This window comes from Oncorhynchus keta, unplaced genomic scaffold (assembly GCF_023373465.1).
Source record: "Oncorhynchus keta strain PuntledgeMale-10-30-2019 unplaced genomic scaffold, Oket_V2 Un_contig_1863_pilon_pilon, whole genome shotgun sequence".
NCBI classification, from domain to species: Eukaryota; Metazoa; Chordata; class Actinopteri; order Salmoniformes; family Salmonidae; genus Oncorhynchus; species Oncorhynchus keta.
The window spans coordinates 237744-350000 of record NW_026281022.1 but is presented as its reverse complement, the minus strand read 5'-3'; the positions used below and the strand labels follow the sequence as shown (position 1 = coordinate 350000).

Sequence of the window (112257 nt, the reverse complement as noted above, 5' to 3'; positions counted from 1 at the left end):
TGTTGCCCCGGGGCTTTTTACCTCCTGATAATGTGTTCCCAATACAAACCTCTTAGTGTGGAAAAAGCATTGAGACTGGAGAATTAAAATTCCCATCAATGCAGTTAATGAATTTAAACGTGATGCTACGTAGTTAATGAGGCAGCTAATATTCTCTGAACATTCGGAAAGTATTCAGATCCCTTGACTTTTTCCACATTTTGTTACGTAACAGCCTTATTCTAAAATTAATTAAATTGTTTTTCCCCCTCATCAATCTACAAACAATACCCCATAATGACAAAGCAAAAATAGGGTTTGAGACATTTTTGCAAAAAAATAAAAAATAAAAGATCACATTTACATAAATATTCAGACCCGTTACTCAGTACTTTGTTGAAGCACCTTTGGCAGCGATTACAGCCTTGATTCTTCAAGCTTGGAACACCTGTATTTGGGGAGTTTCTCCCATTCTTCTCTGCAGATCCTCTCAAGCTCTGTCAGGTTGGATGGGGAGCATTGCTGCACAGCTATTTTCAGGTCTCCAGAGATGTTTGATCAGGTTTAAGTCCAGGCTCTGGCTGGACATCTCAAGGACATTCAGAGACTTGTCCCGTAGCCACTCCTGCGTTGTCTTGGCTGTGTGCTTGGGGTCGTTGTCCTGTTGGAAGGTGAACCTTCGTTCCAATCTGAGGTCCTGAGCACTCTGGAACAGGTTTTCATCAATGATCTCTCCGTACTTTGCTCTGTAAGCTTTCCCTCGGTCCTGACTAGTCTTCCAGTCCCTGCCACTGAAAAACATCCCCACAGCATGATGCTGCTAACACCATGTTTCACAGTAGGGATGGTGCCAGGTTTCCTCCAGACGTGACGCTTAGCATTCAGTCCAAAGAGTCCAATCTTGGTTTCATCAGACCAGATAATCTTGTTTCTCATGGTCTGAGAGTCTTCAGGTGCCTTTTGGCGAACTCCAAGTGGGCTGTCATTTACCTTTTACTGAGGAGTGGCTTTCGTCTGGACACTCTACCATCAAGGCCTAATTGGTGAAGTGCTGCAGAGATGGTTTTCCTTCTGGAATTTCCCCCCATCTCCACAGATGAAGTATTTTTGTATTTGCAAACAGTTCTAAAAACCAGTTTTCGATCTGTGATTATGGGGTATTGTGTGTAGATTTGTATTTAATCCATTTTTGAATAAGGCTGTAATGTAACAAAATGTGGAAAAGGTCAAGGGGTTTGAATACTTTCCGAATGCACTGTAAATAGATAGAAACATAAATAGATAGGTTGAGAGAGAGAAGGGGGAGTAAAAGAGAGAAAGAGAGAGAGAGAGATGGGGGTGAGTCTCTTTCTTAATACGTTTCCTTCAAACACACCTGCTGCCAGAAATGCCATTTAATGTCAGCCGTCCGTATCAGACACACACACTGGCCCCTGTCCCATGAGCCTCCAGGGTAAGTTCAAGGTCGTCTTGCCAGGCTGATGCCATGGTCTGTGACTCAGACCAGAGTGGGTGGCTGAAGAGGCTGCCAGTAGAAGATGCACCCAGGCACAGGTCTGGACAACTCAATATTAGGAAGGTGTTCTTAAAGCTGCAATATGTCACTTTTTGTCACTATTTTGTTTATAGCAAGTCTTAAGAAGCGGTGTATCTGTTCTATGTGCACTATTTCTATGCTTCCCATTCTTAAGTTTTGTGTTTGTGTCTTTTACTTTTGTTTTTATACACCAGCTTCAAACAGCTGAAAATACTATATTCATGGTTATGGGAAATATATTTCACAGCGGTTTTGGTGTTACAATGATTATCTACACTATTCTTGCTTGTTTTTTCACACAAACTGAAATTAGGCTAACTATTCTAATTTTAGCAACAAAGAAATGCCGGAGCGATTTCTGCATAGTGCATCTTTAATATTTTGTATACTTAGTGTACGTCATAATAATGTTAAAAGACAATGGTATTAGAATTTGTCCATTTTGATTTCAACAAGGGCTTTTGGTTGAAAACAATAATGGCCAAAGGCAAGCCAAACTCTGTCGATAACTCTGTAGAGTCGCCGAGCCCTACTGGACTGGTAGCACCACCGCACACAGGGAAATAACTATTCATCTCAATTAGCCCGTTGGACAGTGCTCAGCTACGACTGGGTGGCGACTGGGCTGAGTACACCATCAGGTCAGAGATAGAAAATAAACACACACACACTTCTTGGCATGAGCACACTGTTGCATGTGTAATATGGATGTGGCTGAATCAAGAGTGCACGTGCCTGTTAATATCATATCATCTGCAATTCTAATCTAATCTAGGATACTCACTGATATTAAAACCATTCATTTAAATGGCAAAGGGACTTGAGTGTGTGAGTGTTGCTTCATTTCTTCATTCATGTTCTACTCCTTTCTATCCATCCTGTCCATTGTCGCAGCTGTGTCTGTCTCACCAATGCAGTCCCACAATCATTGGTGTGCTTGCTCCTTAATTGGCAATTTCTCCAAGTGCCACACACCCAGTTGGGGGCCAACTATAAATAAACCCAGCGATTGCTCTCGGAGAATAAACAGGTTTCCCCCCTTCACACACTCGTCTGACAGCAGCGTGTCGAATGAATGAACCGGGAGGGCGTGCAGGCAGAGAGAAAACGCTCTCTCCCTAAAACATAGGCTTGTCTTTACATCTCTTCCCATTTACTCTGAATGCCCACCGTGGCCTCTCTGCGTAGCTCAGGTGGAATAACTCAGCCCATATTTGCTCTGATGAAAAATGGTTTGCTCCTCTGATTCAAATGTCCGTTGTCATTAAAGCAAATTGCCACTGAAGCGTCAGCCTGTTGTGTTATTCTCTGTGATGTCTCTTCACATTTCAAAGACACAATACCCATTACGCTATTACAGTATATAGTTGGCTCAATAACCCCAGTGACTGGACCACTGATCTGACATGACAACCTATTCCGGGGTTGTTCCAGTATATCTGAGAATCAATAGATCAACGATGCTGTAAATTAGCCTCACCTAGAAGCATTATACTACAACGCTCCTGACTGTGGGTGATTCGGTGGTCAGCATGTCACTGTTTTGTGTCTGTTCCCTGTAGAAACCATTGGAGGAATGAAAGGGGAAAGTCACATCAAAACCACTTAGCCTCAGATGAATATCTTCAGGAAATATGCACCAACTTACACTGCAAGGCATGTGTCGCCACATAGACAATGTTGACGATAACCACCACAAACAAATCAGGATGCCTTATGCAGATACGAGAGATGTAAGATAAGAAAAACATTATTGTCCCTCAGGGGACACAGCTGTAAACACCCTATATGGCCATGTTTTGATGTCATACTTAATTCTTTTTTAATATGTGCAAATATTAATCTCTAATAAAACCCTCAATTGTGTCATAACCTTTTCTCAGTCTGCTGCATCCAATGATAGCAGTGTCTAATGTGAATTAATGACTGACAACATTAGCAGTGATGCATTATCAATCATCGCAAACCTTAGAACGCAGACAGGAGCAGGTTTCAAAACAAGTCTTCAAACTCACTGAGGAGTATTACATTAGAAAGAAAGCCATTGTCACTTTTTTTACATAATCATTTTAAGCTACATCAGAATTTAGTCAAGTGAGAAAAAAAAATTCAAGACCTGGTCCCATGTCAACAAAGCAATTCAGAGTAGCAGTGCTGATCTAGGACCTGTCCATATATTTTAATTATGATCTAAAAGGCCAAACGGATCCTAGATCAGCAGACGCTTTGTAGCTATGGGCCCAGAACATTCAAATGGCTATCCTTATTGGTAGAGTCGATCATAGATATAGAACAATTAGAATGACTGGCAACTGATATGTCTATAAGGTCTCTCCTAAGTGAAGTATAGTATAAGAGACATTCATCAATATAAAACATCAGATTCAATAACTGGATCCAAACCAGATGAGCAGATGGCAGAGGGGTTCCCTGGTCTAGATGACAGTACAGGTTTGGTTCTGCAGGACTACAGGGATCCATCATATCTGTGATGCGCCCGCCAGCCCTGATGTTCAGTCCTCATTACAGCTGGATTCCAGAAATAAGGGGTCTAGTAATCACCATGCCAACAGCTTTATTACATCACTCTTCACAAGTAGGGGGGGGACAAAAAAAAAAAAAGTATATTACAGATTAAAAAAAAAAGAAACATTCCAAGAGAAGCCTTTGGAAACAGATGAGCTGGGATGAAAGGAAACAAGGCCCCAGATGGCTTCCTCTGCTCTAGTGGGAAGGGGTCTAGACTGGGTTAACAGTATGTGTATTAATGCTGCCCCCTATAGGAACCATTATGACACTGCAACAACCCCAACTACACCAGACAAGGCATTTCACAAACACTCTATCTGCTGGTATTGTTATAAAAAGGAATGACAGAAATTGTTTTAAGACGAAAGACGGCAACTTTATTTCACATTATCCAAGAGGGGAGACAAGAGGGTAAAAAATTAACATGCATGTCTGATAAATATGATCTACCAGAAGATAAAAAGGCCCCAAAAAAAGCATGTATGTGGGGGACAGTGAAATCTGAAGGATGGCCCTATTGAAAGTCACGGTAGTCTCCTGAGAGATGGTAAGAGTCAGTCAGTGTGATCAGAAAGGCTTTATGTATGTTTAGAGGTGGGTTTGGGTTTTGTGATATGATGGTTATGTTCAGGTGTGGATGCGTTCAGAAGGGCCTCCCCATGCCCATGCGTGGGTTAAGTGGGGGGGCTCTGTTGGGTGGTGTGATGGCTATGTCCAGGTAGTCTCCTATCTGGAAGCGCTGCGACTGTAGCGTCATGGAGTCATTTTCCCCCTTCCTGCCTGACACAGTGTTGCCGATGTCTTTCACTCTGTAACCATAGAGACCGTGGATGAGACAACAGTACTTTCATAATGACATCATCCAATCAAACAACTGAGGCCATGTTTAAATACTTTTAAAAAGGCAAACAGCCGATTTACCTAATCCACTGACCACCAAGCTCTGGATTTAAGGTAGTCAGCAATGCAAAGCAAACAGCAATGTCTGGCCGACTTCCGCAACAACTAGAGCATTCGGAAAGTATTCAGACTTCTTGACATTCTCCACATTTTGTTATGTTACAGCCTTATTCTAAAATGTATTAAGTTAATTGTTTTCCTCATCAATTTACACACAAAACCCCATAATGACAAAGCGAAAACAAGTTGTTTTTTTAAAAGATTTGCTATTTTTACTTTTTTTAAACTTTTTAAAAATACCTTATTTACATAAGTATTCAGATCATTTGCTATGAGCCTTGAAATTGAGCTCAGGTGCATCCTGTTCCTATTGATCATCCTTGAGATTCTACATTTACATTTAAGTCATTTAGCAGACGCTCTTATCCAGAGCGACTTACACAACTTGATTGGACTCCACCTGTGGTAAAATCAATTGGACATGATTTGGAAAGGCACACCTGTCTATATAAAAATGTCCCACAGTTGACAGTGTATGTCAGAGCAAAAACCAAACCAGGTCGAAAGGAATTGTCCGTAGAGCTCCGAGACAGGTTTGTGTCAATGCACAGATCTGGGGAAGGGTATCAAACATTTTTGCAGCATTGAAGATGGCCAAGAACACAGTGGCCTCCATCATTCTTAAATGAAATAAGTTTGGAACCACCAAGACTCTTCCTAGAGCTGGCAAACAGAGCAATTGGGGGAGAAGGGCCTTGGTTAGGGAGGTGACCAAGAACCCGATGGTCACCGACAGAGCTGCAGAGTTCCTCTGTGGAGATGGGAGAACCTTCCAGAAAATCAACCATCTCTGCAGCACTCAACCAATCAGGCCTTTATGGTAGAGTGGCCAGATGGAAGCCGCCACTCAGTAAAAAGCACATGGCAGTCCACTTGGAGTTTCCCAAAAGGCACCTAAAGGACTATCACACCATGAGAAATAAGATTCTCTGGTCTGATGAAACCAAGATTGAACTCTTTGGCCTGAATGCCAAGACTCACATCTGGAGGAAACATGGCAGCATCCCTACGGTTAAGTAAGGTGGCATCATGCTGTGGGGATGTTTTTCAGCAGCAGGGACTGGGAGATTTGTCAGGATTGAGGGAGAGATGAACGGAGCAAAGTACAGAGAGATCCTTGATGAAAACCTGCTCCAAAGCACACAGGACCTCAGACTGGGGCGAAGGTTCACCTTCCAAAAGGACCCTAAGCACACAGCCTAGACAATGCAGGAGTGACTGCATTGGAGTCTATGAATGTACTTGAGTGGCCCAGCCAGATTCCGGACTTGAACTTGATCGAACATCTCTGGAGAGAACTGAGAATAGCTGTGCAGTGACGCTCCCCATCCAACCTGACAGAGCTTAAGAGGATCTGCAGAGAAGAATGGGAGAAACCCCCCAAATACAGGTGTGCCAAGCTTGTAGCATCATACCCAGGAAGACTTGATGCTGTAGTCGCTGCCATAGGTGCTTCAACCTAGTACTGAGTAAAGGGTCTGAATACTTCTGTAAAGTATATATACATTTTTTTTTTTTTTTTACAAATAAAACCTGATTTTCTATATCATTATGGGATGTTGAATCCATTTTAGAATAAGTCAGTAATGCAGCAGCATGAAGTGCACCTACGCAGATATTTTTTTGCCAGTGCAACATCTTGCACTGCACTCATCTGAAAAACCTGCAGTTGATCCTGCTGCTCGTGACAACATCATGTCGCTGAGTCTCACTTTAATTAAGTCAGGTGTGTTACAGGGTTTCCATTAGCCAGCTAAGGCCAGCTTTTAGCTAGAAAAAATATATAGCCAATAAATGTTGCCAGCCAAAATGTTTTAAATCCAGTTGCAAAATATTACTTTTTAATCATTGATGTTAAAACCAGTGGATGGAAATACATTTGACTGAGATGCTTATCAGTCTGTAGGTTAATTTGAATAATTTAGTGGAATTCAAGTTGTCCTGTGTGTATTTGTTATTCATGGTGTATCTTATTTATTATCCAATACAACTATCACACATGCATACACAGCCTATTTTAAGCGGGATTTCTCCTGCAGCTCAACTTGTTACTGCTGGAGTAAAACGTGATGTATCAGCCCATTCAATGCACAACAATTTCTAAATGCAATTGCATGTTAACTGTTTTGGTACACGATTAAAGAGAGCTACCATGTTTATTTCTTAACTGGTAATTGAAGCGCGCCTCCCATTCACTGTGAAAGTGCAGGCCAACAAGCCATCAGTGTGACATCCACCACTTTACAATGTGAGCTGGAGGCAGTATGTATTTTGTTTTTTAAATACTTAATTGTTTGAAACCTGAATATTTTATTTAATATTATGAGACATGTCTTACCTTGCTTCAAAGTAGCCTATAGGCAAAATCCGACCATGGAAACAACAGCAATTATTTTATAAAGGCTTCATAGGCAGCGCGTGAGTATCAAGTTTGGGGAAGCTTACAATTTATCCTACCATTTCTCTAACCTTCTGCCTGCTACTTATATTTCCAGATACTCATTTTCATGGACCAGTTTCATTTGAATAACGTTTTTGTTTCTCAAAATCATTGTGAAGTGGTTAATCATAAAAATCTAAATTAAAATGTTATTGAATTTAAAAGTCTACTAACACGAGATCACCAGCCTCTGCCATATGGACACGTTTTCAAATCTTCCCGGTCATGTTGTCCGGCGCCACATTTTCCTAACAGAAACCCTGGTGTGTTTGTACTGGGCTGGAACAAAATCGTGCACACCCTGTGTCCAAGATTATAGAGCATAGCCTGACTTCAATCTACAAGAGCCCAGTTGCCCTGAAGGTAGACCCAATGATATGACATTGCCACGAGCAGCACCACAGATATTGAGATGTGCAAGATGCAAAACTTCGCTCTCACAGTATCTGCAGATGTGAATGGGTTCACGTCACGCTGACACAGCGTGATAGCCATGGGACCAAAACAGCAGAGAAGTTGAGACTTGCGCTTCAACGCTCTTAGTTGTTGCCAAAACTGACACCCACTACCGTTTACTTTGTGCCTCTGTCATATCGCTGACTCTACCTTTAAGCTAGGGCCGGAGAGTAGTATACTAACCTGTAGCCATTTCTTTTGGGCTCAGGATAAACGATGGCGAAACCAAAGTGTGTTCCTTTCTTCCGAGCTTCAGGGTACACCTCCTTCACTAGGCTGGTCAGCTCCTTTAGCGAGGCATCCATCCTTCAGGAGGAGGACACAACATCATGTCACAACAATAATCAAAACTATGTAGCCATGGTACCCTGTATAACACACACAACACTATCACCAGTGCTCAACTTGGGCAGAGCAGAATGTCAGTACCACATTTTTTACTCCTTGAGTTCATGCACATCTTATAGAATATTATCTCAAAGGTATTGTGGCACTCCTGCACCTAAATATAAGCACCCAAAATGAGTACCGGTGTTGTGCCGAAAATCTCCCCCTGCCAGAACCCCCCTTTGTGTTCTTCATTTCTGCGACTTGTTTGCTAGTTGAGATTTCTGCTCTTCACTAAGATCTTAGTAGCAGAAAGCATTTCTCTGCAGTTTTGCTATTTGTTTCAAGTGTATGTGGCGGTTCAAGCTTGTATGGCGCCCTGGGTGAACCCCCCTCTCAGCGCCCTGGGTGAACCCCACTCTCAGCGCCCTGGGTGAACCCCACTCTCAGCGCCCTGGGTGAACCCCACTCTCAGCGCCCTGGGTGAACCCCACTCTCAGCGCCCTGGGTGAACCCCACTCTCAGCGCCCTGGGTGAACCCCACTCTCAGCGCCCGCCCCCAGGCCCCGTTCCACCCCCAGCGGCTGCCCATGTCACCCGCACCGAAATCCGCTAATGATTTTGTATTAGTCTATAAATAAATCTCTTTGCAAAATTCGTCATCTCTCCCATGTCTTATTCAACTAGTATATTTTAAAGTGTAAGGACAATAATTCAGCCATAGTTGTTCTGAAATGTTTATTGCTTGCCAACATTTTACTCCCTCTGTTTAACATAACACACATTAATCATTTTGGTTGCCTACGTGAAGTTTGTTCTACAGAAAGTATTTGACTCTAGCCGAAATTAATGAAATTAGAAGGGAGGGTGAATTCTGGCAAAGGGAAGATTTTCAGCACAACCCTGGCGCCTATTTCAGTACAATTCGAGCACTGGCTATCACGTTTTTTAAAAATCTTTATTAGTTAAGAACAAATTCTAATTTACAATGACGGCCTAGGAACAGTGGGTTAACTGCCTTGTTCAGGGGCAAACTAGATTATTTCCTTGTCTCCTTGGGGATTCGATCTAGCAATATTTGGGTTACTGGCCCAACGCTCTAGAGTCTAGACCCTAGGTGCAGCCAACCATTTATATCTTCTTACCATGTGTAGATTTGCAGCTCACTTGAAGGGACTTGTCCTCGTGCGAATTCGTCCCCTCTGTGATGCCTGCCACCGTTGGTCGTAAATACCCGCAGCAGAAGAGGACAAGTCTATAGACACACAAACAGTTAACTGGTTAGACAGGCACGTGGCTCGTCTCCTAGAAAATGTGGTAGCAGGACAAAATATTAAATGCCCGTATAGCCACTTACAGAACTACAACCAATTAGTTGAGTTTTAAGTGTGAGTCACTTGCACAGTTCAAGCAAGTGCAGCTGCGTTTGCTAGCACAGCAGGCTCGTTAATGCTAGCTAACGTTACGTTATCGAATTGCTGTCTCACAAACCAGGCGAAGATAAAACGCTTATAGCTACCTTTTCTCGGTCGATAGGCTTTTCGGGGATTTTTCGAATCTCTTCTTGTGTGATTCTTGATTCAAGAGCCATTTTAGAGAGTAAAGAAGTTAATTAATTGACGTTGATGCTCGCACCAGAAGATTTGCAAACACTGTGCCAAATAGTTGTTTCCGCTTCCGCTTTTCCATCATGATGACGTAGGAAAGGTGCGCAAAAACTTTCTAAAACTTTAACGATTGCCGTATAAAAAACATATACGAATAGATTCCAGTTAGCTTTTTATAAACATCTAATTAAAGATAGTTCTCAAGTGAATAATTGTATTTCTAGTTTCCTCCCAACAGGTGGCGGTAGACAATGATATTATTTAACTAGGCAAGTCAGTTAAGAACAAATTATTATTTACAATGACCGCCTACCCTGGCCAAACCCTATCCCCGGACGACGCTGGGCCAAATGTGCGCCGCCCTATAGAACTTCTAATCACGGCCAGTTGTGATACAGCCTGGAATCAAACCAGAGTCTGTAGTGACGCCTCTAGCACTGAGATGCAGTGCCTTAGACCGCTGCGCCACTTGGGAACCTTAACCCCTACCCTTACCCTTACCCTAACCATAACCTGTACCTAACCATAACCTTAACCCTTAACCATTTTAAATGTCAACCTCAATGTACCCCACTCTTATGGGACAGTGGTGCATATACATATTCTAAATCTCCTCTCCTCAATAAGGTTAAAATACTGTAAGTGGATGTCTACTGAGAATATTTTGTTCACTTCCCAGTTCATGTCAAATCAAATCAATTCGAATTTTATTGGTCACATACACATGGTTAGCAGCTGTTAATGCGAGTGTAGCGAAATGCTTGTGCTTCTAGTTCCGACAATGCAGTAATATCTAACAAGTAATGTAACAAATTCACAACAACTACCTTATACACACAAATGTAAAGGGATAAATAAGAATATGTACATATAAATATATGGATGAGCGATGGCCATACAGCATAGGCAAGATAGGTAAAGGTATAGAATACAGTATATACATATGAGATGAGTAATGTAGGATATGTAGACATTATTAAAGTGACGTTATTTAAAGTGACTAGTGATATCTTTGTGAAGTCCATTTATTTAAGTGGCCAGAGATTTGAGTCTGTATGTTAGCAGCAGCCTCTATGTTAGGGATGTTTAACAGTCTGATGGCCTTGAGATTGAAGCTGTTTTTCAGTCTCTCAGTCCCAGCTTTAATGACCCTGTACTGACCTCACCTTCTGGATGATAGAAGAATGAACAGGCAGTGGCTCGGGTGGCTGTTGTCCTTGATGATCTTTTTGGCCTTCCTGTGACTTTGGGTACTGTAGGTGTCCTGGAGGGCAGGTAGTTTGCCCCCAGTGATGCGTTGTGCAGACCACACTACCCTCCGGAGAGCCTTGCGGTTGAGGGCGGTGCAGTTGCCATACCAGGCGGTGATAGGCGGTGTAAAAGCCACATTTCTTCAGCCTCCTGAGGTTCATCACGCTGTCTGTGTGGGTGGACCATTTCAGTTTGTCCATGATGTGTACGCAGAGAAACTTAAAACTTTCCACTTTCTCCACCACTGTCCCTTCGATGTGGATGGGGGGTGCTCCCTCTGCTGTTTCCTGAAGTCCACAATCATCTACTTTGTTTTGTTGACGTTGAGTGAGAGGTTGTTTTCCTGACACCACACTCTGAGGCTCCTCACTTCACCTTGTTGGTAATCAGGCCTACCACTGTAGTGCTGTCTGCAAACTTGATGATTGAGTTGGAGGTGTGCATGGCCACGCAGTCATGGGTGAACATGGAGTACAGAAGAGGACTGAGAACACACCCTTGTGGGGCCCCAGTGTTGAGGATCAGCGGGGTGGAGATGTTGTTTCCTACCTTCACCACCTGGGGGCGGCCCGTCAGAAAGTCCAGGACCCAATTGCACAGGGCGGGGTTGAGACCCAGGGCCTCAAGCTTAGAGATGATTTTGGAGGGTACCATGGTGTTAAATGCTGAGCTGTAGTCAATAAACAGCATTCTTACATAGGTATTCCTCTTGTCCAGATGGGATAGGGCAGTGTGCAGTGTGATAGCGATTGCATCATCTGTGGACCTATTGGGGCGGTAAGAAAATTGGAGTGGGTCTAGGGTATCAGGTAGGGTGAAGGTGATGATCCTTGACTAGTCTCTCAAAGCACTTCATGATGACAGAAGTGAGTGAAGCGGGGCGATAGTCATTTAGTTACCTTCGCTTTCTTGGAAACAGGAACAATGGTGGCCATCTTGAAGCATGTGGGGACAACAGACTGAGATACGGATTGATTGACTATGTCCATAAACACACCAGCCAGCTGGTCTGCGCATGTTCTGAGGACACCACTAGGGATGCCGTCTGGGCCGGCAGCCTTGCGAGAGTTAACACGTTTAAATGTTTTACTCACGTTGGCCACGGTGAAGGAGAGCCCACAGGCTTTGGTAGTGGCCCGTGTCAGTGGCACTCTATTGTCCTCAAAGCGAGCAAAGAAGTTGTTTAATTTGTCTGGGAGCAAGACACCGATGTTTGCAACGGGGGCTGGTTTTCTTTCTGTAATCCGTGATTGACTGTAGACCCTACCACATACGTCTCGTGTTTGAGCCGTTGAATTGTTACTCTACTTTGTCTCTATACTGATGCTTTGCTTGTTTGATTGCCATGAGGATGGAATGGCTGCACTGTTTGCATTTGGTCATGTTTCCAGTCACCTTGCCATGATTAAAAGCGTTGGTTCGCGCTTTCAAATTTGCGCGAATGCTGCCATCAATCCACAGTTTCTGGTTAGGGAAGGTTTTAATAGTCACAGTGGGTACGACATCTCCAATGCACTTGCTAATAAACTCGCTCACTGAGTCAGCGTATACATCAATGTTATTGTCTGAGGCTATCCGGAACATATCCCAGTCCATGTGATCGAAGCAATCTTGAAGCGTGGAATCCGATTGATCAGACCAGCATTGCATAGACCTGAGCACGGGCGTTTCCTGTTTTAGTTTTTGGCTATAGGTTAGGAGCAACAAAATGGAGTCATAGTCAGATTTGCTGAAGGCAGGGTGGAGGAGGGCTTTGTATGCATCACGAAAGTTAGAGTAGCAATGATCCAGAATGCTACCAGCTCGTGTTGCGCATTCAATATGCTGATAGAATTTAGGAAGTCTTGTTCTGAGGTTAGCTTTGTTAAAATCCCCAGCTACAATAAATGCAGCCTCAGGATGTATGGTATCCAGTTTACATAGAGTCCAGTGAAGTTCTTTCAGGGCCGACGAGGTATCTGCTTGGGGGGGATATACACTGCTGTGACTATAATCTAAGAGAATTCTCTTGGAAGATAGTGCGGTCGGCATTTATTGTAAGGAATTCTAGGTCAGGTGAACAAAAGGACTTGAGTTCCTGTATGTTGTTGTGATTACACCATGAGTCGTTAATCATAAGGCATATACACCCCTCCCTTCTTCTTACCAGAGAGATGTTTGTTTCTGTCGGCCCGATGCATGAAGAAACCGGGTGGCTGTACCGACTCTGACGACATATCCAGAGTGAGCCATGTTTCCGTGAAACAGAGAATGTTACCATCTCTGATGCCTCTCTGGAAGGCAACTCGTGCCCTAATTTCGTTCACCTTGTTATCTAGAGAATGGACATTGGCGAGTAATATGCTCGGAAGCGGTGGATGGTGTGCTCGCCTTCTGAGACCAGTAGGCCGCTCAGTCTGCCTCTCCTGTGGCAACCGCGTTGTTTTGCGTCGGCCTCTGGGATAAGATCCCATCCCATGTCCAGGGTGGAGGTCCGAACAATGGATTCACTTTGGGAAAGACGTATTCCTGGTCGTATTCCTGGTCGTATTCCTGGTCGTATTCCTGGTCGTAATGTTGGTAAATTTACATCGCTTTATATCCAATAGTTCTTCCTGGTTGTAGGTAATAACACTTGAGATTTTCTGGGCTAACAATGTAAGAAATAATACAGAAAAAAGCAACCATCTGTGTCGAGGAAAGAAGCCACTATTGAAACCCCACATTTGTCATCATCATTTGTGTTAATTAAGAAATAATCATTTTCCAGCAATTGAGGTGTAGCTCAAATCTGACATAATGATTTAATTGATTTGTCTGCTGGAGTGTGGACAGTGCATGTCAAAAAACAGTAGTCTATAAAGCATACCAGAGAGACTGGGCAATGTAGTGCGTGTCTAGGCTATCTATCAATGCAGATCGTTGTGTGAATTTCTATGCACGGGTGTGTGTTTGTAGTTGTGCGCGTGTCTACGTATGCCTCTGCTTATCTCCACATACTGTACGGACTTAGTGAGTGTGTAAATGTACTAGATATACATGATGGGTTTGCAGTTGGGTCTGCATTGCAAGCCCCATTGTCTGAGCCTCTGGCCTGGACATCTGTGTGCGTGCACTCGTGCAAGTGTGTGCATGTGCATGCTTGTGTGTGCGGCATGCCAGCAGGAGTGGGACCGTCCAGTCGTAGATCACCTCTGACCCCTGTTCTCAGATCAGCCCAAACCTCCCTCATCAGGAGTTACACAATACAGCTGTATATCAAATGTGTTTTGCCTTGAAATGAATTGAGTCAACCCAACTCCATTAAGTGACTTCTGGCCTTTTAAGACAACTAAAGACAACTATGAGATTACCCTTTGATACTGTTTAACAGTATTCAAATTGCTGTGTATTGAAGAAACTAGAGTCAAGCACGTTCCACCCTCATCTATCACAACTAACTTGGCCGGGATCAATGGTAATTGTCCACCTACACGGCCGAGACCTACTGTTTAGTCACATGCAGCTAGAGCCTCTCTCTCCCACTGTCTATCCTTCCCGCTGAGAGAGCCCTCACACTGGCCTCCTCTGTTCGGCTGCTGGCTGGATGACCAGGGTCTACTCTCACTAACAATCACATCCATTTTACCCCGACCAGGCCCATCCCCTCGCAGCCCCGCACCAGAATTCTCATGGATCCACTTCAAAGAATCTATCTGCCACTCTCTCTCTCTCTTTTCATTCTTCTTTTCTTCTCTCTCTCTCTCTCTCTCTCTTGCTTTCTCTATCTTTCTCTCTCTCCATCCCTATCTCTCTCTATCTTTCTGTATCTCTCTCTCTCCACCCCTCCATCTCTCTCTGTCTCTTTCTCTCTCTGTTTCTCTGTCTCTCTCTGTCTCTCTCTCCCATAACAGTGTGTTTTAGAGCCCTCTCAAGACACTGATATCAATTCATTATTTTCGCAATAACCGGATTACGATCAATGACACCCCCTCCATCTCCTCTCTAAAAAGGGATCGTTTCCTCTGTCCATTTTCTCTCATTCCCCCCGAATCCCTCTATCCTCTATGCGTTTAGTTGTAATGTATAAACCCCTCTTTTCAGATGGACACAATGGGGCCTTGTAACCCTGCTGGTGTTGATTCTGCCTCAGGGAGAACAGATACATTTACTGTAGCTCCTGTACCTGAATCTGGTAACAAGGTGACTGACTGATGTGAAAAGAGGGGATGGAGAGTGGAGGTAGACACTTCAGAGTCTCTTTGAAAGTGTATACTGTAGGCTGATTTTGAAGGTAATTTGGTCATTTTAATGTGTGCTGCCCGGGTTCTGGACATGTGTGCATGCATGTGTGTGTGTGTGCGCGAGTCACTGTGAATTTGGCCTTCCTCTGGGCTGTGAGTGGCTGACTGCTGCCTCCTCCTCCTGTATGGAACAGCAGTACATAGGGTATTATGGCTAAAATGCCTCATCTCTCTGCTCACCTGAAGACATCTAATGTAATGGACACATTACTGTCATCACTGGCCGCCACCATCAGCTTAGTAGGGGCAGAGATGGGAGTGATACGACAGAGAGGAGACATTTGGTTGTAATGAGCGTATCTCACTTCCTCAACATCTTTGGTATTTGGTCATTTATTAGGATCCCCATTAGCTGTTGCGGAAGCAGCAGCTACTCTTCCTGAGGTCCACACAGAACATGAAACATGACATAATACACACCATTAATAGACAAGAACAGATCAAGGACAGAACTACATCAATTTAAAAATAGCACACATCGCCTACATATCAATACAAACACGCAAACTTTCTAGGTCAAATAGGGGAGAGACGTTGTGCCGTAAGGTGTTGCTTTATCTGTTTTTTTCATTTGAGCAATATGAGTCCATGCAATAAGGGCTCTATATAATACTGTACGCTTTCTTGAATGTGTTCTGGATTTGGGGACTGTGAAAAGACCCCTGGTGCCATGTCTGGTGGAGTAAGTGTGTGTTTCAGGGCTGTGTGTAAGTTGACTATGCAAACAATTTGGGATTTTCAACACATTAATGTATATTATAAAAAGAAGAAGTGATTCGGTCAGTCTCTCCTCAACTCTTAGCCAAGAGACACTGGCAATCATGGTATTTATATTAGCCCTCTGATTACAATGAAGAGCAAGACATGCCGCTCTGTTCTGGGCCAGCTGCAGCTTAACTAGGTCTTTCCTTTAGGCACTCGACCACACAACTGGACAATAATCAAGATAAGACTACATTAGAGCCTGCAGGACTTGCTTTATGGAGTGCGATGTCATAAAAGCAGAGCATCTCTTTATTATGGACAGACCTCTCCCATCTTTACAACCATTGAATCTATATGTTTTGACCATGACAGTTTACAATATAAGGTAATGCCAAGTAGCTTGTTCAACAGCCACACCATTCATTATCAGATTCAGCTGAGGTCTAGAATGATTTGTACCAAATACAATGCTCTTAGCTTTAGAGATGTTCAGGACCAGTTTATTACTGGCTACCCATTCCAAAACAGACTGCAATTATTTGTTAAGGTTTCAGGTTTCAGTGGTTGTTGATGCATGTATGGTTGAGTCATCAGAATACATGGACACACATGCTTTGTTTAATGCCAGTGGCAGGTTATTGGTAAACATAGAAAAGAGTAGAGGGCCTGGAAAGCTGCCCTGCGGTACACCACACTTTGCATGTTTGACATTAGAGAAGCTTCCATTAAAGAAAACCCTCTGAGATCTATTAGATAAAAGCCATTCCCAAAAACAGTTTAGGGTCAATAATGTCTAAGGCTGCACTGAAATCTAACAGTACAGCTCCCACAATCTTCTTATTATCAATTTCTTTCAACCAGTCATCAGGCATTTGTGTCAGTGCAGTACATGTTGAGTGCCCTTCTCCATAAACATGCGGAAAGTCTGTTGTTAATTTGTTTAAGGAGAAATAGGATTGTATTTGGTCAAACACAAAACACACATTTTTAAAACAGTTTGCTAAGAGCTGGCAGTAAGCTGATATGTCTGCTGTTACAACCAGTAAAGGCCTCTTTACCACTCTTGGGTAGCAGAATGAAGTTGGCTTCCCTCCAGGACAAAGACTTTCCTCTAGGCTCAGATTAAATATATGACAGATAGGAGTGGCTATAGAGTCAGCTACCATTCTTTGTAGCTTTCCATCTAAGTTGTCAATGCCATGAAGTTTGTCATTATTGACAAAATTAAAACTTTAAAAACTTTTCTTTCATTTTTCATTTTTTTATGCTTGAGTATGGTGGCTCACTGTTCGTTGTTGGCATTTCCTGCCTCAGTGTGTCCACTTTGCCAATGAAGCAATCATTAAAATAATTGGCACCCTCCTGAGTGGCGCAGCGGTTAAGGATGCTGTACTGCAGCGCCAGCTGTGCCACCAGAGACTCTGGGTTCACGCCCAGGCTCTGTTGTAACCGGCTGCGACCGGGAGGTCCGTGGGGCAACACACAATTGGCTTTGCTTCGTCTGGGTTATGGAGGGTTTGGCTGGTAGGGATATACTTGTCTCATCGCGCACCAGCCACTCCTGTGGAGGGCCAGGCGCTGTGCATGCCAGGTGCACGGTGTTGCCATTGGAGTGATACGACACATTGACACTATTTTAGGCCCAGCTTTTGGAACTTTGGCATTCCTGGATATAGCCACTATATTGTGATCACTGTATCTAATGGGTTTGAACACAGCTTTGATAAACGTTCTACAGTATTAGTACAAATGTGATCAATACATATAGATGATCTTGTTCCTGTAGTGTTTATAAACACCCTGGTAAATTGATTAATAACCTGAACCAGATTACAGACACTGGTTACAGTGGAAACATTCCTCTTGAGCGGACAGCTTGATGAAAACCAGTCAATTATTCAGGTCCCCAAGAAAGTAGACGTCTCTGTTTACATCACATACACTATCAAGCATTTCACACATATTATTTTGATACTGACTGTTAGCACTTGGTGGGCAACAGCAACACCCCAAAAGAAAAGGCTTTAGATGTGCCAAGTGAACCTGCAACCACAACACTTCAATAACACTTGCATAAGATATTCTCTAAGCATTACAGGGATATGGCTCTGAATATATACAGCAACACCTCCCCCATAAGCATTCCTGTCTCTTCTGTAAATGTTATGTCCTTGTATTACCACTGCTGTATCATCAAATGAATTACCTAAGTGAGTCTCCGAAATGGCTAATATAGGAATGTTATCTGATGTTAGCAAGTTGATTTCATGAACCTTATTTCTAAGGCTACATATATTAATATGGGCTATTTTGAGCCCTTTCATGGGTAGCTTATTAGAGAGAGACATAATATGGAAAAGAGCAAACAAAGCAAGAGGCAAATATATACATTCAGCAGTCCATTAACCAGTTGGTGTGTGTGTGTGTGTGTGTGTGTGTGTGTGTGTGTGTGTGTGTGTGTGTGTGTGTGTGTGTGTGTGTGTGTGTGTGTGTGTGTGTGTGTGTGTGTGTGTGTGTGTGTGTGTGTGTGTGTGTGTGTGTGTGTGTGTGTGTGTGTGTGTGTGTGTGTGTGTGTGTGCTGCTGCAGGGTTGAAGCTACGAACCCATAGGCTTGGCTCTCTCATCCCTTCCAGGCTTTTGGGAGGGAGGGTGGACAATGAGCCTGTCATAGCAGATGTAAGAAATGTCCCCACGCACTCTGGCAGCTTTTATGGCTGGGACAAGTTCTTTCCTCTTCTGGTGCACAGCTTCCGGATAGTTCTAGATGAGGAAGATATACATTCCTCTGAAGTTCTTGGCTCTTTCCAGAATAGCTACCTTGTCCTTGAATCTCAGGATCTTGACCACTATCTCATGTGGAGATTCTGCAATTCCGTCCACAGCCATGTTGTTCTGCATTGATTGTCCCTCAAGATAATCAGATTTTTCCGTCATTGTTATCATGGATTCACATACACAACTAATGTCCTCTCTCAATGACTTACAGAAGGCAGTCATGTTTCCATTCTCATGTTTAAAGTCATCGAGCTGAGACCCTGGGAGAACTGCCAATTGTTCTTCAAGTTCTGGACCTCTCTGGTCAGGTCGTCCATTCTTTTATTAGTTGACTCCACCAGTACTTGGACAAAATACTTGAAGCTATTTTCTTGTTGTTGTGACAACTGCTTGTAGAACTATTTTTGTTTGTTAAAAGATCCTTCCCCTGTGATAGAGAGACACCACTGTCCTCCTGCACGCTTTAGTCTTTGTCATGGTAGCAACACAGGTTACGCTGCAACTTCTCGCAGTTCCAGACAGGGCAGGTCACAAGGAAGATTGAAAACAACAAACAGCCGAGATCTAGACAGCCACAAGCCCAGGACAAGCCGCGATCCCAGCCACAATGGCTAACAGCGTCGCGTGCTGCCTTCAAGCCCTCAAGAAAACCCAGCTATTTTGATAGGCTGGCTGCTACGCCAAGCAGCTCCTCAGACCCTGGGTCGGCAGGATCACTGGACAGATAGCAGCGGTCCAAACAACGGATGACAGCCGCGTCGCAGACTCTAAACTCAGAAAGTAACTAGCTACTAACAAACTTTTCAATAGACTTTCAAAACTTTCCAAAACAACAAACCAAGCTCTCCCTGGTCCTGCCTTCAACAGGAAGTGAATATACATATGCTAGACAGTGGAATTGGTGGAGGATGTTTAGCTTTTTTGTGAAAATGTCTTTCCAATCATCCAGTAGGGAAAAGCAGATTTGGAGCCATCATATAAATGGGATAAATGAAGCAGAGAATCCTACACTCCAACATGTGTGTCTATGTACCTGCAAACGGCTGGAGGTTGATCTTTAATGAGATCTGACTGGGACCGATGCCAAGTGTGGAGAAGTGTGAAAAAATGAATATGCACATTAATCTTCCTGTTACACAAAAACATGCCATAGAAATATAGATAGCGCTCTACACAGGGTCAGACAGTTATGCAGCCCTTGTTACATGTGCATGGAATGTGCTGCTTCACATGCACATGTGCAGAGACACACACACACTCACAGTCTCACTACACTACACACTCACTGTCTCAATACGATACACACTCACTGTCTCAATACAATTCACACTCACTGTCTCAATACAATACACACTCACTGTCTCAATACGATTCACACTCACTGTCTCAATACGATTCACACTCACTGTCTCAATACGATACACACTCACAGTCTCAATACGATACACACTCACAGTCTCACTACACTACACACTCACTGTCTCAATACGATTCACATTCAAAGTCTCAATACGATACACACTCACAGTCTCAATGTAATACACACTCACAGTCTCACTACAATACACACTCACTGTCTCAATACGATTCACACTCACAGTCTCAATACGATACACATTCACAGTCTCAATACGATACACACTCACTGTCTCAATACGATTCACACTCACAGTCTCCATACGATACACACTCACAGTCTCACTACACTACACACTCACTGTCTCAATACAATACACACTCACAGTCTCACTACACTACACACTCACTGTCTCACTACAATACACACTCACAGTCTCACTACACTACACACTCACTGTCTCAATACGATTCACACTCACTGTCTCAATACGATTCACACTCACAGTCTCAATACGATACACACTCACAGTCTCACTACACTACACACTCACTGTCTAAATACCATTCACACTCAAAGTCTCAATACGATTCGCACTCACAGTCTCACTACAATACACACTCACAGTCTCAATACGATACACACTCACTGTCTCAATACGATTCACACTCACAGTCTCAATACGATACACACTCACAGTCTCAATACGATACACACTCACAGTCTCACTACACTACACACTCACTGTCTCAATACGATTCACATTCAAAGTCTCAATACGATACACACTCACAGTCTCAATGTAATACACACTCACAGTCTCACTACAATACACACTCACTGTCTCAATACGATTCACACTCACAGTCTCAATACGATACACATTCACAGTCTCAATACGATACACACTCACTGTCTCAATACGATTCACACTCACAGTCTCCATACGATACACACTCACAGTCTCACTACACTACACACTCACTGTCTCAATACAATACACACTCACAGTCTCACTACACTACACACTCACTGTCTCACTACAATACACACTCACAGTCTCACTACACTACACACTCACTGTCTCAATACGATTCACACTCACTGTCTCAATACGATTCACACTCACAGTCTCAATACGATACACACTCACAGTCTCACTACACTACACACTCACTGTCTAAATACCATTCACACTCAAAGTCTCAATACGATTCGCACTCACAGTCTCACTACAATACACACTCACAGTCTCAATACGATACACACTCACTGTCTCAATACGATTCACACTCACAGTCTCAATACGATACACACTCACTGTCTCAATACGATACACACTCACTGTCTCAATACGATTCACACTCACAGTCTCCATACGATACACACTCACAGTCTCACTACACTACACACTCACTGTCTCAATACAATACACACTCACAGTCTCACTACACTACACACTCACTGTCTCACTACAATACACACTCACAGTCTCACTACACTACACACTCACTGTCTCACTACAATACACACTCACTGTCTCAATACGATTCACACTCACAGTCTCAATACGATACACACTCACAGTCTCAATACGATTCACACTCACAGTCTCAATACGATACACACTCACAGTCTCACTACAATACACACTCACTGTCTCAATACGATTCACACTCACAGTCTCAATACGATACACACTCACAGTCTCACTACAATATCAAATCAAATCAAATCAAATGTATTTATATAGCCCTTCGTACATCAGCTGATATCTCAAAGTGCTGTACAGAAACCCAGGCTAAAACCCCAAACAGCAAGCAATGCATGTGTAGAAGCACGGTGGCTAGGAAAAACTCCAGAGAAAGGCCAAAACCTAGGAAGAAACCTAGACCAGGCTATGTGGGGTGGCCAGTCCTCTTCTGGCTGTGCCGGGTGGAGATTATAACAGAACATGGCCAAGATGTTCAAATGTTCATAAATGACCAGCATGGTCGAATAATAATAAGGCAGAACAGTTGAAACTGGAGCAGCAGCACAGTCAGGTGGACTGGGGACAGCAAGGAGTCATCATGTCAGTTAGTCCTGGGGCACGGTCCTAGAGCTCAGGTCCTCCGAGAGAGAGAAAGAAAGAGAGAATTAGAGAGAGCATATGTGGGGTGGCCAGTCCTCTTCTAGCTGTGCCGGGTGGAAATTATAACAGAACATGGCCAAGATGTTCAAATGTTCATAAATGACCAGCATGGTCGAATAATAGTAAGGCAGAACAGTTGAAACAATACACACTCACAGTCTCACTACAATTCACACTCACAGTCTCAATACGATACACACTCACAGTCTCACTACAATACACACTCACTGTCTCAATACAATACACACTCACTGTCTCAATACGATACACACTCACAGTCTCACTACAATACACACTCACTGTCTCACTACAATACACACTCACAGTCTCACTACAATACACACTCACTGTCTCAATACAATACACACTCACAGTCTCACTACAATACACACTCACTGTCTCAATACAATACACACTCACAGTCTCACTACAATACACACTCACAATCTCAATACGGTACACACTCACAATCTCAATACGGTACACACTCACAGTCTCACTACAATACACACTCACTGTCTCAATACGATTCACACTCACAGTCTCACTACAATACACACTCAGTCTCAATACGGTACACACTCACTGTCTCAATACGATTCACACTCACAGTCTCACTACAATACACACTCACAATCTCACTACAATACACACTCACTGTCTCAATACAATACACACTCACAGTCTCACTACAATACACACTCACTGTCTCAATACGGTACACACTCACTGTCTCAATACAATACACACTCACAGTCTCAATACAATACACACTCACTGTCTCAATACAATACACACTCACAGTCTCCATACGATACACACTCACAGTCTCAATACAATACACACTCACAGTCTCCATACAATACACACTCACTGTCTCAATACAATACACACTCACTGTCTCAATACAATACACACTCACTGTCTCACTACAATACACACTCACTGTCTCAATACAATACACACTCACTGTCTCAATACGATACACACTCACAGTCTCACTACAATACACACTCACAATCTCACTACAATACACACTCACAGTCTCACTACACTACACACTCACAGTCTCACTACAATACACACTCACAATCTCAATACGGTACACACTCACAATCTCAATACGGTACACACTCACAATCTCAATACAATACACACTCACTGTCTCAATACAATACACACTCACTGTCTCAATACAATACACACTCACTGTCTCAATACAATACACACTCACTGTCTCAATACAATACACACTCACAGTCTCAATACGGTACACACAGTCTAAATACTATACACACTTTCTCAGATAAGCAAATCACATCTGGCTGATGAGGACATTACCAGTTATCATCACTCTGGTTGTGTCTCTTGTCATGCAGCACCAGACTCAGTGTCAACTCACCTCGTTGGTAAACAGAACTGTTGTTGTCGCCAAAAGGAGCCACACAAAGCCATGCCTGTACTCACTATCCACCCCACCTCAGCCCTATCGAGCCCTGTACCCCCTCCTTCCTCTGCCCTCACCAGGGTTTGTGACCAGTGCCCACCCTTCAGCTCCTCTGCTCTGTCCACACCCAATCTACCATTGGGCATCCGCCCCCAATCCCAAAGAAATAGGAGACAACCGTGTGTGTGTGTGTGTGTGTGTGTGTGTGTGTGTGTGTGTGTGTGTGTGTGTGTGTGTGTGTGTGTGTGTGTGTGTGTGTGTGTGTGTGTGTGTGTGTGTGTGTGTGTGTGTGTGTGTGTGTGTCCTCACTGTGCCCTGCTGTTATCCTGGTGGGGCAGGATGGGGGTGATTAGGGAAACCCAATCTGGTGGGAGCAGTTTGGTAGTGAGGGATGAAGGGAGGGAAGAACAGAGAGATGAATAGAAAGGAAAGTGTTTCACTTCGTCCACTGAGCCACTCAGACAGAAGGGGAGTGTTCGGGGTGGAATACTGTACACTGCTACAATGCAGTTCAACCAAGGTGCATGAACAAACTGGATCTTGCAAGCACCTGGATGGGGGTGGGATGGGGTTGGGTTCAATGTTTATTTATTTGATTTTATTTAACCTTTATTTAACCAGGTAGGCTAGTTGAGAACAAATTGTCATTTACAACTGTGACCTGGCCAAGATAAAGCATAGCAGTGTGAACAGACACAGAGTTACACATGGAGTAAACAATAAACAAGTCAATAACACAGTAGAACAAAGAGTCTATATACATTGTGTGCAAAAGGCATGAGGAGGTAGGCAATAAATAGGTCATTGGAGTGAATAATTACAATTTAGCAGATTAACACTGGAGTGATAAATGATCAGATGGTCATGTGCAGGTAGAGATACTGGTGTGCAAAATAGCAGAAAAGTAAATAAATAAAAACAGTATAGGGATGAGGTAAGTAAATTGGGTGGGCTATTTACCGATGGACTATGTACAGCTGCAGCCATCGGTTAGCTGTTCAGATAGCTGATGTTTGAAGTTGGTGAGGGAGATAAAAGTCTCCAACTTCAGCGATTTTTGCAATTTGTTCCAGTCACAGGCAGCAGAGAACTGGAAGGAAAGGCTGCCAAATGAGGTGTTGGCTTTAGGGATGATCAGTGAGATACACCTGCTGAAGCGCGTGCTACGGGTGGGTGTTGCCATCGTGACCAGTGAACTGAGATGTGTTTTGTGGAGTGTTTAAGTCTAGTTTTAGCAAAAAAAATCCTCGTGTGTTAAACATTCCCTGAGGTCAACATTTTGACCACATTTGAGTGTAAAGACATCAAGACCTTGTTTGTGTATCCACACACCCAAAAAAGTTTAAACACCCAATGTGCGATTCGCTGTTTGGTTAGAACCACAAGAAAGCAAAACAAAACCTCTTTTGATAAACTGACTGAATGAACTCCTCCTCAGTCAGTATATATATACACACACACACACACACACACGCATAAATATATTTGAGTGAAGCAGAGAAGGATGCAGATCAGCGCAACATCTATGGCTTGTGTGTTTCTTATACAGAGGAACATCCGCTCAAGACTCACTCAAACTGCACTTGTTGTCGCTCCAGATTTCAGCTCCGCACCGAAACTGACGTCACGTAGGTGAATCCACAAGTTCAGGTGCGTCTCTGAGAGCGCTCAGAGCACATCAGTTCTAGTCAGCGTCTCACCCTAGACGGCCTCTCCCTGGAGCTCTGTTGGATCTGACTATGGCAGAGTGAACCAAGCAGAAGAAGTAGGGATACATGGAGCCTCCCTGACACTCAGGAGAGAAAAGGTGAGGAAGACAGGCTGATGTGTTGCTCTGTTCTCTGTCAGATGACTTCTTTTTCTCTGTTTATTTCATTAGATGAAACATTTTAAAAACTTTGGAGACGTGTTGTGTAAAATGTATTTTTGTTATCACATGATGAAAGTATTATGGGGTTGAAAATAATAATTTCATGCACAATGTCTTGAATTGACCTATCATAATAATAATAGATGTATTTTATATAGGGCCTTTCATTACACATTGAATCTCAAAGTCACGTTAAAAACAACTTATGAAGTGAATAATAAAACAACACTTCAACTTATTGATATTTTATTACTATAGCATGTAAACCCCATTGATGTGAATATTGTGTGTCTTCGAGAGGTGAATGTAACGTGCAGTTATAGTGCAGTTATTAAAACTTAGTACGGCTATATAGCTCAGCTGTACACTCTTAGGGGGAACCTAAAAGGGTTCTTCGGCTGTCCCCATAGGAGAAACCTTTGTAGAACCCTTTTCGGTTCCATGAAGAACCCTTTCCAGGGTTTGACCTGGAACCAAAAAGGGTTCTACCTGGAACCAAAAACTGTTCTCTTATGGGGAAAGACAAAGAACCCCTATTTTCTAAGAGTGAAGTACATTAGAAATGTTGGCTGGATCAATAGTTCATTATAACATTGGCACTGGTCTAGCCAAGCAACTGTATTCAGTTCTCTTTCTCTGTCTCTCTCCTCCTCCTCTCATCTCTATACTTCCTCCTCTCATCTCATTCTTATTCTCCTCCCTCTCTATTTATTTTTTTTAACCTCAACTTACACCCCGCTTCTCCTCTCCTCTCCTCTCTCCCTAGAGTAGAGTGGATTATTCCTTGGCAACAGAGGAACAATAAGCTTGGGGACCCTGTACCTAATGTTTTTAATTTTTTAAATTTTTTGATTTTACCCCCTTTTCTCCCCAATTTCGTGGTATCCAATTGTTAGTAGTTACTATCTTGTCTCATCACTACAACTCCCGTACGGGCTCGGGAGAGACGAAGGTCGAAAGCCATGCATCCTCCGAAACACAACCCAACCAAGCCGCACTGCTTCTTAACACAGCGCGCATCCAACCCGGAAGCCAGCCGCACCAATGTGTCAGAGGAAACACCGTGCACCTGGCGACCTGGTTAGCGTGCACTGCGCCACAGGAGTTGCTAGTGCGCGATAAGACAAGGATATCCCTACCGGCCAAACCCTCCCTAACCCGGACAACGCTAGGCCAACCTCCCGGTCGCGGCCGGCTGCGACAGAGCCTGGGCTCGAACCCAGAGTCTCTGGTGGCACAGCTAGCCCTGCGATGCAGTGCCCTAGACCACTGCGCCACCCAGGAGGCACCTAATGTTTTCTTATCTCCTCCTTCCTCTCTCTTCCCTCCAACTCTCCCTACTTAGATCCACCTCTCACCCCCTCTCTCCTCTGGTCTCTCCACAGGGTAGAGGTGTGTGTCCTGGGCCAGAGGAGCAGGAGAGATGACCTGGGGGACACTGTACACCCAGCTGGCTGGTGTGAACCGCCACTCCACCAGCCTGGGGAAGGTGTGGCTGTCTGTCCTCTTCATCTTCCGTGTCACCGTGCTGGTCCTGGCGGCCGAAAGCGTCTGGGGGGACGAACAGAGTGACTTTGTCTGCAACACCCTGCAGCCGGGCTGCGAGAACGTCTGCTACGACCACTTCTTCCCCGTGTCCCACATTAGGCTCTGGTGTCTGCAGCTTATCTTCGTCTCCACGCCCGCTCTCCTTGTCGCCATGTACGTGGCCTACCGTAATCACAGCGACAAACGCCAGGTCCTGCAGCAGGGTTCAGTCGGGGGGCGTTGCCGCAGCGACAAGGCCCAGGCGGCCGAGGAGGCTGAGCTAGAGAGCCTGAGGAGGCGGAGGTTGCCAATCGCCGGGCCGCTGTGGTGGACGTACGCCTGTAGTCTGGTCTTCCGCCTGCTTTTCGAGGGAGGCTTCATGTACGTACTGTGTTAGCTCACTGAGCAAAGCCTAACAAGTCTTTATTTCAGGCAGACAAGTTACTTGAGTGTAGCTCAATGAACCACCTCCATTACATACAAACGCTTAAGAATAAGATGTCGATACACTTCCTCAAGATTCATGACATCACCATGTACAAGTGTAGGATCTTAATTTGATCACCCTGTTGCGGGAGAATATTCCCGCAATGCAGGAAATGTAAATCTTGTAGTGTATTTGAGGTTAAAAAGGCTTCTGAAGTTTGTAATTTCCACTTTGAAATGTCAGACATGATTTTCCCTTTACGAAAAATATATCAACCCCTACAAAAATGTCCATGAATTATAATCAACAAAATTCACATTTCCTGTTGCTGTAGGATTATTTACCCGCTGTTGCAAACTGGCTGAAATAAAGATGCTACATCTGTAGTTCTAAGCCTTTTTCTTCCCCTTCGTTCTCCAGGTATGCTCTGTACGTGTTGTACGACGGCTTCCAGATGCCCAGGCTGGTCCAGTGTGACCAGTGGCCCTGTCCTAATGTGGTGGACTGCTTTGTCTCCCGCCCCACAGAAAAAACTGTCTTCACCGTTTTCATGGCCGCCTCCTCCTGCGTCTGTATGGCTCTCAACATGGCCGAACTGGCCTACCTGGTCGCCAAGGCTATCGCTCGGTGCCCGTCATCACGGCGCAGAGGGGGGAAACAGAAAGGGAAGGGTGCAAACTGTTTCTCAACCTCTTCCAAAGACAAGACTCTGCAGCAGAACAAGAAGAATGAGAAGTTGTTGTCGTCCTCTTCGTCTGGGTCCACCTGCAGCAAGGCGGTGTGAGGACGGAGGAGCTATAGACATAGCGTACATATGCACACACAGACGTGCAAAACATAAGTAGCCTACAGTACACACACAAACACACCGAATCATAAACATGTGTAAACACTGTGTAGTCCACTCCAGACATGCACAGAAGATCTCCTTCCACGCTTCAGTCATTGGAGTCACTACGCCATCTAGTGGCCAATATTCACACATGGCCATTGACCACTCACAGGCAAAGACAGACAGACAGACAGACAGACAGACAGACAGACAGACAGACAGACAGACAGACAGACAGACAGACAGACAGACAGACAGACAGTTTGTATTGCTCCTATGGAATTGTGATGTTGGTAATGAAGAGATAACATTGTAAATACACTGACAATGGCATTCGCAGGATCACAGTAGAGTACTACGAGTAAAGGCTTACGCAATGACCTACAGAGGATGTGTGTGTGTTTTAAAAACGAGTGAAATAAAAACATTAGATATTTGATATACTGTCTGATCATTGAGACACATTTTAGCAAAGCTGCATTTCACAATTTGGGTGATGGTGGGTGGTCAGATGTTTGTAAATCATGTGGTTGTGTTAGTGGGCCTGAGGAAGCACATCCCAGCACTTAATCATGAGATGTGATGTATTATATATATTATTTTCAGATAGCATAAATGTAAAATAGAGTAATACAAAAAATATACAAAGTGCACAAAGAAGATGTTCAGATAGTACAGATAATATAGGAGAGGAACATCCAGTCCTGTACTATAACTCATCTATATGTATTTATGCCTACTCTCCAACATAGTCAAGGCCATCATTTCCCCCCTGCGCGCGGAGACGCCATGCACAATTTTGGAGTCCTGGTGTGGAATTTCGGAAGAGCAGGGTGGCAGGGTGGGATGGGAGGTGACGGGGGGTTGACGGGTGGGCGACGCCGCCCCCACCCTCCCCCACGCGTGCACTCATGGATGGTCACACAATGTGACAGTAGCGATGGTTGGGCACGGGACGCAGCCGCTGCGCTTTGCGGGACCCAATCTCCAGGTTCCACACGCGCCCTTAGACTAGCATCGCTTTGCTCACCCTCACGCTGTCTCTCTCTCTCTCTTGTTCGCTCTCTTTCTCTCCCGCACGCCTGGCCTCGAACCCCGCGGGAGAAAATAAGAGAACGCAGATCGCGACGCTTCCGGGGAAAAGTTTTTGTCCGGCCGCTTTCAAAGGAGATTGGTAAGCTGTCAGGGATGGGGAGTGAGGGGGAAGGGGAGGGAACTTTCTACCTGGGAAGGTCTGTAGGATTTTCCAACACTTTCATTTGGATAGCTTCAGTGACCACCGGATATTGCTTCAAGTGGCCAAGGCTTGGGGAGTCTATCCATGCACCCTGTCCTTGTGCTTATTTGGGAACGCCAAGTAGCCACTTTTACGCTCACCAATTCCAATGCGAGTGATGTTGACTTGATTTAGCCTGCAATAAATGACTGTATCAATAGGTATTCTGTTAGGATGTCTACTGCCTAAGGTTAATATATTTAAATAACTTGGGTCAGTGTGGTCAAAGAGTTAAATGGTGCGGCCGCTGGAGCACAATGCCGCTGATCCCGGTCAATAGCCAGTGCCAAGGAGCACAATGCGTGTCTGGCAGCTTCTCTATTGTCACAGGTGACAGACGGTATTTCATCAAAACCTCAAAAGGATCAACACATATACTGTGCAGCTCGACACATACTGTCATTATAAAGGGGTATTGCACCACTTTGATTCCAGCGCGTTATTGGGTAGGCTAGGCCGCTAATAACGACCATGGAGTCATCTATTGAAATGAATATTGAACTGTAGAAGGCCAGTGATTTGAGTTGAGCTAATATGGGCTACATTCAGCAACAATGCAACACCAATCGATAGATTGGGATACTGTGGTAATCATAGTGATCATAGATTTGACAGTAACAGCCTGCCTGTGTTTTAACATGGGGAAAATAGGTCCTTGTTTTCAAACCACTACATGTAACAGGTAGAGTAATGCAGCTGGGATCTGTTGTTCTGTTGTTGTATCTATGTATTGGTGATATAAAGCCCTCTGTAAATGCATATCAGTCGATCCCGGGGCAAATATTTCCCCTCATCAGCAGTTCTGTGTTCTGATGATCCGAGCATTCCTCCCAGGCTGTTATGTACTCATTCAGACTGCCACAGATGGCCAGCCATTGTAACCCGCTTGCCCAGCAACACACAGACAGGCCTATGGATGGATTGTATACATTCCTCAATTAAATCTGCCTTTCAAAACAAAACACATATGTCTATCAATGCTGTGGCATTCAAAGGGTTCATGGTTCCATGTAGTCTGTCCAATTAGAAACACCAGTCACCTATTTCAGAGAAATATACATTTTGGGGGAAGATAATGGAGGTTTTTGACTTTGAAGACATGATACATTTTTATTGGTGGCCAGTAGGCTTGTAGCCAGTTTAAAAAGATTAGAGTTTTCCACTCATCTCCGAAGTGTCTATATCGTAAGTTGCATGGACAATAGGCATACAAAAGAATGGTTAATTTGGGTATTTGGGCAATGTGAGCATATTTAAATGACATTATAATTGTAATTCAGAACTGATATGATTTGGTTTTTGCTTCCAGGTATTGTATTTCTTTTGAACCACTAGTTGATGGATTTATCACTGACAATACAACAACATTTTAGTAAGTCCACCACCGTCTGTCACTACTTTGGGTGCTTTTTTGTGTCATTGGACATCTGGTCCTTTTTTCGTCTGCTTTGCAATGTGTTTAAAAGTTGCCGTGGGCACTAGATTCTCAATTGTAGCAGACTTCAAATTGATACAACTGTAAAATGTCAGCACTGGGAAAAACGTTCCTTTGAATTGCTGCTAATGATTCTAGTAGGCCTGTAAGAAGCACAATGGTGGTGCTCAGGATTTTTTATTGGCACGTTTAACCTCAGTCTCCAGTACTGTGATTAGAGAATGTATTAGAGAAGTATGTGGCCGGTCGAGAGGGAAAGTGATCAAGGCAGCTTGTTTTACCCGTATGACTGACTCGATGGCGTCCATCCTGTGTCTGAGGGTGGTTGTTCGGTGGTCTCCACAGCTGTTCTGGGCTGTGCTGAGTGGGATGACACATTACAGAACCTCCAGATAGAAATATATTAGAACAGATATGTATCCTTTACGTAGAACAAGAATCATGCCGCCTCCTAAAGTGCCAAACGCATTGGCTTTGACTGAGAGATTGTGTGATTTCACTGAGTGATCTCGGGAGCAGAAAGTGCATAGGATGGATACAATGTGTGTGCATAATATGACAGTAATCTTTTGTAATATTATGGCTTCAAACCAGAGGTCAATGTTTGTTTTGGTTTCTGAACCTGTACATTTTCATTCAAGGTTTTTATTCCCCTCTTCTCTCATGTCCCCTTCTCTCATTTTCCCACCTCCCTTTCCTGTTTTTTTACCCTCTCAGTTGTTACTCACCCGTGCCTGTGCTCCCCCTCTCCCTGGCCTATGCTCTCTCATTCTCTGTGTGTGTTTTCTCCCCACCTCTCTTTTCCCTCTCATCCCCAGTCGGTGCCTACACAGCCCTATTCCCTCTCTGTTGCTCCCACCTCTCTCCAGCTTTCCCCCACCTCTCTATCTGCACCTCTCTCCAGCTTTCCCCCACCTCTCTATCTGCACCTCTCTCCAGCTTTCCCTCACCTCTCTATCTGCACCTATCTCCAGCTTTCCCCCACCTCTCTATCTGCACCTCTCTCCAGCTTTCCCCCACCTCTCTATCTGCACCTCTCTCCAGCTTTCCCCCACCTCTCTATCTGCACCTCTCTCCAGCTTTCCCCCACCTCTCTATCTGCACCTCTCTCCAGCTTTCCCCCACCTCTCTATCTGCACCTATATCCAGCTTTCCCCCACCTCTCTATCTGCACCTCTCTCCAGCTTTCCCCCACCTCTCTATCTGCACCTCTCTCCAGCTTTCCCCCACCTCTCTATCTGCACCTCTCTCCAGCTTTCCCCCACCTCTCTATCTGCACCTCTCTCCAGCTTTCCCCCACCTCTCTATCTGCACCTCTCTCCAGCTTTCCTCCACCTCTCTATCTGCACCTCTCTCCAGCTTTCCCCCACCTCTCTATCTGCACCTCTCTCCAGCTTTCCCCCACCTCTCTATCTGCACCTATCTCCAGCTTTCCCCCACCTCTCTATCTGCACCTCTCTCCAGCTTTCCCCCACCTCTCTATCTGCACCTCTCTCCAGCTTTCCCCCACCTCTCTATCTGCACCTCTCTCCAGCTTTCCCCCACCTCTCTATCTGCACCTCTCTCCAGCTTTCCCCCACCTCTCTATCTGCACCTCTCTCCAGCTTTCCTCCACCTCTCTATCTGCACCTCTCTCCAGCTTTCCTCCACCTCTCTATCTGCACCTCTCTCCAGCTTTCCTCCACATCTCTAGCTGCACCTCTCTCCAGCTTTCCCCCACATCTCTAGCTGCACCTCTCTCCAGCTTTCCTCCACCTCTCTATCTGCACCTCTCTCCAGCTTTCCTCCACATCTCTAGCTGCACCTCTCTCCAGCTTTCCCCCACATCTCTAGCTGCACCTCTCTCCAGCTTTCCCCCACATCTCTAGCTGCACCTCTCTCCAGCTTTCCCCCACATCTCTAGCTGCACCTCTATCCTGCTTCACCCAACCTTTCTCCTGCCTCTCCTCAAACTTCTCCCCTCCTCTCTCCCCCAGCTTCTCCCCACCTCTCTTCCCCAGCCGTTCCCCACCTCTCTCCCCCAGCCATTCCCCCCAGCCTCTCCCCACCCAGGCCTCGCCCAATTGCTACTCATCCCAGGCTGTGCTCTCTCTCCCCAGGCTAGAAATCGTGTGAAGCATGGGTGACTGGAGCTTTCTGGGGCGGCTGCTGGAGAACGCTCAAGAACACTCCACCGTGATTGGCAAGGTGACTGATTGATACATTGATACATTGATACAGTTATTTGATTGATTGACCCTTTTATTCCTGGTGTATATAGCCCCTTATGCCCTCTTATGTGGCGTTATGTCCCTTGTGTCCAGGTGTGGCTGACAGTCCTCTTCATCTTTCGTATCCTGGTCCTGGGGGCGGCTGCGGAGGAAGTGTGGGGAGACGAACAGTCGGACTTCACCTGCAACACGCAGCAGCCCGGTTGCGAGAACGTGTGCTACGACGAAGCCTTCCCCATCTCGCACATCCGCTTCTGGGTGCTGCAGATTATCTTCGTGTCCACGCCCACCTTGATCTACCTGGGACACGTGCTGCACATTGTCCGCATGGAGGAGAAACACCGGGAGAAGGAGGAGGAGCAGCGGAAGGCCAGCCGGCACCAGGAGGAGAGAGACCCTCTGTACAGGAATGGAGGAGGAGGAGGGAAAAAGGAGAAGCCCCCAATCAGAGACGAGCACGGTAAAATCCGCATCCGGGGGGCTCTCCTGCGCACATACGTGTTCAACATCATCTTCAAGACGCTGTTCGAAGTGGGCTTCATCCTGGGTCAGTACTTCCTGTATGGCTTCCAGCTCAGCCCCCTGTATAAGTGTGGTCGCTGGCCCTGCCCCAACACAGTTGACTGCTTCATCTCACGCCCCACAGAGAAGACCATCTTCATCATCTTCATGCTGGTGGTAGCCTGCGTCTCCCTGCTACTCAACCTGCTGGAGATATACCACCTGGGATGGAAGAAGGTGAAGCAGGGGGTCAGCAACGAGTTTGCGCCCGACAGAATGGTGCTCCCCCTGGCCAGAGACGAGGCGGTGGAGTCCAACATGATCCAGGAGGGGATCGCCCACCCGGCCCTCAACTGCCTGCCCACGTACGGTGGCGTGAACGTGGTGTACCTGCCCAACGAGCAGGCAAACGCCACGGACGCTTTATCCGAGCAGCAGGCAGCGGCGGCAGAACTCAAGATGGACCCTTTCCATGAAGACTTCCTGCTGGAGGCTCCTCCCACGTCCTTCTACGGCAGCGAGGGCAATGGCCAGCAGCAGTCCGTGGAGCAGAACTGGGCCAACATGGCCATGGAGCTGCAGACTCTGGACGCTGCCAAGTCCTCCTTGTACCCTCCTCCTCCCTCCTCCCCTTCTCCGCCACCCTCCTCCTCCTCCCACACCTCCTCTGACCAGGAGCAGTCACCCCCTCCACCGGACACTGCCCCTCCTATCCCCGACTCCCGCTCCTCCACCCTCCCGCTGCGGGAATCGAGAAGGAGTGAGGAGCACCAGCAGCAGGAAGAAGAGGCGGCGCTGCCGCTGACGCACGTTGATGATGTCACGGTGACCCGGGTGGAGATGCACGAGCCGCCTGTTTTCATAGCGGCGGACGCCCGCAGGCTGAGCAGGGCCAGCAAGACCAGCAGTGTCCGAGCCCGGCCCGACGACCTTGCCGTGTAACACATACACACACACACACACACACTCTCACACACCTTCACACAATCACATACAAACACATGCAGACCCCTATCCACCACCGCACCCCAACGCCTCTGGGTTCTATACATTATATATCTTTGAGGCTCAGGTGTCAAATGTTGCGTGAAATACAGAGGCGATGTGGGAGGGGGGCTCTGGAGTTGAGATGCTCCTGACATTACTCTCTACAGAAGTTGCGTTATCTGGAGATGCATTCGGTGAGGTGAGGCATAGCTTAGTGCTTCAACGTTATGAGGTGCCAACACGTATGTGGAGAGGGAACACACACATTCACTGTTTGCAGCTCAGATGCCATGAAAGGATTAGAGATATTGGACTAACTCGTTTGGGACATTAGCAACATTTCGGATGAATATAATTCTGCTGTTTTCTTTATTCTTTGATGGTAGACATCAGAAGAGGGTTTGCGCTTTCCTTTATTTTTTTCTCTCCCCCCTTTCTCTTTCTTTTCTTGTGATGGACCCTTTAAGATGAAGCCGATGTGTCCTACTGTCTCTTCCTGGTGTCTGTCTGTCTGCCTCGTAGCTAGCCGTCTGTCTGTTCCATGCTCACCCTTCCTATTAAGCTGAATGAAGAGAGGGACGCTCTGACAGTATGGTGGAGTGGAGAGAGACGGGGATAGAGTACCTGGGTGGCACTTTATTCAAAATGACTTGCTATTTACTTACAAATGACATGTTAATCACACACGACTAGGCACATTTTGGTACCAGGTAGTTAACAATGAAGTACCCTCTGATAATATGTAATGTACCAGTAAATACCAGGTTAATACCAGTGCATAAGGTAACGTCCTACCGGTTACTGTCGTGTGTAGCCATACTAGTGTGAAGCGTCAACCTATGTTACCACCGCGATCCCAACCTGAGGCTTGGTCTTTAGGATTCACAGGCTTTGTGTGTGTGTGTTTCTCTGTGTGTCTGTGTGTGTGTGTGTGTGTGTGTGTGTGCGTGCGTGCGTGCGTGCGTGCGTGCGTGCGTGCGTGTGCGTGCGCAATAGATATATTATAGAGTCTTGTTTCAATGTCTACAACAACATTTAGGCAGTTACATCCGGGTAAATAATATATATATGTAAATATATTACATAGTACATACAGGGTATATTATACATATAGAATTATGACTTATAAAGAACCCATACTGATGCTTGTGTTTGCAGTGTGTTAAAGACGTGTGTGTCCTCATCGTAAAGAAATTCAGCAGATTTAAGACTGTAGGCCCCCACTGGTAGTCAGTATGGGAAGTTTCAGTATAGTGCTTGGAGAGAGTAGGCAATAGAATTGCTAGAAGATAGATAGATAGATACAGAGTATTATTTAAGGCAATGACATTTCATTCTTTGTTACTGAGTCATAATAGCAAAATCAATAGGAATGTGCATTTGCATATATTTTTCTTAAACTCCTGACAGTTTTTTAAATCAGACAATGGCTCTTAACATGCAGTTGTATTTCTTTTAAGCTTCCTGTTTTTTTTCTCTCCAGATTAATTCATTTTATTGTCATCTAACATTCAGGAAAAAATCATAGCTATCGAACAATGTTTTGGACAAATCTCTTTTGCATTTTGTACCTCTTTATGTTTTGAACAACGGTATATTCTGTTACTGTGAAACTACAACTCACTACTACTGACTCCCTCAAGCACTTGACCTTTGACCTTGTTATGATGAAATCATATGTTATCATTCCACCACCACCTGGGGTTATTACCATAAAGCAACAAGAAGCAGGGGGCACTTCAATTTTGCAACAAGAAGCAGGGGGCACTTCAATTTTGCTATTTAAAGTAAGAACAGAAAGTTGTGATTCTTACAGTACATTTCAACAATGTAGATAGGCTGTTTGTTCCCATTTCTCTCTCTATCTCCCCCTCCCTTACCCTCACACTCGTCCTTCCTTCCTTCCTTTTCTCTCTTTCTTTTATTCTCTCTCTCCACACACACACACACACACACACACACACACACACACGCAAACACACACACACACACACACACAAACTCTACATTGGGGTACATTTTGGGATAGAGGGTTTAGACCGAGACTGTGAATGGGCTGTTGCTGTGCTCTGCTGTATGATGTGTTAAAATGCTTAGAGAATCAGGTCTGCTGCTTGTTGCGTTGCCACACACACAGAATCCAAGTGCCTCACAAATCGTTTACATACCATGCACATACAGTATGTTTAAAAAAAAGCCACCAGGTGATGGGATCGAGCTGTAACATTGTAATCCAAAAAAAACGAAGAGCAGGTCAGCTGTCCACCAAAGAGAGAAAATCTAAAATGGCCACCAATAGAACTCTGTTAAGAGTTGTTGAAAACAGGTTACGGTTCTGTTAACTCATCATTTCTGTTTATAACCTTGTCATTTCGATTGTTTAAAGTTGACACTTTAGCATGTAGATAATGATCTGGACAGTTAAGACAGAATGGTGCTCTAAGATAAAATAACAAAGGAATCTCAAAAAGAGGATGTCTCAATATTTTAGAAAGTATTTATATTTATGAGAGAATTAGCCGATTACCAAATACAAAAAAGTTGATTTTGAAAAAAAGATTGCATCTTTGTTGATTTTTTTGTCGAAAAAATACTGGAGAGGTGTTTGGCTAGGTTAAAGTTATACTCCATTGTTGTGTCAGGCACCCCCCCATCAGAAAACTGACATTTGTTGGACTTTTGGAATCTCTGGCGCGGAGTGAGATTTCATTGGCCAGTGAGGCAGGGAAGGAGATTTAGATATGCTCAGACCAGACACCCCATTGTGAAATCACTGTCTATGAAGAGAAGTGCCTTACGTCTGAACTTTTGTAAGAACATGTTGATGTAAATGTTAATTTACCTCAAATGTTTACAAAACTGTTACTGAATAAACTTTTTGTACCATATCTAACTTGTCGCCTGGGGGTTTTGTTTGGTGAAATAAAATAAGTACTTTGGCTTTCCACAATGCAGAAAGAGATAGTAGTTATGCTTTTTGAGGACATGGGGGTATGAAGGGAGGGGGAGACAAAGTGAGAGGAAAGGAAGGGGTGGGGGAGAGAGGAGAAGGGAGTGAGAGGTTGGGAAGACACACAGGCACACGGTTTTCACACTGTGATGAGGAACATCCATCAAAATGTAATTTAGTTTCCTTTATAATATGCAACTATAGCTAGCCTCTCTGACAGGCTGTATCCAACACCGATAGTGAAATTCAAGATATCTCAGTCACTTTCAGTACTTAGCCCTTACTGGTTCAGTATTCACAGAGATAAAAATACAGTTTGGGGAGGGGCCTGAGGGAAGTGTAGGGGTGAAATGGATCACTATCTTGGAGAGTTGGGGACGTCTGGAGTGAATTTGGTGGATTGAAGAAAAGATAGTGGGCCAAGTCTTGGACTAGGAGAGGAAGATCTTAGTCCTTGGAAGAGTACAGACAGCATATTCCATCCTTAGCTCTCCCTCTTTTGCTCTACATACATCTCTCCTACTCTTCCTGTCTCTCTCTCTCCCCCAAACCCCACCATGTAGTGTGCTCTCTCCCGCTACATACCTCCCCTCCCTCCACATCTCCCACTCCCCCGCCTCTCTCACTCTCACTCTGACCCCCAAACCCCACCCTATACTGTGCTCTCTCCCTCTACTTACCTCCCCTCCCCTCCCCCACATCTCCCTCTCCCCTGCCTCTCAATTCAGTTCAATTCAAGGGGCTTTATTGGCATGGGAAACATATCTTAACATTCCCAAAGCAAGTGAAGTAGATCATATACAAAAGCTAAATAAACAATCAAAATTAACAGTAAACATTACACTCACAGAAGTTACAAAATAATAAAGACATTACAAATGTTATAATATGTACTATATATATATACAGTGTTGTAACAATGTGCAAATGGTTAAAGTACAAAAGGGAAAATAAATAAGCATAAATATGGGTAGTATTTACAATGGCATTTGCTCTTCACTGGTTGACCTTTTCTTGTGGCAACCGGTCACACATCTTGCTGCTGTGATGGCACACTGTGGTATTTCACCCAGTAGATATGGGAGTTTATCAACATCAGGTAAATTTTCAAATTCTTTGTGGATATGTGTAATCTGAGGGAAATATGTTTCTAATATGGTCATATATTGGGCAGGAAGTTAGGAAGTGTAGCTCAGTTTCCACCTCATTTTGTGGGCTGTGTGCACATAGCCTGTCTTCTCTTGACAACCAGGTCTGCCTACGGCAGCCTTTCTCAATAGCAAGGCTATGCTCACTGAGTCTGTACATAGTCAAAGCTTTCCTTAAGTTTGGGTCAGTCACGGTGGTCAGGTATTCTACCACTGTGTACTCTCTGTTTAGGGCCAAATAGCATTCTCGTTTGCTTTGTTTTTTTGTTAATTCTTTCCAATGTGTCAAGTAGTTATCTTTTTGTTTTCTCATGATTTGGTTGGATCTAATTGTGTTGCTGTCCTGGGGCTCTGTGGGGTGTGTTTGTGTTTGTGAACAGAGCCCCAGGACCAGCTTGTTTAGGGGACTCGCCGGTGATAGGTGTAGGAATCGCTTCCTTTTAGGTGGTCTCTCTCTCTCCCTCTCCCCCCTGTTGTTTTTTTCATTGCCACACTAGTTCATATCATGTGATTGGCAGAGGATTGCCTAGTTAATCGCTGGCTATAATTCCCCCTTTGCCCCTGGCGTGCCTCTGCAGACCTAGCCCACTGACCCTGCTGAGAGCAGCACTTCCTTTATGCCCCCGAAAGCACAGGGGATTGAGCCCTAACAACAAAAACTAATCACCCTCCTCCCCTCTCTTTCTATTGCCCGGCCACTAGCTTGGCAGTGTGTGTGTGTGTGTGTGTGTGTGTGTGTGTGTGTGTGTGTGTGTGTGTGTGTGTGTGTGTGTGTGTGTGTGTGTGTGTGTGTGTGTGTGTGTGTGTGTGTGTGTGTGTGTGTGTGTGTGTGTGTGTGTTCATGTGACACACATCAGTCATGTGAAGGTTAGCTGCCAAATTTTTCTCTGTGACCCTTTCCAGGGATCTGGGAAGACTATCGTTGCTATGCAAACATTAGCACACAGACGATAAATTGGGTGTATCAGGCATCTGCCTGACAACTTTGGTAAAGAGACACCAGATGCTGGGAAACTAGCCCAGAGCTAAGTACCTATACATTATTTTGTCACTGAGCTTGTCCAGGTAGAAATGGACCTTTGGCATAGATCTAGAACCAGTTTACCATCACCTTAATAACCATTAAGGGGGAACACAAAACTGACTTAAGATCATTAATCTGCAATGAGGATAGAATACCAGCTGTCATAAACAGGAATGACAGCTTATGTCCGCTTATAACCAGTTTATGTGGGCTCTGGTCAACTATGCGGGGAATAGGGGTTTTATTTTACAATCAGCTACCTGACGTTTTTACACATTATACAATACATAGGGAATAGCGTGTATTATACTGTCAGGCATCTGTGTCTGTCTGGCTTCCAGTGACCCTGGCGTCTTTTGTCATCACAATGGGCAAAAATGTGGCTACAGGGCCATTTAGTTGTGTGGAGGTCCGTGAATGCCATCGTTGTCACATGACCAGTTTCAGTCATCGTTGTCACATGACCAGTCTCAGACATCTGGCACAAAGAGACCAACCATCCCTTTTATCACCCCATGAAACCCTTCCCTCCACTTTACCCCCATAGGATGTGTGTGTGTGTGTGTGTGTGTGTGTGTGTGTGTGTGTGTGTGTGTGTGTGTGTGTGTGTGTGTGTGTGTGTGTGTGTGTGTGTGTGTGTGTGTGTGTGTGTGTGTGTGTGTATAAACTTTGGACCATAGACAGAGTATGAGATCTGCCCCAGGCCTAAATGATTATATAAGCAATAAGCATAGTGAGCCTACCAGTACCACTGCCAAGTGGAGTAATACTCCTACTGGCATAGTGTTCCCATCTTGGGAAGGGAACCAACATGCTGCTGTTACGAATATCAATCATTTAGATAGTAAAGTGTCAGCGGCAGCACACTGAATCTTCCCATGACATTGACCTTGAACATGTGTGAGTGAACATGTTGAACAAAGTGGACACCAACATCAGCATCAGCATGCCACCGTGCCATGCAAAAACTTCCCGACATCCCTGAGCTTGTGAAAGTCTTCTTATACCACCTAGTGGCCAAGGGGAAAACCACAGCCACGTTGAATACCTCGCGTCAACGGTGCGCGCGCAGTCATCGCCATTTTGAATTACAGCCGCACTTCGTTGGCTGTTGACTGAAAGGAGGCACGATTTCTTCGTTTCTGAAACATTTCTGCGCATTCAAAGCTATACTTACTGGATAGATATTGTGAGGGATTTACTTCGCTCTAAGTATGGCTCACCGAAATCTAAAACAGATCAACATTCAAAACAACGCACCGTCGCCGAAACCTCAGCAGCAGCAGCAGTACCACCAGCAGCAGCATTACCACCAGCAGCAGCACACAAAGCGCAACATGGACTCTCCAGGCATGGAGCGAAGGCCGAATGTTGCGGATGGGAAAACCCCACCACCAAAGCCGCCGACGGCTGCCAGCCCTGCGGTAGAGGGGGAGGGTGGAGCCGGAGAGTCGCAGGAGATGACGCTGGATATAAAGAGTTTCAGGAGACCCGGGGAGAAAACCTTCACGCAGCGGTGTAGGTTGTTCATCGGTAACCTCCCGACAGACCTCACGGAGGATGATTTCAAAAAGCTGTTTTCCAAGTATGGCGAGGCTAACGAGGTTTTTATCAACCGAGACCGAGGATTCGGCTTCATTCGACTGGTAAGACTGCGTTTTAGAGTAACTTTAATCAGTAATATCTAACTCCGTGGTGAAGGAAGCTCCTTTTGAATGTTGGAGTTTAGGCCGCATTAGTATCGATAGCCATCTGTTTCCCCTAGTTAGTTAGCTACGATGTATTACTCAGGCGGATGGGTTTGCCTGACCAGTTGTTAAGCCTACTCCGCCACCCGAAACCATTCATTTCTTGATACATCGGGTCCCTTTGAAACATACTTGACTAGAGTTTATGGTAACACTATCTAGGTGGCAATTCTCATTAATCAACCAAGACTGTATAAAAAAAAAAGGTTTGAAAGTTTGCTATCAATAGAGCCTAACCTTTGACCTGGTATTCTAGGAAACCAGGACGCTAGCAGAGATTGCCAAGGCAGAGTTGGACGGCACAGTGCTGGGGAACCGACCTATCCGGATCCGCTTCGCCACGCACGGCTCTGCCCTCACGGTGCGGAACCTTTCCCCCGTGGTCTCCAACGAGCTCCTTGAGGAGGCCTTCTCCGAGTTCGGGCCCGTGGAAAGGGCTATCGTTGTAGTGGACGACCGAGGAAGGCCCACTGGGAAGGGCTTCGTGGAGTTTGCCAACAAACCTTGTGCTCGTAAAGCCCTGGATCGCTGTGCTGACGGGGCGCTGCTGCTCACCACGTAAGACAACCAACGACTGCATTTACTTAGTTACCTGGTTTACGAAATAACCCAGACGCGCCAAATCAATTCCAAGCAGTGTGAGTGATCACTCCCATCTCACCATGTTGTCTCCAGGTCTCCTCGGCCTGCCATAGTGGAACCCACTGAGCAGCTGGATGAAGAAGATGGACTCCCAGAGAAATTGCTTGTGAAATCTGTACACTACCACAAGTACGTTATACACACAATCTCCTATTGGGAGTTTTACTCTCTGTACCAGTCTTGACAACCGGAGTTCTTTATCATAACCAGTATGAATTTGTTGATTTATTCACTTGCCTGTCGGTGTGTGTGTGCACCGTTCCACCTTCCTCATGGTCTCCCTGCAGGTCTTAGTCCAGCCACTAACCCCTCTCCTCCCTGTCTCTCCAGGGAGAGGGAGCACCCCCCGCGGTTTGCCCAGCCGGGGACATTTGAGTTTGAGTACTCGTCCCGCTGGAAGGCCCTGGACGAGATGGAAAAGCAGCAGAGAGACCAGGTTGAGCGCAACATCCGAGAGGCAAAGGAGAAGCTGGAGCAAGAGATGGAGGCCGCCAAGCACGAGCATCAGCTCATGATGATGAGACAAGGTACACACACTCAGAGGAACCTCTCACACACACACTGAGGAAGACGCTCACTTCTCAAGGACAAAGTTAACATGTTACCTTTTGTGTTGTGCGCATATTCAACAACATAGCCATAGGTCTACCTCAAGTGTTGTCAGAAACTTTCACGTGTGAATACAAAAAAACATTAATACCAAGCCAACCCTGTTCTCTCAGACCTGATGTAATTCCAAGCCAACCCCTCCTCTTAGACCTGATGTAATACCAAGCCAACCCCTCCTCTTAGACCTGATGTAATACCAAGCCAACCCCTCCTCTTAGACCTGATGTAATACCAAGCCAACCCCTCCTCAGACCTGATGTAATTCCAAGCCAACCCCTCCTCTTAGACCTGATGTAATACCAAGCCAACCCCTCCTCTTAGACCTGATGTAATACCAAGCCAACCCCTCCTCTTAGACCTGATGTAATACCAAGCCAACCCCTCCTCAGACCTGATGTAATTCCAAGCCAACCCCTTTCTCTCAGACCTGATGTAATACCAAGCCAACCCCTCCTCTTAGACCTGATGTAATACCAAGCCAACCCCTCCTCAGACCTGATGTAATTCCAAGCCAACCCCTTTCTCTCAGACCTGATGTAATACCAAGCTAACCCATATTTCTCTCATCTTCTCTTTCTCAGACCTGATGAGGCGTCAAGAGGAGCTGAGACGTCTGGAGGAGCTTCGCAACCAGGAGCTGCAGAAACGCAAGAATATAGAAATGAGGTACGCATGTGTGTACCTCCCACTCTATTTTCTACTCGTCACAAGGAAAGTCAGAAGTGAGTGTGTTAAACGTTCTCTCCTGTTTGTAGACATGAGGAGAGGCGTAGGCAGGAGGAGGAGATGATGCAGCGCCATCGAGAGCAGGAAGAGTTGAGACGCCAACCGGACGGCTTCAAGCCAAACTATGCGGACACCGTGAGTTCACCGGACAGACACACAAACATGCACACACAAAGGTCAGACCGGTTCAAGCCTAACTTCATGAAGAGTGTGAATACACTTGGAGAACACACACACAGCCAACATAGACATTCACATCAGTACAGTCAGTGTCACTCATTTCTAGGTATCTGAATACACAAACTATCACACTTTTTTTTTTCTTCAATTCAGAGAAGCAGTGTTCACACACGTTCATTCACACGATTCTGCTGATGGTCTGCGTTTTATATGGGGATTTCAGAACATTCTCGGCTATGATGGGGATTTTTTGGGTCCACCGATCATGTTGGGTGCTGAGAAAAGATGCCTAACAGTCCTACCACTCTACTTCACACTGATGATGAACAAGCATACTAGGGACAGGCACGGTTAATTAAATACCCGGATATCTGACCGAATGTTAGTTTTCAATTGCCTGAGTGTTAATTATTTTAGATACATATTTATTTATTTAGACCTATTTTAACGATGAAAACTCTTTGTCTATATTACGTCATCCTTGTGATATTTTTTTTTATCTACAAAGAAATACCAGGACATTTGAAATTCTTAATTGAATTAAATTACAAATCTTAGAATGTAGTTTCAATAGCGGTGCGTTGAGCTACTGCTGGGTATTTAGCTGCTGGGTATTTAGCTGCTGGGTATTTAGCTGCTGGGTATTTAGCCCTCCAGGCTGCCCTGACTCGTTATGCCATTTCCCCCACTTCAAATAGCAATTACAAGCACTTCCTTGACAGAGTTTCCACTATACCTGACACAGATCCATGCAAAACACTCACCAGAAACCCTTTTTCGTAGCAGAATCAGTTCTATCATGGCGAAAATCGGACTTCTTTCACTGTTGCTGTTAGCCAAACTACCGGAAACGCAGTATCTCCTCTGTTTACCTCTGCCATGTGCATGTGCATTTTTCGACTATCCGGAGATCTTGGAAAATATAAGTGATGATATTATTTGAATAGTAAAATAATTTTGAAAACCCATTCCTAAAGCATCCCAGAATGCTGCCTTTTTCTTTTCAAATATTGTCCCATATCACTATAGGAGCATATCTTTTCTAGGTAACTACAGATGAACATAGTGTACCGTAGTCCTTTAAGTGAAAGTCTAATAAAAATGTATTTTGGGTTGGTTTAGGGTAGCCTACTCCCGATTTAGTGCTATTTCTTATCTAAGTAGCATGTCACAATACCAACAGGGCTCCAGGTTTGGTTTTGGTATCTTCCAAGGACTTTCGCTTGGAAGATGCAACCCTGATCTGAAATTGGCCTCAAGCCACTATTCATTCTCCTTCTTACGGGACTGATAGGTGTAAGTAGTGCAGCGATTGCTCAACCTAACCCTCCAATGGGCTTAGGGTAGCAGCTGACAGCCACCATCTTGTTTACACCCATCTGGTTTCTTCAGATCTGCTAAAACCAAAAGAGAAAGGCCGAGGGGTTTTCATATTGGTTCATCGTTGTTTTACTGTGGTTTTCAGGGTGTATTTTTCTCACCAAACTGATGTCCAGCAGTAGCAGCCCTTCTAAGCAGTGTATCCACAATACTATCCTCACAGCCAGCGACATAAAACACCATGTAGCTGTCCCACGTTATACGTATGTCATCAATTCAAATGTCTGTTGTATTTACCTGGGTTTTCAACACATATTTTACTAAAGTAGTATGGGAGAGGGACACCTGCTTGAACAAAATACTGCTCTATCTCTGACGAGTTGTCTGAAGTAATTTAGATCCTGTAACCGACAGCTTGGCTTTCTTGTGGGAACGTTAAGAGGGGAGAGGCTAATGATTGACATACCCTTTCACCACAATGCTCATTTGTGATGCTTGAGTGTGTTCCAGATGAGAGTAACTTCACTTCCAGAGAGAGTCCTCAGAATAGTTAGTTTTTCCATGAAGGCGATAGGGTAACTTGAATGTCAATCTGTTAAAATGTTAATGGCATGTCTAGAAATGGCCACTGTGCAAATACTGTGTCCTTTGGTATCTTTATCTATTCACTTGACAAAAACACACAGGCAAAGAGTTGAGGAATCTGTCATCGGCTTTTTGGGTGTGGATTTTAATCTTTCATTTCAGGCCTAAGTCTTGGTCCCAATTTTCAGAACTTCAACAGTCTCCAATCAACTTTTTCATCATTGCAACTCTGTGATCATGGGTTGGGAAACATACTGACATTCTCAGGAAACATGTGTTTATCTACCTAGCCCTTGGTGCACTTGTATTACTGCATGCCTGTGGATGTGATGTGTCTTATGATGTTGCTGCATAATAACTTTTCTTCTCTGTTTCTATTGTGTGTTGAGAGGCCGTAGAGAAAGAGGACCGGCTGGAAATATCGTACAAAGCACCCTCTGCTGTTACAGCCACCCTTACACTACTCTTAGCATGTAAACTGTTGCATAGGAGCAAGAGTTCAACTCCTACAACTTAACCTTAAACAACCCGCACAAGGATTAACATAGATCTATTGTCGTTACCCTATACCATTAGTCTTGGGGGGTTAGACTGGCGGCAATCTCAGAACATGCTCGCAAGCCTCACACACATTTACGAACAACACGTATACCTTAACACACTTTTTGTCTCCCTCCTTTTAGATTGACATTTTAGTAATTTAGCAGACGCTCGCATCCAGAGCGACTTAGTTAGTGCATTCATCATAAGAAAGCTAGGTGAGACAGCCACATATCAGTCGTAGTAAGTACATTTTTCCTCAATTAAAGTAGTGATCAGCAATGTCAGTGCTAGTAGGAAAAGACGAGTGCAAGTTTAAAAAATAAAATGATGCTCCATCCCCTAACTTAATGTGCTATCGACCGAGGAATGAAAACCAAAAGGGATGGTTGAATAGAAGTCCACAAGACAAAGCTGAACTACAACTTAGAAGTCAGAGGTGTCTGGCAATAATATACAGTATATGTAGGCCTACTATTATTAGTGGCACTAGCAACAGTCTTCGCCTTAAATATTGTTTTAAAAAAACAACTGAATTGTGGTTATTATGTAGCACACTACTCCTCTAACACTTTTCCAGATAGAAATACCATTCAAATGTAAAAATGTGTAGACTGGTCTGGATTAAGTTGCTTGCATACAGGTTTTTTTCATAGCATATATACGCATTTTTTAAAATATTTTTTTCCCCCCATTTCTCCCCAATTTTGATCTTGTCTCATCGCTGCAACTCCCCAACGGGCTCCGGAGGCGAAGGTCGAGTCATGCGTCGTCTGAAACATGACCTGCCAAACCGCGCATCTTAACCCCCAACAGCTTAATCCGGAAGCCAGGCGCACCAATGTGTTGGAGGAAACATCGTTCACCTGACGACCGAGGTCAGCCTGCAGGCGCCCGGCCCCCTGCAAGTAGTCGCTAGAGCGCGAATAGCCAGATGAAGTTCCCCCGGTCAAACACTCCCCCTAACCCGGACGACGCTGGGCCAATTGTGCGCCGCCCTATGGGATTTCCGATCACGACCGGTTATGTGATACAGCCCGGGATCAAACCGGGGTCTGTAGTGACACCTCTAGCACTACGATGCAGTGCCTTAGACCTCTACGCCACTCGGGAAGCCCTGCATATATACTTTTTAAATTATTCAACTTTTTGTCCTTCTTAAAAACTTTGTAAAACAACGTGACTTTTTACACATCAGCGACTTGGACACTTTCCCAACAATTTAGACAAAACTTAGAGGATATGAAATACTGGTCCTTTCTGCTATTCAAATCTGAAATTGGGAACGGAATTATCTTCTAACAATCAACCTATACAGTTGTTTTAGGAACCGCATCAACTACTATCTCTTCAATTTTACAAACTTTTGACTACTTTCATAAAAACTTCAAATCTGAAATCAGAACAGCAAAATCAAATTATAACACTTACTCTAGCTAACCTATGGCCTACCTATCTAAAACAGTCACTACTGCAATGTAGACTACTGCTACTAGTACTTCTGGGCTACTTACTACTACCTAGTCTCCCACTATTTATAAATCAGTCACGCCCTCTACTACACCAGACTTAAATTTAACACTAACAAACTTCTAAACTTCCACCACTAGGTGGAACATAATCATCACCCCTAATTATAGCCTATACCTTTTCTAATTCCTTATGAGTAAAAATGTTGTAGTCTGAGTGTATTTGTGATGAAATATGTGATCTAACTCCCCCACACGCCAAAGTAATAAGGTTTTTATAGTTGTCTATCATATGGGCTTATCAGACTACATATTTTATCATTTAACTTTTCTAGTTACTTTTTATGACAAAAAAATGTAATACATTTTTAGTAGTAGTGCATACTGTACTTTAGGGAGTATTTATCCATAAACATTTGTGTGAAAATTGTTCCAGGCAAAATACCTATATCAGATATTCTGATCAATACTCAAGATTTAACAAATACTGTATTTTGTTTTGTTTCTCGTTTAACAGTTCTCATTCTTTTTCCTTTAAAATTTATTGCATTTAATTAACTCAACATTATAGATGACAAACTTTTGTAATACTGTCACGTCCTGTTAATTAACATGACATTTTAATTTCCCATACTGCACTTACCTCTGTACTCAACAGAGACGAGAGAGAGAGTGTGTGAGAATTTGTTGCCTTGTGTGTTTGTCTGTGATTTGAATTTGTTTCTGTGTGTGTACTTAAAATACTTCATGTGCTTGTCTTGAGGGAGTGTTGTGTGCAAGTAAGTGTGATGGAAGTGTTCGATCTTCAATGTGGAACATTTGCATTGTATTCCGGGTAAGTATATTCAGGTGAAGCTGTAACTATACAACTAGAACCCAATTTGTCCCACTACAGATGAGTGAATGCAACCGGTGAGGGATTTCGTTTTTAGTGTCCATCCCTCATTAACTATTTAAATGTAACATGATTTGAAATATAGTATATTAATATGGAATATATAATATATGTACTATTTACCCATGTTTACTTTGTTTTAGCTGGCCAGTTTAAATTTAACAGGAAACTCAGATGTGACAACATATCTTAAGACATTTTGGACCAGGGGGTGTATTCTGTGGCTCTGCAATGTTTAGAATGTTGCCGGTAGAAATGCAATGTGTAGAGCTGACACTGTTCCCTGTTACACGTTACAGAGCATGTCTGTTCTAAAAAATGATTTTCTATCTGTAACGCTTCTGACTTTGACAATATAACGTAGCACACAGGACTATACTGTATGTGTATCATATTTGTATGATGGTGTGAGTGAGCGAGTTGGGAGGATGTTGAGTGTACTTGCATATTACTTGTGTCTGTGCGAGTGTTTTGGGGGGTTGAGTTGAGTGATAATGTTGTATACTTACAGGTGTGAGAGAGAGCGAGTGGGGGCATGTTTATTGCATGTCCTTTATGATAAGATATTTTATGTGAGTGTGTGTGTGTGAGGGGAGGTCAGTGTTGATAATGTGTGTGCTTTGTACAGCTTCATTTGTGCGTTTGTGTAGAGTACATATATATTTGTGTGTACTAATGTTTAGGTTGTCTGAACATCAATGTGTGGAGGGGATTTATCTACTTCTCTATCTTTTCTCTTGCATATTTATCAGTAACCCTTATTCCTCTATTAGGCTGAAATGACCACAACAAGGTCACTTCAGTGTTTGATCAACTTTGGACTAAATCCATGTTATATTTTGGCTTGGCCCACATTAAGTTATATGCTCATCACATACAGACTGATATTGACCTTTTTAGATGGACCTTGAGAATCCATACTGGACACATAGGTAACTTGTTAAGCAAACCTAGGAGCTCAGATTATCATTCCGTATGTGCTCCTCTCTCACTAAATTCTTACATATCCAATACAGTATCATTCCACACACAGCTTTTGTAACTCCTCCTTCATGACTTTTTCTATCACAGTTGGGAGAACATTATTAACCTTGTTTCCTGGCTGTTGCTTATACAGTGAGGCAAAAAAATATTTAGTCAGCCACCAATTGTGCAAGTTCTCCCACTTAAAGATGAGAGGCCTGTAATTTTCATCATGGGTACACTTCAACTATAACAGACAAAATGAGAGAGAGAAAATCACATTGTTGGATTTTTAATGAGTTTATTTGCAAATTATGGTGGAAAATATGTTTTTGGTCAATAACAAAAGTTTATCTCAATACTTTGTTATATACCCTTTGTTGGCAATGACAGAGATCAAACGTTTTCTGTAAGTCTTCACAAGGTTTTCACACACTTGCTGGTATTTTGGCCCATTCCTCCATGCAGATCTCATCTAGAGCAGTGATGTTTTGGGGCTGTTGCTGGGCACAACGGACTTTCAACTCCCTCCAAAGATTTTCTATGGGGTTGAGATCTGGAGACTGGCTAGGCCACTCCAGGACCTTGAAATGCTTCTTACAAAGCAACTCCTTCGTTGCCCGGGCAGTGTGTTTGGGATCGTTGTCATGCTGAAAGACCCAGCCACGTTTCATCTTCAATGCCCTTGCTGATGGAAGGAGGTTTTCACTCAAAATCTCACGATACATGGCCCCATTCATTCTTTCCTTTACACGGATCAGTCATCCTGGTCCCTTTGCAGAAAAACAGCCCCAAAGCATGATGTTTCCACCCCCATGCTTCACAGTAGGTATGGTGTTCTTTTGATGCAACTCAGCATTCTTTGTCCTCCAAACACGACAAGTTGCGTTTTTACCAAAAAGTTATATTTTGGTTTCACCTGACCATATGACATTCTCCCAATCTTCTTCTGGATCATCCAAATGCTCTCTAGCAAACTTCAGATGGGCCTGGACATGTACTGGATTAAGCAGGGGGACATGTCTGGCACTGCATGATTTGAGTCCCTGGCGGCATAGTGTGTTACTGATGGTAGGCTTTGTTACTTTGGTCCCAGCTCTCTGCCGGTCATTCACTAGGTCCCCCCCCCGTGTGGTTCTGGGATTTTTGCTCACCGTTCTTGTGATCATTTTGACCCCACAGGGTGAGATCTTGCGTGGAGCCCCAGATTGAGGGAGATTATCAGTGGTCTTTTATGTCTTTCATTTCCTAATAATTGCTCCCACAGTTGATTTCTTCAAACCAAGCTGCTTACCTATTGCAGATTCAGTCTTCCCAACCTGGTGCAGTTCTACAATTTTGTTCTTTGGTCTTGGCCATAGTGGAGTTTGGAGTATGACTGTTTAAGGTTGTGGACAGGTGTCTTTTATACTGATAACAAGTTCAAACAGATGCCGTTAATACAGGTAACAAGTGGAGGACAGAGGAGCCTCTTAAAGAAGAAGTTACAGGTCTGTGAGAGACAGAAATCTTGCTTGTTTCTAGGTGACCAAATACTTATTTTCCACCATTTGCAAACCAATTCATAAAAAATTCTACATAGTGATTTTCTGGATTTTTTTTCTTCTCATTTTGTCTGTCATAGTTGAAGTGTACCTATGATGAAAATTACAGGCCTCTCATCTTTTTAAGTGGGAGAACTTGCGCAATTGGTGGCTGACTAAATACTTTTTTGCCCCACTGTATATCTGTGTGAGTGTTGTGATGTGTGAGGAATCATCCTACACATGTCCTAATGGTCCTAGTAGTTATTGTCCACAAGGTTTACGGGTGCACCACTCTTCTTCACTTCTTCCAGAGAGAACAGGAAATGAGAATGGGTGAACTGGGCCCTCGTGGAGCCATTAATATGGGAGGTAGGGTCATAACGATGACTCAGCACTGACTGGTCCATAAACAACAATGAACTACCCCCTCCCCCTTTCGGTGTCTACAGATCTAAAGGAACTGGGAAGGTGTTGGCCACATGGCTAGGTTTGTGAAATTCTGGTGACTTTCTCAATTCCCAGGGACTGGGATTCCTGGGAATTTGAGGAAAGTTACTGGAGTTTTGCCACCCCAGCCATAAGGCAGAAGTTCCCTCTAAGAAGGCTAGGTGGAGCCCCCGCCATATTGTGTGCACCTGGCTAGTTCCTTCAGGTCGGCAGACATTAAAGGGCCCGGAGCAGGGCTAAAGATATATTGTGGGGCTCTGAATGGGATGGGCTGTGTGAGGCTCATGGTGGCTCCTTCACCACTTCATGATTGTAACCCGGGGCTGCACATCACCTACATATTGTGTGTACTGAAGTACTAATACTACTGGGGGAAATATGCTCATGTGGCGTAGTCCGAGAACATGCTAATTATGTTTTTGTGTCACTGATTAGATATGTGAGTGAGAGTGACTAGGGTGTAAGTGTGTTTTGGGGGATTGTGAGACTGAAATCATCGTGGAGGGGTTAAGTTATCGATCACTTTGCAGTAATCCTTTGCAGTGATAACTTTAACCCCTCCACAATTATTTCAGTATATATATAGATATGTATGACTAAATGGTGTAACTCAGTTTTAATACATGTACAAAACCAGCCTCTTTCCTGACAAGTAATGATGGCTTGCCTTTTCTATTTTAATGAAAAAGGAGTTTTGCAGTCAAACTGAAATTGACTTAAATTTCAGTCATGGGATTTCTTTTGTTTTTACCCCTGATTTGTGTGGAGAAACTGAGTACATCAATTCATAGAAAGTCACATCTACCTTTTTTTTAGTGTGAATTTTACATGATGACTTCTACTTATGATCTTTTCGTTATCAGGTCATTTGTTATTTAGTAAACTGGTTGAAGGAAACCATTGTTTTCTTTAGTCCTTAATGTTTTATGCAACTTCACTTTTGCTCTTTCACAGACCTACTTCTTTATCGTGCCACACAAGTGAAAGGTTACCTGATTCGAACAATAGATGAGGCCCAAACTGAATAAACATTTCAAGCTTGAGGGTTTTTAGCAAACATTTTGTATCAGCAGTAGCCACCAGTCCCAACACTTGGTAAATGTTCTTATCTACAAGTTTAGCATAAACCTATCGCTTTGTTTGTATTTACAGTGCCTTGCGAAAGTATTCGGCCCCCTTGAACTTTGCGACCTTTTGCCACATTTCAGGCTTCAAACATAAAGATATAAAACTGTATTTTGTGTGAAGAATCAACAACAAGTGGGACACAGTCATGAAGTGGAACGACATTTATTGGATATTTCAAACTTTAACAAATCAAACTGAAAAATTGGGCGTGCAAAATTATTCAGCCCCCTTAAGTTAATACTTTGTAGCGCCACCTTTTGCTGCGATTACAGCTGTAAGTCGCTTGGGGTATGTCTCTATCAGAGCAAAACAGCTCGAGCTCAGTGAGGTTGGATGGAGAGCATTTGAACAGCAGTTTTCAGTTCTTTCCACAGATTCTCGATTGGATTCAGGTCTGGACTTTGACTTGGCCATTCTAACACCTGGACATGTTTATTTTTGAACCATTCCATTGTAGATTTTGCTTTATGTTTTGGATCATTGTCTTGTTGGAAGACAAATCTCCGTCCCAGTCTCAGGTCTTTTGCAGACTCCATCAGGTTTTCTTCCAGAATGGTCCTGTATTTGGCTCCATCCATCTTCCCATCAAATTTAACCATCTTCCCTGTCCCTGCTGAAGAAAAGCAGGCCCAAACCATGATGCTGCCACCACCATGTTTGACAGTGGGGATGTTGTGTTCAGGGTGTTGCTTTTACGCCAAACATAACGTTTTGCATTGTTGCCAAAAAGTTCAATGTTGGTTTCATCTGACCAGAGCACTTTCTTCCACATGTTTGGTGTGTCTCCCAGGTGGCTTGTGGCAAACTTTAAAACGACACTTTTTATGGATATCTTTAAGAAATGGCTTTCTTCTTGCCACTCTTCCATAAAGGCCAGATTTGTGCAATAAACGACTGATTGTTGTCCTATGGACAGAGTCTCCCACCTCAGCTGTAGATCTCTGCAGTTCATCCAGAGTGATCATGGGCCTCTTGGCTGCATCTCTGATCAGTCTTCTCCTTGTATGAGCTGAAAGTTTAGAGGGATGGCCAGGTCTTGGTAGATTTGCAGTGGTCTGATACTCCTTCCATTTCAATATTATCGCTTGCACAGTGCTCCTTGGGATGTTTAAAGCTTGGGAAATCTTTTTGTATCCTAAACCGGCTTTAGACTTCTTCACAACAGTATCTCGGACCTGCCTGGTGTGTTCCTTGTTCTTCATGATGCTCTCTGCGCTTTTAACGGACCTCTGAGACTATCACAGTGCAGGTGCATTTATACGGAGACTTGATTACACACAGGTGGATTATATTTATCATCATTAGTCATTTAGGTCAACATTGGATCATTCAGAGATCCTCACTGAACTTCTGGAGAGCGTTTGCTGCGCTGAAAGTAAAGGGGCTGAATAATTTTGCACGCCCAATTTTTCGGTTTTTGATTTGTTAAAGTTTGAAATATCCAATAAATGTCGTTCCACTTCATGATTGTGTCCCACTTGTTGTTGATTCTTCGCAAGAAAATACAGTTTTATATCTTTGTTTGAAGCCTGAAATGTGGCAAAAGGTCGCAAAGTTCAAGGGGGCCGATTACTTTCGCAAGGCATTGTACATTTGATGTGTGTGTATGTTTACTACTTACAAACATAATGGTGTGCGTTCTTCAATGAGATGGTGGATTATTTTTATTTGGGGGGGGGGGGTTTGCAGTATCATTTCTGTGTACATATACCATCTAGGAAATAGTTGATCATCTTTTCATTTCCAGCAGTGTGGGCGGGTGGGGTCAATTCATAACTAATACAGCTGTCTCATTTAGTACCTCGAAAGCATAATGAACTCTTTACACGTGTTTCCATTGGTAGTTGATGCAACATTTTCTATCTTCTTAATAAAAAAAAATGTATTTATTAAATGACTTGTCATCCTACTGATGATTTGACAGTGTTCTCAAAGACCTGTGTCATATGGCTGTGAATGGGGATTTGGGTCCGGGGTTGAGTATCTGGCAATGGTGATGTGCAGTCACGGTATTTAACCTAGAAGCAGAACTGGGTGATGGCGTTCTTTCGCCTGAAATCGGAAATTCATCCAGACTATCTGAGGGCCTCTCACAGCTTGTCCCACATTGCTATTTTACTGTAATGGAACTCTTGCTCTGTTGATTTAATGGTATGATACACTGCTCCTGTTCCCAATGACCTGTAAATAGTCTGTTGTAGGCATCTATCTGCTAACGTTGGTTTTTGGTTGTTCAGCTTATATATTAATACAATTTGACCAATTTTAAGTCATAGCCTAATGGTTACAGGTGCTCTAGACTGTTAACCTGCCATATGAAATCATCAACAAATGATGTATGTTTTTAAAAGGGTTTTATATATACACTAAACAAAAAATAACTGTAACATGCAAATATTTAACTGAGTTACAGTTCATAGAAGGAAATCAGTCAATTGAAAAATTCATCAGGCCCCCAGCTCATGTTACATGGGACCAACATTTTACATGTTTAATTTAAATGTTGGTTCAGTGTATATATCGATATGGATATCTCACCACAGACTAACAAAATTTGATATGTTTTCAATTGTGTACCACCGGGCTCAATATTGACTTATTTTTCCCTATCAAACTAGGAAATGAAAATTTGACACCTACATAATTGGCATTGCTTGTGTGACCAACAACCAACGTTAGCTAGCTCTGTCAGCCCTGAGAGATTTTTACACCACTCTACAACAACAAACAGTGCACACGGGCTTTGATGGGTGGGGTTTACTTCCAGTGTGACCAAACGATGCTACGTTGTTTTGCGTGTAGATGGGTTTAACCCCGCCTCTGTTGCCGGGGCCAGTGTAAACCAGGGACCCCCTCAAATGATGGGCATAGGCATGAGCGGAAGGGCCGGAGCCATGGGCCCCGAGGGAACTCCAAACATGGGCGCACCAAACATGATGCCAGACAATGGAGCCATGGTAATGTATGCGCTAAGATGGGCGCTTACTCTCAACCTCTTTTCAATTTCTCTCTCAATAATTCGCTCTCCTTAACCTGCTCAACCCTTGGTGTTGAATAGAAACTGCAGTGTATTGTTTTCAGGTTTTAACCAGTGGTGAGAGGAGATGCCAGAGGCTATTTAGATGCTGCTTAAGGATATTACATTCCAAGGTGTTTTGCCAGTGACTTTGATTTTAATAGTTTATGGTACAGATATCTCATCCAGCTGGTCTTTTCTGGCATCTTTTCCCCTACCATTGTGATATCTTTAATCGTGATATCATAGTATTCCGTGGTGGTGATTAGCAAATTGAGGTTAATAATAACATTTACTCCCCTGACTTCACTGTTCACATCATGAGGTTAGTGCGGTTTAGGAAAGGGATTCTCATAGCTTATATCAGCTCTGCACCCATAACTAATGGACTGATTCCTCTCTCCCTCTTCCGACTCTGCCCGGAACTCCTCTGCTTGCCTACTTTGACGTTCGGAACGCCTTCTCATTGCCTCGCCAAAACGAACATTGTTGTTGAATATCCCTCCCATCTGATTCTTCTGCATCTGGACTTCTCATAATATCTCCACCAACCCTATCCCTTTTATATTGTAGCTGCGCAACGATAGGTTCCCCCAGGGGGCTCCTAATCAGATTGGTTCGTCCCCTATGAGTGGCCGTCCAGGTGTCGAGTCCCCTCAGCAGCAACAGGCTGTGGGGGCAGGGCTCATGGGGGCAGGGCCTGGACCTGCAGTGGGGGGGCCAGCAGGCTTCGGGAGGGGAATCCCTGTTGTGGGAAACTATGAAGGGCCTAACAACAAACGTCGCAGATACTGATTGTGTTATGTTGACATTTTTTCAACGGTGTACCCCAAGGCTCAATATTTGGATCTCTTGCTTTTCCTTTCTCATTATGTAAAATAACTGATTTCTTTTCTCGTCAAATGTTTGTTTTTGTTCTTTTAATTTGGGCTGATTATTTCCCTCAGCTTCTTCATGTGTCCCGAATGTTGACTGAGGGGGAAAAAATATATAATTATGTCACAAGACAGGCCCAATGTTGATGCAAAAACACAAATCTTCAATGTTGGCCGCCAAAGGCCAAAATCAACTGCGATGTATCTTGATGTAGTCAGGTCTGTAGATGGCTTATAAACTTCTGTATGGTGTCTTTTCTTGCTTTTTGCTATCAGTATCCTATCCTCCTGTTATTGTTGTTTTCAGTAGATCCTAGTAACAAGTGAAGGCCTGCATTGCCTCTGCAATGGTTAGCTTACCTTGATATCCTCCCGTCCATGGAATGTATTTCCCGTACATTGCATCCTGTAGTAGTTGTTTGACTAACTGCAATAAAACTGTGAAATGCCATTTTGTGAATACTAAGTTGATTGAAGTAAAAAAAACAAACAAAAACTATTTTGTAGCCAACCTAGATATTTTTAGATTTTCTCACCCTCATCCTTGTTTCAAGTATTGTGAACTCAAACTAATCTCTTAATTTTTCAGAGCAGAGAGCCAAAATGATGTCCGTGTAAAACATACACAGCCTTATGTTGTCACCCAGAGTCACATTTGTTTAGCTATAGCACACAATATTTTGCAAAGCTAGGTTTTAAAGGACCATAGAGTTTAGTCTGCTTCGTGTTTCTTTTTTCCAAGGAAAATCTGGTATCGTAGTATTGCGTAGTATTGATCCTCAAGCAGGCAGAATACCCATATCGGATACTCTGATCAATACACTGGAGTTTAATTTGAAACAACAGGCAACTCAACATTTTGTTAGTCATTTCTCATTCTTCTGTATATTTAAAGTTTCTTGTATTTTAATTAACTCAACATTATAGACAAACTTTTGTAATGTGTTAATTAACATGACATTTGAATATCCCATACTCGTGCACTTACCTCTGTACTCGAGCAAGAGAATTTGTGTTGCCGTGTGTGTGAAGAATCATGTGCTTGTCTTGAGTGAGTGTTGTGTGCGAGCATGTGTGAGGAAAGTCTTTGTGATGTGTAACAACATTTGCATTATATTTCAGGTAAGTATATTCAGGTGGAACTGTAACTACACTACATGCCAAGTATGTGGACACCTCATCGAACATCTCATTCCAAAATCATGGGCATTTAATATGGAGGTGGTCCCCCTTTGCTGCTTCTAGGAAGGCTTTCCACTAGATTTTGGAACATTGCTGTGGGGACTTGAATCCATTCAGCCATGAGCATTTGTGAGGCGGGTCACTGATATTGGGCGATTAGGCCTTGCTCGCAGGTGTTTGATGGGGTTGAGGTCAGGGCTCTGCAGGCCTGTCAAGTTCTTCACACCGATCTCGACAAACCATTTATGTATGGCCCTCGCTTCATGCACAGGGGCATTGTCATGCTGAAACAGGAAAGGGCCTTCCCCAAATGTATTTATTTTTATTGAATATCCAAAACATACCATATACTTGCAGTGAAGCCGCTCAACAACTACACCACACCAGTCATCCAACAGACTCCCATTCAGGATGACACAGGTTTATAACGCCCTGCTCAAGGGCACGTCAACAGATCTCCCGTAAGGCCAAAAACAGGGACCCAAATCAATGTGTATTTTCAGCCATTCCTGAACCTGAGACCAGAAACAGGCTTCCTGAGGGCAATACCGAAATAAATGGTCTATTGATTCTGTATCCTCACAACAAAATCTGCAGAGCTTCAATGATTTTATGTCCCAAATATTCAACGTTTTGTTGGTGGCAAGAATTCTGTATAATAATTTTTGCTGACAAGCTTGAAGTCTTGAATCTTGCGTCGTTTTAAAAATCAACTTAAACACCCTGTACCATGGAATCGGGTATATCAAAAAATGTCTTTCCAACTATTTTGCAATCTGTATAGCACAGTTGTCAACATCCTGGTCCTCAAATGAAACTGGTATACTTTCCTATTTGTTCTGTCTTTATTCTTCTGCCAGTTGTTATATTGGGCAGACATAAGTTCCCTACCACCTCCCGCTGCCACCCGCCTTCTCCGTTTTTGGGGTAACGCTGTAATCAGTTGCTTGTACTCTTGGATTGAGCAGACCTTGTACAATTCTGATAACTCCATGAAAGACAAAACTACCATTCCAATTTACAATATACTTTAAAAACAAAATACAATTTTCCCACAAATACAGGTATTTTGACAACCAGCACATTTTTAGTTCAGCCATAATATTGGTTAGAACAAATATTTCATATTTTCAGGGGGATGAAATTGTAGTCAGCTCTGCAATGCTTGTTTGAAAAAGAGAGACTTTTTTTTTTTCTAAATATAATTTTCAATTAATTGAAAATGAGACATGGCTATCTGCAAAAAGGCTTTTTAAATATTGGATGAGCTTTTCTTAATCTACTTGAGAACCATTTAGGGTGAAGCTTTTAGAGTGGTTTAGTGATTTTATATTTAATAATCTCAACCCACCCTATTAATTATGCTTTATTTTGTCTGGTTTAGCTTCCCAGATAAAGCAAAATATTTTTTGCTCATATGATTTGAAAAACAAATCATCAGGAGTAGGCAGCGCCGTAAGTGAGTAAACCGAGTTAATCAAGGCAATTTTTCCATAAATAGGCAGGTATTTTCCTCTCCATGGTTGCAGGATCTTGTCTATGTTTTACAAGTTTTCTATTGAAATTCATTGTGGAGGGCTCATATCTTTTGTCATATGAATACCAAGTATGTCAACTTCACCATCAACCAATTTTATAGGTAAACTGCAGGGTAATGTAAAAGTTGTATTTTTAAAAATCCAATATGTAATATTGTACACAATTAGGTTTTAGTCCAGAAAAATGTAGCTTGCGGACTTAATATAACACTTGAGTCATCGGCATACATGGGCACCTTTGTTTTTAAGCATTGGATTTCTAATCCCCTAATGTTGTTGTTGGATCTGATTTTAATAGCTAGCATTTCGATGGCCATAATGAATAGATATGGTGACAGCGAACACCCTTGTTTAACTTCTCTTGGCAATTCAGAACTCTCGTAAGTAGCCGCTATTTACTATTTTACACCTGGTGTTACTATACATTACTTTTACCCATTTTATAAGAGAGTCACCGAAATTTAAAAAATCCAGTCTTTATCAAAGGCCTTTTCAAAATCTGCTATAAATACCAGGCCTGGTTTCTTAGATATTTCATGATGTTCTATTATTTCTAGTAGTTGTCATATATTATCTACAATGTATCGTCCATGTAAAAATAAACCTGCCTGATAAGGCTGAGCAATGCCTGGTAAAACTTCTGAGTGCTATGCATTTCGCTAGTATTTTTGCATCACAAAATTTAAGTGTAAGGGGCCTACAGTCTAAAAAAACCTGAATCTTTATATTTGCCATCTGGGTCTTGTTTTAGTAATTAGTGAAATCAGACCTTCCTGCTGAGTACCTGACAGACTACCATTTCTATAGGAGTAGTTAAAACAATCTAACAATGGAGCTTTTAGTATATATACAGTGGGGAGAACAAGTATTTGATACACTGCCGATTTTGCAGGTTTTCCTACTTACAAAGCATGTAGAGGTCTAATTTGTATCATAGGTACACTTCAACTGTGAGAGACGGAATCTAAATCTCACATTGTATGATTTTTAAGTAATTCATTAGCATTTTATTGCATGACATACAGTGGGGCAAAAAAGTATTTAGTCAGCCACCAATTGCAAGTTCTCCCACTTAAAAAGATGAGAGGCCTGTAATTTTCATAGGTACACTTCAACTATGACAGACAAAATGAGGAAAACAATCCAGAAAATCACATTGTAGGATTTTTAATGAATTTATTTGCCAATTATGGTGGAAAATAAGTATTTGTTCAATAAACAAAAGTTTATCTCAATACTTTGTTTATATGCCCTTTGTTGGCAATGACAGAGGTCAAATGTTTTCTGTAAATCTTCAAGATTTTCACACACTGTTGCTGGTATTTTGGCCCATTCCTCCATGCAGATCACTAGAGAAGTGATGTTTTGGGGCTGTTGCTGGGCAACACAGACTTTCAGCTCCCTCCAAAGATTTTCTATTGGGTTCAGGTCTGGAGACTGGCTAGGGCACTCCAGGACCTTGAGATGCTTCTTACGGCGCCACACCTTAGTTGCCCTGGCTGTGTGTTTCGGGTCGTTGTCATGCTCGAAGACCCAGCCACGACCCATCTTCAATGCTCTTACTGAGGGAAGGAGGTTGTTGGCCAAGATCTCGCGATACATTGCCCCATCCATCCTCCCCTTAATACAGTGCAGTTGTCCTGTCCCCTTTGCAGAAAAGCATCCCCAAAGAATGATGTTTCCACCTCCATGCTTCACGGTTGGGATGGTGTTCTTGGGGTTGTACTCATCCTTCTTCCTCCAAACACAGCGAGTGGAGTTTAGACCAAAAAGCTCTATTTTTGTCTCGTCAGACCACATGACCTTCTCCCATTCCTCCTCTGGTTCATCCAGATGGTCATTGGCAAACTTCAGACGGGCCTGGACATGTGCTGGCTTGAGCAGGGTGACCTTGCGTGCCCTGCAGGATTTTAATCCATGACGGTGTAGTATGTTACTAATGGTTTTCTTTGAGACTGGTCCCAGCTCTCTTCAGGTCATTGACCAGGTCCTGCCGTGTAGTTCTGGGCTGATCCCTCACCTTCCTCATGGTCATTGATGCCCCACGAGGTGAGATCTTGCATGGAGCCCCAGACCGAGGGTGATTGACCGTCATCTTGAACTTCTTCCATTTTCTAATAATTGCGCCAACAGTTGTTGCCTTCTCACCAAGCTGCTTGCCTATTGTCCTGTAGCCCATCCCAGCCTTGTGCAGGTCTACAATTTAGCCCCGGTGTCCTTACACAGCTCTCTGGTCTTGGCCATTGTGGAGAGGTTGGAGTCTGTTTGAGTGTGTGGACAGGTGTCTTTTATACAGGTAACGATTTCAAACAGGTGCAGTTAATACAGGTAATGAGTGGAGAACAGGAGGGATTCTTAAAGAAAAACTAACAGGTCTGTGAGAGCTGGAATTCTTACTGGTTGGTAGGTGATCAAATACTTATGTCATGCAATAAAATGCAAATTATTTACTTCAAAATCATACAATGTGATTTTCTGGATATTTGTTTTAGATTCCGTCTCTCACAGTTGAAGTATACCTATGATAAAATATTAGGAAACACTCCCGATTTTTCAGGTTATCAAATACTTGTTCTCCCCACTGTGTGTAATGTAATATATATATATATATATATATATATATTATATATTTATTATTATTATTATTATTATTATTATTTTTTATTATTTTTTTTTTCTAAAAAGATAGACCTCTACTGGTATGCCATCAAACCTCTACCATCCCCAAACTGTTGCCATAAAGTTGGAAGCATAGAATCGTCTAGAATGTCATTATATGCTGCAGCAATAAGATTTCCCTTCACTGGAAATAAGGAGCCTAGACCGAACCATGCAAAACAGCACCAGACCATTATTCTTAGTCCACCAAACTTTACAGTTGACACTATGCATTGGGGCAGGTAGTGTTCTCCTGACATCCGCCAAACCCAGATTTGTCCGTCGGACTGCCAGATGGTGAAGCGTGATTCATCACTCCAGAGAATGCGTTGCTCCAGAGTTAAATGGCGGCGAGCTTTACATTACTCCAGCCAACGCTTGGCATTGCGCATGGTGATCTTAGGCTTTTGTGCGGCTGCTCGTCCATGGAAACCCATTTCATGAAGCTCCCGACGAACAATTTGGAACTTGGTAGTGAGTGTTGCAACCGAGTGCAGACAATTTCTACATGCTTCAGCACTCGGCTGTCCCGTTCTGGGAGCTTGTGTGGCCTACCACTTCGTGGCTGAGCCATTGTTGCTCCTAGACATTTCCACTTCACAATAACAGCACTTACAGTTGACCGGGGCAACTCTAGCAGGCCAGAAATTTGACAAACTAACTTTTTGGAAAGGTGGCATCCTATTACAGTGCCACGTTGAAAGTCACTGAGCTCTTCAGTAAGGCCATTCTACTACCAATATTTGTCTATGGAGATTGCATGGCTGTGTGCTCGATTTTTATACAGCTGTCCGCAATGGGTGTGGCTGAAATAGCCAAATCCACTAATTTGAAGGGGTGTCCACATACTTTTGTGTGTGTAACTATGTATGGGTGTCTAACTAGAACTCAGATAAACCCACCACAGATTAGTGAATGCAACTGGTGAAGGAATTAGTGTCCATCCATCATTAAGTATTTTAATGTAAATCATGATTTTCAATATAGTGTATATGTTTAATTGTTAGTTGGCCAGTTTTTTTTAATTCAGAGAACTCATATCTTGCAACATCTTAAGACATTTAGATTTTTGGACTAGGTGTATTCTGTGGTGCTGCATTGTTTAGAATGTTGCTGATAGAAATGTAATGTGTAGAGCTGACACTGTTCCCCATTACACCTTACAGAGAATGTCTGTTCTAAACAATGCTTTTCGATCTGTAACTCTTCTGACTTTGACAATATAACGTAGCATACAGGACTATACTGTGTGTGTGGATATTTGTATGATTGAGCGAGTGGGGAGGATGTGTTGAGTGATAATGACTTGCACTTACACATGTTTGAAAGGGAGTGGGGGCAGATTTAATGGTATGTCCTTCAAAAAGATCATTTGTGATTTTGGTTGTCTTATGTCATGCTGACTGCAGGAATGTCCATCAGAGCTGTTGAGAATTGAATGTTCATTTCTCTACCATACGAGGCCTCCGTTTTAGAGAATTTGGCAGTACGTCCAACCGGCCTCACAACCGCAGACCACGTGTGACCACGCCAGCCCAGGACCTCCACATCCAGCTTCTTCAACTGCAGGATCGTCTGAGACCAGCCACCCAGATAGCCAATAAAAGTGTGTGTTTGCACAACCGAAGAATTTCGGAACAAACTGTCTGCACAAGCTCATCTGAATGCTCGTCATCCTCACCAGGGTCTTGACCTGACTGCAGTTCGGCATCGTAACCGACTTCAGTGTCAAATGCTCACCTTCGATGGCCACTGGCACGCTGGAAAAGTGTGCTCTTCACGGATGAATCCCGGTTTCAACTGTACTGGACAGGTGGCAGACAGCATGATGTCGTGTGGGTGAGCAGTTTGCTGATGTCAATGTTGTGAACAGAGTAACCCATGGTGCCGGTGGGGTTATGGTATGGGCAGGCATAAGCTATGGACAATGAACACAATTGCATTTCATCTATAGCAATTTGCATCCACAGAGATACCGTGACGAGATCCTGGGGCCCATTGTCGTGCCATTCATCCGCCGCAATCACCTCATGTTTCAGAATGATAATGCACACTCCATGTCGCAAGGATATGTACACAATTCCTGGAAGCTGAAAATGTCCCAATTCTAAAGTGACCTTCAGACCTACCAGACGTGTCACATATTGAGCATGTTTGGGATGCTCTGGAAGTCCGGATCAACATGTACGACAGTCGGTTCCAGTTCCGGCCAATAACCAGCAACTTTGCACAGCCATTGAAGAGAAGTGGGACAACTCTATGCAAAGGAGATGTCACGCTGCATGAGGCAAATGGTGGTCACACCAGATCCTGACTGGTTTTCTGAACCACTCCCCTACATTATTTTTTAAAAGTTATCTGTGACCAATCGATGCATACCTGTATTCCCAGTCATGTGAAATCCATAGATGGGATGGCAGGGTAGCATAGTGGTTAGAGCATTGGACTAGTAACCGGAAGGTTGTCAGCTCAGGGATTTGAACTTGCAAAGGTACAAATCTGTTGTTCTGCCCCTGAACAGGCAGTTAACCCACTGTTCCTAGGCCGTCATTGAAAATAAGAATTTGTTCTTAACTGACTTGCCTAGTTAAATAAAGATAAAATAAGGGCCTAATGAATTCATTTAAATTGACTTATTTCCTTATATGAACTGTAACTCAAGTCTTTGGAATTGTTGCATGTTGTGTTTTATATTGTTCAGTGTCATTTGGGCCAAAACAAATGTCTCAACAGAAAGAAACAAAACTGGTTTAAAGTTTTGAACAGGCTTATATTGCAGTAATTACCAACAATGGTGGGTGCCTTTTGTAGGCCCACACAATAAAAAAGACAGTTCAAACATAATTTAGCCAACAAAAATGTCTTGGCAAAGAAACAAAACACTATTTGCAATAATAATATACAATACTAAAACAAATAATCAGTACGAAAATAATAATTTCACTATACTATAGTTTGTTGCTAATGGAGATCCTAATCAAAATCCTTTAACTTTAATTTTACGTCAATGAAAAAGGCCTCCATCTTCGCAATCAATAGTAGCCTAGGCTAGGGCTGTTGTGGTGACCGCGGTCACAAGTCATGAAGGCAGTCAAATTCCACATGACCGTTTAGTCAAAGTAATTAGGCTTCTCCAAGCTCTGATAGTGCTGCTGGTCATTAGTGGCCTACCAAACGTGCTAACTGCCTGGTACTCCGCACTCTATTGTCCCTCTATTCACACTGACATCAATGCAAATCTATTCAAATCGAATAAAACACCCATGAAAGCCCATTCGCTCATGTTGCGCAACCTTGCTATAGGCTATGCAATTGAGTGACAAAACAGAGTGATGGCCGCTAATAAAAAGAGGAGGATCCCATCAGCTTTCTATAGGCTAGGCCTACTATATTTATTTCTCAACTTTCCTAATATTAAGCACATTGCTTCTATTTACAACAGCAGTATAGTGTACCTGGCTGGAATGAAATAAACCACAGGGAAAAGCGTCCTCCATTCGTTATTTAAGTGCATAGATGACATGTATTTTTTTTCCTGCTGCCCCTGTTTTGATACACATGCATGATAATGGTCCATTTCTAAATCCCCCAAAAATTCACACATTATTTAGTATATGTAAAGACAAGAATAAATGAAGAATAGTCGGATGGATGACAATATTATAAGCTTATCAATTTTGAATGATATATTATCACTTGTGAATGATGCCCAGCATATTTCCTAGCCCTTAGGCCTATATGTATTGATAAGGTTTGTGTCACAAAAGTGGCCAAGTAACATCTTAAAATGAAGCACATTAATCTGCTTTACAAAGGGTGTAGCGCCTAACTGGCATACATAAGCAGCGCGTGAGTTTCAAGTTTGGGGAAGATAATTTTCACCATTAAAAATGCACCTTTTTAATAAAAGCATTACATGCATAATTGCATTTGCGGTCACTTTTGATAATGGTGTTTTCCACTAATGGAACATTCGAGCTTATAGTCTACTACCATGTGCACATTGCTGTGCTTATGTGAAGAAATAGCCTAATAGTTAATAAACATTTTAAGCTAAATGCGTTGATCTGTTGCGTCAGCCACATTGCATGAAAAAATAAATAAAATTGATGCTAGTGGTTGTATTCGTTTAGGATCTATCGCATCCCACAACTGTCCCAGACTGTTTGGAATATTTATTTCTCGCACTGAATAGAATAGGTCAACTTTTGTACTATGAGTAGATTGACATAGGCTATTGCTTTTGCAGTTCATTAGGCCTACTCATCTTGTTGGCTGACAAAAAGTAAATGTGGACAGTTCTTCCAATATCTTTCAATATGCACCTCGTAATTAGATAAGGACGTGCGCAGTTGCGTCCCCGACGTGTCTGTCTTCACTTGTAGCCTGTAAGAAGGACCTGATCATGTGATCGAGAGCCATGTGAGTGAGAGCCGCTTCGAATTGCACAGCACACTCAGGACACATCGCAAAACTTTGGGCTGCAAAAGGCCTGGATTTTTTTAGGGTTCATTAAGGCCACAAAGGGGATGCCGCCGTGAAATTCTAGGCATTATCAAGTGCTTGTCAAATTGTGAATGAGAGACACTTTGAGTGTGTACAGCCTATGCCACAGAATTATAAGCAAATCTTGTCTGCTAAAGGAATTAGTGTAGCCCATAACCATCTTGATGGCATAGCCAGATCAGGACCTAACAAAAGGACAACTCAGAGTATGCTATTCTTTTCTTCTGAAATAGACATTTTCTTCATATCATGCTTCTTTAGACCTGTCTAAAATAAATAATGGATTTATTTTGAAGGTGTAGGCTGTTACATGGATTTATTTGACTTTTTAAAATATGTTGAAAACAGGAGATGCTAAATGTGTTCATGTTAATTAACTGTCAATTACCTTGAGACCGACAGTTAATTGCTTGACAATCACTGGCTGACAATTTCGTGACTGTCCTAACCTAGGCCAAGGCTCCTTTCACTCGCTCTCTCTGTCTCCACATCAGAAGGCATGTGTGAGGTGAGCAGCCAAACCCAGTCTCAGCTATACATAAGCTATACATTTTTATTGAGTTGCAATTGGCTGACACATAACAAGCTTGGATAGTTATCATCGGTTCTGGTCGGTAAATCATTTTCAATTGCACGTACCTGAGACCGTGACAATTATCAGATCTGAGTCAAAAGTCTGAATTTAGAACCCGCTCGGGTCTCTGGTCAGATGTCAATATTTCAGGCCTGTTGGGCCTGTGAAGACCTCTATATGTTGTCTGTTGACATGCCACTAGTATTGATGAAATAACAGCATTTCTGTAGCTTGTTGGTTGCCTAGCAGCAGGACTGACAAACACTGCTTTAGGACCATCTGTTCCGTTTAACACAACCGTCCTTACAACATACACCTGTCATTAGTATCCTGAATGAATGTTGTTTCATTGTCATCTGTGACATGACATACTACCAATCCACTTGGTGGAATCCACTGTGTATTAGTAGAATGAAGGATGAATTAATAAGTGAGTCAATGAATGAAGGATGCTTGTCCTTCAAGTGGATATTACCTGGCGACCATCTCGCACATCAAGGCCGCAGCACTGTGTCATTCTAAAGGGTGGGTCTGATTTGTCCTGTTTCACTAAAGCATGTACCACATGGAGTTTCGTATTGCATCTGTCTGACACACACACACACACACACACACACAATTTTCTCTATCGATATGTGTTTGTCATCTACAAAGTGTGCACCCAGAGGGGTCCCAGGACCGAGTTTGGGAAACCCTGATCTACTTAGTAAATTAACCTCATCTATCAGTACTCATCATAAGCCAATTGACATATCAATATAACGAGTAATAATAATGGCCTGTTTTACGGATGGAGGTCCGGTGTTGAAACAACCCCATGGGTGCACAACTATGCTCCTTGAAGGCAGCTGGTTTTCATCCTAGTGTAATATCAGGGGATATATTCAGTGAGGTGAAACGGTGACCATTTCAGATCAACATCAAAGTTAATGAGAAGAGCTGACGTGATTTACTAATTTAATGACAGACAGATATGTTACATTTGAGTAATTTAGCAGACGCTCTTATCCAGAGCAACTTACAGGAGGAATTAGAGTTAAGTGCCTTGCTCAAGGGCACATTGACAGGTTTTTCACCTAGTCTCTGGGATTCAAACCAGCAACCTTGTGGTTACTGGCCCAACTCTCTCAGTAGGCTACCTGCTGCCCTGTTCTAATCTATACAATGTATTTCTATCTGTAGAGGTTTTCCTGGGTTGGGATAGGTCGACTGGTGTGGAGGTGGTTTTAATCATGTCATTGTCTCCCTCTGTTCCCCAGGTGCACTCGCTCTACATGCTGCAGATATGAGACCAGAAAACTGGTTAAGAACAACAACATTAACATTGCTCTTCAGTGTTACCTCACTCCAACTGTTTTTATTAGGATTCCCTACAGGTAAGTGTTGCTTTTTCCTCCTTTTTATTCTTCAATGCAGTGTTATGTCTCTTATTACAGTAAATAAAAAAATACAGCTTTCAAAAACCAAGTGTTTGGTGCCTTATTCCTTTATTGATTGATTTCAGAGGTAATGACAAATGAGTGTGACTTTAGTGTATGATTCTCATGCTAGTATTGTTCTGCTTAGAAATTCAGTTCATTTAAACTTGTTCTATGAATTAAGCAAGTTTTGTGTGAAAAAAAACTCAGTTAGGACTGTTAGATTTGATTAGAAAGCAATAGTAAAAAAAACAGGCCAACTCAACGTTGGTGTCTTGGTCTTGTCTTGGGACCCTCATTGACACTGAAAACAGCTCATACTGCTCAAAGATCACAATACTGCAAAAATACCATAACTTGTGAAATCGTTGGGAATTTATCCGACGCCTGTTCTGTGTGACAGATGCGGCGTTATAGCAAAATAGCTGGAAATCCACTTGTAGGCTACTTTTTCGTCTTACAGTGCATTTGGAAAGTATTCAGACCACTTGACTTTTCCCACATTTTGTTACATTACAGCCTTGTTCTAAAATGTATTACATTGTTTTCTTTCCCTCAATCTACACAGAATACCCTATAATGACAAAGCAAAAACAGGTTTTTAGAAGTTTTTGCAAATGTTAAAATATATTTATATCACATTTACGTAAGATTCAGACCCCGTTACTCAGTACTTTGTTGAATCACCTTTTGGCAGTGATTACAGTGTCAAGTTTTCTTGGGTATGATGCTACAAGCTTGGCACATCTGTATTTGGGGAGTTTCTCCCATTCTCCTCTGCAGATCCTCTCAAGCTCTTGTCAGGTTGGATGGGGAGCGTCGCTGCACAGCTATATTCAGGTCTCCGGAGATGTTCGATCGGGTTCAAGTCTGGGCTCTGGCTGGGCCACTCAAGGACATTGAGACTTGTCCTGAAGCCACTCCTGCGTTGTCTTGGCTGTGTGCTTAGGGTTGTTGTCCTGTTGGAAGATGAATCTTCGTCCCAGTCTGAGGTCCTGTGTGCTCTGGAGCAGGTTTTCATCAAGGATCTCTCTGTACATTGCTCCGTTCATCTTTCCCTCGATCCTGACTAGTGTCCCAGTCCATGCTGCTGAAAAACATCCCCACAGCATGATGCTGCCACCACCATGCTTCACCGTAGGGATGGTGCCAGGCCATAGTTCAATCTTGGTTTAATCAGACCAGAGAATCTTGTTACCTCTTGTTACATTTACATTTAAGTCATTTAGCAGACGCTCTTATCCAGAGCGACTTACAAATTGGTGCATTCACCTTATGACATCCAGTGGAACAGCCACTTTACAATAGTGCATCTAAATCTTTTAGGGGGGTGAGAAGGATTACTTTATCCTATCCTAGGTATTCCTTAAAGAGGTGGGGTTTCAGGTGTCTCCGGAAGGTGGTGATTGACTCCGCTGTCCTGGCGTCGTGAGGGAGTTTGTTCCACCATTGGGGGGCCAGAGCAGCGAACAGTTTTGACTGGGCTGAGCGGGAACTGTACTTCCTCAGTGGTAGGGAGGCGAGCAGGCCAGAGGTGGATGAACGCAGTGCCCTTGTTTGGGTGTAGGGCCTGATCAGAGCCTGGAGATACTGAGGTGCCGTTCCCCTCACAGCTCCGTAGGCAAGCACCATGGTCTTGTAGCGGATGCGAGCTTCAACTGGAAGCCAGTGGAGAGAGCGGAGGAGCGGGGTGACGTGAGAGAACTTGGGAAGGTTGAACACCAGACGTTACCATGTTACCTCATGGTCTGAGCACAAGTGGGCTGTCATGTGCCTTTTTACTTAGGAGTGGCTTCGGTTTGGTCACTCTACCATAAAAGCCTGATTGGTGGAGTGCTGCAGAGATGGTGGTCCTTCTGGAAGGTTCTCCCATCTCTACAGACGAACTCTGTCAGTGACCATCGGGTTCTTGGTCACCTCCCTGACCATGGCCCTTTTCCCCTGATTGCTCAGTTTGGCCGGGTGGCCGGCTCTAGGAAGAGTATTGGTGGTTCCAAACTTCAACTATTCAGAGGAGATTGTGTGAATCAGGCCTTCATGGTTGAATTGCTGCAACGAAACCACTACTAAAGGACACCAATAAGAAGAGACTTGCTTGGGCCAAGAAACATGAGCAATGGACATTAGACTGTTGAACATGTCCTTTGGTCTGATGAGTGCAAATTTGAGATTTTTGGTTCCAACCCGCAGTGTCTTTGTGAGTGTGAGACGTAGAGTAGGTGAACGGATGATCTCTGCATGTTTGGTTCTCACTGTGGAGCATGGAGGAGATGGTGTGGGGTTGCTTTGCTGGTGGCACTGTCTGATGTATTTAAAATTCAAGGCACACTTAACCAGCATGGCTACCACAGCATTCTGCAGCGATACGCCATCCCATCTGGTTTGTGCTTCGTGGGACTATCATTTGTTTTTTTAACAGGACAATTACCCAACACATCTCCAGGCTGTGTAAGGGCTATTTGACCAAGAAGGAGAGTGATGAAGTGCTGCATCAGATGGCCTGGCCTCTACAATCACCTGACATCAACCCAATTGATATGGTTTTGGATGAGTTGGACCTCAGAGTGAAGGAAAAGCAGCCAACAAGTGCTCAGCATATATGGGACTTCCTTCAAGACTGTTTGAAAAGCATTCTAGGTGAAGCTGGTAGATAGAATGCCAAGAGTGTGCAAAGCTGTCATCAAGGCAAATGGTGGCTACTTTGAAGAATATATTTTGATTTGTTTAACACTTTTTTGGGTTACTACATGATTCCATATGTGTTTAGTTGTCTTCACTATCTATTATACAATGTAGAAAATAGGAAAAAATAAAAGACAACCCTTTAATGAGTAGGTGTCCAAACTTGACTGGTCCCATATGTAAATAAGGTATCTTTTTTTATTTATACATTTGTAAAAATGTCTAAAAACCTTTTGTCGCTTTGTCATGATGGGTTATTGTGTGTAGATTGATAATTGTATCCATTTTGGAATAAGGCTGTAACGTAACAAAATGTGGAAAAGAGGAAGGGGGCTGAATACTTTCCGAATGCACGGTATATATCGCCACTAGGTGACCCTGCAACGGTATAGTAGCCTACATAATTGGACAAATAAACTCTGTAACCCATAGCCTAGCTTACCTCATTGCCAATTTGGTTTTCGACGTGTGGCTCTTTACCTCTGGACTGTCTGGAGAACACTGAAGGTGACACAGTCCAGGAGAGACCGACGGATCAGAGCCAAGTTTCCCAGTTGCGGTGTAACTTAAAGGGGCAATCAGCAGGTACTACATACATTTTGTACTTATAAATATGTTAATTCTTGAAAATGTTAATTTTTGAAAAATGTAACATGCATCATGAGCTTAGTTCAACTGTCGTTCACCAGAACCCAACATTTACTCCAACGTTTGTAGACGTTATTATTATTTATTTTTTTACAAACACGCTATAGTCTCAAAACATGGTTAAAAAAACATTTTTATATCATGGATGGTCAATCCTTGCATCCATAGCTCTATGAATTTGAGTGTGGTATAATGTATCCAGCCCCATCCCTGAGCGTTACACCAAACCAGGGGTGGGCAGGGCCCGCTTTGTTATTATTTCTATTGCTGATTGCCGCTTTAAGTATTACGATGGTCGTAACATGCGTCGTTATTTACTATCCAACTTTGTAAGTGTTTACCAAACAAGCAGATAGAGTGAGCCTGTAAGAGTGACGGCTAAGGCTAAAAGCGTCGTTGGGGGAATGTTCGGTTTTTCACATGACTCCGTTGGGGGATCTGTCCATTTTCCTGCTGCTGAAATTGATGCCGCTTGCGTCATAAGCAACGACGACTAGTAACCCACATTTCATGTGAAACAGGCTAGGCCTATACATTTCGCAGATTTTTTGAATTAAAATAAATAAAACTATAATCTACAAGTAATTTTGATTGATTTCCTGATTTGAACCCCGGTGGTTTTATTTCCTCCACAGTGCTCTAGCACACTGCACCACAATGTTTTGACTTCTGTGTTAAGTCCTGATCAGTTGTAGTTTTTTTACTGTAAAATGCATTTATTTTTTTCTGTTTTGTATACGTTTCCATGTCTGGATATTTTAGGTACTACGGATGGAAATGAACTATTCGCTAAATCTGGTGCGACATGTTTGGTGCTCTGAGACAGCCTATGTTTTTGTTGTGCATTGTCCCTGCCAAACAAACGTAATAAAATAAATATCAGTCTGTTTCCTTTTAGCCCACAAATATCTACAGTAACTAACCCTCTACTGCACACATTTAGGTTTTTCCCTTATGTTCTGATGACGTGTCCATCCCCAAGGGGCTGGAGAGAACTCCCCACTACGTAAAAACACAATGCTGTTCGAAGCTGCACCTCAGCACTCCGCGCAAAATTGCAGTGGGTTGGTTGGTTGGCTGAATGAATATCTCCTCTCTTGTATTTCTAATCCATCATTGTGTGTCTGCAACGGGCTCAGGTTGTTGGGAATATGGGCATTACAACAAACGCCTGCGCAGCCGCGGGTTATGTTCTGCTGAATAGCAGCCAAAGTATATGCTGTATTATTGTTATTTCGCTGACGCCTGACAATGACTTGGTGTTTATAGTGTTCCAGGTGTTTCCAATTTGTACCAGATAAGATTCCGTTTGGGATAAAACCAATCTTGACAAAATGTTACAAATACATATTTAAAATATTACATTAGATATTTTTTTACATTACCCAAATGAAACATTTGTCATCGTATGATCATCCCCATTTACACAAAACTCGTATAAATTATTTTGGAATTATGTCTTGTGAGAAAATTAGTCCAACGGTGCACTTTGCCTGCTCTATATGTGGTCTGGATCACTCGTAGATGTGCAAGGGTTTCAAGAGCCACGTTACTAACGAAGTCTCTGGGAAACACCTCGGCTACTAAAGATACATCGTAAGATGGTTCTAACGCTATACAAAGGCTCAGGGAAAACGATGCCCCGGTCTCTGTTTGCCAAAAGCAGCTTAAAGCTATATTCATCAAGATGATTTTGGGAACTGGGCCCCGGTCTTTACCCACCGTTGCGCGTCAGAGTTAGAAAATCCGTGTCATATGCTATAGGTCCGTGGACAGAGCTCTTAAAACAAATATATCATACCTTATTATTTATGTAGCTTATAGGCTCATCACAAATGGCCAGATCCTGACATAGGCAAGACTAAACTAACTATTCTCCATAAGTCATGACCACTGTAGATCATTGGTCATGACGCGCGAATTTCAAAGGGCTGACTGCCCATGTGGTCTTGTTGTCTAAACTCGTAGGCACTGACGCTTGTGGTGATCAGCGGCATGTTATAGAGCCTATACAAAATTATGTAGGCTACAGGTGAGTCGTTAAGGTTGTAAAAGTTTTGGAAGTGCAAGTGACTGTCTCACTGACCTAGGCCAATTTGGACTCAGGACTGGTCACATGACCCACTACGTCGAGTGTCAATCGTCAAATCATTAGAACGAGAAACTGTTTTTTTTTTTTTTTTACAAATAAATATAGTTTTTTATTCGATTACATATGCAGATTAAACACATGCAGACGCATTTATATTTTCTGTGTTGTCTGGAAACCACGGCTATTAATTGACCAAAACAAACATACGGTGCACGGATTGAACCAGAACCGATATGTAAAAACAACATTTGAATAATCAAATAATTATTCCGTTTCTCGTTATTTGATATTTATTTTAGACAATAAAAACAACCTGTTTGTTTGATTTCAGATTTAAATCAAATAAAGGAAGAACGACCCTTTACTATTTTTTATCCTTTCATCTAAACAGGAAATATTTTTGCCCAAAAAGTACACCGACCCCGTGTCCAACTTTCATCACTTAAACGCTCCAGTCAGATTTAAGCTTTGTGTGCAAAAGGGATTGATTTACAATCATAGCAATCAAACGAGTTAAAACGACAGGTATTGATGGAAAATGATCTGGCGAGTTTAATAACGGCGAATTAAGCTTTCTCATTCCTTTATTGCATCACGTTAGCTCACACGAATTATTATTTTGATGAAACAGAATTTGGCTTCTTACGTCGATTTTCCTTAATTCTCTCGATAATGTTATAGAGAAAGGATAAATGTGTCAACTCCTCTCTTGCTGCGCAAAACATTTTTGGGGATGGTTTTTAGGCCTTGTCCGTGTGTTTCGAGTGGTCATTGATCTGGAAATGTTATCTCAACCTGGCAACACTAGAAAGAAGCATACTGCATAATTGTTGTTTACAAAGGCTGTGGAGTAGACGCTAGCCTAGGCTAATCAGACAGAGGTTTCAACCAACATTTCTTTGATAAAACGAACAGCTAGACTTTCATAACCATCGCCAATATGTCAAAACTACAGTTGTTTAATGTGTTCGTCACCGAGCGCTTGCCGGGAGCTGCTGTGGAGATATTCGTGGCCGTGGAGAAGATTATAGCAGAGTATCAGCAAGAAATATGCTGTACAGCAGAGGAGATCGAGCGCCTACGGAGGCTGTTGGACATGGTTTTCCAACCAGAGATTAAGTTACACGGAGCAGGTTTGTAGCGAGCTACAGTTGTTATCACGAAGATATTTGATTTGTAGATTAACGTTACAAAACTTAATTCATGTGCCAGTTTGTAATATGCGCACTCTGAACGCAACATTGCTTTCTTGAATTCAGGATATAACGACTGCCCCCACCCATGGAAGCCACGAAGTTCGTTTCCCTGTGCTTGACATACGCAGTTTCAGCCAGGATAGCATGAAGTACAAAGACTGCACCGTTTTCCACCTGCATCTCCATCCCGAATCTCCCCATTGCCCCCCAGCAACATTATCCTTCATTTAGGCCATTGCTTATATGTGTATGTCACACTATGTTGAGGTAAAGATCGGAGTATAATGCTGTATAGATGTCAACCCCAATACATGTTCATGACATCGTCATCAATCAACTGCATTACAGTTAACAAAACTACTGGCCACCACCACCTATTTCTATATGCTAACTATGCTACCAGTTTATACGAATGGGAGTTATCATTTAGCAGTCACTTTTTCCCGAACCTGAAAAGTGACAACTGATACATTTTATGCAGTGAAAACACCCAAATATATCCAAATCTTATTTTAGTAACCACATTGTGGGCCAAATATCCACTCTGTTAGATCAGATTTGTTGAATGTACGCCAATCCAGCGTCCTATCCCCCACGGTCTGCTACCATTGACCTCTTTACCACATCTATCCCAATGACATATATACACTGCTCAGAAAAATAAAGGGAACACTAAAATAACACATCCTTGGTCGGAATGAATGAAATATTCTTATTAAATACTTTTTTCTTTACATAGCTGAATGTGCTGACAACAAAATCACACAAAAATGATCAATGGAAATCAAATGTATCAACCCATGGAGGTCTGGATTTGGAGTCACACTCAAAATGAAAGTGGAAAACCACACTACAGGCTGATCCAACTTTGATGTAATGTCCTTAAAACAAGTCAAAATGAGGCTCAGTAGTGTGTGTGGCCTCCACGTGCCTGTATGACCTCCTTACAATGCCTGGGCATGCTCCTGATGAGGTGGCGAATGGTCTCCTGAGGGATCTCCTCCCAGACCTGGACTAAAGCATCCGCCAACTCCTGGACAGTCTATGGTGCAACGTGGCGTTGGTGGATGGAGCGAGACATGTTGTCCCAGATGTGCTCAATTGGATTCAGGTCTGGGGAACGGGCGGGCCAGTCCATAGCATCAATGCCTTCCTCTTGCAGGAACTGCTGACACACTCCAGCCACATGAGGTCTAGCATTGTCTTGCATTAGGAGGAACCCAGGGCCAACCGCACCAGCATATGGTCTCACAAGGGGTCTGAGGATCTCATCTCGGTACCTAATGGCAGTCAGGCTACCTCTGGCGAGCACATGGAGGGCTGTGCGGCCCCCCCAAAGAAATGCCACCCCACATCATGACTGACCCACCGCCAAACCGGTCATGCTGGAGGATGTTGCAGGAAGCAGAACGTTCTCCACGGCGTCTCCAGACTCTGTCACGTCTGTCAGATGTGCTCAGTGTGAACCTGCTTTCATCTGTGAAGAGCACAGGGCGCCAGTGGCCAATTTGCCAATCTTGGTGTTCTCTGGCAAATGCCAAACGTCCTGCACGGTGTTGAGCTGTAAGCACAACCCCCACCTGTGGACGGCGGGCCCTCATACCACCCTCATAGAGTCTGTTTCTGACCGTTTGAGCAGACACATGCACATTTGTGGCCTGCTGGAGGTCATTTTGCAGGGCTCTGGCAGTGCTCCTCCTGCTCCTCCTTGCACAAAAGTGGAGGTAGCGGTCCTGCTGCTGGGTTGTTGCCCTCCTACGGCCTCCTCCACGTCTCCTGATGTACTGGCCTGTCTCCTGGTAGCGCCTCCATGCTCTGGACACTGCGCTGACAAACCTTCTTGCCACAGCTCGCATTGATGTTCCATCCTGGATGAGCTGCACTACCTGAGCCACTTGTGTGGGTTGTAGACTCTGCCTCATGCTACCACTAGAGTGAAAGCACCGCCAGCATTCAAAAGTGACCAAAACATCAGCCAGGAAGCATAGGAACTGAGAAGTGGTCTGTGGTCACCACCTGCAGAACCACTCCTTTATTGGGGGTGTCTTGCTAATTGCCTATAATTTCCACCTGTTGTCTATTCCATTTGCACAACAGCATGTGAAATTGATTGTCAATCAGTGTTGCTCACTAAGTGGACAGTTTGATTTCACAGAAGTGTGATTGACTTGGAGTTACATTGTGTTGTTTAAGTGTTCACTTTATTTTTTTGAGCATATATATATATATATATATATATATATATATATATGCACGTGCACTTCGGGAAGCTATATAAAAGCATTTATTAATGTCTACATTAATTTCTGCCACATTTATTCTATTACAGGCACATTAATGCAAAAATGAGCATAATCTTTTTTTTTGGAGGGGGGGGGGGTATATACAGTCAAATGTATTGATAAGTCAATTTGTCCTAGAAAGATTTACAGTTATCAAAACGTCACGTTAATGTTTTTTAAATCCCCTATGGGAAAAATGAATGGTGTAAAAACGATTGGAACCATTTCCTTCTTCGACCTCTAGGTTTTATGGGTATTATGACTCATACTTAGGTTACTCCACATGGCTGACCAGTGGCTTCAAAGCCTCTCAATGGCCAATACATACAGTGCATTCGGAAAGTAGTCAGACCTTGACTTTTTCCACATTTTGTTATGTTACAGCCTTAATTCTAAAATGTATTCAATCTTTTTTTTCTTCTCATCAATCTACACACTCCCCATGACAAACAAAAACAGGTTGATCACGTCACTGATATAATTTACATAAGTAATAAGACCCTTTATTCAGTACTTTGTTGAAGCACCTTTGGCAGCGATTACAGCCTTGAGTCTTCTTGGGTATTTTTTGTTTTATATTTATTTAACCAGGTAGGCCAGTTGAGAACAAGTTCTCATTTACAACTGCGACCTGGCCAAGATAAAGCAAAGGAGTGCGACAAAAACAACACAGCGCCTCCACAAAACATCCTCACAGCATGATGCCGACACCGCCATGTTACCTTTATTTAACCAGGCAAGTCAGTTAAGAACATATTCTTATTTTCAATGATGGCCTGGGAACAGTGGGTTAACTGCCTGTTCAGGGGCAGAACGACAGATTTGTACCTTGTCAGCTCGGGGGTTTGAACTCGCAACCTTCCGGTTACTAGTCCAACGCTCTAACCACTAGGCTACGCTGCCGCCCCATAGGGATGGTGCCTGGTTTCCTCTAGACGTGACGCTTGGCATTCAGGCCAAAGAATGGTTTCATCAGACCAGAGAATCGTGTTTCTCATGGTCTGAGAGTCTTTTAGGTGCCTTTTGGAAAACTCCAAGCGGGCTGTCGTGCCTTTTTACTGAGTCGTGGCTTCCGTCTGGCCACTCTACCTTAAAGGCATGAATGGTGGAGTGCTGCAGAGATGGTTGTTCTTCTGGAAGGTTCTACCATCTCCACAGAGGAACTCTGGAACTCCCTGACCAAGGCCATTCTCCCACGATTGCTCAGTTTGGTGGGGCGGCCAGCACTAGGAAAAGTCTTGGTGGTTCCAAACTTCTTCCATTTAAGAATGTAGGCCATTAGGTTCTTGGGGACCTTCAATGCTGCAGAAATGTTTTGGTACCCTTCCCCAGATCTGTGCCTCGACACAATCCTGTCTCGGTGCTCTACAGACAATTCCTGTGACCTCATGGCTTGGTTTTTTCTCTGGCATGCACTGTCAACTGTGGGACCTCATGTAGACAGGTGTGTTCCTTTCCAAATCATGTCCAATCAATTGAATTTACCACCAATCAAGTTGTAGAAACATCTCAAGGATGATCAATAAAAACAGGATGCACCTGAGCTCAATTTCGAGTCTCATAGCAAATGATCTGAATACTTTTATTTTGAGTACATTTGCTATAAAAAAAATTTTTTACGGTTTTTGCTTTTTCATTATGGGGTATTGTGTGTAGATTGACGAGGAAAACAATTTAACAGAACCTGATGGAAAGGGCTTCAGAGTACCACAACCAACCTGTGATCAGCCCCTCTCAGTTCATCCAGACTACTCTGCTGCAGTGGGGAACCTATATCAGTGTAGACAATGTGGCAAAAACTTTACACGTAAGGGAAACTTAACCTTGCATTTAAAAATACACACAGGAGAGAAACCTCATCTGTGCAAACAGTGTGGCAAAAGCTTCATCCAGAAGGATGATTTGAACAGACATACAAGGGTACACACAGGAGAGAAACCTTATCTGTGCAAACAATGTGGGAAAAGCTTCATCCAGAAGCACGACTTGACCATCCATACAAGGATACACACAGGAGAGAATCCCTATCAGTGCAAACAATGTGGCAAAATGTTTAACCAGAAGGGACACTTGACCATTCATTCAAGGATACATACAGGGGAGAGACCATATCAGTGTAAAGACTGTGACAAAGCATTTAACCAGAAGATAGAATTGACATTGCATATGAGAGCTCATACAGGAGAGAGACCATATATCTGCCCTGTATGCAAGAAAGGTTACATCACATTAAGCTATTTAAGATGTCTTAAGCTATTTAACAAATCTTACCTATGCAAAGAATGTTACAAATGCTTTGGTTATAAACATCGTCTAACATCACATATGAACACTCATACTAAAGGGCATAAATTATATTACTACACTGAGTGCAATAACAGCCTGAAATGAAAACAACAAATTAACATTTTGTCATTGTGAATTTCTTAATACGTCCAACTTCTGAATAATTATGTTCTGTTTTCTGGCAATTGACAACAGAACAAACTGAGTAATGTGTGTTGAGGGGAAATCACCAGTCAGCATCAGATTGGTAAACTGAATCTAGCGCTCAGTTTCAGGGACCTACCCTCCAGGACACTGCTGGCTTCAGGAAGTCCTCACCACTGTATCTAGCACATAGCACACACTTGGATTTCTAAACAACAGGAGTTCCTATTCAATTGTTTAACAATGACATACAGGATATCTTCTATCTGTACTGATGGCTGCATGTTAGCATATTGAAGTAGCCTATTACATTTTTGTTGACAATCTATATAATGCAGCAAATAATTTGTTTTAATAAAGTTGTTTTTTCAATGGATGTCATAGTGAAACCTTATTTTTCTCTGTTTAACATGATTTTTGTGCTGGTTCATATCAGGAAGGTTTAATACATAATATATCCTCAATTCCCTGCTTCTTACCCCCAACCCTTCCTGAACCATTAGGCAGATGGGAAACTATCTGAGCCCATATTCATAAAGGCTCAGATGAGTGCTGATCTAGGATCAGATCACCTCTGTAATTTAAAATGCAAAACTGATTCTAGATCAGCACTCCTACTCTAAGACACTCTGTGAATAGAACCCTGTGTTACTGGTTTGGGTCAACATTTACCTCCTCACAGTTGATTTAAAGGTGCATCACAGACAGTACAGTATGAAGATGGGCATAAACTGCCCAAATAGAAATCCCTGATCACACTTCTAGGCGACGTTGGCTAGCTAAGCTCATGTGCAGAAACACGTCATCGGGTCGTCTCGTGCTGAATTACACGTGCTGGCCGTCAAATAAAGGCGCTCCTTCCATATAAAGTTGTTTTTGATGAAAATGAAAACGTGTCAGTTTGTCACAAGGAGAAACACTTTAGGTGACAGACAGTGACACATTCAATACTGCCTTGTACACTCTTGCCCGCATCTAGCTTATCTAAGGTGTAATTATTAGTCCAACAGTTGCAAAGAGTTTCTATTGGACAAATTCAGGTATGTTTATTTCTGTTTCATTCCATCTGCATCCGTTTTTCCATCTGCAAACATTTTTCAACAGAATCGTCAGATTGAATCCAGCCCTGGTCACGCTGAAACACAGTTCACTTTCATAGCAGCCACATTATATACCTTCTCGCATCTATGTGCTCTCCTTCTCTCACCTTTTCCCTTCGCTTATGGATTTCAATGCACAACACATCTGCTGTATGTGACCAGGTGAAAAAACCTCTCCAAGCCAAACCATATCATAACCCACTACACAGCCTACATCGTTGTCACCATATTAGCTAAAGTAACATCATAGTCAATGTAGCTAATAGAAATAACAGGTTAGTAAACTCGCTACAATCATGCAGTGATGTTGCAGTGTACAGTCAGTAAACTGTTTAGCACTTACACCGGTGGGGCCCAGTGGTAATAAATGAGTAAAACCAAAAGCTTACCTTGACTTGGAAGAGCTCCAGTGTTGTGTTGGATAGTCATAGCCAGCTAGCTAACATAACATCCCTCTGTTTGAGTAGGCATTTTCTAGCTAAGCAAGTGAAACAAAGGAAATGACAGTCTCCCTCTTGCTTCTCCTTCATTTTGGATGAAATTAAATTGTTAAAAACTGTTCAACTATTGTCTTTCTCTCTCTTTGACTGAACTACTCACCACATATTATGCACTGCAGTGCTAGCTAGCTGTAGCTTATACTTTCAGTACTATATTAATTATCTGATCCTTTGATTGGGTGGACAACATGTCAGTTCATCCTGCAAGAGCTCTGATAGGTTGGTGGACGTCCTCCGGAAGTTGTCATAATTACTGTATAAGTCTATGGAAGGGGGTGAGAACCATGAGCCTCCTCGGTTTTGTATTGAAGTCAATGTACCCAGAGGAGGACGGGAGCTAGCTGTCCTCCGGCTACACCATGGTGATACCATACAGAGTGCTGTAGACCTTCAATGCAAAAGTGTCTTTTAATACCATTATTTTGTGACGTGAATATATTTAGTATAGTTTCATCTAAAAAGGATCACTTTTTAATGTTTTACTATTTAAATTTGTATAAAATTCACTGAGGATGATGGTCCTCCCCTTCCTCCTCTGAGGAGCCTCCACTGGTCCATTGTTGTCCAAAGGTTGCTTCCAGCCACTAAACTAGGTGTCCCGTCCTTCCAGGTTGTTGGCCTGAGGTAGGACTATATAGTTTTAAATAGTGGAATAGGGTGGTGGGGTTGTAATGAGTGTAGGGTTAGATGGTGCCGTATTTTACCTTTTTCATGTAAAGTATAATGGATTTATACTCCAGTCTAGTTGGTGGCGGTAATGCAACATTTATTGGATGCCAACCGCCGTTAAACCTCGTCGAAGAAGAAGAAGAAGACGAAGAACGCTAAGCAGAATCAGAGAGGTTTCAACCAACATTTATTTGATAAAGCGAAAAGCTACTTTCATAACCATTGCTAATATGTCAAAACTACAGATGTTGAATGTGTTTGTCACGGAGCGTTTGTCAGCGGCTGCTGTGGAGATATTTGGAGCCGTGGAGAAGACCGTTGCAGAGTATCAGGAAGAAATATGCCGTTCAGCGGAGGAGAACGAGCGTTTACGCAGGCTGTTGGATTTGGTTAGCAAACCAGAGATAAAGTTACACAGAGCAGGTTCGTACAACATTCTGTTGTTGTAACGAGATTTGACTAATAGACTAGATTCATGTTTATTTTCGAATTTTTTATTTAATCATGGAGTCATTCGTGTGCAGGGTTGCCAGGTCTAGCTCACATTTATAGACAATGACTACTCAAAACCTGCCATAAGGCCTGAAAACTAGCCCCAATTGGGAGGGGGGTAAAAAAGGATTTGCCACGTTTATCCAATAAACCCTTTACCCATAACGTTATCGAGCGAATTAAGAAGGAATATTCACGTCACGACATCAGAATCAAAATTCGTTTTCCATGAAAATAATCTTTATTCTGAGCTAACGTGATGTAATCGAGGAATTTTAACATGTCGCAAGAGGAAAGATAAATCGCCCTTATTAAACTCGCCAGATCATTTTCCGTGAACGGATGTTTGACTGCTATGATTGTAAATCAATCCCAGTTGCGAATGTGTATAATTTTAGATAAATCCGACAGAAGAGTTTGAGTGATGAAAGTTGGACAGAGGATCACAATCTCTGCTGCAAGACACACTTGGACGAACTTCAGGCTATTTTCTGGCAGTTGTGTCCTTACATGCCAGCAGGGTTGGGTAGGTTACTTTCTAAATGTAATCCATTAGTTACTAGGTACCTTTCCAAAATGTAATCAGTAATTTAACTTTGGGATTACCCAAACTCAGTAACGCAATATGATTTCATTCCGTCATGTTCCCCTTAAGAGGCATTGTAAAGAAGACAAAAATGTATGTTTAATTTATTTAACCTTTATTTAACTATTGAGCCACATCTATTGCAGAATAAAACAATGTTACATTTTACATAGCTGGCCATATATGGATGTTAAATTTTACTTTATAGGGTTGGTTATGTCGGCTTCTTCTAACTATTCACTTTCTACTACATATAATAACACGATTAAATTATATCTTTACATTAAAAACCAAAGTCTTTCAGAATTCCAGTCATTCCAATAAATGCTATACACCAATCATCTTCAAGAATAGGACTTGGAAATATGGAAGGATATATTAGCCAAATTGTTTTACCTGAGTTTGACCCCAAAATTAAGGATTTATTAGCCAGCACTGTAATGAGTGTTAATGATTTTGTTGTCATAGAGGACTGATTGGGCTTATTGATTCGAGTGGGAAAATAAATGCAGCGCTCTTGGAATGGCATGCTTTGAGCACTAATGAAAAAATCATTTTGCTATAGGCCTATTGTTTACCTTTTTGTTGGTGACACGTTGATATCTTGATAATATGCAGCTATTTAAAGGGCAAATCCACAGATAACAAAATGGTCGCCCAACCTCTGATTTGGTAAAAAGCTGAGGGATGGGCCTGGAGAAATTTAACCACTCTCAGATTAATAGACAGAGCTATGGATGAAAGGACTGACCATCCATGATATAAAAATTGTTTTAACCATGTTAAGAGGCTTTACAGTGTTTGTTTACATTTACAATATTTTAGAAACATTGGAGTAAAACAAGCTTATATTTTGGGTTCTCATGGAATGTGACAGTTGAACTAAGCTCATGAGGCATTTATAAGTTATATTCTTCAAGAATGAATGGATCTGTTATATACAGAACCAGTCAAAAACTTGACACACCGACTCATTCAAGGATTTTTATTTTTACTATTTTCTACGTTGTAAAATAATAGTGAAGACATCAAAACTATGTAATAACAAATGGAATCATGTAGTAACCAAAAAGGTGTTAAACAAATGAAAATATATTTTAATATTTTAGATTCTTCAAAGTAGCCACCCTTGCCTTGATGACAGCTTTGCATACGCTTAGCATTCTCTCAACCAGCTTCACCTGGAATGCTTTTCTAACAGTCTTGAAGGAGTTCCCACATATGTTAAGCACTTGTTGGCTGCCTTTCCTTCACTCTGCGGTCCAACTCATCCCAAACCAGGTCTGGTGATTGTGGAGGCCAGGTCATCTGATGCATCTGATGGTTAAAACATGATTCCATATGTGTTATTTGATAGTTTTGATGGCTTCACTATAATTCTACAATTTAGAAAATAGTAAAAATAAAGAAAAACCCTGGAATGAGGAGGTGTGTCCAAACTTTTGACTGGTACTGTAAATATAATTTATAAATCAAAAAATGGAAGTAGCAACTACAGATTGCCACTTTTAAGTCTATCAAAAGTGTGCAAGTTTGAGCATGTGTCCAGTAGTCCTATGGATTATTATTATTTTTATCGGCATGAATTTGACTGAGCAATAAAAGCCCCACTTGTATTCCATAGGCTGGGATTTGCAATATGCAGCTGTTGCAAGAGCACATTTTTGACTGGCTGTCCACTGGTTTCAAAAACAATGATTGATAGGCAGCTTAAATGTATTGAATTAAACCATTATTGGGTTCAAATACACATTTAGAGTTGTGAAAAGCCATCCACAACAACCACGATCCATAAGGCGCAGGTATCTAAAATTAGAGAGCAGCAGTGTGTTTCACATCATTGAGCTATGTAGATATCAACAATAAGTGATATCTGTATGCAGTAGACTACACCACTGCTGTCATCCCAACCCCTTGTGCCAGACTACAAACCATTATAAAAGGCCTATTTGCGATATTGGATTGTCATTTCAATAGGCATGGGCTACTGACTAACATCTGGGTTTATGATTGTAATTCAACTTTGTCATGGTTTGGTTAGCTGCAGGTAGCCTATAGCCCCTGATAGGCAAGATGTAAAGTGAACGATTTAGCAGCTTGCTTAGTTCAAATTGACAGACTCATTTATTCAACATATCGTAAGGCGATTTTGGGGTAAGAAGTGCTTGTTGCCCAATAGCCTGCTGGAATAGGCTACTAAGGATGGGGTCGTAATTTCAATCACTGAATAAAATATGAATATGGATATGAACTCATATGCTTGTTTTTGTTGTTGTTTTTACCTGTAGCCTATTCTGACTGACTTAAGTCAATGTAATGCATTCTAACAAAAGCTGATCCGCAATTGCGATAGAGCTGTGAGATCACAATTGATAACTTCGCATTTAATTAAACATGGGCATTAATAATTAATAATAACACAAGGCTACAACAAAAATAACCTGAAGTTATAGGCTATTTATTAAATCCGTTTGCCAGCTCCAGATATGCTACACAAGTGGCACAAATGGATTTGCAATGACTGCAATGATATCGTCATTTCAACTATTTTTGTATCAAATGGTAGGAGGCTACAGTAGCCTACACATCCATAGAAATTAGTACTCTACTTGATGGCCAACATATGCCAGCCAATGTGTCATTCTACAAATTCTAATGTTTTTTTTTTTTATTGTGGACTTTTCCCGGAGAGGGAGTTCCATAACGGCCATTTCAAATGTCCACTCGCGCAGCGCTGGAAACTCAAGAACTGCTGCTCTGTCACACCTCCTTCCGGCCCTCCCCAACACTCATTCAGCAACAGCCTCCCTCACTGCATCATAGTCAGCAGCAACCGGTCACAGTAAAATATATATATATATATAATTTGTTTTTTCTTATTTTTAAAGAAAAAAAATATATATATATTTTATTTTTAAAGAAATGCGATGGTGGCCGCAGTGCAGGCCAAAAACCTGCAGCCCGCGAACAATTCACCAGCAAAATCGTTTTCCAAGTAGCCCAAATGTCGGGGAAAACCACCGGCATGTGGCAACCCTGCTCATGTGACACGTTGTGATATGTTAAAAAGAAGAGGCTGTACGAACACGCCTTGTTCCCAAATTAATGACGTATGTTTCGCAGTTGAGATTCGAGTGGAGACGAATCCTAGTTTATGCTGGCGAGTTGTCAACAGCAGTATTGCGCTAGTTTAAACATGTAAACGACAGTGAGGTTTATTTCGATGGGCGAGGGAGAAATAACTTGTGGTATTGGTCACCATCTGGATATCACCCTGATACGCCAATTAGCTAACGTATCGACAAACTCGATCCATTGGAATACTGCGTTACTTGATCTTATTTTAAAGAGCGCTCCGTTAGCCACGCCCCCAGGACGTTGCTCGGCATGTTGCAGTGGGACACGTTTTAATAGGAAGAAACGCCTGTCAATTTAAAATTGGACCGCCGTGGTTCTGTGTAGCCGTGTTATGCTTACATATCTGAGACCAGTGTATTGCAGGTCATTTCGTCTGATTTAAGTAAAATATATTTGAGTTGGTAACAGGGAAACAACGCTGATTCCTATACAGTTTGAGGTTTTACTTATTAAAACGTGTCCCAGTCCAGTTCGCCTATCTCTGCCCTCTGGGCCGTGGTTTATGGAGCGCTCCTTGAAATAAGCTCACCTAACTGGATCCGTTGGAATACGGCTTTATCTCACTACACCGTTGTGGATGAACAGTGCAAAGTTACTGTAATTCCCACTGGGCAGAAGTTGCTTCGCCGTGCATCTGTATCACATGTCGCTGGCGGTAGCAACTTGGTCAATTTGTTCCTTGATTATATTTCAAGTAGGATAGCAACCTGCATGATAAATAATGTGTAATTTTGGTAGTCACCATGATGGAGTCTACTGCTCAACAGGGAGAGTTGCACCGCATCCCGGCAACAACAAAACGGGGCACAGTCTGTCCTTCAATCTTGATTGCCGAGCACTGCTGTCCTGCAGTAGGGAGAGGGAGGTAGCTAGATAGTCTAGCCAATATCAGGCCAGAGTGACAGCTAAAGCACATTTATTGTAGTGATTTTCACCGAAAATGTACAACTGTGGCAACGTCTACATAAAACAAATCAACAATGGAATGAAGTCCCAACTTCGGTAAACAAGTTTACAATTCTCGACAGGTTACGTGGGTACAGTAAGGATGTTGTTTGGTGACCCGTTACAAAATAGAACTAGCTAGCTGAGGAGGGCTGATTAGGACGACTGACTGAACCGAATCCGTTCATCCCTACTCAACTCTCTGCACGACAAACGTCATCAATTTTGGGCACCAGGCTTGTCCGTATAGCCTCTCCCATGCTAAAGAGCTTCATCTCTTCCTCGGTCGTCACTAGATAACACAGCCACAAAGTCTTAAATAACCCCTCCTATAGACTCGTCAACGAAATCGTCTTATTTTTGAGCACAGAGGGGGCTTCCAAACAACATTTCTGATACTTTATTAAAACTGGAATATGCCATTTTCTGGCCGACTGACCAAATTCGGATAGAAATGTAGTTATAGATCTGTCATTCTCATTGAAAGCAAGTCTAAGAAGTGGTAGATATGTTCTTTATATGTGCTATGCACATTATCTGCTTCCCATTCTTAAGTTTAGTTTTTTACACAAGCTTCAAACAACTGAAAATACAATATTTTTGGTTATGGAAAATATATTTCACAGCAGTTTAGATGGTACAATGATTCGCTACACTATACTTGCTTGTTTTGTCATTTAAACTGAAATCAGGAAAACTATTAGAATTTTAGCAACCAAGAAATGACTGAGCGATTTCTGCATAGTGCACCTGTTTACGATATATTGTTTCCCTCCAGACTTCCAGGTACTGACTCCTGCCGTTCACCCTGAGCAGCAGAACTGTAAGCAGGAGTGGAGCCCCAGTCTGGGGCAGGAGGACCCAGAACCCACACAGATTAAAGAGGAACAACAGGAGTTCAGACTCAGTCAGGAGGACTCACCTCAGCACTCACATCTTTACCAAAACCAAACTGTGGATGACGGAGAGAGGGGTATTCTACCTATCATCATAACTGAAGAGATCAAAACAGAACCTGATGGAGAGGGCTACAGAGTAGCAGAACCAACCAGTGATCTGCCCCTTTCAGTTCATCCAGACTGCTCTGCTGCAGTGGAGAAACCATATCGGTGTCAACAATGTGACAAAAGCTTCACACGTAAGGGACACTTGACCATCCATTCAAAGATACACACAGGAGAGAAATCTTATCTGTGCAAACAATGTGACAAAAGCTTCATCCAGAAAGGCGACTTGGACAGACATACTAGGGTACACACAGGAGATAATCCATACCAGTGCAAACAATGTGGCAAAATGTTTAACCAGAAAGGAAGCTTGACCATCCATTCAAGGATACATACAGGGGAGAAACCTTATCAGTGCAAAGACTGTGACAAATCCTTCAACCAGAAGATGGAATTGATATTGCATATGAGAGTTCACACAGGGGAGAGACCATATAATTGTCCTGTATGCAAGAAAAGTTACATGGCATTAAGCTATTTAAGACTTCATCAGCGTGTTCACACCGGGGAGAAACCTTACCAGTGCAAAGAATGTGGAAAATGCTTTGGTTATAAAGGAAGCTTGAAGTCTCATATGAGCACTCACACAAAAACTTCAGCCTGAAGTGAGAACAACAAATGATTACTCACATGAATTTCTTGTTACATCCAACTTGTAAATAATTTGTTATGTTCTATTTTCTGGCATTTGACAACTAAACAAATGTAGTTATGTGAGAGGAGTGATAAAACATCAGTCAGTATCAGATTCGTAAGCTAATTTTTGCTCTCACTTTTTTGGATACCTACTGGCTAGGACAATGAGGGAATTTGACAATGCTGGCCTGGCTGAAAAGTGATTGCATCCTTTTTGAAACCAGGCTGCCTCACGGGCATGAGCCACTCCTCCCTCACCACTTTTGCCTGGTCACATGACAGGCCATAGTCCGCGGTTCAGCCTAATCAAACTCCTGCAATGCTCGCTTCAGGAAGTCGTCACAGCTGTGTCTAACAGAGCACACACTTGGATTTCTAAACAACAGGAGTTATTATTCAATTGTTTAACAATGACATACAGGATATTTGGGCCACAATCTTCTATCTGTACTTTTGTCTGCATGTTAGAATATTGAAGTAGCCTATTATGTCTTTGTTGACTATATAATGCAGCAAATATTTTGTATGTTTAATTTTTTTTAAATAAAAAAATGGGGGGGGGGGTGTAGATCTGCTTTAATATTGCAGACAGATTGTGGTTTTCAATGTAATTGTCTGCATCATTTCCAATCCCCCATAAATGTTTTTGTGTTTTTAATATATATATATATATTTTAATATATTTAATTTTATTATTTTCCTCTAACCCTACCATCCCTCCCCTAATTGTAGTAAACTAATGAACAACAACACTTAGGCTTCTACTTCCATCTTATATATACACTATATACATTTTACGGACACAGTATATTTTACAATAGTTATCTTTTGTTTGTTTTTAGTCCCTTCCTTCAGCAACCCTCAACCCCTCCCATATATCTCTGAACACCATCCAATGTTGATTTCTATTTGCCATATGTTTTCCAACTGTGCTGTTTCACATACGTTCTAAAACTCACACATTTTACGGACACTGTTTATTTTTAGTCCCACCCTTCAACTCCACTCAACCCCTCCCATCTATCTCTGAATATCATCCAGTTTTGATTTCTATTTGCCAGACCAAAGGACAGATTTCCACCTGTTTAATGTCCATTGCTCGTGTTACTTGTTCCAAGCAAGTCTCTTCTTCTTGGTGTCCTTTAGTAGTGGTTTCTTTGCAAATTCGACCATGAAGGCCTGATTCACGCAGTCTCCTCTGAACAGTTGATGTTGAGATCTGTCTGTTGCTTGAACTCTGAAGCATTTATTTGGGCTGCAATTTCTGAGGCTGGTAACTCTAATGAACTTATCCTCCGCAGCAGAGTTAACTCTGGGTCTTCCTTTCCTGTGGCGGTCCTCATGAGAGCCAGTTTCATCATAGCGCTTGATGGTTTTTGCGACTGCACTTGAAACTTTAAAAGTTCTTGACATTTTCCTCATTGACTGACCTTCATTTCTTAAAGTAATGGACTGTCGTTTCTCTTTGCTTATTTGAGCTGTTCTTGCCATAATATGGATTTGGTATTTTACCAAATAGGGCTATCTTCTGTATACCACCCCCTACCTTGTCACAACACAACTGATTGTCTCAAACTCATTAAGAAGGAAGGAAATTCCACAAATTAACTAGGCACACCTGTTCATTGAAATGCATTCCAGGTGACTCCCTCATGAAGCTGGTTGAGAGAATTCCAAGATTGCGGAGGGATGTCATCAAGGCAAAGGATGGCTACTTTGAAGAATCTCAAATATATTTTGATTTGTTTTACACTTTTTTGGTTACTACATGATTCCATATGTGTTATTTCATAGTTTGTCTTCACTATTATTCTACAATGTAGAAAATAATAAAAAGGTGTGTCCAAATGTTTGACTGGTACTGTATATAACTGGTATATATAACATTCTATTGGTTGCAAGAATTTTGTATAATTAAAAATGAAAAACACTGTTTTGAATCCGCCGTCATTTAGTGTATCTGTTCATGTGCCATGGAATCAGTACATCAAAAATCTCTTCCCAACTATTTTGTAATCTATATGGCACAGCTGTCAATTTTTTGTCCTTAACTGAAACTGGTATACTTTATCACAATTTTCTTTAACCAATTATGGTCTTTAATGCTGACAGACAAGTTCATTTCTTCCTCCCCCTTCCACTTGCCTCTTCCATTTTTGTGGTAATGCTGCAATTAGTTGGTTGTAATTTTGGGTAGAGCAGACATTTCCATATATTTGTGTTGGCTGCATGTGTGACAACTCCACCAGTCCTGTCTATGATATAATTTACAAAGATTATACAGTTGTAATTTAAAAAAAACAAAATCATGTTTTTTTAACTAATTAGTATATTTGAGTTGAACCGTTATTTATTGTAATATTTGTTCTGTCTTTTCTGGTGGATTAAACTGAAATTGCAACCAACTTTCTACAGCTTGTTTTAAAAATAGAGATATTTTGGAGATTACATTTTTAAATAACTGAAAGTGAGAGGTTGAAATCTGAATAAAGGGGAAAAGGCCATTCTTGAACATGTGGTGAGACATTCTTACTAATCTGCTAGAGAACCAGTACGGATTTAAGTATAACTTTGTATGAAGCCTTTAGTGAGAGGTCAAATGCTTTAATATTTAATCATTTCTGCCCTCTGAGTTCATATTCATTATATAAATAGGCCCGTTTAATTTTGTCTGGTTTATCGTTCCAAATAAAATTGAATATTTTTTGCTCATATAATTTAAACAAGTCACTAGGTGTAGGCAAGGCCATACGTAAACTGGGACATGACTAAAGAGTTAATCGCGGGACTTTTCCACAAATAGACAGGTATTTTCCTTTCCATGGTAGCAAGATCTTATCTATTTTTACTAACTTTCTATTAAAATGTATTGTAGTGAGAATTTATTTCTTTCGGGATATGAAAACAGAGTTTGTTCTCCAACCCTAACCACTCAGACCCTGCCCAAATGGTCATGCACCATTGCAATCGCCGCTCTCTCTATCCCACTACGCTCTCCTCTTCTATCCTATCATCTCTCCCTTCTGCTAAATCCTTCTCCCTCCTGATTCTGCCTCTTCGACCCCACTCTCCTCCCTTTCCGCATCCTATGACTCACACTGTCCCCTTTCCTCCTGGTCGTGTCGGCCCTGCCCTCCTGCTCCGTGGCCAGCTTAGCAAAATTGTAGGAAAACTAAACTTCCGGAGGACCTACCTTCTCTTCCTCTGTATCCACTGCTAAAGCTACATTCTACCACTCTAAATTTTAAGCTTCTGCCTCTAACCCTCGGAAACTATTTTTTACCTTCTCCTCCCTTCCTCCTTTCCTCTCTACGGACGACTTTGTCAGCCACTTTGGAAAACAAGGTTGACAACATCCGCTACTCATTCACTCAGGCTATTGATCTCACTCACACAGAACTGCCCTACGCCTTGACCTCTTTCTCCCCTCTCTCTCCAGATGACATCCTGCGACTTGTGAGGTCTGGCCGCCTGAATCTGTCCCCTCGACACCATCTTCAGACCATCTCTGGAGACCTCCCATTCCTCACTTCCCTCATCAACTCATCCCTGACCACTGGCCGAGTCCCTTCTAACTGCAAAATGGCCTGAGTTGCTGACCTCCTCAAGAAACCAACACTCGACTCATCTGACGTCAAAAACTATAGACCCGTATCTCTTCTTTCCATAACACTTGAGCGTGCGGTCTCTGATCAACTTTCTTGTTATCTCTCTCAGAATTATCTTTTTGACCCTAACCAGTCAGGCTTCAAGGCGGGTCACTTAACCGAGACTGTGCTTCTCTGTCATGGAGGCTCTCCGTACTGCCAAAGCTGACTTTCTCTCCACTGCCTTCGACATAGTGAACCATCAGATCCTCCTCCCCACCCTCTCAGGGCTGGGTGTCTCAGGCGTCGCACACCCTTGGATTGCATCCTACTTACCAGGTGAGGTGGAGAGGATCTGTGTCTGCACCACGTACTCTCACTACTGGTGTCCACCAGGGCTCAGTTCTAGGCCCTCTCCTCTTTTCTCTGTTGTTGTGGAAATTCTAACCAGAAAGAAAGACAGAGACTCCTGAAAACAACTTATTTTATTTTAAGATTTGCAATAATGGAGCAGGTGCAACAGTCAAGAGCCCAACAAACAACAGTTGGTTCTCAGCCTTTATAGGAAAATACAACCTCTTGTCTATGTGGCATTTTAGCAGGTGTGTGAGATGATGGTGGGAGCATAGTGTACAAACAAGTGATAATGCCAGTTTTGTTACTCCTTTCTGCTGATAGAATTGTCGCTGCTTCTCAAGCTATCCTCTGTTCTCTTCATATCTCCACACAGCTGTGCCCTTGAAAGATGGGAAAAGAACAGGATGGACCAAAAAAAACGGGTCACTCAGACGGCCCTTTTGTCTTTGGCCACGTGACTAAGTTACTCAGAAACAAGACAGAGAGGAAAAACACTGGCTTCTTCTTACATGATAGAAATAGACAGTGGAAATGTATAGGTTTAAGGCGTATACAAATTATGTGCATAACAGAGTTTGTAATTTTGTCACTCTACACCAAATCGCTCAGTTCCATCATATCCTCACATGGTCTCTCCTATCAAAGCTATGCGGCTGACACTCAACTACTTTTCTCCTTATCCCCTTCTGACACCCAGCTGGCGACATGCATCTCTGCGTGCCTGGCAGATATCTCAACATGGATCTCGGCCCACCACCTCAAGCTCAACAAGACGAAACTGCTCTTCCTCCCGGAAGGTCTGCCCGATCAAAGACCTCTCCATCACAGTTGACAACTCCACAGTGTCACCCTCCCAGAGCGTAAAGAACCTTGGCGTGACCCTGGACAACACCCTGCTGTTCTCTGCAAACACCGAAGTAGTCACAGTCTCCTGCAGGTTCATGCTCTTTAACATCCGTAGAATACGACCCTACCTCAGACAGGAAGCGGTGCAGGTCCTAATCCAGGAACTCGTCCTCTCCAGTCTGGACTACTATCACTTGCTACTGGCTGGGCTCCCCACTCATGCCATCAAACCCCTGAAATTATCCAGAATGCTGCAGCCCGCCTGGTTTTCAACCTTCCCAAGTTCTCTCATGTCACCCCGCTCCTCCTCACACTCCACTGGATTCCAATCGAAGTTCCCATCCACTACAAGACCATGGTGCTTACCTACGGAACAACAAGAGGAACTTCCCTTACCTACATTCAGACTATGCTCAAACCCTACACCCAACCCGAGCACTCCGTTCTGACACCTCAGGTCTCTTGGCCCTCCCACCCCTACGGGAGGGCAGCTCCCACTCAGCCGAAGTTCTTCTCTGTCCTGGCACCCCAATGGCTTCTCCCTGAAGCTAGGACAGCGGAATACCTGCCCATCTTCCAAAAACATCTGAAAACTTTCAAAAGGTATCTTAAATAATCCTGCTCCTCACCTCAAGGTTTTTGGTGTCCATTACAGGCCGTTACAGGAAAGCCCCACACAAACCTCCACATTAGATTTTTTAACTAACCTGTTCTTGGCGATAATTTCTTAGATCTCGATTCCATTTGTAGGTGGTTCTACAAAAACAAGAAAACTCCGAAAGATATTAAATCCATGTTTTGTACCCTGCTCCAGAGTTCCTCTGTGGAGATGGGAAATCTTCAGGAAGAACAACCATCTCTGCCGCACGCCACCAATCATGCCTTTATGTAGCCGAACAGAAGCCACTCCTCTGTAAACGGCACATGACAGCCCGCTTGGAGTTTGCCAAAAGGCACCTAAAGGACTCGGACCATGAGAAACAAGATTCTCTGGTCTGACTAAACCAATATTGAACTCTTTGGCCTGAATGGCAAGCGTCACGTCTGTAGGAAACCTGGCACCATCCCTAAGGTGAAGAATGGTGGTGACAGCATCATGCTGTGGAGATGTTTTTCAGCGATGATCTGCAGAGAAGAATCGGAGAAACTCCCTAAATACAGGATAAAGATAACTCGGGGCTGTAATCGCTGCCAAAGGTGCTTCAGCAAAGTACTGAATAATGGGTCTGAATGGTTATGTAAATGTGATATTTCAAAAATATTTACAAACCTGTTTTTGCTTTGTCATTATGGGCTATTGTGTGTAGATTGGGGGGGGGGGACTATTTAATCCATTTTAGAATAAGGCTGTAACGTAACAAAATGTGGAACAAGTCAAGGGGTCTGAATACTTTCTGTATTCCGTACAAGTTTTGCTCAAAGCAGCCAACTAAAGTAATGTAGTCAACGTAAGTTCAATCAGAAAGGCTGGTCTGAGTGCATTTCTTGTTTCATTCAGTAGTACAGCACAATTCACAGTTGCATTTCATCATGGGCACAGTGGGAATTTATATCTGTGATGTTTAAAGGATGTCTGCTGAGATGAAGGAATTATCTGCTCAACTAGATGATCAGGGCAGTCAAATTTACTATTTGCCAGAAGAGGTGAAGTATTGCAATGAGCTATACAACTACTTCTGATTCTAATTCTCAAGAGGAAAGTTAAAACCTTCAGCCATAAGATCACTGAAGAGGACCAACAGTGATAGGATTGTCTGAAAAGTACTGACATGCAGGGAGATAACATAAGGATTTTGGGCACTGGCCAGCAGACTAAGATTTCTACATTCAGGTCCTAAGTCTGTGGCATGCGATGTTTATAAAGAAACATTTTCAATAGAGAGGTCACAACATTCATTATGCTATATGCTCGTTTTTTTTACTTGTAAGGAGGGTAATGTGCATTGTACACGTAACTACAGTTGGTGGTTATCTATACAGAAAAAAAATCTAAATGAAACATATAAAGTGTTGGTCCCATGTTTCATGAGCTGAAATTAAAGATCATTGGAAGGTTATTTCCCTCAAATTTTGTGCACAAATTTGTTTACATCCCTGTTCGTGAGCATTTCTCCTTTCCCAAGATAATCCATCCACCTGACAGGTGTAGCATATAAAGAAGCTGATTAAACAGCATGATCATTACACAGGTGCACCTTGTGCTGGGAAAAATAAAAGGCCACTAAAATGTACAGTTTGTCACACAATGCCACAGATGTCTTAAGTTGAGAGAGTGTGCAATTGGCATGTTGACTACAGGAATGTCCACCAGAGCTGTTGCCAGAGAATTCAATGTTAATTTCTCTACCATAAGCCGACTCCAACGTCTATTTAGAGAATTTGGCAGTACATCCAACCAGCCTCACAATCGCAGAACATGTGAAACCACTCCAGCCAAGGACATCCACATCCAGCTTCTTCACCTGTGGCATCATCTGAGACCCGCCACCCCTACATTATTCATCTCATATGTATACGTATATACTGTACTCTATATAATCTACTGCATCTTTATGTAATACATGTATCACTAGCCACTTTAAACTATGCCACTTTGTTTACATACTCATCTCATATGTATATACTGTACTCGATACCATCTACTGTATCTTGCCTATGCCGCTCTGTACCATCACTCATTCATATATCTTTATGTACATATTCTTTATCCCTTCACACTTGTGTGTATAATGTAGTAGTTTTGGAATTGTTAGTTAGATTACTCGTTGGTTATTACTGCATTGTCGGAACTAGAAGCACAAGCATTTCGCTACACTCGCATTAACATCTGCTAACCATGTGTATGTGACAAATACATTTGATTTGATTTGATGAACCTGAGGAGTATTTCTGTCTGTAATAAAGCCCTTTTGTGGGGAAAAAACAATTCTGATTTCCTGGGCCTGGTGATGCCAAGAGTGTGGAAAGCTGTCATCAAGGCACAGTGTGGCTACTTTGAATAATTTCAAATATAAAATATATTTTCATTTGTTTAAAACTTTTTGGGTTACTACATGATTCCATGTCTTCACTATTATTCTACAATGTAGAAAATAGTAAAAATAAAGAAAAACCCTTGAATGAGTAGGTGTGTCCAAACTTTTGACTGGTACTAATCTATCTGGATATATAGATATATATATATATTCACTCCACAAAATGAAACACTAATTAGCTACTAATGTGGCTTTCATAAAGAACTACAATTCCCTTTGTCCAGGTAATGGGTTGGATCCAAATAACTGTTTTTCCATTAAATGCTCCAAAACAGCAGGTGGCGCTAATGTACTGCAGTATTTTTTTTCTACCGACCAGCTTTTGTGAAAGGAGAACACTATCAATGTTTTTTAAATAGAAATTGTTGTTCAAAGGTCACTAAACAGATTCTTAGAGAAAGGTTTCAGACAATATTCCTTTGATAAAACTAACAGCTACACTTTCATAACCATTTCCAATATGTCGAAACTACAGTTGAATGTTTTCGTCACCGAGCGTTTATCCGCGGCTGCTGTGGAGATATTCGGGGTCGTAGAGAAGATTATTACGGAGTATCAGGAAGAAATCTGCCGTTCAGCAGAGGAGATCGAGCGTCTACGGAGGCTGTTGGACATGGCTACCAAACCAGAGAGAATCTCACACGTAGCAGGTTTGTAGTGAAATACAGTTGTTGTACGATATTTGATTTGTAGACCAATAAACAAGATTAATGTGGCACGTTGTGATATGCCAAAGGGGAGGTGAAGGGTGTAGCTTCATCCCAATATGGCGACTGGATTAAGGGCGAGTATAATGATGTCGGTACGTCAAAAAGCGCTCTGCTATGGGTTAGACGGGTTTGATTGGTGTTTTTTTTTTTATTCTTCTTCGGGTTCTTACCATGTTGTTCAACTACTTTACATGGAGCTACTGTACCGCAAGAGTTTGGATGTCTGTTTTCAAGCTAGAGGATGAGTCTGAGCATTGGTGGAAAAAGTACTAAATTGTCATGCATGAGTAAAAGTAAATATACCACAATAGAAAAGGACTCAGATAGAAGTGAAAATCCTAGTAAAATATAGTGAGTAAAAGTCAAAGTATTTGATTTCAAATATACTAAACACTAGAACCGCTGGGCCTCGAGGGACCTCCTTTTATACAAAGGAGCAGTCATTTTGACTGCAAAATTAGAACAGTGTAATTAATACATTTCATATGCTATCACTGAAATAATCATTTGATTGTGTTCATGATGGTGTTTGGTAACATTGGAAAATGTGTTCCCTGATTCCATGTAACAAAATAGCATTTATTAGTTGATGTAGGCTATATGTAAAAACACAAATTCCACTGTTAAATCAATGTTATTTGTGGAGTGCCTTTGTTACAACTATGAAACAAACTATATGGTATGCATTGGAACATGGTAACAGCTTATTTATTTTTTACAAAATACTAGGGCTGAGTGATATGGTCAAAATATCGTATCACAGTATTTTTCTAAATGTTGACAGTATTTGACGGTACTTTATGTTTTTGACTAATAAAGTTAGACATTTGCTTTATGAGTAGTGCTTGACCCTGGGGTGGCAACACATCCATTCTAACTTATGTCAATGGGTCTTACTCATTCTAATTGTTTTCTACTGTTCAATTAAACTTCAACTCAAAATAATTTCCTGCACTCATTTGAGATTATTTCCACACTGTCACGTAAGGCCACACGATATTGGCAAAAAAAAGTGAGGTAGCCTAGTGGTTTGAGCGTTGGACGAGTAACAAATGTTGCAAGATCGAGTCCCAGAGTTGACAAAGTAAAAAAAATCTGTTGTTCTGCCCCTGAACAAGGCAGTTAACCCACTGTTCCTAGGCCGTCATTGAAAATAAGAATTTGTTCTTAACTTTTTATTTATTTCACCTTTATTTAACCAGGTAGGCAAGTTGAGAACAAGTTCTCATTTACAATTGCGACCTGGCCAAGATAAAGCAAAGCAGTTCGACAGATACAACGACACAGAGTTACACATGTAGTAAAACAAACATACAGTCAATAATACAGTATAAACAAGTCTATATACAATGTGAGCAAATTAGGTGAGATAAGGGAGGTAAAGGCAAAAAAGGCCATGGTGGCAAAGTAAATACAATATAGCAAGTAAAACACTGGAATGGTAGTTTTGCAATGGAAGAATGTGCAAAGTAGAAATAAAAATAATGGGGTGCAAGGAGCAAAATAAATTAATTAAATACAGTTGGGAAAGAGGTAGTTGTTTGGGCTAAATTATAGTTGGGCTATGTACAGGTGCAGTAATCTGTAAGATGCTCTGACAGTTGGTGCTTAAAGCTAGTGAGGGAGATAAGTGTTTCCAGTTTCAGAGATTTTTGTAGTTCGTTCCAGTCATTGGCAGCAGAGAACTGGAAGGAGAGGCGGCCAAAGAAAGAATTGGTTTTGGGGTGACTAGAGAGATATACCTGCTGGAGCGTGTGCTACAGGTGGGAGATGCTATGGTGACCAGCGAGCTGAGATAAGGGGAGACTTTACCTAGCAGGGTCTTGTAGATGACATGGAGCCAGTGGGTTTGGCGATGAGTATGAAGCGAGGGCCAGCCAACGAGAGCGTACAGGTCGCAATGGTGGGTAGTATATGGGGCTTTGGTGACAAAACGGATTACACTGTGATAGACTGCATCCAATTTGTTGAGTAGGGTATTGGAGGCTATTTTGTAAATGACATCGCCAAAGTCGAGGATTGGTAGGATGGTCAGTTTTACAAGGGTATGTTTGGCAGCATGAGTGAAGGATGCTTTGTTGTGAAATAGGAAGCCAATTCTAGATTTAACTTTGGATTGGAGATGTTTGATATGGGTCTGGAAGGAGAGTTTACAGTCTAACCAGACACCTAAGTATTTGTAGTTGTCCACGTATTCTAAGTCAGAGCCGTCCAGAGTAGAGATGTTGGACAGGCGGGTAGGTGCAGGTAGCGATCGGTTGAAGAGCATGCATTTAGTTTTACTTGTATTTAAGAGCAATTGGAGGCCACGGAAGGAGAGTTGTATGGCATTGAAGCTTGCCTGGAGGGTTGTTAACACAGTGTCCAAAAAAGGGCCGGAAGTATACAGAATGGTGTCGTCTGCGTAGAGGTGGATCAGGGACTCACCAGCAGCAAGAGCGACCTCATTGATGTATACAGAGAAGAGAGCCGGTCCAAGAATTGAACCCTGTGGCACCCCCATAGAGACTGCCAGAGGTCCGGACAGCAGACCCTCTGATTTGACACACTGAACTCTATCAGAGAAGTAGTTGGTGAACCAGGCGAGGCAATCATTTGAGAAACCAAGGCTGTCGAGTCTGCCGATGAGGATGTGGTGGTTGACAGAGTCGAAAGCCTTGGCCAGATCAATGAATACGGCTGCACAGTAATGTTTCTTATCGATGGCGGTTAAGATATCGTTTAGGACCTTGAGCGTGGCTGAGGTGCACCCATGACCAGCTCTGAAACCAGATTGCATAGCAGAGAAGGTATGGTGAGATTCGAAATGGTCGGTAATCTGTTTGTTGACTTGGCTTTCGAACACCTTAGAAAGGCATGGTAGGATAGATATAGGTCTGTAGCAGTTTGGGTCAAGAGTGTCCCCCCCCTTTGAAGAGGGGGATGACCGCAACTGCTTTCCAATCTTTGGGAATCTCAGACGACACGAAAGAGAGGTTGAACAGGCTAGTAATAGGGGTGGCAACAATTTCGGCAGATAATTTTAGAAAGAAAGGGTCCAGATTGTCTAGCCCGGCTGATTTGTAGGGGTCCAGATTTTTCAGCTCTTTCAGAACATCAGCTGAATGGATTTGGGATAAGGAGAAATGGGGAAGGCTTGGGCGAGTTGCTGTTGGGGGTGCAGTGCTGTTGACCGGGGTAGGAGTAGCCTGGTGGAAAGCATGGCCAGCCGTAGAAAAATGCTTATTGAAATTCTCAATTATGGTGGATTTATCAGTGGTGACAGTGTTTCCTATCTTCAGTGCAGTGGGCAGCTGGGAGGAGGTGTTCTTATTCTCCATGGACTTTACAGTTTCCCAGAACTTTTTTGAGTTAGTGTTGCAGGAAGCAAATTTCTGCTTGAAAAAGCTAGCCTTGGCTTTTCTAACTGCCTGTGTATAACGGTTTCTAGCTTCCCTGAACAGCTGCATATCACGGGGGCTGTTCGATGCTAATGCAGAACGCCATAGGATGTTTTTGTGTTGGTTAAGGGCAGTCAGGTCTGGGGAGAACCAAGGGCTATATCTGTTCCTGGTTCTAAATTTCTTGAAAGGGGCATGTTTATTTAAGATGGTTAGGAAGGCATGACTTGCCTAGTTAAATAAATGCCAAATAAAAATAATAAACTTGCGATTTAGATCAACACTTGGGTGAACTGTTGGAATCATGGAAAAATAATGATTATTCTAATTCTATAGCTTGAAGATAATAGTGGACACTTTGAATACAATGTTTGACATGACACAAACAAAAATACCAGGGAGGAGTTGATGGCAGGGTAGGAACCAAAGTGATGGTCAGTGTTTCCTTGGGTACCCTATAAACTCTCTCTTAGCTACTTCATGTAGCTAACATATTTAAGCTTAGCCTATTCCTCTTTGATTTAGAATATACTGTTGCACAAACAACATGCTGGTTTAGGCCTCCACCATCACTGGTATCAGGCTGTATAGCTAGTTAAGTTTGCTCCGACTCAGTACATTTATTAGCTAACTAGCGATTGGCAGCCAACACAACTTAGCCACAACTTGCTAAGAAAAGACAAGCTAGCAGTTGGTAGATGTAGGAAACACAAACTTAGTGTAATTATAGAAGGTTTGTGGATTTATATTAAGAAGAAAAGTTGAAACAGCATCGTAGTTATCAACAATGTTGCATGTGCTGCATTGAACATGCAGACTGAATGCAAGTGTCCAGTGGTCGAGCAACAACAAATGCACTCCTTGAGGGAAAGGGGGTGGGGCTAAGTCTGTGTGGAAAGAGGCATGAGAGAGCGGTGACTAAAGTAGGGGAGTAAACTATAAAAGTGGACATTACACACAGCGTATCGCATTTAACAAACCGTTATAGAAGGTAAAGTAAAAACCCAAACCGGTCCGTGCATCAGTACCGGTATATAGTAATATACGGTATACAGCCCAGCCCTACCACTGTCCAGTAAACAACTAACCAAAATCTAACACTGACCCTTACCTTAACCAAATTTGAATTAATTCTGAAATTAAATATTTTTTAGGTCAGGAGTGTCAGTATAGCCTTTTCCGTGCTGTAGTGTAGACTAGTCAACAAAAATAGTCTTATTTGAGTGCAGAGAGGTCTTCCAAACAAAATTACAGGCATTGTATTAAGAAGACAATATTGACTGAGTGTTTTTTTTACCTCCAGACTTCCAGGTACTGTCTCCTGCCGTTCCCCCTGAGCAGCAGGAGTGGAACCCCAGTCTAGAGCAGGAGGACCCAGAACCCACACAGATTAAAGAGGAACATCAGGAGCACAGACTCAGTCAGGAGGACTCACCTCAGCCCTCACATCTTTACCAAAACCAAACTGTGGATGACGGAGAGAGGGGTATTCTACCTATCATCATAACTGAAGAGATCAAAACAGAACCTGATGTAGAGGGCTACAGAGTACCACAACCAACCAGTGATCAGCCCCTCTCAGTTCATCCAGACTGCTCTGCTCTAGTGGAGAAGCCATATCAGTGTAAACAATGTGGCAACAGCTTCACACGTAAGGGACACTTGACCATTCATTCAAGGACACACACAGGAGAGAACCCCTATCAGTGCAAACAATGTGGCAAAAGGTTTAACCAGAAGAGCAACTTGACCATCCATACAAGGATACACACAGGAGAGAATCCCTATCAGTGCAAACAATGTGGCAAAATGTTTAACCAGAAGGGACACTTGACCATTCATTCAAGGATACATACAGGGGAGAGACCATATCAGTGTAAAGACTGTGACAAAGCATTTAACCAGAAGATAGAATTGACATTGCATATGAGAGCTCATACAGGAGAGAGACCATATATCTGTCCTGTATGCAGGAAAGGTTACACCGCATTAAGCTATTTAAGACTTCATCAGCGTGTTCACACAGGGGAGAAACCTTACCAGTGCAAATAATGTGACAAATGCTTTGGTATTAAAGGAAGCTTGAAGTCTCATATGAGCACTCACACAAAAGCTTCAGCCTGAAGTGAGAACAACAAATTATTACTCACATGTGAATTTCTTGTTACATCCAACTTGTAAATAATTATTATATTTCCTGCCACTTGACAACAAAACAAATGTAGTTATGTTAAAGGTTTTGTTTTTTCAATTTATGTTTTCAGGTTGGATGTATAGCACGTTGGAGGCAGCGATTTGTGTCACCTCGTTAGTCAGTATGTGTTACACCTGTGCTGGCCCTTGTGCTATTTAAGAGTGGCTGGCCCAGTGCTTCTGTTGCCTTGAAATGTGGACGTTCGGTCAACACCTTTTTAGTTGGCTCTCCCTATTTCATTTATAGAAAAATGTTCATTTGTCTGATCTTCCCTGTATTTGTTTTGCTCAACTTTTTGGTTTGCTTCCTGTCTTAAGTTTGGTGTGGGTTTTTCTTGTGTTGGCCTCTTCTTGGGCAAATTTAGTGGGTGCTGTTAGAGGAAATTATAGTTAAGATGATTAATTATGTATACATTATTGATTAGAACCATTTTATTCTAATACTATTATGTTATGGTATGAAAAGTAAAAGTTATTGGTTAAGCTGTTACTGAAAATATAAGCAGAACAAATTAATTGTCTGTGTCTCTTGGGAAGGTTAAAGGGGAGCGATGCTATGGCTTTTCATACAGATAAGAATGTTTTGGTTGGATTCCATTAGTGGAGAGAAGTATATCTTTTAGACAGGTTGGAATGTAGTTTTATGAGGGGAGTAAAACATCTCTAGGACCGAATACTACCTATTGTAAGGATGGGAGAGGGTGTGAAACTGATGACGTCATTTTATGTTCTCTTTCTTTAAAATGTAATGTTCTTTGTATTTTGGGTCAGTACTCATCAAGAATAAATGCTGAACTTGTTTTTAAGACTGGTCTCTTGCTAATTCATGCAAATGATAAACTTACAACTTATCATGAATTAGAAATGAGTGCGAATTGAATTGGTTTTGGCAATAAAACATAAAGGAATTTAGAATTCCTCTATCAGTGCTCATGGTGGGTGTCATTTACGTTCCAGTTGTTGTGACTATTCAACTTTCAGTGGATACCCCAACGAGTGTCTTTCAGAACCCCTCGTAAAACCCTGCCTGTTTCGTTTTGGTTGTCAGTGACTTTTTGTTACTTCCCCCTTCTGTTTGAGCAACGTTATGTGGTTTTGTAGCTCAGGAAAGTAACAATGTGCGTGTGGAGTGTAAAGCATCATTCAGTATCCGATTTGTAAGCTCATTTTGGTGCTAATTTTTTGGGGGAGGCCTATTTGCCGTTACAATGAGGGAATTTGATTATGTTGGCCCGGGTGGGCGGAGTTTGCACCAGGTGAAAAGTGTTTGCACCAGTTTGAGACCATGATGCCTCACGGGCGTGAGCCAATCACATGACAGGCCATAGCCCAGTGCACCACGGTTCAGCCTAATCAAACTCCCTCACTGCTGTATCTAGCACAAAGCACACATTTGGATTTCTGAACAACGAGTTCTTATTCAATTGTTTAACCATGACACAGGATATTTGGGCCACTATCTTCTATCTGTACTGATGTTAGAATATTGAAGTAGCCTATTACGTATTTGACAATCTATATAATGCAGCAAATAATTTGCTGTAATAAAAGGACTTTTCTTTTTAAATGGATGTCATTCATATTGGAGGATGTATTAAACCTGCCTATCGGCTCTATTTCAAGCCTCCTACCCCAACCCTATCCTGACCCATTAGGCAGATGGGAATGTATCTGGGCCTGTTTTCATAAAGCATTTTGGAAGAGTGCTAATCTAGGATCAGATCACTCCTGTCCATTCATTATAATTGAAAAAGCTAAACTTATCCTAGATCAGCACTCCTACTTTGAAACGCTTTGAGAACACAACCCCTGACCCTGTGTTACTGTTTAAGGGCAACATTGACCTCCCAGTTGGTGCACCAAAGACATTACAGACATTATGAAGATGGGTAGAAACTGCTTCTCCAGTAGAAATCCCGATCACACTTGTAGGCAACGCAATGGCGACATTGGCTAGCTAAGTGAATGTGCAGAAACATCATTGGGTCTTACGGTCGCCCCGCCCCGAACTGCACAAGTACAGGCCGTCAAATCAAAGGCACTCTTTTGTAATAAAGTTGTTTTTGACAAATGAAAACATGTCAGTTTGTTACGTTCACAAGGGTGGAGAAATAGCATTTTCAATTACTTATTACAATGACTCAAATCTAGTTTGTGACTTTTAGATTTAGAGAAAATGAAAAACAGAAAATGCTCTACAGGAATGGAGTCCATCTGAATCATCTTGGCTCCTGGACTCTGTCCACGCATTTCAAGGATGCGTTGAGACAATGACTTGTCGATGACCCATGCCCGGCTCAGTTAATCCCTACCATTTTGTCACGGACGGTTGTGAAAGAGCCTGGAATCGAACCAGGGTCTGTAGTGATGCCTCTAGCACTGAGATGCAATGCCTTAGACCGCTGTGCCACTCAGGAGCCCAGGTGGTTTAATTAGAAGGTACTAAAAGAAAAGGCAAAGGCATGAAAAAAAAGTGGCGTTTTGTCTGGTTGGAACCCATATTGAAACAGGTCAAAACTTGGTCCATGTAATGTGGCTCAAAGATATTTTAACATAAAATATTTTGTAATATACTGACTGACAACAACGGTTTTCCATGAAATGCTCCAATACGACAGGTGGCGCTACTGTAATGAAGTCTTTTTTTCACCGACCAACTTTAGTGAAACGACAACAAGGTCGCTATCAGCCGGTACGCAGAATCAGAGAGAGAGAGAGGTTTCAAACAAGATTTCTTTGATAAAACGAACAGCTAGACTTTCATAACCATTGCCAATATGTCCAAACTACAGTTGTTGAATGTATTCGTCACCGAGCGTTTATCAGCAGCTGCTGTGGAGATATTCGTAGTCGTGGAGAAGATTATAGCGGAGTATCAGGAAGAAATCTGCCGTTCAGCAGAGGCAAATGAGCGGCTACGGAGGCTGTTGGACATGGTTAGCAAACCAGAAATAACGTTACACAGAGGTTTGTAGCGTAATGCAGTTGTTGTAACGAGATTTGACATGTCGACTAGTTAATAGACTAGATGCATGTGGCACGTTGTGTTATGCCGAAGGGGATAAGCTATACGGACATGCCTTGTGCCCAAATTGATGACGTACGTCGAGTGGAGACGAATGGATTCGGTTCAGTCAGTCGTCCTGGTGAGACTAGTTTATGATGGCTAGCTGTCAACGACCGCATTTATTTCGATGGGCAAGGGAGAAATAACTTGTATTACTGGTCACCATTCTAGATATCACCGTGACCTGCCAATTAGCTAAGGTGACGAATTAAAAACTCGATCCATTGGAATACGGCGTTACAAATGCTCATTTCAAAGAGCGCTCCGTAAGCCACGTACCAGTGTTTGAAAACTAGGTATGTTGCACTGGAACATATTTGAATATGGAAAAAAGCCATACATTGGGTCCGCCATGGTTCAGTGTAGCTTAGTAATGCTAAAATATTTGAGACCAGTGTGTTGCAGTTAATTTCGTCTTTGACATAAGTTAAATATCTTTGACTAGTAAATGGAATATACAGTGCATTCGGAAAGCATTCAAACCCCTTCCACATTTTGTTACATTACAACCTTAATCTAAAATGGATACAATTTAATTTTACCCTCAAATCTACACACAATACCCCATAATGACAGTGAAAACAGGTTATACATTTTACATGTGCTTATTTACATAAGTATTCGGACCCTTTGGTATTAGACTCGAAATTAAGCTCAGGTGCATCCTGTTTCCATTGATCATCCTTGAGATGTTTCAACGACTTGATTGGAGTCCACCTGCGGTAAATTCAATTGATTGCACATGATTTGTAAAGGCACACACCTGTCTACATAAGGTCCCACAGTTGACAGTGGATGTCTGAGCAAAAACCAAGCCATGAGGTCGAAGGAATTGCCCGTAGAGCTCCGAGACAGGATTGTGTAGAAGCACAGAGCTGGGGAAGGGTACCAAAACATTTCTGCAGCATTTTAAGGTTCCCTAGAACACAGTAACCTCCATCATTCTTAAATGGAAGAAGTTTTGAACCACCAAGTCTCTTCCTAGAGCTGGCCACCTGGCTAAACTGATCAATCAGGGGAGAAGAGCCTTGGTCAGGGAGGTGACCAAGAACCCGATTGTCACTCTGACAGAGCTCCAGAGTTCCTCTGTGGAGATGGGAGAATCTTCCAGAAGGACTACTATTCCCTGCAGCACTCCACCAATCAGGGCTTTATGGTGGAGTGGCCAGACGGAAGCCACTCCTCAGTAAAAGGCACATGACAGCGCACTTGGAGTTTGCCAAAAGGCACCTAAAGGATTCTCTTTGGCCTGAATACCAAGCGTTACATCTGGAGGAAACCTGGCACCATCCCTACGGTGAAGCATGGTGGTGGCAGCATCATACTGTGGGGATGTTTTTTCAGCGACAGGAAGACTAGTCAGGATTGAGGGGAAGATGAATGGAGCAAAGTACAGAGAGATCCTTGATGAAAACCTGCTCCAGAGTGCTCAGGACCTCAGACTGGGGCAAAGGTTCACCTTCCAACAGGACAACGACCCTAAGCACACAGCCAAGATAACGCAGGAGTGGCTTTGGGACAAGTCTCTGAATGTCCTTGAGTGGTCTGGCCAGAGCCCGGACTTGAACCCGATTTGAACATCTCTGGAGACCTGAAAATAGCTGTGCAGCGAAGCTCCCCATCCAACCTGACAGATCTTGAGAGGATCTGCAGAGAAGAATGGGAGAAACTCCCCAAATACAGGTGTGCCAAGCTTCTAGCTTCATACCCAACAAGACGCCAAAAGCGGCTCAACAAAGTACTGAGTAAAGGGTCTGAATACTTATGTAAATGTGATATTTCCTTTTCTTTGCTCATTATGGGGTATTTTGTGTAGATTGATGAGGGGGAAAAAACAATTGAATCCATCTTAGAATAAGGCTGTAACGTAACAATGTGGAAAAAGTCAAGGGGTCTGAATACTTTCCGAATGCACTGCACTGTACCAACGTTTACTACCTGAATTATTGGGATCATCTGGTTACCACCAGTGTTTGGAATACATTGAGCTCGTTGACAAAAATAGACCATGGGAGGCCTTTTCACACGGGGATGTATTTGTCAAAGGTCTGCAGTAGGTCTGTGTAAACTGAGGTTATATTGGAGAAAGGTTGATAGCAGTGAATGACAATGATTTACTGTTACAGTATTTCTAAGTAGCAGCCATATCAGACAGGGAAACTAAGAGCATTCAGATGTTTCTGCCTGACTGGCACTCTTTACCTGAGTTAACATTTCCTTGTGATTTACAACAAAACTACTTATTTCACTGAACTTGAGATTTAAATAAATAAAACTACTTATTTTACTAAACTAGAGATTTAAATACATTGTAATTCTTTAAAAAGATGGGCCTGACTGATGGACTGTTTCATCTTATTCTCCTTGTGGTTGTTGATTACTCAGATAAACGGAATGAATCTGAACGATCTCACAAGTTCCTACTTTGGCAGACAAGTTTCAAATTCATCACATTAAATCATCTCAGTCAGATCACGTGAAGGGGAAGGAGTTCCCATAGTTCGTTTAGCGACCCTTTACGAAAACATAAGAGAGCTAGTTACAATGATTGACTGAACAGAATCTGTTTGTCTCCACTCAACTCTTGCTGCGCGACATGCATCATCAATTTTGTGCACCAGGCGTGTCCGTATAGCCTCTCCCATGCCAAAGAGCTTTGTCTCTTCCTCGGTCGTTACTAGTTACCACAGCCACAAAGCCATAAATTCCGCCTATTTCAAAAATGGATCTTAAAATGTTAAACCTAACCTTAACCACACCTTAAATTAAGATCAAGAATTAAAATGTTTGTTTTCACAATTTAGCCAACTTTGACTTTGTGGCTGTGGTAACTAGAATCCCTCTTCCTCTGGCTATGCGCACCCTTGAATGCAACTCCTGGTTCGCCAACATTGCTTTGTTAAGTCACGTGCTGGGGTACCGGGTATAAGGCACTCCTGTCCTGTAACCAAAATCTAAAACTGACCCTTACCTTAATCCTAACCATAAACTTAATGTAATTTGAACAAATTCTAAAGTTAAATATATAGCCTTTTCCGTGCTGTAGTGTAGACTAGTTTTATTTTTGAGCACAGAGAGGCCTTCCTAACAAAATGACATATATTAAGTCTATATTGATTGAATATATTTGAATATATTTTTTCCCCTCCAGACTTCCAGCTACTGTCTCCTGCCGTTCCCCCTGAGCAGCAGAACTGTGAGCAGGAGTGGAGCCCCAGCCTCGAGCAGGAGGACCCAGAACCCACACAGATTAAAGAACAACAGGAGCTCAGACTCAGTCAGGAGGACTTACCTCAGCCCTCACGTCTTTACCAAAACCAAATTGTTGGTGATGGAGAGAGGAGCGCTCTACCTATCATCATAACTGAAGAGATCAAAACAGAACCTGATGTAGAGGACTACAGAGTAGCAGAACCAACCAGTGATCAGCCCCTTTCAGTTCATCCAGACTGCTCTGCTGCAGTGGAGAAGCCATATCAGTGTAAACAATGTGGCAACAGCTTCACACGTAAGGGACACTTGACCATCCATTCGAGAACACACATGGGAGAGAAATCTTATCTGTGCAAACAATGTGGCAAAAGCTTCATCCAGAAAGGCGACTTGGACAGACATACAAAGATACACACAGGAGATAATCCATACCAGTGCAAACAATGTGGCAAAATGTTTAGCCAGAAGGGAAGCTTGACAGTCCATTCAAGGATACATACAGGGGAGAAACCTTATCAGTGCAAAGACTGTGGCAAAGCCTTCAACCAGAAGATAGAATTGACATTGCATATGAGAGCTCATACAGGAGAGAGACCATATATCTGTCCTGTATGCAGGAAAGGTTACATCGCATTAAGCTATTTAAGACGTCATCAGCGTGTTCACACAGGGGAGAAACCTTACCAGTGCAAAGAATGTTACAAAGGCTTTGGTTATAAACATCGCCTAACATCACATATGAGCACTCATACTAAAGGGCATAAATGATATTACCTCACTGAGTGCAATAATAGCCTGAAATTAATCTGAAATGAAAACAACAAATGAATTCATTGTCATTGAGAATTTCTTAATACTTCCAACTTCTGAATAATTATGTTCTGTTTTCTGGCAATTGACAACATAACAAATTTAATAATGTGTGTTGAGGGGAAATCACCAGTCAGCATCAGATTGGTAAACTGAATCTAGCGCTCAGTTTCAGGGACCTACCCTCCAGGACACTGCTGGCTTCAGGAAGTCCTCACAGCTGTATCTAGCAGAGAACACACTCCTGTTCTCTGTATACACAAATAACTGTATGCAAAAATAGTGACCTCACCTTCAAATACCTGTATGCGGATGACATGGCTCTGGTTGTTTGCCTGGATGGCAAATCCAGCTCAAGTTTCTCCCAGTTAATTGATGACCTCGTGACATGTTCTGACAATATCTTCAATGACGTCCATTTCACCAAGACTAAAGAACAATGCCTTGGTGGTAAGATGCGGAATAATGCAAGCGAACACACACTGACCATGGTGTAAAGATCCCTGATCGAGTGTTCTCACCTCCACCTGGTTTGGGAATTGGGACCCTCTCGTTCAGGGACAGGAGTAAACTGGCAAAAGTTGTCAGTCAGGTCAGCAAAATAGTCAGCAGCAAAACAGACCACAACTGCAGAACTGTACACACAGAACATTACAAGGAAAGCACTTCAGGTGTTTAACGACTACACCCGCCCACTGCATTATCCTTCCAAATGCTGCCGTCTGGTTGGAGATGAAAGGTGCCACTCGCACGGAAGAATGGCTGGAGAAATGCCGTCCTCAGTGATAATTCTAAATAAGATGAACTGACATGTAAATGCTTCATGTAATGTGTATGTTTTCATCCATTTAATGTAAGCCAGAGCGCCAAAGACACTTTTCCATTCTGTGCTAATTTAATGGACCAAAACGTTTTCTAATCTCATCTTTCTAAACAGGAGTTCTTGTTCAATTGTTTAACAATGACATACGGGACGTTTGGGCCACTATCACATCTGTACTGACAGCTGCATGTTAGAATATTGATGTAGCCATTCACATCTGTACTGACGTAATCCAGGAAACAAACTACTTCCAGTGTAACCCCCTAAAGTCCATTGACACATCGGTGTGTCTAAGTAACATAATAAAAAATGTCAGTTTAAGCTAGAGATGTTTTTTTTGTTGCATTGGATGCTTCTCAATCCGCCTATGTTGCACTTCTGCATTTGTGGCTAACGGTGGCAGAGCAAGAGCGATGTTTGTCAGACCATGTGACCTCGGTCTTCTCACAAAAATGCCTATCAGTGTAAACAATGTGGCAACAGCTTCACATGTAAGGGACACTTGACATTCCATTCAAAGATACACATACGGGAGACACCATGTCAGTGCAAAGACTGAGAAAGCCTTCAACCAGACGATAGAATTGACATTGCATATGAAAGTTCATACAGGAGAGAGACCATATACAGTGGGGCAAAATAGTATTTAGTCAGCCACCAATTGTGCAAGTTCTCCCACTTAAAAATATGAGAGAGGCCTGTAATTTTCATCATAGGTACACTTCAACTATGACAGACAAAATGAGAAGAAAAGAAATCCAGAAAATCACATTGTAGGATTTTTAATGAATTTATTTGCAAATTATGGTGGAAAATAAGTATTTGGTCACCTACAAACAAGCAAGATTTCTGGCTCTCACAGACCTGTAACTTCTTCTTTAAGAGGCTCCTCTGTCATCCACTCGTTACCTGTATTAATGGCACCTGTTTGAACTTGTTATCAGTATAAAAGACACCTGTCCACAACCTCAAACAGTCACACTCCAAACTCCACTATGGCCAAGACCAAAAAGCTGTCAAAGGACACCAGAAACAAAATTGTAGACCTGCACCAGGCTGGGAAGACTGAATCTGCAGTAGTTAAGCAGCTTGGTTTGAAGAAATCAACTGTGGGAGCAATTATTAGGAAATAGAAGACATACAAGACCACTGATAATCTCCCTCGATCTGGGGCTCCACGCAAGATCTCACGCCGTGGGGTCAAAATAATCACAAGAACGGTGAGCAAAAATCCCAAAACCACACGGGGGGGGACTTAGTGAATGACCTGCAGAGAGCTGGGACCAAAGTAACAAAGCCTACCATCAGTAACACACTACGTCGCCAGGGACTCAA

At 42.6% G+C, this 112257-nt stretch overlaps 7 protein-coding genes and 1 long non-coding RNA gene across 9 annotated transcripts; 7 read left to right on the top strand and 1 right to left on the bottom strand.

Annotated features, from left to right (window-relative positions):
* Positions 1-4074: 4074 nt before the first annotated feature.
* Positions 4075-9918, bottom strand: LOC118363899 (histone deacetylase complex subunit SAP18-like). The gene is made up of 4 exons (XM_035745195.2): positions 9748-9918; positions 9374-9483; positions 8085-8207; positions 4075-4854 (listed from the first exon to the last, which is right to left on the bottom strand). Exons 1-4 carry the CDS (start codon positions 9817-9819, stop codon positions 4689-4691), a joined length of 471 nt encoding a protein of 156 aa, XP_035601088.1. The 5' UTR covers positions 9820-9918; the 3' UTR covers positions 4075-4688.
* A 15349-nt stretch (positions 9919-25267) lies between these two features.
* On the top strand, positions 25268-28861 carry LOC118363154 (gap junction beta-2 protein-like). Its single transcript, XM_035743846.2, has 3 exons — positions 25268-25573; positions 27022-27544; positions 28011-28861. The coding sequence occupies exons 2-3, from the start codon at positions 27060-27062 to the stop codon at positions 28372-28374; spliced, it is 849 nt and encodes a 282-aa protein (XP_035599739.2). The 5' UTR covers positions 25268-25573; positions 27022-27059; the 3' UTR covers positions 28375-28861.
* Positions 28862-29378: 517 nt separating this feature from the next.
* Positions 29379-34952, top strand: LOC118363153 (gap junction alpha-3 protein-like). Its single transcript, XM_052504019.1, has 3 exons — positions 29379-29596; positions 33233-33320; positions 33437-34952. Exons 2-3 carry the CDS (start codon positions 33252-33254, stop codon positions 34784-34786), a joined length of 1419 nt encoding a protein of 472 aa, XP_052359979.1. The 5' UTR covers positions 29379-29596; positions 33233-33251; the 3' UTR covers positions 34787-34952.
* Positions 34953-41030: 6078 nt separating this feature from the next.
* On the top strand, positions 41031-57073 carry LOC118363898 (paraspeckle component 1-like). The gene is made up of 9 exons (XM_052504018.1): positions 41031-41599; positions 41958-42259; positions 42377-42472; positions 42674-42870; positions 43534-43618; positions 43708-43813; positions 51468-51525; positions 55534-55688; positions 56321-57073. The coding sequence occupies exons 1-9, from the start codon at positions 41168-41170 to the stop codon at positions 56540-56542; spliced, it is 1653 nt and encodes a 550-aa protein (XP_052359978.1). The 5' UTR covers positions 41031-41167; the 3' UTR covers positions 56543-57073.
* A 17207-nt stretch (positions 57074-74280) lies between these two features.
* On the top strand, positions 74281-80200 carry LOC118363152 (uncharacterized). The gene is made up of 2 exons (XR_004821365.2): positions 74281-75053; positions 75180-80200. It is a non-coding gene; the product is annotated as an uncharacterized LOC118363152 (long non-coding RNA).
* Positions 80201-82209: 2009 nt separating this feature from the next.
* On the top strand, positions 82210-90841 carry LOC118363894 (zinc finger protein 239-like). The gene is made up of 2 exons (XM_035745183.2): positions 82210-82520; positions 88037-90841. Exons 1-2 carry the CDS (start codon positions 82328-82330, stop codon positions 88867-88869), a joined length of 1026 nt encoding a protein of 341 aa, XP_035601076.2. The 5' UTR covers positions 82210-82327; the 3' UTR covers positions 88870-90841.
* A 6192-nt stretch (positions 90842-97033) lies between these two features.
* Positions 97034-103810, top strand: LOC118363897 (zinc finger protein 681-like). Its single transcript, XM_035745191.2, has 2 exons — positions 97034-97376; positions 102120-103810. The coding sequence occupies exons 1-2, from the start codon at positions 97187-97189 to the stop codon at positions 102866-102868; spliced, it is 939 nt and encodes a 312-aa protein (XP_035601084.1). The 5' UTR covers positions 97034-97186; the 3' UTR covers positions 102869-103810.
* A 1824-nt stretch (positions 103811-105634) lies between these two features.
* Positions 105635-111446, top strand: LOC118363895 (zinc finger protein 41-like). 2 transcript variants are annotated; one of them, XM_035745185.2, is made up of 2 exons: positions 105635-105976; positions 109228-111438. In XM_035745185.2, exons 1-2 carry the CDS (start codon positions 105787-105789, stop codon positions 110055-110057), a joined length of 1020 nt encoding a protein of 339 aa, XP_035601078.1. In that variant the 5' UTR covers positions 105635-105786; the 3' UTR covers positions 110058-111438. The 2 variants fall into 2 exon arrangements, with proteins under 2 accessions (XP_035601078.1, XP_035601079.1); XM_035745186.2 differs by lacking the exon at positions 105635-105976 and adding an exon at positions 105997-106155 and having other exon boundaries at positions 109228-111446.
* Positions 111447-112257: the final 811 nt, after the last annotated feature.

Bases quoted from the DNA above. Each gene is read 5' to 3' on its own strand.
- LOC118363897 (XM_035745191.2), top strand. From the start codon at position 97,187: ATGTCGAAACTACAGTTGAATGTTTTCGTCACCGAGCGTTTATCCGCG. The intron at 97,377-102,119 runs GTTTGTAGTGAA...TTTTACCTCCAG, and splicing joins GAGAATCTCACACGTAGCAG to ACTTCCAGGTACTGTCTCCT.
- LOC118363154 (XM_035743846.2), top strand. From the start codon at position 27,060: ATGACCTGGGGGACACTGTACACCCAGCTGGCTGGTGTGAACCGCCAC. The intron at 27,545-28,010 runs GTACGTACTGTG...TTCGTTCTCCAG, and splicing joins CTTTTCGAGGGAGGCTTCAT to GTATGCTCTGTACGTGTTGT.
- LOC118363899 (XM_035745195.2), bottom strand. From the start codon at position 9,819: ATGGCTCTTGAATCAAGAATCACACAAGAAGAGATTCGAAAAATCCCC. The intron at 9,484-9,747 runs GTAGCTATAAGC...GTGTGTCTATAG, and splicing joins AGCCTATCGACCGAGAAAAG to ACTTGTCCTCTTCTGCTGCG. The intron at 8,208-9,373 runs GTAAGAAGATAT...CTCCTCCTGAAG, and splicing joins GAGCTGCAAATCTACACATG to GATGGATGCCTCGCTAAAGG.
- LOC118363895 (XM_035745185.2), top strand. From the start codon at position 105,787: ATGTCCAAACTACAGTTGTTGAATGTATTCGTCACCGAGCGTTTATCA. The intron at 105,977-109,227 runs GTTTGTAGCGTA...TTTCCCCTCCAG, and splicing joins AGAAATAACGTTACACAGAG to ACTTCCAGCTACTGTCTCCT.
- LOC118363894 (XM_035745183.2), top strand. From the start codon at position 82,328: ATGTCAAAACTACAGATGTTGAATGTGTTTGTCACGGAGCGTTTGTCA. The intron at 82,521-88,036 runs GTTCGTACAACA...GTTTCCCTCCAG, and splicing joins GATAAAGTTACACAGAGCAG to ACTTCCAGGTACTGACTCCT.
- LOC118363898 (XM_052504018.1), top strand. From the start codon at position 41,168: ATGGCTCACCGAAATCTAAAACAGATCAACATTCAAAACAACGCACCG. The intron at 42,260-42,376 runs GTAAGACAACCA...TGTTGTCTCCAG, and splicing joins GGGGCGCTGCTGCTCACCAC to GTCTCCTCGGCCTGCCATAG. The intron at 43,814-51,467 runs GTGAGTTCACCG...CACTTCTTCCAG, and splicing joins AGCCAAACTATGCGGACACC to AGAGAACAGGAAATGAGAAT.
- LOC118363153 (XM_052504019.1), top strand. From the start codon at position 33,252: ATGGGTGACTGGAGCTTTCTGGGGCGGCTGCTGGAGAACGCTCAAGAA. The intron at 33,321-33,436 runs GTGACTGATTGA...CCTTGTGTCCAG, and splicing joins ACTCCACCGTGATTGGCAAG to GTGTGGCTGACAGTCCTCTT.